Here is a 144,179-nt window from a genome sequence, read left to right as displayed (position 1 = left end):
AGGGCCAAAGAAGAATATAAGAGGCAGGCAGACAAGAGCAGAAGGGAAGGTGAAACCATTAGGGTGGGGAGTCAGGTCTGGCTGTCAACCCAAGGGTTGCCGTTCAAGGGGGGTTGCAAGAAATTGAGACCCAAAAGATTGGGACCATTTGAGGTCATTCAACAGGTCAACCCCATGGCTTTCAGACTCCGGTTACCGAACCACATGAAACTGCACCCAGTATTCCACAGGTCATTACTGTCACCATATAGGGGGGAAGGTGAAGGGGTCTCCACACGGGGGCCAGTCTTAGAAGAAAGGGAAAGCAGCAACCATGTGGCGGAGATCATCGACTCCAGGTGGAAGGGTAATCAGGTGGAGTATTTGGTCGCGTGGGAAGGGGAACCGGAGTCGGAAAACACCTGGGTGACGGCAGAGGAGGTCAGTGACGAGATCTTGATCGAAACGTTCCACCAAAGGTTCCCCAGGAAACCTCAGCCAGTAGCGAGGTTCTGGAGGGAGTACTTTGGCACCACCGACGATGAGGAGGAACTGGAAGGATTCAGGGAATCGGAGTTGGAAGAAGGAACAGACTCCGATGAGGAGGAGTACTTAGAAACCGGAAACAGCAACCGGTGGAGGGAAGTGTTCGAAACTTCGGAAGATGAGGGAGGTTCTTTCAGGGGTTTTGCTCCCTTGCCTCCCGCAGAGGAGGGAAGGGGAGGTGGTGAAGGGGGCCCTGGAGGGGAGGTGGATGTCAGGGAACTGCCATCGGAGAAACAGGAGGTGAAAGGGCTCACAGAGGCTGAGAGAGACTTATCAGCTGGGGAGGGAACCAGCAGGGGGAGAGGAAGAGCTCCAAGGGAAAGTGAGTCGGAGGGAGGGCTCAGAGACACTTCCAGCGAAAATAGCGGGGAGGTTTCAGGACCTCCCATAGGGACACCCACTCCTCGCCGGAAACTGTCACGCCGAGAGTCCAGAAGACGCGTTTCCGTTAAGGAACTTTTATGCTGGAAGAAGTTCCGTAAACGCCCACTGTCCGATTCTACGAGCGACTGATGGAGCCATGCTTAAGGAGCTCCGTCACAGACAGAGGTTCGTGGACTTAGCCAAACTCTGAGGGACTAGGACTTTACGCACAAGCAGCTCATCATCCCATCACAACAGCCTACGTATTTCCTGCTCACAGGAAGTTTCTGTTTGTATATGCTTTCGTTTTCTCTCTGTGCCTGAGACACCAAAGCAGGCAGTCATGTTTTTTCCTTTGTTCTGACCAACGCTGAATAAAGTTGTAAATAATCCTCTCCTGAGTGCATCTTTCGCTGTGCGAACTCTGCTGATAGAGCGTGCACGAGCTCTGGAATGTGGCAAGCTATTTCTGAGGCTCTGTGTCGCTAATTGACTGATACTATATCTACGGGAGATCGATGGATTGTCCGGCATCAGCATGGAGGCATGATGGCCTTTGTCTCCCTGGAAGTATCCCAACAACATCCACCTTTCTGGGAATTGTGGGGAGTGGGGCAGGTAAACATTAGGCTTTGGCTCCAATGCACCATGAGCAGAAGGAAAATAGCCAGTAGCCTTGTTCTGAAGACACTTTAGAGTTCAGGCAGTGCTATCATAGTGTTCCATGTTCCCCAAATAGTGAGATGTTCTAGGTTTGCTTCCTTAGAGGAGGGATGACAGTAGACTGATAGCTTTTTATATACTATTTGGCTGTATATTTGGCTGTATACGGTATATTTATTATTACCTTGAAACCCCACCTTTCTTCGCTTGAGGACAAGGTGGTGTGCATTGTTCTACGTGTCCCCATTTTAACCTCACAACAATTCCATGAGGTAGGTTGGGCTGAGAGACAGCAGCTGGGCCAAGGTCTTCATTCATTGAGGATTTGAACCGTGGACTCCCAGATTATTATTATTATTTACAATGGTACCTCAGGTTAAGAACTTAATTCGTTCTGGAGGTCCATTCTTAACCTGAAACTGTTCTTAACCTGAGGTACCACTTTAGCTAATGGGGCCTCCTCCTGCTGCTGCCACGCCGCCGGAGCACAATTTCTGTTCTCATCCTGAAGCAAAGTTCTTAACCTGAGGTACTATTTCTGGGTTAGGAGAGTCTGTAACCTGAAGCTTCTGTAACCTGAAGTGTCTGTAACCCGAGGTACCACTGTATTGAATTTATATACCATCCTATACCTGGGGTTCTCAGGGCGGTTCACAGAATAAAATCAAGATATAAAACAACAAAATACATAATAAAAATGAAAACAATAACCCACCAGCTGCCCCGCCCCCCATAAAAACATTTTAAAAGGGCATAGGATGTAAATCAGATCAACCAAAGGCCTGGTTAAAAAGGAATGTTTTTGCCTGGCACCTAAAAAATGAAGGCACCAGGCGAACTTCCGTGGGGAGAGCTTTCCACAGACGGGGAGCCACTGCAGAGAAGGCCCGTTCTCGTGTTGCCACCTTCCGGACCTCTCAAGGAGGAGGTACACAAAGAAGGCCTCAGATACTAGGCCAACATCCTAACCACTACGCCACACTGGTTTTCCTTACAAATATACAAGTTGAGCATATTTGGAGGCAAGCAGGGTATACACTTTTGCCACACAGCTGATCCACTAACCCATATTAACTCCCCAGAGAAAGGCACACTGCACTTCTTCAAGTCTTTAGCTCAAAGCTCTCTCTGACTGTTCCCAAGGCTGTCTTAAAACAAACAAAAACCCTTATAAAAACACCTTGGTTTTCCCATTTCAAGTGCATCTCTAGCTCAAGAAACCATCTTCTACCAGCTAGCTTCCATGAAGAGGCCTTGTGATCCCTGGCAATACTGGAACATTAGGAAATATGTATCTTCCTTTGACAAATCGCAGAAAACTTGCCCAAAGATAAACCAATACAATAGCTACAGTTCCGCTCATAATAATAAGACAACATTCTCATGGTGATAGGTTCTATATCAGTTCTTACACTTCTGCTTGTACAAAATATTGCACAACACTCTGGTGTAAAGTAATAAAAACAAATGCTTCTACGCTTCTTCTTCTCATGAGGTGCCTTGACATAGACTCCTTCTGTGGATAGAAGTGTAACAATAAATCCATCCCTATGATCTTGTGAAGGGTTATTTGGGCTGTCAGAGGGATTTACAGGTGCCATATTCCCATACTCAGGATGTGCCTTCTACTTTTTTTTCATTAGTACATGGAAATTATTCGTGACTTTTGTAAAATTACATTTGCGGCTACCTTTATCAGCCAGATTCCTGTTCATTTTCTGCAATGGGCTTGTTACATATATTCTCACTGGAAATTCTGCTTATCTCCTGTGGCTAAATGCAGTATTACTCAGGTTAAAGTTACAATTCCTAAGTAGGGCTTTAATTGGAGAGCTGTTGGTGAGCAAATGGCTCCATTTAAAAGGGTGTGAGAGCTATTGCTATCTTCAAAATGTAATATTGACTGTGTGTGTGTCCGATGCTTGCTTGTGTTTCTGCAAGTGCAGTGTGTGTGTGTAAGTAACAAAGGGAGATGAAGACCAACAAACATACATCAGCAGCTGCCCTGCATAAATCCTTATGTTTGGACGATTTTGTCTCCAGAGAAGGAATCTTGGTGACAGATACAGGGCAACACTAAAACTAAAAAAAAAAGTCCTAATGACAAAGCCTGGCCCTGTTACAGCTGATGGCAAGCTTAACTGATAGTGCCTCCTTTCTCAGATAGCTAGATGTGCCTGGTGTCAGTACATATAAAGTCGCTTGTCAGCACTTGGCTGCACAGAGTGATAGGGAAGCACTGAAGTATCCCACGGGAGAGCAGAAAAAACAAGCCATTTTGCAGCAGACCGTCCATAGGGCTCTGTCATCCTGCCAGCAATTGATGTGGCTAGCGTTGTCACTTATTTGCAGGTGCAAATGGTAACACTTCTGCCCTCCCTCAATAAGATTTGGGTCAACCCAAATTATAGGATGATGCCACAAGGAGATTGTCTCCTATGATCACTAGGAGAAAGCTGACAGGAGCTGAGGAGCACCCAGTACGGGATAAATCACACTTAAGGGATGAAAACGGAAATGTTTATGGTGATCCAAATGAGACAGGTGTAGAACCAGGCAATGAAAGTGCAGACGGAGATCAGAGCAGTTTAAAGAGGTCCAAGTGCCATAGTATATAATGCATGAGCAAAACCATTTAGAATCACTGTGTATAGGTGCTTATGTGCTAACACTAGAAGTCTCCAAGCCTAGATGGTGAAGTTGGAGTGCTGGGTTTTGAAGCAGAGCATAAAGTGGACATTACATCAACCAGGTTGAACGGAGAGAACCTGGGGAACGTGGTTATCTCAGGATACAAACATTTTATGAAGGACAAGAAATGATGCCCTGAATATGGTGCTGCTCAGTGCTATTTTTCTAGAAAAAGAGGTGCCAGAACTCACTATGAATGCCTCCCTTCTCTTATGGTGCCCACCTGATAAGTGCCAGAACTGAGTTCTGGAAAGTTAAAAAAAAAAAAGCTCTGGTGCTGCTCTGAACATTTAAGAGGACATAGAATCCAATAAGCTGGAAATCCCAAAAGGTATCATAGACTCATCCACAAAATGGCTGCGGGTGGTCAATAATAGACATCAACAGTAATTTAGTACTGGAGAAGCACTTTTGTCTTCCTGAATAAAATGTTGAGGATGATCTTGAGATAGAGGATGAAATCAAGGAAGTAATGTTGTCCTGATGGGTGCCATCAATTACCATGAGCCAGACTAAAATGTGTCTAAATTAGACTAGAAATGGGGCATAATTGTTGAAGCAAGAGAGGTGTTTTTCAACTCCTCTCTCTTGACAAATATTTTTTCCATCCGTATGTGGGACTCATATACACATATTTCCATCTTATATGTAGGTACGACCTGTGTTATCTCAACAGAGCTCACCACATCATGATATTTTTTAAAAGAAAAAGAAAAAAGAGGCCCTATATAAAAGCAATGTATAAAAAAGAGGCCCTATATAAAAGCAACTCTTAAAATATAGAACTCTCTCCTTACTTAAAAGTACTTCCCTTTTTTTAAAAAAAAAGGGAGGGGAAGGTAGGGGGATATATATGAGCAAAGAAAAACAAAGCCAGAGTTAAATAATTAATTTTCATCTCTGATATGAAACAGCCATTTCCCTCTGCCAGTAATGAGTGAGCCTCAAATGAGATGGAAAAAATATATAATTTGAGGCAGTTCATACTGTTCCAAGTCTTTAATGTAGCACAAACAGTGTAAACATTGTACAATAAGAATTGCTGTACTGTTCTTTAAAACATTGAGCCTAAAAACTGTTTTTCAAGATCCCATACACACCCCAGTGCATCTTTGTTCACAGTCTAGAATGTACATTATTTTGCCTACCTCTTAAAAATTATTAGTATTTTTTTATTTTAAAAAAACCATTCAAGGCAAATATTATTTATTAGATTTATTTACCGCCTTTCATCAAAAGATTTTAGGGCAGTTCACAGAATAAAAATACAAGATAGAAACACAAATAAGTAATTAAAACAAAAACAACAAAACAATAGCCCCACCCCACCCCCAAAAATGCTGTAGAACAGGCATAGGCAAACTCGGCCCTCCTGCAGCTAACAAGCCTGGAAAATATATTTGTTTCAAACCTTGAAGAGCCACCACCCAACACAATACTACATTAGATGGGCAAGTGATTTAACCCAGTACAATGGTAGTACTGCATAGTGTGCTAGGAAATGCATTTTTTTCCCAAGACACATTTCCTGATCAGCAGCAGTATAAAGGCAGGGGCATTTGTAGGAGCAAATCTCCCCTGGAACCTTTCCTGCATGCCTCCCACAATCCATCACCCCTCCAAATAGGAGTAGGCAGTTGTCAGAGGCTCAGGAGCAGAAGAGCAGGGGAGAGAGCAGATAGAGAGCGGAGGAGAGGAATCAGAGGGGAGCGTAGGGGAATATGACAGTGGACCGAGAGATTCCATGAGCTTCTCCAGCGAATCAGAAGATTCCCAGGAGAGGGCGCCTATGGTAAGGGCGAGGCGAATCCCAGAGGGGACGATCCATAAACAAGGAACCAGAGGGGAGTACCAAAGGAGCAGCGGAGGAGTAGGGCCAGTTTCCCCACCAGAGCACAGTGGGGGGGAAGAGTCACGTGAGTCAGGACCAGCTTCTCCTCCATCGGGGAGTGGGGAGACGGAGGGAAGGCCAGGTCCAGCTAGCCTCCCCGAAAGGGGGAACAGTGACACAAGTGTAACGGTCAGAAGGAAAGTGGGAGGCTGCGCGCGCGCGCGCGCCAAGTTCAAATGTGGAGGAGCGCGGGACAGCAGAAAACCCGGATTGGGAGCCAGGTCCTAAAGCCCGAAAGAGGGGGGGGAGGAGTCGGGAGAATCAGCGTCAGAAGAATCTCGGAGGGCAGAGACTCCGACTAGCAGAAGGACCCAGAGAAAGAAGGAACAGAGGAAGAGGTGGAGTAAAGCTAGAATCTTAAGCTGGTGTCAGGGGGGCGGAGATTCAGATGGGACTTCTACGGTCTGACGGATAGATGTAGCGTTGCGCGCTGCACGTCTGGAAATGAGACTGAACTTCAATAAAGACTTTTAAACTTGAGCAAGAAGCAGCGTTGGTCTTGTGTGAGCTGGGACCTTGGGCAGCGCTGACAGCAGTGATGCAAGAACTGAATCTAACCCATTGTTTCCAATGGGCCTATTCATCTATATCTATACCAGTTTAAACATGGAGGTTGGCCAATATCCATAACTGTCCACACACTATGTTTTTATTCATGAGCATAATGGTCAGAACTGCTCATGTGGGTATGTGATACAATACTTAAACCAACTGGCCAACTAAATCATGTGAAAGTAGCCAATGGGTCTCAAAGCCTCAGTAAGTTAGGGGCTTCCACTGCATGTGAAGACAGGCTCTTGTGGATTGAGTGGACGAGACCAATAGTGAATCTGTTATATAATAGGCAGGTAGGATCCTAGAATGCAACAACTGATTAGCTTGCAGGAGACCAATCAGGCTCCAGGAGGGAAGCAGAATCAGCCAATCAGACAGGACTCATTGTGTAAATAATGTATATAAAGGCCTGAGGTTAAGGGGGAAATTCAATCACTGTTCTACAAGCTGCAATAAAGAGCATGAAATCACTGCAGGACTCCGAGTATATTTCAGAATCCAATGATCAAGATGGTAGTTTCTGCACGTGCTGCAGAGGAAAGTTTGCTGTATAGAGAAAATGCATACATATCTTGAAGTTTGGGGCCCAATCCAAGCCTCTTATTGCACAGAAGAATTTCTGAGTCAGAATTCATTTCTGGTTCAAGTAAAATAGTGATTCTTTATCATATATTTCTCCAATATATTTGTATCAGATTTGTATTTTGTTTCCATCGAGTGTAACAAATATTAATTTTTCCCTAATGGAACCAATATTAAACTAGCATGGCAACTCTTCAAGAGGAAATGCAAAATGTTAATGCAGTGAAAATCAATGTTATTTAGTTGAGGTGAGCAAAATGTAAGAATTTCACCGGTACCAGGGTAACTTGAACGATTAAGGATAATTTAACATTTTCCTCACAACTAGGAAATGGCAGAAGATTGATCTCTAGATAGAATCTATGAGTTATGCATAAATGCCTCATTCAAATTCATTAGCTGGCATAGATAATGCCGTAATAGCACAAGTGGTTAAAACAATTGTTTTGATCGAGGTAGAATAACAGCATGAAACACCACAATATTCATTTTCAAAGAAACAAAATTATACATACCGTATTTTTTGCACCATAACACTCACTTTTTTCCTCCTAGAAAGTAAGGGGAAATGTCTGTGCGTGTTATGGAGCGAATGCCTATGGATGGCGGGGGGATCTGCTGCAGTCATGAGCAGAGGATCCATGGTTCCCCTTCCTTCCCTCCTCCGTGGCTCACTTTGAAACAGCAAAGCAGGAGAAGAGCAGCTGAGTGGGGAGGAAAGAGGGACAGAGAGCCTGCTTGCTTTAAAGGAGCAAAGCGGGAGAGGAGAGGAGCCTTCTCCTCTTATACCCCTCTTCTGAATTATTAACAGCATCCTTCTCCACCCACCCCATGCGTGTCCCTTGTCCCTTGAGTGCTTTTCCTTCCCTCCCCACTTAAAATGTGGTTACAAAGCACAGATCCACATGGATTCTCAGGATTTTTGCATTGGGCTACCCCAAACTCACCGTCAGATCACATGTCTGTGGCCGCAGCATGAACCACAAAAATCATACATCCGCTGTTTCGTTTAGAATATTTTTTTTCTTGTTTTCCTCCTCTAAAAACTATGTGCGTGTTGTGGTCGGGTGCGTGTTATAGAGCGAAAAATACGGTAATATGTGCATTACCGGGATTTCAAAGGCAGAAATGACGTCCGGGGGTGATTTCTGAAAGGCAGCGCTTTTTCCTGGCTCTTAAGCAAGTCAATCAAAAAATCACATTTGTTTTTACTTTTTTTAATATGGCAACCTATCCAGTGAATCATAACCAATATTTGACATGTTTATGGCAATGTGTCTTAATGAATACATTTCAGTGTGCCAGAAATTAGGGATCTTCCATTCCATTTCGAGATTTTGTTGATTATTTTCAGCCCATGGATGTGCGACCATCACTGTATTTGTTGCATTTTTTAAGGTTGACATATTTTGAAAAGCAAAAAAGAGGACACATTTGCTGACTTCTGCTTTAAAAAAAATATCTTTTAACTATAGATTGCAATGACAATTCTACCCATGAAAAAGTGAATCCTCTTGTGGGCAACCTTCATAGGTGGGCAGTGATGGGCAGAGCCAGAAGCAAAAGCAGACAGAATAGATCTGATTTTTATTTTTATACAGTAGGGAACATTGCAGCCAGTGTAAAAGTCAGTGGTTTCTGCATGTATACACAGTCACACTTGCACACTTCTCCATCCAGTCAAGCAAGGTGCAATATCACAGATCAAGGACACATTCTAGCCTGGAAAAATCACTCAGAGAGGGTGCAGAGCAGGACAATTGCAGGAGGTGAGACATGAAAACAGCCCTTAAGCTTGAGCCCTTGAGCCTCATATTTGGCTCTTAAGCTTGAGGTTGCTTGCCCAAGTTGCCCCTGTAGTATAGGAATGAGAAATTATCAAGCTGGTTATCCAGTAGTGAATTAATATCCTGTGACATATGCCAGCCTTTTCCATCCCACTAACTCCAATAAAACACTAACAGACAATACATCCATATTCTGCAAACCCTCTGTAACAAGAGGTCTAGCAACCTCCACATTTATTTATTTCAAGGTCACAAGGCACTTACAAGGTGCACTGCTTTGTGTGGCATAACACTAGCCTTCTTTTAGTAACACGATGGACTCCATCAGAAATGGTGCTCTTAGGCTTGGTTCAAACCCTTCGATCCTAATAAGTTCTATTGGGGAACTGATCCTCACGAAGACTTCATACGTTTAGGAATTAATATACGAATGCAGGTTTAACATGTCTCAGATCAGGCTCACAGGGCTGATGTTCTCCTGTAGTCCTATGCTTTTGACACTTGCTAGGGATATAATTGTGTTTCTTTTAAAGCTGAAATCCTAATCCCATTTAACTGAGAACGAGCATCATTGAATTCAACAGGACTTACTTCCATGTAGGCATAGTTACAGTTGTGCTATTTGTGTACATCTCCCATAAACAGAAAAAACAGAGTTAATGTGACTCAGTTTAGTACATTTGAACCCCACTTAATAAAAAAAAAGTCTCTCATTGGTTTACAGTCATAAAACAATTTTGCAGAACACCAATTCCAGCACAACAAATATATATCACAGTCATCGATATTAAAATACAAATAACAGTCGATTACAAAGATTAAATTATCTTTTAGAGGAGAGGATAATTGGATGCTACTAAAATACAATGCTTTCTCATAAAAAGATAAGTAAAGCTGACACAAAACTTTAAAAGCTTTTTATCGCTGACTGAAAATGTGCAGAACTGGAGCATAGGCAGCTCTCCCTCAGAATTGGTTCCAGAAAGCAAAACCCATAGAGCATAAGAAGCCACTTGCCCCTCTTTCATGGGGAGCTCACACCCTGAAAGAGGGAACCTCTTCACAGATATTAATAAAGATTGATAATGTGTATTGGGACTCTCTCTCTCTCTCTCTCTCTCTCTCTCTCTCTCTCTCTCTCTCTGTGTGTGTGTGTGTGTGTGATAAAAGATAAAAAGCAAATTATACATAAGAATACATAGGTGCTTCTTCTTCTCATGGAAAAGTGAATATGAATGAGAATGGACTACTGAATCAATGATCTCTACAAAATGATTAATTTTAGCCATTTGTCACATGGATGACTAACCTATCAGAACTTGTAAAGTGTCTTATTTCATGAATTTCTCACTGTTGAATCTGTTTAAACACCGCCTCTAAAACAACTCAAGGTGCACATGTGAAGAAAGCAAGAAAGAGCTTACTAGCATTTTAAGCAAAGAACCCCAAAATAAAGCAAAACAAACCAGAAAGCCACAATACACTGAGATGCTGCACTCAAAATGAATTTCACCCCTCCAGGAGGCAAGGAGCTCTATTTGCATATTCTCTGGTGCTGAAGAAATTGATGTTAAATATCTGTCCCTTATCGAAAAAGTGATACAATGCAGTCAGCCTTTTAACTAGCATCAAAGATAAGCTAAAGAAGCTTTCCCCTCTAAGTTCCAGCTGATAACATAAAATATTCTAGGGGGACTGTCCAAACTTCAATAGAAAGCAGCTGTCATTTCACTTTTGTTTAATTTTATTATCTGCAAAATTATGGATGCCCATTGGCACCAAAACCCTATCTGTTTATTCAAGTATTCCAGGTAACAAAGAAATTAGGGTAGCAACAAGCTATCCTGCAACTAGGCCCACCGAGACCGTGACTCAAGCCAATATTGATTTTGAGCTGACTTCAATTATGCTGTATTGTGCTCCTGGGCACAGCATGTAAGTTAGTAAGGGACAATGATTACAAGGCTTTAATGCAGTGCATTTCCCCGCTGGAATTGAATTTGGGGTATTGGTCTCTTAAAATATCTATTTCAACTTCACTATCTGCATGAAGAGGATGAAGACACAAAACTGGGTGACTTCTGCAAGGTAAGAGACTGTCTCCATCAGTAGCAGAGATTTCCAACTCATGGAAGTAAGGGGGGCTGGAATGATCTCCACCTCCTGATACCACCATGGTCAAGGCTTGTGTATATGCACACATACATCAGTTCTTCTGGGCAATATCTCTAGTAGCAGAGGCACTACAGGTTTCTAACCCTCAGCTTGTTCAACAGAGGAATGAAAGAACTGGTCTCAGAGAAAGTGTACGCTTTGGCCCAGTTCCCTTGTCCCAGTAATTATTTCAGGGATGGGGGGATCTTGACTGGGCTTAGCCCAGTAACATAGAGACCACAGGATTTATCCCTTAATGTTATTTTATTAAAAACCATGCTCATCCATTATTACTCAGTGGCAGGTCTATTCACAGTATCTAGATAACAAAAATATACACTTATTAATTTGGCTATTGCCCATCAATCTGTTCTATCCTTGCTCCTTTTCCCACAGATGCATCTTGAACAAGCACAAAGCACCATATAACTTTCTTTCACACGTGCCTAGGCTATAAAAATAAATTGGCACAATCCATTAGGGAGGGGTGGCGGGAATCCAAACACAACAATAAGGTAATGAAATCCATTACTAAAAAGTTGCATGATGTATGAAACTGTGTTTTTAACTAGCCTCTTATTCAATATGGAGATTGTGCAGACATTCCATTGACAAATTAACACCATTTCTCAGAGTAAGGGCAGACAAGGGATGCTAAATAAGGTGGAAATAACAAAAGCCTTGGAAGTCTCACGTGCAGCTAGAAAGGCTTTTCCTCCCTTTCTGTAGCTGTAAATAACTAACGGCATTAATCATGCTAATATAGTACAATATTTGCTACTGCCTTGACATAGTCCATTTAAATATTCAAGAAGCTGTTATGTACTCCTGGACTCACAATGTATCAAGCTGTATTAGTTCTATTCAATTAAACAGTTGGTTGTCAGATGCACTTGGAACAAAAGCGGCTACTTCATCACTGAGGGACCTATCCTGATGATGCAAGAATTAATACTGGTGTTTGCAAACTTATTATTATTATTATTATTAAGCTGACTTTGATGTAACCCTTTGTGCCATACACCAGACGGTATGTTGTGTGTTGCAGCTACCAGACGAATGTTTTGTTTGTTCTGCTGAATCTTGTTATTATATGAATAAATATAACTTGAGCCAGGCTGCTTGGAACACTCATTTTGCTTTGCAACCAGCAGCCTAGCAGAAGTGATGTCACTTGTTTATCTGCCAAACATCTAATCAATAAACTTCTGGGAAAGGCAGAAGCCAGGCAGCATTGCACTTTCGACGGAAGATTAGCTGAGCTGAAATGTCTGACAGCTCCGTGTCAGCTTTTCCTGTTACAAAATGAAACATTATTCCACTCCCTTCACATCCTCTGAAGGAAATGAAAGAGATGTTAAACTGCCAGACACTTAAGTCATAGCTATTCATTAGGCAAGAATTGGTATATATAAAAAAAACACCTGCAATTTTGCTTTCTTGGAAGAATCTGCAATGTTAGCTATTACCTAAAATCCATGTCATCCATATGCTTTTTCACTAGAAGGTCAAGTTCAATCATTATAGTTTCGCTATTATCTCTACACTGCTCTGTGTCAGTTCTGTGATCTTATTACCCCTGTCAAAGTATTCCCATTCTAGTTTTACTCAAAAAGTGCTGCGAATGCAAAAAAATGGTGCCACCATGTGACGTCAGGTGTGGGGCATGAAGAGATGCAACTGTTGAGGATAAGGTACAATTGAAAGCCTGATTATGCACAGGCAAAGGAAAGGAAGCATCAGTTTTGCCACCCATCATCTGATGGGCAGTAGACTCAAAGCCTACTAGATCAGATGTGCTAAGGAGCTCACCACAGGTAGGAGCAAAAAAAGAAAGTCTATAAGCCATCTGAGATTGGCCAGCCTTGTTTCCATAGTTGCTTGATATACAATTACTTCTGCCCTTTACTTTGACCATTCCTGACTTAACTATATACTCATAAACATATGCATACCACCCGTCGATCAAGGCAGTCTACAATTTTAAAATACTAAAATAAACAAGCAGTATAAAATGCAGAGCAATAGAGTCCTCTAATGGCAACTGATGGTCTCCTGAGGAGCTCTGGGCATAGGTCCCTTACCTAGACTTTCCTGCTTCTGCCTATGCTCAGTGCTCAAGGTCTTAAGTAGCCCCAGGGAAGGTGGAGGAGAAGTTCTTAGGCTCCTCCTCCATTTAGACAATGGACATCTTGTATACTGCTTTAGACCATTTGTATACTGCTTAATCACAGTAATCTTTTACTGGTGTGCATGGGATTCAGCACAATGAAACTCAACATGAGTTAAAGCTATACAATCAAAATTAAATTTAAAAGCCTGCTGGAATGATAATAAAAAGTCTTCAGTAACTTCAAGATGTTCAACAGCAAGAGGGACTGTCCATCCTCAACTGGAAGGGAGCTCAATAAAACTAGGCCCACAATATTGAACTCACAGCTCCTGGTATATTAGGGATGCCATCTTCTTCTCCTTCTTTGGTGAGTAAGATTGTTTTTCATGAGCACAGTCTTAACAGTGAGTCGGTAAGTGACTGTGGAGGCCAGTTCTGGATCTACACGTCCTTCCACAGTGAGGACATATATTTCCAGGCAAGAGTTGATTACAGAGAGGGTTTGCCAAACGTGCCTTCCTCTTAGCATGTTTCTCGGTTTTGCCCTGAGTTTGTGCTTCTTCAAAGTCCACAACACCTTTGGTAATGGCTGTTCTCCAATTGGAGTGCTCGCAGGCCAGTGTTTCCCAGTTATCAGTGCTTAAACTACATTCTTAAAGATTTGCCTTGAGAACATCTTTAAACCTCTTTTGTTGTTCACTGGTATTTCGCTTTCCATTCTCGAGTTGGGAATAGGGTTGCTATACCCAGTATTCGGCCCTCGTAAACAGCGTCTGGGTGGAAATCACTGTAATGTCCGTAAAAATCTGGATGTATGGCAGCCATATTGGAAGTGTAGATTTTGGCAAATTTCATTAAAAATAACTCAAAAACTCGTGGGTTGGGGTTTTTTTGAGAATTTGTTTTTTTTAAAAAGCCCCCAAAAAGCTCTGAAATATGGCAACTCTATGGTAGATACGAGCTAAGAAGATAATCCCTAAGGTATCCTGGACAGAAGTTGCTAAGGCCCATGTAAATTAATGTGAGAACCTTGAACTAGCCCAGTAGTAGCCAGTGCATGCTTTTGAGCACAGGAGTTGTGTGCTGGTGGTAGCCTGTCTCCATCAACTTTCTAGCTACAGCATTTTCTATCAGTTGGAGTCTCCAAACCAGGCTGAAGAGTAGCCCTACATTGCATGCATTGAAATAATGGTTATAAACACAGGACTAGAACTCAGGGAGATCTTGTTGTTCATACAAGGGTCACCTGGAAAATTAAGCCCTTTATACTGCTTTCTCTCCGGAAAGGTACAGTGGTAAGCCTGCATGGGTTAAGTGAGCCTCTCTAGTAGATGCTGAATCTCTCTACATGCCAACTCTTTGAATGGGATGGAGGGCAGGATGCATGTCAGTGCCTGTGCAGGAATACAGCATAACACTTCCTGTACACATACCTTTATAAATGTCTATCCAGGGAGTAAATATTGCTGAATCTTTGCTGCTGTTTTAGTAAGTACAATCAAATAAGTTGCAAATTTTAACATTTCACTGCATATGTTTAAGTTACAGGTTGGAGAAAACACTTATCTCATAACACACAACTATATACATAGGGATGTATCTTAAAAATAAAGCTTCATTGTTTTAGGAGAGGATATTTTTTTATGTACAATAAAAAAGACACAAATGGAAGATTTCTGTTTTTGAAAGCTTCCCTGCAAAATGCTTTGCAGAATAATGGGACAGAAGTGTTTTATTTTTCAGATTTCCGCCATTATTCACATTTTATCATATATTATTTTCCAGGTGCCTTTGTTTTGTGGAGAGAAGCATCAAGCTGCCAATCACACAAAACATGTAGCCTAAAGTAATGTTGAGCATTAACTCTTTCAGGCCCTGATCCAACGGTGAATTGAAACCATCAGAAAATGTGCTGCAAACCCCACCTGAATAATTCCTCTTTTGAAATCAAACTGGTGCCTTCAAGGTATTCTTTTTGGCACCTGCATAAAACATTTTTATTTAGACAAGCCTACCCAGATTCTTAGAAAGTTGAGGCAATTTTAATAAAGTTTATTTTGGAAACTGCTTTGATGTCTTTATACCGTCAAGCAGTGTATAAATTTTTACGAAATAAATAAATAGTTCTATCTGTGATAGAAGGAGCTGCTATCATATAAGATGTCGCATTCCACTTTGGTTTTAAAAAGCTTTCACAAAAAATGGCAAGTCTCTCCACCAACAGGATCAAGTGCATTTTCGTGGGCAAAAGTCCCTTTCCTTAGTATAGGGCTTCCAAACTGGGGGTATCCTTTTATGTAGCATTTATGCAGCTTCAACTCGATTCAGATTTGTGGTTCCCTTCTTTTCTGTGTTGAGCAATCTCAGACATGACGCTCTTGAAATACAACTTTGTTGCCATCTTGGTTTTCTTAGGTGTTGTGACCTTGATAGACGTCTCAAGAAGTCTTATTGAAATAAGCCAAGACGTCTCAAGAAGTCTTATTGAAATAAGCCAAGATCTTGAGGTGTGAGCAGTCTGAGCCAAACTATTTGAAAAGCTACTAGTTTATTTGAGCTTCTACCCAATATGGGGGAGAGGAAGAAAACATGTAACTCTTTTTGCTTCCCTCATTGTTGTTTCATCTGGCCCAACCCAAGTAATACCCTGCCGCATAAATTTGCAATACATTTATGTAAAGCTGTAGAGAAAAGAACATATGCCACCCAGCGGAGGAGGCAGAAAGTGTAGCAAAAATTTACCATCCATACTCAGCATGCTTCTCTCATTTGCATGTTGGATAGAGTTGTCCGCCCAGCCACACTTCGGGCAAGTTGAGGAGATGACCTTCTTGATAGAGCAGACTGGACTGTCCTGGAACAGCAATGCAGGCAGGGTGCCCTTAGGGAGGAGGAAGGTCACCCATTGCAGGAGATGATCCCCTGGAGGAACATGTCACACAGAAGAAAGACTACCAGGAGTCAGGCTGTGTCACCAAAGCTACAAAATTGATTCCATGCCTTACTTCACACACTGATTATGGGCCAGAGGAGCTATGACAACAATTGCAGACCTCAGAACACACTGAGGTGGCTGTGCAAAGTACAGTACAGAACAAGTGTTGCCTCTCCTCAGAGGAGGAAGAGATGTGTGGTGGTGGTAGGAGACTCCATAGTAAGGGGGACTGAGGCAGCAGTGTGTGAAGGTAACAGGAGATGTGCTGTCTTCCAGGTGCAATGATTCACAATATGACTCAGACATCCAAGCTGGAAGATATTTCCTGAGGGGGAGGCCTGAACCAGAACCTTATGTAAGAAAAAATATCTCATAGACTCTGAAATAAAGTCTGGGTGCAAACTCAAAGGTTACTTATGCATTGGATATAAATCTTAAGTTGAGATGCCTTTGCATTATCAATTGTTGAAAGGAAAATATGCAGCTTGGTCTTATATTTCTGTTGTCTGCTTGGTTTCTTCACACAGTTACTACCAAACTAAGTAAATTTTACTAAGTAGGACTTCAAAGAGAGACATTTTGTTGTCTTTCATCAGAAAGGTGGTGGCATGAACTTTGCAAGTATGCTCACCAGGTGCCTACTCTGATGTCATTTTGACACTAGGCAATGCCTTTTTTATTTGTTCAGGCTTTTTAATTCAATTTTTTCATGGTTGAGTTTGTTCTTTTTATGCTGCTCATATTGATTTTACTGTTTTTAGTATATTTTATATGTTCCTAATTTGCAGGCTTTGAATTTGTTATACTGCATTTTGAAATTTTGCAAACCGTGCTTGGAATGCCATTACGTTGTAAACCTCTAAAATTGTGTGTGTGTGTGTGTGTGTGTGTGTGTGTGTGTGTGTTCATGAGAGGAAGAGGAAGAAATTTTTTTTACTGCCACATTCCCATGGTGAGGCTTTTCTGTAAATGCATCCTAACGTGATCAATTTTTATATAATCAGGCATAAAGAATGATCCCAAACTGTTTCAGAATCTATCTACAAGGGGAAAGGGAACATTAACATGAAACCTTCACCACAGGAAAATGATAAGAAAAAGACATTGGACAGCATCCAAAGAAAAGAGATGCCTGTGTGACTGAGAACCATATGTGCAGCTAAAACCATAAGTTCCCAGTGATAGAACAGCTCCAAGATGTGCCAAGTAATCAGGAAACAGTAAGATAATGGACAAGAACCATGTGAGGCTCCCAGGGTCCCTTGCAAAGGCAAGCCCTCAGGTGGTCATTAAGATCAGCACATCAGATACTCTACTGAGTACAGAATTCCCTTTAATTACCCGCTGCCACCACCTATTGACTTTATATTGTTCACTCAAGTACATTTATTTCAAAATTGCAGTGTGATATATGTTTTCTACCCAGAATCTACGCAGAGCACCATGCACACAGCAGGCTCAGTCCTTCCATGAGGCAAAGTGAGGTAGCTTCCTCAGACGGAAAATTCAGGGGGGCAGGAAGTGGCTAAGATGTTGTGCTGTGTGGTTTGTCCTGTAGCCCCGAAGGTAGCTTGCTGCCCTAGGGTGCAGTGGGGGACTTTGCTTCAACACCAGGGCTGAAGTAAGATTCAACTACCAGCCTAGTCAGATTTTGTGCACAGAACAGTGAATGCAACATCATGTCCTTTGTCTCAGGCAGGAAAATGGCTTGGGCTGCTCCTGACACACAGTTAAACCATAAGCATAAATTGAGCTAAGGAATATGGGTGTTCATGTGATTTTTTCAGGAGAAAAAATAAATATGTATATTTTCCAGAAGTAGATAAATAAACACGTGTATCTAGCATCAGAAAACAAGTTTACTGGCTCTGGAAGATTGGGTGACTGGGGAATTTTCCAAATTAAGAAATGGTCTATGAAGCATTTCTTTTGAAAATATTATTGTCACTAAGGCAGTGAAACAGCTAAAAGACCCCTCTCAATGAGGAGCATAAATATTAGTAGTTAGGCTCATAGAATGTTAGATCTGAATCTTTAAAAAATATAAATAAATAAATAAATATTGTAGAATACAGAATATATCTAGAAAAGCCTAAACCTACCTGGCAAGGAAGACTTCTGGAAGATTTGTCAGCTGTGATGCTACTCTCTATTTCAATGAATTAAATTCATTAGTCTAGCAGTACAAACTATATTTCATTTGGTAATCTATTTCAGTATTATGCCCCTCCCCCAGTTAAATCTACCTCAATAGCTGATTGCTCTTTTATCATTGCAGATATATGCAGATGTGCCAAAGATTCAGGAGTGACTTAAATCAAAGATGGCCAATAGGAAGTACTGCTGTATCAAAGAGTAACTGCATTCTAACAATGGCGGTGATCTTAACAGCTTGACTTGCCATCCTAATGCAGAGTGCAATTATTCATCTGGCAATTGGACTGTTCTACAGCATCACATTCTGTAGCTGTAACTTTTCATCTTCCAGAATTTTAAATGCAAAGCTTATTTTTACCTTTCTGCATTGCTGTATAATTAAAAAAGAAATTATTCTTCTTGGTTAAAAAGAAACAAAACTATTTTAGAAAAGCAATTCATCAGAACATATAATAACCAGAATGAAAAGCGGCAATCATTCATATTGTTCTGCTCTTTCCATAAATAGGGGTAGGGAGAATGGTTACTTTTAGGTTGACTGTAATGAAGGTGCATCCAAGATGGAATCCATAAATCTGAAAAGATGAGTGCAATCCAGTTTCTATACAGAAATATGGAGAAATATTGATACAGTTTTGTGGTTTCTACACTAACATTGCAGGTCCAGTGTGGCATTTGCCACCTAGGTGGGTCATAAGGAAAGGGTTAAATGAGTGTGGCGTGATTGGCCAGTGGGAACCCAAGGGGAGAAGTCAGAGTTAGGGTTGGAGTGGTGTGGAAGTCAGTTGAGAGTTGGGAGTTGGAGAAGGAAGAGGGAGGATAAGTCTGTGGGTTGGTCGAGTTGTGTTGTGAGAGAGTGAGAGGAACTGTTAGGTGGAGTCAGATAGATAGTTGGGATAATCAGTTTGAAGTTGTTAGGAATGTATAGGACAGTAGAGAAACTAGGATTAAGAAACTGACAAGAAAAATTAATTGAAACCTTAAACTTGTTCATGCCTATAAAAATAAACTTGATTATTAGTTAATGTTAACAACTGTCTGGACTCCGTGTGTACCCGAGAGAAACAGGTTGGTGGCAGTGGCAAAGTGATCATAATGGTGGCACAGGGATCAATAGACCATCAAACGTCCAGGGACCCTGTGTGATCGCCACATCCAGATATACCAATAATGGGGAACTTGTGACCCTCTAGTTGTTGGTGGTCTCCAGGTCATGCCACTTCTGGCCAGCAAGGCCAATGATGAGGATTGATGGAAGTATTTAAAAGCATGGCATTTGCTGCCGCTGAGCCAGGTATTATCCCTATAGGTTGAGACCATGCGGTGGCAAGTCTATAGACTATTTCCTGTGTTCTTGAATCACATGACATCTCAGTTAGAATAGTTAACAAATTAGAGAGGCTGTGACATGCTTGTAACTGGTTGCTCCTATGTTCTTGTAAAGATTATGGATTTATAACTCCTAAAATGTTTGCCCAGGTCTGTGTTAGTTTTATTTATGTACTGAATATCCTGGGCATTTACCTCCAATGATGTTTGATGCTTTAAAAAGCATACTCAACTTGCACAGCACTTAATGTTCTGCCATGGGAAGTAAAAATCTATTTATATCCTCTTCTTGCCAAGAGGTATTAAAAAAAAGTGGGGCATTACTTAAGTAGGGCTATTCAATCAGTCCTTATCTATTTTATGGTGTTTATCTCACTAAGGAATAATTGAACACATCAGAAGATGACAAAATGAGCTAATTTTATCAAAATTATTTTTTTAGACTTTCAGCCATGCTTAATTTCTGTTTCATCCTAGAAAAAAACCCGGGAAATGTCTTTTTTATGACTTAACTATTGTAGCATTTGTACTGCAAATTACTTCGCAAGGTACAAGTGTTAGAGCATGATGAAAAATAGGTAGTATGAAGTTTTATCCTTTTTTCTTTTTAGAACATTAATATTGGAGTCATCAAATTCACCTTACGAATTTATAGGAGTTAAAAGAAGCAATAAGAGAAAAACGTAATCATGGCCCAATCTACAAACCAGCTAAGCAATTGAATTGCATGAGAACTAGTTTCAGGGCAAATAAATGGGCTTAAATACAAGTATATCAGCTTAAAAGACTTGTAGGCTGAGTTGTTGATCATTAAATTTGATCAAGCAGGGGTTATAGGTCACGAGCAGAGCACATGTTTTGAATGCAAAAGGTCCCTGGCATCTCCAGGTAGATCTGCAAATATACCTTTCTGAAACCTTAAAGAGACAATGCCAGTCGGTGTAGGCAGACAATGTTGAGCTTGGTGAACCAATGATCTGACTCAATATATTGTAGCTTCCTATGTTCCATAATTCAGCAGTCATTATTTTAAGCTAGAGGCAGATCTACCAGAACTGACAGGTGGGAAGGACAGAGGGGTAGGCAGGGGTACACACATTCCCAGTACCTTTTCTCTCTCCCTCCTTCCAGCTTCCTATCCATCATTGTGTTTTTATGTGTAATGTATCTCAAATTCTGGCAGTGAAACAGCAACTGGATCTTCAGTGACATGTATCAAAAATGGACTTGTGTAAGGAAGAAACAGAGGTCCCCCACCTCCACAGCATAAACTATTGATGAAGGATAAAGAATTACTTTGGCAAGCAAAACAAATGGATATATCAGCAATTCACAAAACAAGAAAATAAACACTGTATTAGAAGCAATGGGCACAGTGGTTTGCTATTGTTTCTCTTTTAATATGCATTGTCTTTTAACTTGTGATATGTTTGACCCTGTCCTGGGTGCAGATAAAAGCCTGCAAAGTAAAGCACTCAGGCTTGGAACATAATTATGATTTCCTTCCAATTTTAAGGGCAAGAATACCATAAAAAGTGAGCATACCATTGAGATTATAAATCATTTCTGAAACATAAAAATCAGTGAAGCTCTACAGGGAATGTTTACAAAAGTGTTCTATAAAGCAGGAATAGGGAGGTGGAACAAACAGATGAAGATTAAGTAGTTGCTATCAACCAACTACACATGCAGGAAAATTGCAAAGTAATGGTTTCAGTCTTTTCTGCTGACAGGAGCAAGAAAACAGAGGCCTTTCCATGTTAATTTGTTAAGAAAAGAGGATACGCACAGTTTTAAATTTTCTGGGGGCATTTGCACCTAGCAGCTTCTTCTGCCTCCAGTTGTTTGCTGTAGCCCACATTCATGCCTATCAAAGTGTCCTCAGGAAAGACAGGTATATGCTTTTCATGGGACATACCCCGCCTGCATTGTGGGAAGCCTACTATCAACCGAGGGAGATCCCATTATGGGCTGAATGAAGCAGTCTCCATCTCTGAGCTGCACTGATCAAAATCACTGTATCCGAACTTCTGAGCGAGTCATCATCATTTTGTGCAGTGATTGTGTGTCTCATCCCCTAATAAATATGCTTGCCAGAAAATGGGAAGTTATGCTGGTGATTTTGCTGAATTGTTCCTCCCAATGAGTTCATTCAAGATCTGAACTACATTATGACATCTGCAGTGCCAATTGTGAGGGTAACATAATCACCTCAGAAGATGAGATGCCTTCAGCATATAGTGGCAATCAGTGCAGCATACAAATACGCCAGATAGCAATCTGTCATTTTTTACTAAACTACTGTATCATCTAAAACTTGTTGTGGCTGTGGTAGTTCTTCCTATAGTAGGGAAAAAACCTACCTGCATATATAACTTATTTAAATATAGGCAACACACATATAGAAAATAACTAGTGTGTGAATCTGAATTCAACATGTCAGGGCTGGAGTCAGACACACATCGCCATGAAAGATGCATGGCTAACATTCAGTTTTTTTGCTGCTGCAACACACTGTTGAGTCCTGTTAAGCTTGTGGTCTATTAAGACTCCTAGATACTTTTCACATGTAGTACTGGCAATCCAGGTGTCCCCCATCATATATTGGTGTAGTTTGTGCCCTGTTCTCCAATTTGTTAAGGTCATCTTGAATCCCTAATGTCTGGTGGCATTAGCTACCCCTCCCAGTTTGTTGTCATCTGCAAATTTGATGAGCATCCCCTCAATTCCTTCATCCAAGTTGTTTATAAAGACATTGAACAACAACGGGCTCAGGACAGAACCCTGAGCACCCCACTTGTCACTGTTTTCCAGGATGATGAGGAACTGTTAATGAACACTCTTTTATTTCAGTTTAGTCAACCAACTACAAATCCACCTAACACTGACCTCATCCAGCCCACATTTTACCAGTTTTTCTACAAGAATATCATGGGGGATTTTTCCAAAAGACTTACTGAAATCCAGATACGCTATGCCCACAGCATTCCACAGATCCACCAAGCTTGCGAGTCTATCAAAAAAGGAAATGAGATTTGTCTGTCATGACTTGTTTTTGAGAAACCCATGCTGGGTCTTAGTAATCACAGCATCCTTTTCTAAGTGCTCACAGACTGTTTAATTATCTTTTCTAGGACCTTTCCTGATATCGTCATCAAGCTAAGCAGTCAGTAGTTACCTGGCTCTTTTTTTCTCCTTCTTGAAGATGAGGACATTTGCCCACCTCCAGTCTGCAAAAATTCTATAATAATTCTTAAAGATTATAGACAGCGGCTTCAGGATTACATCCGCAAGCTCCTTTAGTCCCCTTGGGTGCAGCTCATCAGATCCTGGAGATGCCTTCATTTAAAGTAGCTATGTGTTCCCTTACCACCTCTTTTCCTGTCTTGGGCTACAGCTCCCTCCTTGCATCAGTTATTCTGTTTCATAAGTTTGGGTACTGCTTTCCTTTTGAGTAAAGGCAGAGGGAAAGTAGATGTTGAACAGGTAAGGGACGCGGGAGGCACTGTGGTCTAAACCACTGATCGAAAGGTTGGCGGTTTAAATCCCCGCAACAGCGGGTGTTCCCGTTGCTCTGTCCCAGCTCCTGCCAACCTAGCAATTCAAAAGCATGCCAGTGCAAGTAGATAAATAGGTACCACTGCGGTGGGAAGATAAACGGTGTTTCCATGCACTCTGGCACTCGTCACGGTCCTCTGTGTACCAGTAGCGGTTTAGTCATGCTGGCCACATGACCCAGAAAACTGCCTGTGGACAAATGCCTGCTCCCTCGCCCAGAAAGGGAGATGAGCACCGCAACCCTATAGTCGCCTTTGACTGGACTTAACCGTCCAGGGGTCCTTTACCTTTACCATTTACTGATGTTGAACAGTTCCTTCGTCTCTCTGTCATCCAGTAGTATTTTTCCATCTTCCCCACACAGAGGACCTACTACTTGCTTGTTCTTATTTTGAATGTAGCCAAAGAAACATCATCATCATCATCATCATCATCATCATCATTATTATTATTATTATTACTAAAGTGGTACCTTGAGTTACAAACGCCTCAGGTTACAAATGCTTTAGGTTACAAATTCTGCTAACCTGGAAGAGTTACCTCAGGTTGAGACCTTTGCCCCAGGATGAGAATGGAAATCGTGTGCCAGCGGCGCAGCAGCAGCAAGAGGCCCCATTAGCGAAGCACGCCTCTAGTTAAGAACAGTTTCAGGTTAAGAACAGACCTCCAGAATGAATTAAGTTTGTAACTAGAAGTACCACTGTATTATTAACCTCTCTTGCAAGCTGCACTCATTCTGAGCTTGAGCCTGTGTGAGACACATAAGGCTCTATAGGTCAAAAACAGCACTTTGAATTGAGCCTGGAAACTAATTGGTAGCCAATGCTGTGATGCCATGGTTGGTTTCATAGACTTCAACGATTTTGACCTGGTCAGCAATCTGGCTGCTGAATTCTGCCCCAGATGCAGTTTGTAAACCACCTTCAACTGCTGCCCCACATACAGTGCATTGTAGTAATCTAGACTAGAGGTAATATCTGTGGTCTGGGGATAGCTGATGGAGGGAGGAGCCTGGCTTCACATGAATCTCGTTCTTACCTTCACTGTTACAGGCTGACATAATGATTGCTACCAGGTGATGGGGAAAGGGTTCTCTGAAGGTAGAAAACTTGGCAGCTGTTGACCTTGACCATCTAGAATAGTTGAGAGAGAACTAGTATATATCTTATGTGTTGCATTATAATGTGTGTAAACCAAAGCAAATTAGAGGAGCTGGGTAGCTGGGGAGAGTGTGTTACCAAAACCATGAAGAATGGCTAAGTTGCAACTGAGCAGGAGGAAAATAGAGTGTAGCAACAAGTCCCATTTCAACATGACTGTCAATTGGAACCTCTCACAGATATGTGTGGCAACCCTGAGAAATATTAGAGAGCTAGACACCATGAAAGAACTGAGGTCACACTGGTTAACTTGCTTCCATTGCGTGATTCAAGGCCTTGCTGAGTTGGCAATTGTAGGGAATTAGTCAGCTGTGATGCTCTGATGATTTGAGGCTGGGTAGAAAAGATAAGATTCCTGGGAGGCTGCCATGTGTCCATTGAGACTGCTCACTGCACCCTGAGTCTGAATAGCCCTTCTTTATTTTTTTAACAGGCAAGAGGAATAGTCAGCAACCTATTGTCCTCCTGGGTAGAAATAGGCTTTGAATACCACCGTACATGCCACTCGGTTGCCTCAGAGAGCAGAGTTTTTAAGCCTTCCCTTCCTATTCCACTGTGTTATTTTATCTTTTGGGATCCCCCTTCATGCAGAGCCTTTGGAATGGCTTTGCTTACTCGTCAGTCACATTGCGTGTTCGGTTCCAGCGGGAGATACTGAAGGCCACTTCACAGCTTTTGTCTGGATTGTTGGGGCATTTGCAGCCTGAAAATGCATTGTGACCGCATTCACGTTGTGCATTTAAAGCACTATGATACCTATTCCCCTCACACAGCGACAATTTCCAGAGTAGTTTAACCGTCAATCCCTCTTTCCAAGGGAATTCCGGGAATTGTAGCTCTGGGAGAGGAATAGGGGTTGCCTAACAACTCTCAGTATCCTTAACAAACTCTCAGAATTATTTAGGGGAAACCATGCTTAAAGTGGTATCATAGTACTTTAAATGTATGGTGTGGATGTGACCTAAATCTACCAACTACAGTCAACTCAGATTTATATATTGATTCAGGCACAATTAAAGAGATTAAGTTGGATCCAAGCGCCCAAGATCAGTGTGCTGTTCAGAGATAGAGTACTACCAGAACTATCACAGGATGGCAGAGAGCTTTTTTTTTTCAGTACAAGAAAGACATTCCCTCTTGGGCCACATTCTGGGGGCTGCATGCTAGTGTTTGGTGTGGCCATAGACAAGAGCAACAGATGTGACTCTTAGCTTTGTGGGTTACAATCCAGCCACGCAAAGTCAGAGTTTGCTTTCCACATACACATCTCTGCATCCTGGCAATTAGAGGTGCTACCGCCTTTCAAGAACATTGTCACAGACCTGCTGGGTGCAGAGGAGTGGAGGGAGGCATCAACATATGAGGTTCTGTTGTGTTTGCAGATGTCCTCTCGTCACTTAGCTCCTGCAGAGCTGGCATTCCATAAAAACATCAGCAGAATGATCAACTTCATGAAAAACGAATCGTGTGTTTTATAATGAAGGAATGGGAAAGTGTTGGAGAAAGCTGGAATAAATAGCCTGGAGAAAGCAGATGGTGTGGTGGCTGCGATGGCCCATCAGAAATGTATCATTTCAGCTGGAATACAAACAAAGATGTCTCACTGTTCCTAATACTAATAAAAGGCAACTCTCATTCGGGGGGGGGGACTATCCATGCTTTATTGTTGTTTTCTCAGGTTCCTTTGATTTTATTTAACAATTACAAATGACCAAATTGTGTTAATGAGCTTAGTCATATTACTAATATTTTGTTTAGTAACTGTAGTATTTAGCAGCTGGTGGGACAAAAGTCTAACGAAACAGTATTTTGCTCACAATTGGAATAATTAGCACAAAAATATGTAACCAAAACCTAAATATTTTTATGAGTTTGTGGGTACTAAAAGGTAAAGGGACCCCTGACAGTTAAGTCCAGTCATGAACAACTCTGGGGTTGTGGCGCTCATCTCGCTTTACTGGCCGAGGAAGCCGATGTTTGTCCGCAGAAAGTTTTTCTGGGTCATGTGGCCAGCATAACTAAGCTGCTTCTGGCACAACGGGACACTGACACCAGAGCAGCGCATGGAAATGCCGTTTACCTTCCCGCCAGAGCAGTACATATTTATCTACTTGCACTTTTGGCATGCTTTCAAACTGCTAGGTTCACAGGAGCTGGGACCGAACAAGGGAGCTCACCTCGTCAAGGGGATTCAAATCACCAACCTTCTGATCGGCAAGCCCTAGGCTCAGTGGTTTAGACCACAGCACCATCCCTTCTAAATTCCTGGAACCAGTAAGTGTTAGAATTTAATAAATGTAATTAAAGGCTTCTAATTCTAAGAAATCGCCAGACCACTATAGCCAAAGTGTTAGAATCTAATTAAGGCTGTGTGCTAGACCGCTCTAATCCTTGGATCAATAAGAGTTGAGAGCTAATTAAGACAGACTAGTTTTCTGATGAGATTATCATGTGAAGTGATGAATCATTAAGAAGACAAAGGACCAAAGAGTCAAGGTGTGAGATGGCAAATAGATGGGGTCCCTCCCTCAACAGATAAAGTTGGGGTTTAGAGAGCTGGAAGCAATGTGAGTTAAAAGCTTAGGATAGAGGCAGGAGAGTCAGAGCAACATTAGAGAGCAATGGTTGAAGTCTGTGGAATCCAAGGCTGGACCTATCTATGGGAAAAGCGAACCCGCTTTGGGTGTTGATGCTGTGAACTCCTCCATCATAGGCTCAGGTTGTATATGTGTGTAAGTAAACCATATAGCGTAAAAATAAAGTCTCTTCTGTGCCTCATTTCCAAAAGGAAACACAGACCCTGGATAAGCACCTTGAACCCCAAGAATCTAGCACCACTCGGAGATTGAGGTAGTGTACAACAATACATTTACCTTGTTGAAATCAAAGGCTTTCTGTTGTGAACAGGTTCCTTTTGGATCTGATATTTGTTGTTTTACACTAGTCATTTCTGAAATGTTAAAACAGGATATCCCATTGCAAACAAATTAATCAGGGGTTGGGAAGCCTTCTACATTATTTAGGTTTTTATTATTATTAAATTGATACCCTTGGGAAAAGGAGGAGAGAACCCAGAAGGCCACATATAAAAAACCTGAGGCTCCCAGCTCTGTTGTAAAACAAAAATAACAATGCCTCTTGGTCAGACAGATCCAAGGTCCAAGGTCCTCACAGAAGACCACTAGGAACTTTCCAGGGTGTTTCAAGCCAAAGAAATTAACCACAGTGTTCACACATGAATGTTGTTCCCACTGCCTCTCATATTTGCTGTTGACCGCATACTTCTTAACATGTACAAATGGGATGGAATCTCCCAACTGGAGAGAAGATACAGATACTGCAGGCTGTAATGGTGGCAAAGAGGAGACTTCTTCAGCGCTTGAAGATGGGGGAATGGCTCAGCAGTCCATCACTGGACAGAAGAATACTCACTCTTGCACAGCTTAACAGAGACGATAGCAGCTTGGTGCCCACTTAGACACACTGCGGAGAGCCAGTGGGGACAGCCAGCTCCCCCTTCCTCTGGTGTGACATAGCATCTGAACAGCTGGATTCTACCCAAGCAGAAATGTTCATTTTGCTCATTTGTGCAAATGATTTACTTGCGATAGCTCCACATTCTTTTAGAAATGATTAAATATTAAATCAAGGGGATCAATACCCATCATGGGACTACACTAGCCCTGTCTGAACTTTAATCTATTGCCTCAGAAAATGCTTAGGAAAGCAAGTAAACAAGCACACAGAAATCCACATCTCCTGAATGTCAGGAGGTTAATGCTACAGCTTTTATCCTCAAAGCAATTCAGTATTATAAATGAACCATCTCAGTCCAGCCTGCATTTGGGCCACTGCATTATATTTTGATTTTGAAGTTGCAATACCTGTCATTGTGGGGAATCTGGTCTGCATCTGTGTTAGTTTCTAAGGCTTGGCCGACTTGACACTGCTAGCTCCCATTTTTAAAAGTGCAAAACAGCATTTTGGAGGGTGAGTGAAATATACTCAGAGTAGAGTGAATTTCATGCTGTTTAATCAGCTCATAGTAGCAATGAATGAAACTTTTCCCAAAACGTCTAACTATATATACATTATTTACACAATGGGCCCTGTGTGATTGGCTAATTCCAGGCTGCTCCTGTAGGCCAATCAGGTCACTGATTCACTTCCACCTGGAGCTGGATTAAATGGCTCCTGCAGACCAATCAGACTACTGCATTCTGGATCCTATTGCTCTAAGATTCAGCTCAGTACATGACACCCCTCCCTTCTAAGTTCCAGTCCTGCCTGGGAGGTTAGCATTCATTCGTAGTCCTCAAGGTACACCGGCAGCCTACTTATGCATTGCGGCCTGGGGGGTTCCTTGGCCAGGGGTTCTGGTTCTGGCTCGTGTTCTGAGACTGGTGGCTGTGATGGGGCTGTTTGGTCTGGCACAACCATCCTGCTCAGTCGCAGCTCTGGTTCTGGTGTGCTTTCAGCCTTGGGGGTCTCCACTGTACTTACTGATTCCGCCTCCCCTGCCCACCCCTCCTGCACTATTTAGGGAAGTTTTTAATGTTTGGTGTTTTTAATGTTTGATGTTTTATTGTGCTTTCAATTATGTTGGGAGCCGGCCAGAGTGGTTGGGGAAACCCAGCCAGATGGGTGGGGTATAAATTATTGTTGTTGTTGTTGTTGTTGTTGTTGCTGCTGCTTTTTTCTTAAAAAATGTTTAGGGGTACTCTCATTTTCCTGCTCTTATTGAAATACTACCCCTCAATGAGACCAAACTTAGACTCACAAAATGTTTAGGGGTATGTGTACCCCTGCGTCTCCCCAGAAAAAAGCATTGATGATGATGGTCATCATCATCATCATCATCATCATCATCATTATACATCTCACCATTGCAGGGCAGACCATGACTAAGTGCCAGGTGGGTCTGCCTGCTCATTCCTGGTTATTTCTCTTGATGGGCAATCTAAAGACCCCTTCTCACCTTTCTTGTGGGCCTTCATCTTTAAACCAGACTTGGACCAGGCAACCATTCAAATAGAGGATGCTTTTGAATAGAGTACTAACAGAGGAATGTTCTTTGTAAAGTAGAACATACGGGGACCCTGCCCTGACTACATGTATTGCCTGGCTGCATAACACCACACATATAAATGACATCCCTCTTCCCCCGAAAAAAATAAATAAATCCTGAGAACTATAGTTTTTAAAGGGTGCTGAGAAGTATAGCTCTGTGTAAAGTAAACTGCTGTTCTCAGGATTCTTGGGGAGGCGGGCACAGATTTGCTTCAAATGTATGGTGCGTAGGCAGCCAATGTGAGTCGTATCCTGGCTATTCAGGCAACAAGAATTTCAGAGTTCAGTGGTAGCATTTCCATTCTCTAGATAGAAGATGGGAGAAAGGTGTGTGTGACAGATGTTTTGTAGCTTCTCCACAGTCAACAGGGCAACATATTTCATTGTTTGTGTTTGGCACAAAATTACAGTGCGTCTAGTAAAGCAGAGGCATATAGCTGTGCATCCAATATACTGCTTGTTCTCTGCTTCTGATACCCTGAGCTTGTCGCATGATAGGACAGATGGGAACCTTATTTAAATTTAGAAAGCGTGAATGCCACATGCTGAGCTAGACAGAACAATTGAGGCTGGTTTCCTTCACATGAATTTTATTTAATGCCGGATTCAATTTAGAAAACTTTCGGGATGGCACAAGCGCTTGATGGGAAATGCTCAGAAATACCTACATTTCTCAACAGAAGGAATGCCCGATGCCTGGCTTGTGCTATTAAGACTGTGTGAAAATGTGGCCAGAGGAAATCACATTTCCCAAGGAGTTGTCCGAAAAGACATTAGCATTCTGTTATTTATTGGTGTCATTATGAAAGTCCTGCACCATCCCCAATGCGGGGAGGGGGGTGAATCTGTCATGGTTGCCAAGAAAAAAAAGGGGGCGGGAGGATTATCCTTGAAAGCAATCAAAGGATAGAATAGTTTTTACCAACTCGTCACTGAAGTTGCCATGGGCACCAGCTAAGAGGCTGGGTTTAAATGTCAGATTTCCCCTGCTTTGCTGTCCCTTTTTGCCATTCACCACTGTGTTATCATTTGATTATTTTTCTCTCCTTTGTTTTGGTCATTGTTTAAAATGCACCCAAATTCTGCTTTCTTTTCATGTCTGCATCATTTCGTCATTCATCACATTTCCCTTTCATTAAAAAAAATATATAAAATAAAATGGGGAGAAGCATGGCAATACACTATTAAAGAGCCTTTGGAAACCATGGGCATATTAATATTTAGCCAGACCAACACCACCCCTATGCGCACACTTTAAAAAAAGACCCTCTCTTTCCATTTAAAAGAATTGTGAAGATATGAGCTAAACATGCTAAGTGCTAAACAAGTGGAGGCGTTCCAGTGATCATTGCTCTGCCTCCATGTTTCAGAGCATATGGTAGATTTCACTATTGACTTGCTAAAATGCATTTTCTGCAGAGGAGGGAATAGAAAAAAGGAAATGGCCTGTGCGTCTGCGGCAATATCTTGGCAGGGCGTGGGAAGCCAAATCCTCAACATTTCTGTCGGGTAGCTAAACGGCACATCAATTGAATTAATGTATCTGTTAAATCAGGATAAAAAGGTTAGACGAAACAGTTTGCAGAGAATACTTTCCCCCTCTTTGCTATCCCTCTCTCCTGCCTACCCACCCCCAATCCATTAGCTCTGCTAAGCTGGCATGAGATGACTGGGACCCGTTTCAGTTTTGATTTGGGTGGGGAGGGAAGTCTAGTGTGCCTGTGTAGAAAAAAACAAAAACAAAATCAAAAGAGAGCTCAGCTTGCTTAAAAGAAAGAAAAGAGATGGGGGAGGGAGAAATCTTGCATTTGTGTTTTCGGTTTTCTTGTTAATACCGTTACCATGTAAATGAACACTAATGGCCTATAAAGTGAACAGCCTATGAATGGGTGAGAAGTTCACACCTCCTTTGACACAATTGCTCCAGACTGTCTGGCTTCAGGCTGAGTAGGGCCACTGCACATTCATTTATGCCACTAAATGCAATCTTCGCATGCGAACAAGTAAACTTCCTGGAGGAGCAAAACAACAGCTTGACATTGCAGAGTTCGGCACTTGGGTGCATACACAAAACGGCCGTATGGTCTTCGTGGCTTTTCATTCCTTCTTTCTTTTGGAGAACATAGGTGAAATCCAAAGAATCAAGTAAACATTAAAATGCAAGTGAATCCCATTCCAGCTCTGCTGGAACCACCTCATTTTGATATCATGTATTGGGATAAAAACTCCAGATTTAGGGGCCCTCAGATTCATTGCTGTTGGAACCCAAGGCTGTGACTATCGACGAAGCAATGTGATGCTGGGAGCTCCTCCATCCTAGGCTCAGGTTGTATATGTATGTAAATAAACCATATATCCTAAATACACTGTCTTCACTGTGCCATGGCATCCATGGGCATCAAATTAGAGTATAGGATCGTCATTGGTGTTAAATGCTGGCTCCAATGAAACAAGCAGCCATTTCTTCCAACTATTTTCAAACTTCTTGTTATCATTAATCCATAGTCCACAAACCATTAGTCCATTAATCCATAATCTATATCATGAATCCATAATACATAGATTTCTGATCCTGTTCCCTGCAACAGTATTGTTTACTATTTGTCATATGATTTGCTGTTTATTCTAAAACCTTTACCACAGTATAGCCGTCCCATTTTGCTGATCTTGTTTGAACATTAGCTCGGCAAGGTAGGTCACTTCATCACCCTATTATAAAAATTGCTGAGACTCAGGGAGGAGATGTTCAGCAGTGGGGAAAGGAAAGAAGGAGCTGAACCCAGCTCAAAGTGAAGTTTCTATCCCCCAAACCATAGATCTGCATTTTGGCAGACATGCTGTGAAATGAGCACTTTAGACCACAAAAGTAAGAGGCTGCCACTTCCTATGCTGATCATATTATACTTATATAACAGGCAGAGAGGTACAAGAACAAGGACAAAGGAAAGGTAACCTAAACCAAAGGGAATAAACATGCCGAAAGATTTGTCTGTTCCATTCAGAGCTGCTTGATTGCATTTCACATCCGTATTTTTTCCTGTTGACAAGCAAAGCTTGAAAGTAATAAGTGCTGCATGAATTAAATACATCACACTTGACTGCCTGGATACTGGTGGAGCTTCAAGCCAATCTGGGTTCTATCAATGTGCCGCTATTGATTTCTGTACCTTGACAGAAAATGGCTGAAAAACAAATTATGGAGGGCGACTAATAAAAGTTAATTTTCCTGTTACATCTCTTTCTCATCCAGCTAAAATAATGCTGAACTTGTAAACAAGGTTTTGTACTTGTATCCTATCAGTAAAGTCAAAACACTTATCCTCATTTTCACAAAGAAAGCTGCTCAGGGTTCCGCCCCCATCAAATGGACTTCACTGCCATCGAACTAGCATGCTGCCTTTGAACACTGGCCCCTAATTTATCTGTTCTGTTCCTTACAAATGATGCTGCAGAGGAAAAGATACCTTGGAGCATAGCCTTGTCATATTTTCTTGCTAGGTCATTTCAGCCCAAGCTGAATCTTTCTGGTCAATGGGGGTGGGGCGGGGCAGGGGGAGAGGTTGTCTTAGCTCTGTAGTTTGAAGCTGTGTTTCCAGAAAGCCTGGAGTTCTTTAACATCTGATCTGTTGCTCCTCTATAAGACAAGCACTGAGCACTAACATGCTCCCCAACAGCTTGTCTGCCACTACTGACCTTCCCCCTGCATCACTATGAGGCACTCCTAACTCTTATTAGCATTCACGTTCATAAGTCCCATTCACTTCAATGGGGCTTACTCCCGAGTTTTTGCAGGAATGCAGCCGCTGGTCTCTTTTAAATTCATCCACTTTATAGTCCTCTGAAGCAATTATTGTCCTTATTTTAGCACATTATGTGGTTAGCACAGAATTATGCTGCTTAAATATTGCACACACTGGGTTCTTAGCTGCAAAGCGCTCTTCCAGTCTTAACTGGCTAATCTTCCCCATGAGATCAATTATGGCATTGTTAAAAATTGAAGCTGCTTTGTTCTGAATGGCTTGCAAGGGGGAAAGGTATGAAAGGTGAAGGGAAACCTTTGTTTATATACGCCTTATGTGCCGGTGCTTTAAGGTGTATAAATCAATGCCATTCACAACTTGTCATTGGAGAACTAAAAGAGAGGAGCTGAAGTGGTGGATTGCCAGTTTGTGTCAACTGGGACAAGAAGTTTCCTAACAAATGAAGAAGCCCTCGATTCAGCCCTGTTTCAGCTTCTACCTCTAGCAGTAGCTCGATGCTCATTGAGCTTCCCATAGATGTTGTGGGGGCCTCTCTGGTGGACATGGCCTCCCCATGGGCAGAGAGCCACCTCCACCCAGTCCTAAGTCCCTTCAGCCAGCAGATCTGGAGGCTAGGATTGCTCTTTTGTACAAAGTTGTGCAATATTTTTGTGGCACACAGAAGTCCTCTTCAGCTTGCAATATTTTCATAATGGGGAACTGAAAGCTGAAACATAAATATTCTAAAATATGCACACACTTCTGGATAGGGACGTCATTCCTTTAGAGAGTGCAAGAAGAAGCCACCTCTCACTCTGTTTCAGGCTACACTTGAAAAAGGGTCAAGAATGTATGTTGTTTTCAGTGGCTCTGAGTTAGGGTTTTAGATATACATAGTGGTGGGAGACCTGGCTCGAAATGAAATTGTTATACTGCTCCGATTTATTGTTTTAATTGTGAATCTTCAAGTTTATGTTAAGCACACACACAAACACATTGTATACCAGTTTGGAAAGAGGTTTGGATTTTGAAAGGCAACTTGGAAATGTTAAAAATAAAGTAGGAACACGGATAGATTCTATGCATGCCACCATTGTGCAACCTAGGACTTAACTAGAAAATATGTTCTACACATAGATTGACTGAAGTTATAAATTGAATAGGCCTATTTGTTGGGTATTTAGACCAAAAGCACAGTTTCTGTCATCTGAATACATTCAATTTGTGCTAATGTTGTCGGAGCATAGTCACCACAGGCTTCTGGTCAGCCACTGTAAAAATAGGATGCTGGACTAGATGGGCCATTGGCCTGAACCATGATGACTCTTCTTACATTCTTATGTCAATTAACAGTGTAATTATATTATGCAGCCTACTCGAAGGCAAGTCCAGCTGAATTTAATTGCATTTATAGATAAAGATCTGTAGGACTGCATCCTAAAACTTATCATGAAGCATAAATAATTTGTTGTTGTTTAGTCGTTTAGTCGTGTGCAATTCTTTGTTACCCTATGGACAGGAGCACGCCCGGCACTCCTGTCTTCCACTGACTCCCACAGTGGATCCTTCATGGATCATTGTCTTGTCATGGCGAAGGGCCTTGAATAACTCAGAGAAGCTATGAGCTATGCCGTGCAGGACCACCCAAGACAGACAGGTCATAGTGAAGAGTTTTGACTAAATGTGATCCACCTGGAGCAGGAACCAGCAAGCCACTCCAGTATCCCTGCCAAGAAAACTCCAAGGACAAAAACAACAGGCATAAATAATAAATAACAACAAATGGTGTTTCCACAATTTAATTGAATGCAGTAATTAAAGAATGCTTCCTTAGACTTACCTTCTCTAGGCTAAATATACCCAGCTCTTTTAACTGTTCCTTATAAGACCCATTGAAATTAATGGTCATGAGTCACCTAGGGCTATTAATTTCAGTGGGTCTACTCTGAATAAAAGTTAGTTGTCTACAACTCTTTGTGTCCAGACCTCCCACCATCCTAGTCACTCTCAGTTGGATAATTCCACCTTGTCAATGTCACAGCTTAAATGTGGTACTGAGCATTTAGCACTTCAGCCTTGTCCTAGGAAGGAAATAGAAGTTCTCAGTAGTGGCACCTGCCATGTGGAACACCCTCCCACCAGATGTCAAAGAGAACAACAACTACCAGACTTTTAGAAGACATCTGAAGGCAGCCCTGTTTAGGGAAGCTTTTAATGTTTAATAGATTATTGTATTTTAATATTCTGTTGAAAGCCACCTAGAGTGGCTGGAGAAACCCAGCCAGATGGGCGTGGTATAAATATTATATTATTATTATTATTATTATTATTATTATTATTATTATTATTATTATTATTGCTATTATTGCCACCCATCTCTGAGGGGGCCTTTAGTAAGAACAATGCTAAGCATTTTCTCCAACACAGCTGCAGAAGTCCAATCTATACAGCAGAGAAGGCTTGTAATGAGACATAATGCAGTTGTGAGACAAGACATCACAGGACAATTTCCTGACAGGAAGAGTGAGATTTAATCACTCCGAGCTGCTTCTACAACTACTGCTAAGGCACGTTAGCTTCACCATGAGGGAGGGAGATGCCTGTCAAGATCGTAAGGAAACTGAATAGCTGCCAAGCTGTTGCCTATAGACAACAGATGATTCTCATACGCCATTTATTTTATTCCTGCACATTCTAATTTGGTGTGGTGTTGTCTTTATGAACTTACGGGGCATTTCCACTCCAACAAAGGGACATCTAAAAATTGTTTTAATTAAAATGCCATGCATATGTGTGAGCCCACACCCACACACAAAGGCTTTTGCTCCTGCAAAAAGAATCCTCCTCTTCCAAATTTATTATAGCTGATGTTTGGTTCAACGCCCTACCAACAAAAAAAGGGGGGGCAGCCATTATTTTCTGAAGTGATAAAAGCTATGCAGTTTCTCAAAGAGAAAACAGAATGTGTTTACACAGGAACAACAGAATAAAGTATCTAATGATTTGCAATCAAGAAGAATCGTATCTCCTAGGTAACAATCATTGGCTCTTCTATAGAACCCACCCTGAGCAGAAAATTGAGGCAAGCCATTCATCATAAGAAATTGCCCCTTGCCCACCACTTATCTGTTTTCCAGTCACTGCCTTTCCTTAAATGTTAGTATTCTTGTCTGCCTGGTCATAAGAATTATTGCATTGCATTGCATTACACGAGACCTGTGAGGATCATGAAGTTTGTCTGTGGGTGTTGTCTTGTATTTGTGTACCATTATAAGACTACAGTGATGTTTCTGGGCTGTGTTAATGTTCTGCTGGTTTGGTGTGCCTTGGGCACACAGACTGCTACTGAGAAAACAAATACAAAATATCTATATTGTTATGTGTCTCTGCCAACCAGAGGAGGGAAGAGCCCTGCTCCTTTAATCAGAGGTTGGATGGCCATCTGTCATGTATGCTTTAGTTGAGATTCCTGCATTGCATGGGTTGCCTTCTAACTCCACGATTCTATGATTCTATGATTTACTCTTCTCCCCAAATTGCATATAGTTAGCCTTCTTCTCTCTTTGTCCTGCACCCCTTGCTGAAAATCTGCCCATATAAATCAGTCGTCCCCCCAAGCTTAATTGTGGGGGCATGGGGTGGGTGGGAGGAGGAGGAGGAGAAGAAGAAGAAGAAGAAGAGGAGGAGGAGGAGGAGGAGGAGGAGGAGGAGGAGTTTGGATTTGATATCCTGCCTTTCACTCCCTTTAAGGAGTCTCAAAGCGGCTAACAATCTCTTTCCCTTACTCCCCCACAACAAACACTCTGTGAGGTGGGTGAGGCTGAGAGACTTCAGAGAAGTGTGACTAGCCCAAGGTCACCCAGCAGCTGCATGTGGAGGAGCGGAGGCGCGAACCCAGTTCACCAGATTATGAGTCTACCTCTCTTAACCACTCACCATACTGGCTCTAGAACTCAGTGACATCCAGTGAAAGTGAATGTTCGGAATATTCAGGACAGAAAAAAGAAATTATACCTCACACAGTTGAACTCCGGAATTTGCTCCCACAAGAAGTAATGAAGGGCACCAAGTTGGATGGCTTTAAAAGAGAATTAGACAAACTCATGGAGGAGAGGGGGAATCAATAGCTACTAGCCCCAAATGGCTATGTTATTCATCTGCTATCAGAGGCAATAGACCCCCTAATACCAGTTGATGGGAGTTGCAGGTGAGGAGGGTGTGGTTGTGCTCTAGTCCTGCTTGAGGGCTTCCTACAGGAATCTGGTCTGCCCCCCGTGACACCAGGTTCCTGGGCTAGAAGAGCCATTAGCCCAATCCAGCAGCCTCTTCTTGTACTCTTGAAAGAAGTGAGCAGAAGAGGAAAGGTTTGAATGAATGGGAAGGCGTATGTTTGTGTGTGATGGGGTGGAATGGCTAGATGAGAGTGAATGAGCCTAAGATATGTGGATGAATTTGTGTGAATGGGATGTTTGTGGATAAATATAAATGGCTGGGCAGAATAATGTGGATGAATGTTGAGTGTGTGGATGGGATATGTAGAGTGGTACCTCGGGTTACAGATGCTTCAGGTTACAGACGCTTCAGGTTACAGACTCCGCTAACCCAGAAATAGTACCTTGGGTTAAGAACTTTGCTTCAGGGTGAAAACAGAAATCGTGCGGCAGTGGCACGGCAGCAGCGGGCGGCCCCATTAGCTAAAGTGGTGCTTCAGATTAAGAACAGTTTCAGGTTAAGAACAGACCTCCAGAACGAATTGCATTCTTAACCCGAGGTACAACTGTATGTGTATATGTGACCTTGGGCTTCATCCACTACTATTATTTTATTATTATTTATTGAATTTGTATACTAGCCTTCATCCATAGATCTCGGAGTGGCTCACAGCATAAAATATAAAAACCATAAAATACATAATAAAATTAAGAATAACAGCAAACCAACAATTCCCCCCGCCTGCCCGCAACACATTTAAAAGGGCATCGGATGTTAATCAGCCAAAGGCCTGGTTAAAGAGAAATGTTTTCGCCTGATGCTTAAATATATGTAATGAAGGTGCTGGGTGAGCGTCTCCAGAGAGTGCATTCCACAAATGGGGAGCCACTGCCGAAAAGGCCTATTCTCATGTTGCCATCCTCTGGATGGCTCATGGAGGAGGTACATGAAGAAGGGTCTCAGAGACTGATCTCAGGGTCTGGGTAGGTTCATATGAAGAGAGGCAGTCCTTGAGGTATTGTGGTCCTGAGCCAACTACTGTCATGTGGTTCCTGAAAAGTTACCCATGAGGAAATGCATCTGGACCCAATGCAGCTCTCTTACTTTCAAAAGGTTTGCCTCCCATACCCCATACAATCATTCCGGTTATGTGACCAGCTGTTTCCCTGAGTTTCCACCATATGGCCATCTGTTCCTCAGATTCTCATGCTGGTAATAAAGATTTTGCCCCAGTAACATTGTGTATGACAATGTATGGAAGGAAAAACAAAGCAAAGTGCCCCTTGGTGGCATGTAAGGATAAAGATCCACATCCACATTAACAGACAGATGGAAATGATAATCTTCATCACGCTATACAGGGTCAATGGGGACCACAGCAGGATAATATGCATCCACATCTCCATCAGTGTACATTTGAGCTCCTTTGAACTGCTAGCACATCTGCAAAGCTAAGCAGGGTCCAATATGGTTTCAAATTGGATGGGGGACCACGTGTTGAGATTCCTGCATTGCATAGGGTTGGACTAGATGACTCTCAGGATCCCATCAAATTCTACAATTCTACAATTCTATGTAAGTCAACTACACCCAGTATAGCATCCGGCATCAGCCTAAATGCATAGAGTTCAGGGCTGCACCTTTTATTCACATTAAAATAAAACCTACTGGATAATCAATTGTTTCTCGGTAACCCATCATATTCTAACACATTCAATCAGCACAGGTTAAGTTTCAGTGATATACACTTTTTATGGCTGCTGACAGGTTAGAAATATTAACGGACTAACAAGAGAGTCAGCGCACTACTGAATAACCAGGTAATTTGGGGGATGGTGTGGAATCAATGGAGAAATTGACCTGTTTTTTAATGGAAAAAGAGGATTACATCATTTCAGTGATTGCACCTTTAAGGCATATCTACAAGCTGGTTCACAGCCTTTCCTGAATGAGGATCATTTCCACATTGTAGAATATGTGGTGCATGCCCCCCCCCACTCCTCATATAACCTGTTCTACATTTACGCCTGCATGCACAAATGCCTAATGTGTTGGTCTTCCATCTCGAAAGAGGAGGAAAGCAAGTCTTTGTAGATATGAACACAGAGTGTCTGCAGCTTACACACAACCACTACCACCACAGGGAGACAATTCTCACCAGGGTGAGTGTGTGAACCAGTCCTCTGTGGAAAATAGGATTTATAAATATTATAACGAAGTGTCTTCTTCAGCATCTTAATCATGACAGTAGCTTTTGAGGAGGAATGCCCAGTCTATCAGGTGCATTTTCTTTGTTATTTGTGGTGCATGACCACCTTTCTGGAAACAAATATAATAGTTTGTGAATATTTGCTTTTGATATGAAAATGTGAGACATAAGGATAAACAAGGTGGTTTGGTTTGGTTTGGTTTGGTTTCAGTGCTGATGTGAAGGGTCAGTTTCATTTTAAAAATCAGCTTCTACCTGATAGTAACCCAGTGTTTTCTGGAAATAAAGAGGTCTTACATTTTGAGAAGGAGGGCATATGCCCTATGGCAGGATGGCATTTCTCTTACATGGCTTCTCCATTTGGAAATGGGGACACTATTTCCCCAGTTCTTAGCAGAGGATTATAGAGGGCTGGTTGTTTTTTCAGTGCTTTGAACTTGGCAGATGTTCTGAAAAGTGCTAAACGTTATCAGAAGGTTTTACACAATCTGCAGAGTCTCCATTGTGCAGTGTGTGAGAGAAGTAATGGGTAATTGGGTCCCTTCTTAGCATCATTAGATAAGAAATTTTTCACTTCAGTTCATCAGATGAAAGATTAAGGGTTCTTGTTACACCAAGGGAATAAAAAATGTATAGGGTAGAGGAAGTGAATAATAGACAACGTAAAGCTGTCATTGTCAACTAAAACCTGTTACCATACACAAAGATGTTCCTAACTGTGCAACACATTCCCCTCTTTTTATAGTTAACCTTCCAGTTCAACAGACAGTGAAACATTGTTTTATGTCACACAATAGAGTATAAACTGGCCCATTAATTGTCGCACCAATTTACAGCAGACTGTGTTGTGAGTTTCCACATCTATTGTCTCTACCCTAACGCTTCCATAACTCACTGCAAAGACTGTGGAAAGTCATCTGTGTGTCCAGGCTGATTCTCTTAATGTGTCTCTCTCTCAGTACCGTCCTCTGGATTACACAGGCTTGAATGCACCTGATGGGTATTGGGGTTCCACCCCCCCAACTGTTTTCTGTCTGTGACCAGCATAGCGCATATTGATGCTGAATTTGGCAAACAACTCTCCTTGACTATGTCAGACCCCCTCAGTGTTTATTTTGGGGAAATCCTTGATATTTTCATATGTTCGCGTACTTCTAAATCATATTCCTGTGGTGTGGGGATTAACAAATGGATAACGAAAGTGGATCCTACAAAGCCTTATGATTGCGAAGAGACTTATACTTCACGGCTGGAAGGATAAACACCCACTTTTCAGCAATCTGAAGAGCTCCTTGCTCTGTCTATGTTTGAACGTATATCTTAGAATTGTCAGCCCCATTTGGATAGCATTTGGACTGCATAAACATATATATCTTTAATTCTGGATTGATCTTTAATTCTGGGTTATCTTTATTGCAAAGTGAGCTGACAGTGTTTCTTTTTTTCTTTTGTTACAATTATAAAAATAGATTTGTTTGAAAGCAAGAGTACCACAGGGAGATGTAATCATGGATCTTCCATATTATGTATGGTTTGACCTTGCTGAAATGAAAGCCATGGATCTTTTTGCAACCCCTTTTGGCCATGAAAAACCATCGTCTGAAATCCCTGTATTTACATTATAAATCCTAAGATAATGGGCTTCCCCCCCGAATCCTATAGAAAAAAATGCCTACCAAGCCAGTAATTTCTGTTTTCTCCCTTTGCTGATTGGTGAGAAAGGACAAAATGGTATGCTAAGGCACTCTGGTACTATTCCTATCACACGCACAAACAAAATTAATGGGTAAGCATTTAATGCCCACACCATAAAAATTGTCCATTCTATTTATGTTGATCAACTTTCACCAGACAAGAACAATACCTGAGTTCCAGACAGCAAGCATTTAATTACTGCACGTAAGGAAATGAGTCAAAAGGATATTGACATACTTTCTCAATGGAATGGGCAGCCATGGTCAATTACCACTGTCTCACAAGACCTCCATGTAGAGCTATAAACTGAATTTTAAGTTGTCCAGTTTGTTTCTGGAACATGCAATATATTCAAGAATGCCTTAGTCCACTGTGGTATCAGTGGTAGTGGAGAAATCACTTTTCTCCCCTTCACAGTGCTGACAGACACTCTTTAAATAATCTTCTTTTATTGCATTCATATCTCCCCTTTTTCTCCAGGTTCAAGATGGTGTACATAGTTCTCCTCACACAACAACCCTGTGAGGAAGGTTTGGCTGAGATTCAATGGCTGGCCCAAGTCAGTGGCTGGCCCAAGGCCACCCAGTGAGCTTCAGGCTGTGTACAGATCTGAACCCTGGTCTCCCATGCTCTTGTCTGACATTCTAACTACTATACCACACCAGCTGTAAAGCTCTCTCAATGTTAAGAAGAAGGAAATATCCAAGTCTCGGTTTTTCTTTGAGTTAATTTAATGCGCTGTTCTCTCAGGCAACGTATTCTTGACAGAATAATAGTGTATTAGCAGCGGATTTATTCTGCACTTTAAGATTTTCCTCAATACTTTCCCCATGCTACCACAGAATTACTGTCCAGAGAGGCTCTCGCACAACAAAGCAGGACAAAATAAAACAACTTGGTGGTGAAAAAAGTGACATGATTTCAGCAGGAAGTTAGAGCATATGCACTAATTAGGAATGAAGCAGAGTGACTGGGCCCCAAAACATTTGCAGGTGCATCCGTTCTATCACACATTCATTATGGTTTGTGCTCAATTTCGATATCATGTGTGACCACCCAGATACAAATCATAATGAATGAGCACAAACCATAATGAATGTGTGATAGAATGGATGTCTGGAGGGGCCATCAGTGTACTGGACTGCCAACAAAGATGTGAAAGGGAAGATGATGTTAAAGATGATTTGGGGGAAGAAAGTAGCATGTTTCTGTGGTGGGCATAAGTAATTATTATTATTATTATTATTATTATTATTATTATTATTATTATTATTAATTTATTATTTGTTTAAAAAAACGCATCTGGCTGGGCCTCCCCAGCCACTCTGGGTGGCTTGCAACAAAGATTAAAAATGCATTAAAATGTCACACATTAAAAACTTCCCTGAACAGGGTTGCCTTCAGATGTCTTCTAAAAGTCTGGTAGTTGTTTTTCTCTTTGACATCTGGTGGGAGGGTGTTCCACAGAGCGGGCACCACTACCGAGAAGGCCCTCTGCCTGGTTTCCTGTAGCTTTGCTTCTCGCAGTGAGGGAACTGCCAGAAGGCCCTCTGAGCTGGACCTCAGTGTCCTGGCAGAACGATGGGGTCCTGTGTGATCTTCAAGGGGAGAGTATTTTGAATGGAAATATTATTCAGCCAAATATATGTTTCGCAAATCAGTGCTATCGACAAGCCCTGCAAGAGTCCTTGCACAGTGCAAAACCAAGATGGTTCTGGGCTTCCACTGGTGCAAAAGGGGTGCAGACCAATCCTATAGTATCTGCTGGGAAGCAGACTCATAGAATTGTAGGGTTGGAAGGGACCCCAAGGATCACCTAGTCTAATCCCCTGTAGGCAGGAATCTCAGCTAGATGGCTATCCAACCTTTGCTTAAAAACATCTAAGGAAGAAGAATCTGCCACCTCTCATGGGAGTCTGTTCCACTGTCCAACTGCTTTTACTGTCAGAAGCTTCTGAAACCTTTGGGTTTAAAGACCAGAGTAAGCATGCTTTCAATAAAATGAAATAAAATGAAATATATATAGGGCTTACTCCCAAGTAAGTGGGATTGACGCCTTGGCTGAGCAAGGTGTAAAATAGCTCATCCATGAGGGGAAGACACCTCCCACAAGCAGAAGCCAGCTCAATGGAATAAAAGTCTATTCGAACTAATAAGCATATAAAAATAACGGGAAGCCACAGATATGCTTGCACTGGCTTCAGCAGAGGACTGCAATTTTACCCCGAATGACTGATGGAAAGAGAGATTAATTTCTTATGTTCAGGCATGCAGGAGTGAGTTTCCTAATTATTGCTTTGAGTTCACCCATTGTGATTTTTTTATATGAATAGAGAAATAATTGAGAATAATAGTGGCCTCAAGCTCAGCCCTGCTTATAAATGTATTCATTTCATACTCCCAGCTTAGAGATGAGCAATCATTTCTTTTTGTACTCTGACAAAGCTTTTCTCCCGCCCCATTTTCCATCTATAGAACAAATTTTTTTTACTATGATAATCTAGAAGTCATCTCTGCATTAATGTAATTCATTTGCAGATGTTATCACATAGCACACTCCACACAGGGGCAGGCGTACATTAAAAGGAAGCAAAATGGAGTAGTTGTGTCAGGAATACAGGATCTGTTCTTTTCTACCAGTTTCATTTCCCAAGGAAAACAAAACAGAATTTTTAAAAAGTGAATTAAAGGTACACCAAAAATGCCATCTTTCTTTTTTAACGTTTGAAAGAAATTCATGGGGATTCTGTGAAATATTCGTATTATTATTAGTGATCAGCCAAGGGCTGTCCCTTATTTCTGCGGATCTATAGAAGGAGTGGTAAGGGTGTTGATGCTGTTGTTATTGCTATCTTCTGGTATTATCACTTAGAAAAATTACCCAATGGGAAAATTACTCAATGAATCAAATAGAGTGTAATGTAAACACAACAGGACACAATAATATACAATAGTCTAGGGATGAAAAACCTGTATTCCATGAAGCTTATTTTGGCAATTAAGAAAATATCCTTCTGAACCTAGTTTGCTCAGTGGTTAGAGCATGGTGCTGATAAAACCATGGTTGCAGGTTCAATCCCTGTATGGGACAGCTACATATTCCTGCATTGCAGGGGGTTGGCCTAGATGATTCTCAAGGTCCGTTCCAACTCTACAATTCGAAAATTTGTGAGCTGAGATAGCTCAGTTGATCGTGCATGAGACTCTCAATTCAAGTTTGTGGGTTTGAGCTCCACGTTGGGCAAAAGATTCCTGCATTGCAGAGAGCTGGACCAGATGGTCCTCATGCTCCCTTCAAACTCTACAATTCAGTAATTCTATGAAATAGTCAACCTCTGATTTTTATATGGCTTTTGCTGAATGGTGTTATGTATGATTGTTGCAAAGCACTCCATTTTCCTAAATGAATAATGATATCTATATCTATATATAATAAACTTTTAGCCCACAGGACATTTCTTAATTACAGCTCTTACCATTCCTGACCTTTGGCCATGCTAGTTGATGAAAACTACCCATGAGAGACAATTCTGAGCAATTTCCAATCATCATCATCATCATCATCATCATCATCATCAATGCAAATATTAGAACTAAAATGCACTCAAAATCTAATCAATACAATAAACCAGTTGGGCAGACAAATTAGATCCCTGGGAGATCTGAGGCCTGGGAGAAATTGTGGGTTTCAACTAAACAACAGAAGTGTCATAAATTATACTGCAATCTGCACTTCTATGGGGAAGGAGTTCCAGAGCGGGAGTGCAGTCACCAAAAAGCACATCCCAACACAGCAAACAACTGGTCTCTGGTGAAACTCTAAGCAAAGTCCCCTCTCAGAGTCTGGCTAGCTGATATGGAATGTCCTCCATCAAATTATGTCATACTACAGAATAATAAACAGCTTCAGAGCCTCTCTGCTTAAGCATAAAGCTTCAAGTACAGGACAAAATGTTGCAGTGTATCGTCTTCCTAAAATGTTGGCTCTTGGTCAGGATTCCAGCCAGCCATTCCTTCTAAGCAGGGCATTCCACACACCCCTCTAGTTCTGTGCTTCTTCTCCAGGTGTCAATTTTGTGACTACCGAGCATATCCTGTACTAATTGGGTTGTTTTAGGAAAGTTGCGTGTGTGTGTGTGTGTGTGTGTGTGTGTGCATATGTACTTCTGCAAATCTCAGCATGCTGATTCCTCCTCCCTCCCTCCTGGTGATGCTTACTAGCAGAGTATGATATTAGTAGGAGAGATGACTACTATTTTCACTGCAACAGTAAAAAAGAAAACCCAAAATGATAAGATCAAGCTGCCTCATCAAATGGCCACTGCAGATTTCTCTGCTTGAGTGACCTGCTAGAGTTGCATCTCTGTTATAAATCAATATGATTTTATTTTATCTCAGAAAATCTTTCCAGGTACAGTGATGCTTGCACCTCGTACCAAATCATTTTCATTCTCTCATCCCTTCAGTCAAGAAAGCTAAATACCCCTCTCAAAGCAGCTGTCTTGGTGAGTTTTCCAAGCAGGTGGAACAAGGAGGCTGGAGATATAAGACAATTTAAAATAATTCTTCATCACTAGGCTACACCAGGTATACCTATCATTGCCTTTGATCTGGTTAATCTTGTATTCTGAATGATAGACGGTGAGAATCATTACGTTATCCAACTAATTTTCCCTTCATGTGTCCCAAAAGAGACAAGAATCAGATTTTGATCCCAGGTTGCACAATATAAATCTAGAGTAAAGCCACTGAAATCAATGAAGTTTATTACTTTGCTTTATTTTACCACCCCTTACACTTTCTCTCTCTTTCTTGTTCTCTCTCTCTCGTTCCCTGATACACACACCACATTTCTTTTTATAGATATTGCTTTAGGAATAAAAATACTAGCTTTGCACACCTGATGGAGAGACATTCCCCTTAAACCTAGTTGAAATGAAGCAATTCATTGTTTGGGTGAGGGTGGGCAAAAACTACAAAAACATCTGCTCTGGAGCATAAGAAAAAGCAAAATTAAGCTTTTCACTCTTTAAATCAGTTTTTCTTTCTTTGCATAAGAATGAAGCCTTGGCTTGGTGTGTTGTAAATGCACATTCATTATACAAGAACAGAATTCAGCGCTGGTTTCCTTTTGTGGCTGGCATTTCTCATATAAGCATGTCAGTTCTATAAAAGCCCTGATGGGGGGGAAAGACATTTTGGATCAAGATCGAGCTTAGCTCATTTTTCTGGTTCTTTAAATCGTGAGGTTAAGATTCTTATTACTCTGCTCATGTGCATAAGAGACAGTACTGAGAGAGAAACAAGAATCTTAAAGATAGAGAAAATAGGAGCGTGTTTTAAATGATTGGATCCAAATCCATTGTCATGAGGGTGGTGAATGCACTCCGTGCCCGCAGTGATAGGGAAAATCATCTTGCGTGTTTAGACCTTTTAACCTCCCCCTTAAATAAATTCAGACAAGACTCAAATGTTGGTTTGGTTTTTGGCAGAATTTAGGCCACAACTTTATTGATTACAGCAAGTGAGTGGTTGCATAGGCTCTGGTTCGACTAGCTCCCTGCACCATAGCAGGTAGCACTGACCCAGGGCACCAGCATAGATCAGCCTAGGATGAACACCTGGAACAACGGAAAGCCGGGGTCAGGCTAGTCCACCACCCAGATGTCCTCCTGGACTCGCACAGGTACAACCCCTCTCAGGGGTTGACCAAACCATTTTGAGTCCCTGGATTGCTTTAATGGAATACCCTTCACATAGGGATGGCAAGAGCGTTCTCACATCCCTATCACCTGAACCAGAGCCTATCTGCAACCTTACAAGTTGTGACGATTTGCTATGTGGCAGGAGAAACCCAAATGGCAACAGCCAATCAACCACGTGGGGGAAATTCCTGCTGTGCCCCTGTCCCAACGACAGACGACACACGACGGCACACACACACACACACACACACACACACACAATTTGTGTGGGATGTAATCCACTGGGAGCAATCAAATACAACATTCCTTGTTTTGCTAGAGTGGACATGCAAGGGAATGTTTGGTCCAGCCAGTCGAAACTTCCTGTTCCTCCTGGCCTGGAGCATCCCTCCTTGCATGTGACTTTCCAGACAAAGACAAGGCGTGTTGCCACTCTCTCCTTTCCATCTTCTTTTCACCCTGTGAACTACTGGACTGCTAGCCTGCAGTCACTAGGTAAAGCTCCCTTATGGGGTAAACCCATAGCTGTCAACTTTTCCCTTTTCTTGTGAGGAATCCTATTCGGAATAAGGGAATTTCCCTTAAAAACAGGGAAACGTTGACAGCTATGGGTAAACCTGTTTGTATATGTTTGAAAATTTAAGCCTAAAGCCTGCCTTCAGGGATCACACTGTGCTCTGCCTGATCGTGAGTAGACTTTCATTTTATTGCTTATGAATAAGACTGTGGTGTCTTTATTCTTTTAGGAGGGGTTTAAAAGGGCATCTTACCAGGAAATATTAGAGCACATTTCAGTCTGGACAAGCCAGACTGAATTGTATATTGTCTTAAGAAACTCACATGAGTCGCAACCAGTTTTCTGCTGTGTAAAGGGGTATGCACTCTGCTAAGTAAAGGAACTTGTTAGCACAAGTTAGGAAAGATATTAATAAACAATATATCCTCTCCTACCACCCTGAACATTCCCACATTCTGGGTTATATCCAATGAGATGTCAACCGCGGGAAGGAAGAAGACCATGACATACTGCAATCACCACCCACCCCAGAGCCAGGTAAGCGACCATTCAAGATCCATCACCATTCCATGTTCTCCTTCCTCTCACACATCTTTGGATCCAATCCATTACAGCTGCAATCCTATAGGAGTAAAACCCATTGAACTCACTGACCAACTTCTGAGCAGACATGTAGAGCATGGGGCAGCAAATCTCTTCTCCCCACCCCCAAAATCAAAATGTTCAATGTTTTACTCTTTACTTTTTGTAGCACTTCATGTGTATCTATTAAAACCATACAAAACTCTATAATTATTCTTAACACTTTTGTGTAGGTAAATTTAACAGCTTTGTTCAAAGGCCAGCACATAATTACGAAAATAATCCCTCAGATTAAACCATTTCACCTCTAACAATAAACCTCATTAGCTTTACCTATTAATCCATACTGTTAATACCTCCGTGGATCGACTTGTTATATGGGATTTACTCTGCTAATAACCTTTGTTAAGCCTCTTAACTTACTTGTTGTGAACTGTGGTCTTGAACTATGGTCAAATAGAACAGTCTCCTTAAATTTCAAGAAGCCTGGCCATAACGAGGCCACCAATCAATGCACATTTATCAATCTCTAGATTTGCTCACATATGCAAAATGGCTACAGTCTGCGAGGTGGATTGTGTGCAATACTTGCATAAATGTTTGCTGGATAATGTCCTCAAGCTGGGTGTAAAAATTGTTTGCAATTTCTGCATAGCTTGGCTGCAAAAAGAAGTAGGCATAGATATAGGAAGAGGCCTTGTGCCAGCCAGTTCAACCATTGGTCCATATAATTTAGCATTGTCTCCGCAGTTAGATAGAGACTTTTTTGCAGCCCCATGTGGAGAGGTCAAGGATTGAATTTGGGACCTTTTATGGGATGCGGGTGGTGCTGTTAAACCACCGAGCCTAGGACTTGCCGATCAGAAGGTCGGCGGTTCGAATCCCTGCAACGGAGTGAGCTCCCGTTGCTCGGTCCCTGCTCCTGCCAACCTAGCAGTTCGAAAGCACGTCAAAGTGCAAGTAGATAAATAGGTACCACTCCAGCGGGAAGGTAAACGGCGTTTCCGTGCACTGCTCTGGTTCGCCAGAAGTGGCTTAGTCATGCTGGCCACATGACCGGGAAGCTGTATGCCAGCTCCCTCGGCCAATAAAGCGAGATGAGTGCCGCAACCCCAGAGTCCTCTGCAACTGGACCTAACGGTCAGGGGTCCCTTTACCTTTATGGGACTATCTCCTTAAAGCATATGAAAATGGTTCTTGAATCCACACAGAATTAAAGCTGTTGGCACAGGTCAGAAATCCAGCGCAGACACGGAAGCTCTTGAAAAGGTTTCTTCAGTGTTGCTCTCTCCCATTCACTTTAATAAGGTGCTATTGACTTATGAAAATTCTCTTTCCAGACTCTCCTACGGTGGCTGCGTTATTGCACAGCAGCTTTAATAAGATTTTATTGTCTTGTAAGAACATTTTTTCCTCACCTCTTTCGCCAATAATGTGCATACCCAGATATAATTTAACATTATTGTTTCATGCCTCTCACAATTAAAGTCAAAAATCACAGAAGGAGGCTGCACAAAGGATGGCAATGGAAAATATATTTGAAGGGTTGATGGTTTTGATATTGTACGGTAAATAGTCACAGCAAATTGTGTTCCTTTAAAGTGGGGTTCTCGAGAACACATCAAAGGGAAAGGGAAAAGTAGAAGGTCAAAACAAACACGCTTTGTACTAATATATTTTTAGTATTTTGAGAGAGGTGTGTTTTACACACAACCTGCCTCGAGTGTTAGGATAGCAGTCGGAAGGAGGAGGAGGATAAAGGAAAAGAAAGGCCAGCAATGTGTCATCGCTGCTTTACGGGAAACGTTATATTGAAAAACCAGTGGACCAGATTATCAGAAGTTTAATAATCACTATGATAACCTTAAGGGACGCGGATGGCGCTCTGGTCTAAACCACTGAGCCTTTTGGGCTTGCCGATCAGAAGGTTGGTGGTTCGAATCCCCATGACGGGGTGAGCTCCCGTTGCTCGGTCCCGGCTCCTGCCAACCTAGCAGATGGAAAGCACACCAAAAAGTGCAAGTAGATAAATAGGTACTGCTCCAGCGGGAGCAGTACTGCTCTGGTTTCAGTGTTCCACTGCTGGCCATATGACCCAGAAAAACTGTCTGTGGACAAACGCCAGCTCCCTCGGCCTGTAAAGCAAGATGAGCGCCACAACCCCAGTGTCGTCTGCGACTGAACTTAACTGTCAGGGGTCCTTTAGCTTTAGCTGTATGATAATCTTAATTTTAAAAGAGTCTATTTAGAAGTGTGATTCCATTGTTACAAAAAGGGGATCAACTTACTTCCTCAAGCATTAGAAAATTTCCAAGGAGGCCTCTTTTAGAATTGGTGTCCTTATGACACTTAAGATAAATGAGGTCCTTGAAATATTTGTTTGGTTATTAATGTGCAAGCAGAGTATAGTTGGAGCAATTAGGTTCCTAAAGCAGACAGCACAACCACTAATCTTGCATCTGATCCCTGAAGACTAATAGCGCAAACTACAGTAGCTCTCAAAAGACTGCATCCCATTTAATTAATTCCAGCTAAATTCCCAGAAAGTTGCCTGAGAATCAAGGGCATGTTCAGATTTAGGTTGGTCAATGTGCCTCCCCACTCTTGTGCCTCCTAGGTTGCCATGACTTAATAGGCAGACCCAGCTCCTCTCCTTCATCCTCCTGTTCTTCTGCCTTATTAAAGTCCCCTGTTGGCGGATGTGTATGTGACCAGAACCCCCCTACAAAGCGTGTTCTCATTAAAAGTGGGGGCCAGCCAAGACACCCCTCTGTTGCCGGGCAGTTTGGGATGGTATGGCTCTGGCAGGGATTGGTAGCCTGAGTTGCTGGGGTAATTTTGATGCTGCCAATTTGGGAGTGGGAACAGAGGTTTTTTAAACAGTGCTCGCAGCAATCTGCTTTCTCTTTCATTGCGTGCACCAGATCACCCGCCCAGCCTCCCTTAATTTGGGTCTTGTGCGTTGACTGTCATGCTATGCCTGTCATGGGGTCGTCTGCCATTGGGGCAGGGGCCTGGTAGGAATTTTGCCCATTTGGCTGATTGGCTGGTGCCATTTGGTTTTTGCCTACTGCGTAGCAAATCGTCACAACTTGTAAGGTTGCGGTTAGGCATTGGTTAAAATTGGTTGGAGGAGGGGTAAGGATTGGCTGGGCCTGCCCCTCCAATGCTGCTGCTGCAAGTTAATTCCATTAAAGGAATTCAGGGGCTTGCCATCCTTTCATCCAAACCCCTGGAATCGGGTTCAGGCCGTGTAAGCCCCTGGGAGCATGCGGGGAGAAGCTGAGGGCCTGTGGCGCAGCTCCAGTTCTCCCCAACACTGTTTCCCCTCACTGACTTTCGCTGGAATCCGGAAGTCAGTTCTGTCCCCAGGCGGGGGGGACAGATAGTCCTAACCAATGCCTAAGCAACCACTCACATCCATGTATGTTAATAAAGTTGTGGCCAAAATTATGCCAAAAACCTTAAACAAAAATTCTGTGTGAAGTGTGTGTTATTGGGGTGGAGGTGTCTTGGGGACCTCGACACGGAAGCAGTAGGAAGTGAAAGGGTTAGATCATGACTCAGATATTCAGCTCAGATGTTTGTGATCTAAGTGATTACCGGGCTTCACAATTTGTACCCAGAATGAATGATAGGGCTCTTATATATGAGGCAACTACAAATTCTTGTGCACATATTGTGGAAATTGCAGCCTGCTGTTTTAAATAGCCCGTTCATTTGCCTTAGGACTTTATAAATATCCTGAATAATAGAAATGGCTTTATAAATTGTTTTTCCTCCTTGATTTGATCTGACCAGCAGCAGTTCTGCAATACAGTGGGGAGTAATGTCTCATTGTCCTTTGCTCCCTCCTAGACAGAGAAGTATGGTGCTTTAATTCAATATGATCCTGCTGTGGATAGTTCAGTGGAAAAAGCTAATTTCCAATTCCAAATTAACTGCTCCTATAAATATTACGCAGCTTTCATTTTAACACAGCAAGTGAACCAGTCCAATGAGAATAAAAGCAATAAATAAATGTCACTCCATGTCAGCGTTAAGATTCCTATGACAAACTCATTTCTCATAGCTGATTTGTATATTTTTGTCTATATAATTAGTTATTTGAATACATGTATAATAATTCAGATAAGATGTATACCCTTCATAGAAAAGAAATCTCCAATGAAACTAATAGTTACATGCTCAGGACACAAGACAGGAATACTAATAGAAATTTAGTTCTATCTCAACACCATGAGAAGGGTTTTTTTCAATAAGTTCCTAGTTTGGCGGTGTAAAATGTGTGTACTTGAAAAGCAACCTCCAGGCAAGAAAGTTAGGTGCTTGATTTTCAAAATAGTTTCAATTTTTAAAAATTTCATTTAAAAAAATTTATACACTTTATACACTCTCAAGGTGGTTTCCAACATTTAATGAATAAAATATCAATGAATGATAGATATTCAGATAGGTGCCCTGCAGTTCTGCTAGCAACTGCCACCAGTCCTAAATAGTTTCTCAAATGTGGGGAAACAGCACTATAAACATGCTCAGAGTGATTTTCCATTATTCTATTATTTTCTATTATTACTTCTTTTCTTCCTGGAATCATTATTTTGATAGGGGTGGAATTTTCTGAAAATCTCAATGTCAAGCTAAACCGCCTGGATTTTTTTCTAATTCCTATCTTGCTCCTTGACCTTGATGAGAAGAGAGCCAGTTCTGCTAGAAATACGACAATTTGTGCGTATCACACACATCATGATATGTATTATTATACATATCACTCTACGCTTATACATGTGCTTAAACATATGCTTATGATACACATATGCACTCCAGGTTTCATAAAGTAGTGAGCACATTGAGAGTTGCATGCAGCAGTGCATGTCACTGTATAAAATACTTATGTACTAATACTTATAAAATGATGCTGCAGAAATATAGGACCAGGTGGGGCTTGACTCTTTTATAGGTGTCCCCCATCCCCACTCCACCCCACCCCACCACCAATGCTCTAGTGACTCAGACATAAGACAAAAGTCGGTGTGGTCAACACATGTATATATCACACAATACTTCCCCCCCCAAAAAAAACATAGGTGTGGCGTTTGGCCTCCTAGGTGTGTGACATCATACTGGGTTCATACAGAAAGGGTTAACTAATTGTAAAATGACTAACCAATAGGAACCCAAGGGGAGGAGTTAGAGTTAGAGTTGTTAAGAAGTCAGTCTGGAGTTAGAGAAGAGGGAGAGGATAAGTCTGTGGGTTGGGCTACTCTGATGTGAGAGAGTGAGAGAATCTGTTAGGAGGAGTCAGTCAAACAGTTGATATAATCAGTCAGAGGTATTGGGAAGGTATAGGCCGGTAAAGAAACTAAAGTTAAGAAACTGACAAGAATATTATCTGAGAAACCATAAACTTGTTAATACTTATAAAATAAACTTGTTTAATTTTAACAACTGTCTGGACTCAGTGTGTACCCGAGAGTAACGGGTTGGTGGCAGTGGGGAAGCGGGCACAGTGGTGGCACAGGGATCAATAGACCGTTAAACGTCCTGGGAGCCTGTGTGATCGCCACAAAAGGTCACATATGAAACAAGTAGATTGGGAGTGATCTATTATGAGATGCAATTCAGACTTACTACGGAACATTAGTTAGCCTGTTTTCATAGAACAGCAACAACTGGCCCAGATTGGTGGAGGGGAACAGCTGAAAGGGAGCATGTGTCCCACGCAGCAGGTTAGGGGGGTGGTAAAACAGGCAATTGAAAGGCCCACTGCCTTGCTTCCCTACCCCCCAGAAGCTGTGGCAGGGCAGGGCACAAAACTTCAAGCTTCCTTGTCTTTGTAGCAGTAGTGGTGGTGATGAGGGGGGCAGCGGCAGAGCATATGCCCGTGCTCCCGAGGGGGCCTGGCTCAGAGGATGCCCTCCCAGGCGCGGGATAGCTGCTCGGGTGTCTGGAGCGGTGTGCACACCCTACAGCTGGGGGTGGAGCGAGCCACTCACAGGGGCGAAGTGAGCTGCCCATGGTGGACATTCCGCGCACCGCCCGCCCACGACTCCCAGCCTCCCCCAAGATGTCAAAAAGAAGGGGGAAGGGGGGAATGCAACCAGCAAAGTAGCGCAGCTCCCCCCTTACTCCGACAGCTCGGGGTAGGCTTGGGAGTCATGGGCGGGTGGCATGTTGAATGTCACCCCCCCTCAGTGAGGGTACCCGGGGCTGTCTGCCCCCACTGCCCCCCTACCTACCCCCCTGGAGGGGGGACAAAGGTGAGAGTGTTTCCCATGTTCATCATTGTCCACCTTGCTACCAAGAGAAGTCTCCCCTTTGTGCCTCCTCCTCCACTATCAGCACAAAGCAGGCTTCCTTCTCTCAGTGGTGATGGCATTGGGGGCACCAGTGCAGACTTTTTCATCTTAAAGTAGAATTTGTAGAGCCAAGAAACCAGCAAAAGTGAACATAGGTAGGTAGGCAATATTCTGTCCCTTTTAAAATCAAACCTGCCATCTTCTTTCCCTACTAAAGAGTCACCATGATTTGTTTGGTAGTTTAGAACTAAGAAAAGTTTCAGAGGCATCACTTCGCCTCCTTGTATCAAAGTTTCCTGACTTTTTCTAATTTTGATAGAAGCTTATGGCATGTTTTTTTGGTCACGAAAAGGGAAGTTAATTGAGTTTTCTGGTGGAGAGGGGGTAGAAGGTACTGTTAGCTTTGAATATTAACTTTTTTCTAACTTCTAAATTCTTCCCATTCCAATGTAGTCTAAAAGTTACATGCCAAGAAAGCTGAACCAAGCAGAGCAGAACATTCCTATAAGGGTATCTACCGCGCCTCAGAGAATTTGTTTGTGTATCAGATTGTGAATCGTTTCATACTTATTCAAGGCTCACCACCACATACTTCTCCGAAAGCAAATCAAATTGTAAAACTCAGAAAATGCCAAGGTTGGCTAGCATCGTGGCTCAACACAAATAGCAACAAATCCAGACACACCTGGGAAATGGTGTGGCTGGTAGCTCAAGGCACAGCTCAGAATGAAAAGTGCTGGGCAGAAATAATGGCTTTCTCTTTTTAAATAGTCAGAACTTCTAGCAGTTTCATTCAAAAAAAAACCCAGAGGCTTGTAACATTGGAGATTTCAAAAATCTAAAGTGTCAATAAGGAGAAACAGATGTGGTGGATGCTTGATGTGGTTATTTATATGTAAATTGCCTTGAGATAATGATTTAGAATGTGAATAATAATAATAATAATAATAATAATAATAATAATAATAATAGGCTCTTGACATTTTCTACAGCTTTTAACTGGATCTTTGTGCAGTTTACCCAAGTGGTGAACCGCTGAATTGCTGGTGACAGCTTCTCAGCGGAAAACCTTCCTGACCAACTCCACCTACCTAGGCTATCCATAGGGCAGAAAGGAGTATAAAGAGCTTCAAGTTCCAGCTGAGCCTTACATGAACATCAGGATCTTGAGCTCTGGCATGTTCCTGCATCCTAAATTAACCTTCATTCCCAGTTTCTGGTTTGTTCCTTCACATTCCCTCCCTTCAGTCATGACTACTGGCTTGTCTGGTAGCTTCTGGTTCCTAGCTGCTGGTAACTTCAGGCTCCTGACCTTGGCTTAGCCCTGGCAATTTGTTATTGCACTTGTCAGCTATCAACGTTGCCATAATGGCGCACTCCCCTGATAGTGTTTACAGTTCTTGGAGTTTTCTAGGAAGAGGGATTGGCTGTTAAATCCCTCTGGGAATAATAGCTCTGTGGGAGGAATAGGGCTCTCCTAGCAATTCTCTGTGGGTAAAACCTCAGTGCCTAGGACTTGCCGATCGCATGGTTGGAGGTTCGAATCCCTGCAGCGGGGTGAGCTCCCATCTTTCGGTCCCAGCTCCTGCCCACCTAGCAGTTCGAAAGCACCCCTAAGTGCAAGTAGATAAATAGGTACCACTTTATAGCGGGAAGGTAAACGGCGTTTCCGTGTGCTGCGCTGGTGGTGGCTCGCCAGAGCAGCTTCGTCACGCTGGCCACGTGACCCGGAAGTGTCTCCGGACAGCGCTGGCCCCCGGCCTCTTAAGTGAGATGGGCGCACAACCCTAGAGTCGGACACGACTGGCCCGTACGGGCAGGGGTACCTTTACCTTTACCTTAGCAATTCTCAGCAACCTTAACATATGACAGTTCCCAGGATTCCTTGCGAAAAGCCATGACTATTTAAAGTGGCAGGATGCTCCTTTAAATGTATAGAGCAGTGTTGTCCTTGTTGAACTCAGCAGGGAGGAGCATGGGACAATAGATTTAGTGGGCTCTGCCAGTCATTGGCTATAGTGCCACCTACTGAATCCCTGCCTCCCTTCCACCTAAATAGGTGCTACTGAAGGACCACACAGTTCAAACAATTGTACTGAATATAAGCTGGAAAAGAGGGCCCATTCTGGGTGAGGAAGGAAAAGCCAGGGTGACATTGAAAAAATAAGAAGTCAGCCCTCGGGTGTCCTTGATTTTTTGGCCTCCTGTTCTTTTCTATACCAAAGCAATAAATAGAGCTCTGTTGAGCTTGAGGGCTTGGTGTAGGGGGAGAAATTGGTCTAATAAAGCATTGTTCTTTATTTATTTAAAAAAAAATAGTGAGAAAAAGGAGACAGGAAAATCAACACTATATATTTTATTTTATTTTATTTTATTTTATTTTATTTTATTTTATTATTTGTGGGCAGGGATTTGCCCATCAACAAAGTCCTCTGGGCAGGTTGCAAGACATGAAAAATCAGTAAAATGGTGAATAAAAATTAAACCTAATATAATAGCTATGCCACACACACAACATCAGCATAAAACTAACACAAGCAGCAAAAAATGAATAGAAAGCTAGCCTCAAAAACAGCAAGGGGGGAAATACTAAGTGCTAAATGCACTAATAATTAAAAAGCTTGGGAGGAAAAACATGATAAACACTGAAATACTTGCTGCCTTCATCTACATGTTATACAAAAATTGACTTTGGCATCTCGGTTCAAAACAGGCTTGCAAAGTCAGGAGGGTGTAAATCGACTATGCTTGTCGCTATGCAAAGTTCTCTCTACTAAATGTCACCAGGGAGAGAGAGGTGATTAGACTTTTGTGCCATAATGAAAGAGTCCCTGCCTGTTGCAACACTGTGCCCTATTTTCAGTGCTGAAGCACACTGCATGCTCAATACAGCACCGAGTTTTCAGAACCGCCAGGACTTGTGAAATATTATAAAATATTGATGCTTTAATTCCATTTTGTCAGCCCGTATTATCTATTTGGGGCACTGGGGAGTAAGAATGCAACACAATCATTCCCACTCCATTTTGAGTACTTTGGAGTGAGTACTTTATCTTTAAAACAGGATGAGGCCAATTCATGATGAATATGCTCTGTGTCCATGGTTGGCTTCTGAATGCCAATGACAACTCCCACCAGGCTCAGCCAGTCAAGGATGATGGGATTTGTAGTCTAACAACAATTTATGGAATATTCTCCCTAGGGAGGCTTGCCTGGCGCCTTCATTACATACATTTAAGAACCAGGCAAAGACATTTCTCCTCTCAGGTCAGGCATTTGGCTGATTAACATTCTATGCCTTTTAAAATAAGTTTGTGGGAAGGGGGTTATTGGTTTGTTATTGTTTTATTATGTATTTTGTATTCTCCTTTTGTATTTTTCTGTTGTGAACTGCCTTCGGCTCTTCAGATGTAATAAAGAATAATGATAATATGGAGGGTGCTTTTTGGCTACCCATGTGCATCTGAACTGCTCTAATACAAAATTATTTTAGCAGTTTATGAACTCACTCACTACTGCTTGCACAAGTGTTTGTGAAGCGGCTCTAATGGCCCACCCCGCTCCCAGTATCTTGGACCAAGTCTTCTGTCTTCAGATCATGCTCTTCGTGTAATAAAAACTGTCTGCAAAGGATTTGGGGTTATTATAGGTTCCCTGTTGGCAAGGCTGCCGTTAAGATTGTGTCAGCAACTCTATCACCACCATTATAAACCTCTTTCCTTTTACAGCTTCATATTGTGGCTGTAAATGTTTCTTGTGGGCTGAAAGAAATCTGGTGCAACAAAGCATCACTAAAAAACAAACTTATTTATTTTCTGCCGTGAAAACAAAGAGAGCTTTTAAATACGTTTTTCATTAATTTCAGGTCCTTTTGAAATCCTGCTAGAACTCAACAAATGGTTTTGATTTAGCAGACTTTTAGTGCACCTAAGAGTTCTTTATTTTCTTCCCTTAAGCATGCTTTTTAAAGTTTTTTAAAAAACAAAACACCAACCCATAGCTCATTGATTTTTGTTTTTCGTGACAAAAACATGCTTTTCACAGCATACTTCCCTTGCAAATTGCCTACTCCCACACCAACCTTTCAAAAATTGCCTCAGGCTAAAAACACAGGGCCAGCAAGATGCCCTACAAGACAACAAACTGTGATGATGCCAAACTAAGGGAAGTCTTCCCCAACCTGATGCTCTCCAGATGCTGTTGGACTATAACTCCCATCAGCCCAAGACAGCATGGTCAATGGTCAGGAATGATGGGAGTTGCAGTTCCACAACATCTTGAGAGCACCAGGTCAGGAAAGCTGCTTACAGGGGTAATTTTGAAGAAGCAGCCTTGGGGAAACAAGAATAGTTCACAATGACTTTGTTTGCATCTAATGCAAAGTCAAGCCATGGTTTAGCATGGACAAGCAAGTGTGCAGGCTACCAGAGAGGAGATGGTGACTACTTTGCTTCTCGTCCAGCTCATAAAAGCTACTCAGTTGCTTCAAAAGGAAACACTGATTAAAACCATTTTTCAATGGAAAGTGGTACCAAAAATCCACAGCCCATATTGACCAATACATTGATGATAAGATTAAATATGAAATGTTAGCCTTGCACATCATTTTCATTTTCAATATGTTTTATTTTCCTTGTTGATTGCTTAGGGCTGGAAAAGCCATTTGTTTCCAAATACTGATTACAGATCCTTTTCTTCTTTTTAAGAACTAGTCGCTGGGAAGATATTAACATACCGTATTTTTTGCACCATAACACTCACTTTTTTCCTCCTAAAAAGTAAAGGGAAATGTCTGTGCGTGTTATGGAGGGAATGCCTACGGGTGGCATGCCTACGGATTTTCCTCCTCTAAAAACTACGTGCGTGTTATGGTCGGGTGCATGTTATAGAGCGAAAAATACGGTACCTGTGCCATTTAAAGAGATTGCAAGCATCTGACTTATGACAGCTATAAACTGTTGAGCTGTTTCAAGGAAAAAATAGAAACCTAATGCATTTGGATTCATCAAAATGCAGTCTCACAGATAACATCTCAAAGTGGTGAGTTTGCTAGTTAGATGGCCAGATTCTTTAATAGAGTGTAGCAGGATCTGGATTTATGTTTTTACAGATTGGAATGTAAAGGTTGAAAGTGATTCTAACAAAGGCCTATTGCAGTCTTTATAAGATGTGAATGCTAAAAATAGAATATCAAGGATGCTAGTCTATAGCAAACAGCTTTACAAAACTTCCCAGGAAAATATCTTGCCTGTCTTATGGGAGGCCTTTGTGTGAGCACAAAAATAATTGTTCTCCACAAATTTCCATACAATAAAGGTCATCCCGTGTATAAAACACACCCCATAACCTCAGCGAGCCCCAACTGCATGCCTTCTTATTCATAACCTGTCCATTGGGTAGAGAAGGGTGAATCTGCCAATTTTTGTTTCTCTCAATTTCTCATTTTCTCCACATTTTCACATTAATATGTGAATTCTTTTTTTAAAAAGCCCTAATGAAATTTCATGAGCATTTTAGTGCAAGTTTCACCTAATATTCGCATTCTTGCAAAGCATCTTTCCCCCAATATTTATATTTACGATGTACAAAAATGTAACACTTTTTTGTACACTATTTTCACTAACAAATGCATGTTTATGCACACACCACCTTAGTATGTGCATTTTTGTGCACATTAATTGGCTGGAGAACTGCATTGCAAAATTCAGAGAGGCGCGAATTTCTAAGGACGGGTGCGTTTCAGTTCATAGCATTTTGGAAAGTGTGAATGAGATAGATTCACCTTCCGATTTGAACTGAATCAAATTTTTCCACCATCCCTAGCAGTGAGTGGCACTGGCAGCTGCCTCCTCCTTAGCCTTAGTGTTGACTTTGTAGAACTCAACAGAGACGATGGGAACAAAACTAGAGGTAGTTTTCTCTGACTGTCATTGGCTCTTGGTTCGGCTTCACCTACTGTTGACTTCCCTTCCTCCCTGTTGATTGCCCAACCAGTCCTAGAGGGCACCAGATACCACTAGGTGCAGACTTTGGTATTTCAAATTTCAGTGACGCCCTGTGCAGGGCCAAAATTTGTTCTGTTCTGCTCTAGTCTCTACATCATAGCTATGACACCCTGTGGCAACCCCTAGGCTTGGCACCCAATGTGACGGAACCAGTCACACTGCCCTAAACTCACCTCTGGCACCACTGTATGATTATACGTGCCTTTAATGCTGTCACTGTAGCATGAAGCCTTTTGAGAGAGGAACAAATGCTTAGCTTAGAACATTCCTGCTACCAGCAAATAAGCAGGAGACATCATGAAATTACCTTTAGCGCAAAGGAAGCTTGGCTGAAACGAAGTGCATGTTACAAAGTCAATGATAAATAATTTTTCCCCAGCAACACAACAGCACCAGCTAAGTAGCATAGTCATATGACCTCCATTCCATGTATATCACTTACCAACCACCAACAATACAGAACTGGTGTCACTCTGACCAAGTTCTCGCAGCCTGTGGTCAAGATGACAAAGAAGCCTTGAACAACTGATCCCAATAGCTGAAGTACAACAGTTTATGACCCTGGGAAGAAGGCAGCATATCAGGGCAAGAACTTTACAGCCACCTGGAGCATCCTGGTACATGGACTGGACCCTGTTCCTTCCTACTTCATCTCCCTCCAGGTCCCGAGGTTTGACCCTCTATCAATCAGAGCACTAATTATTGTTAAGCAACATCCCTGTGGTGTGGGTGGGTGGGTGTGTGAATCTGTCTGTCAATGTGTGCATGCACGAGCTCTTTAATTTATGAAATTGTGTTTAACAAACACAGCCTGCTTACCTTTTCTGTCATGAAATGTTGAGCTTTATGTACAACACTGATTGGACCATGATCCACCCTCACATGGAGAATCTCTACACATCTCTGTGCGTATGCAAAGGCTTTCCCTGACACATGAGATTAGATCCTGTTATTACTGAATTCCTGTTGTTACAATACGGTTTTACAGAGTTTTGTGATGTTTTATGGCTTTTATGTTGTGCTTTAGGCGTGTTAAAATATTAAGCAGTTTAGAAATGCTTTTAAGTAAATCAGTGCATGAACCCCCTTCACAAACTGGACTTGGTGGGGTTTCTACCAGGCACGGTCCCTGTCCCTCCATCAATGCATGGGAGATATTTGTATGAGCACCCACTATGTTAGTCTCACGAGAGGGATTTGTATGCTGATGGGTGGTGAGGACTGTAATGTTGCTTAATGCCTAGAAATCCTTGCCAAGACTTTTGGAAACTCCCAGCTAGTGGGATTAAAAGAAGAACAGTGGTTACAATCTGAATTTGGGAACAATTCATAGAGAGGGGAGCTGTGAGATTAGCTGGACTACAAACAGTGCAGAAGGGATCATGTGTGAGTCCATAACAGTTGTTTGTGACTCTAATATAATGCTAGCAGTCATGCTACCCTTGTTGTTTGCTGAAACTTGACTGTTGAATCCAGGCTCCAGAGGTGTTGTTGTTGTGTTGTTGTTTTTACTGCTTGCTGGCAAGCCTCCTAACACAGGCCTACACAGGATTCCTCCTAGTCTAAGAGATTAATCTGAGGGGAAGGCTGGAGTTTAGGTTCTTTTAAGGGGTAAATAAATAATGAAAACAATAAATAAGTACATTCACTGCACCTCAGTGCAACACATTTAGGGGAACACTCACTTCCAGTGTGCTATGCTTGCATCTTTGCAAAGAAGCAGATATTACAAGGACACAATAACTCCCAGAGCTCTCTGATATCCAAAGAAAACAAGGCCACCTTGACACCATATATTAAAAGCACATAGCTTCTGTCAAAGAATCCTGGGAAGTGTAGTTTGTTGAGGGTGATTTGAACTATAGCTCTATGAGGGGGTAATCTACAGTGTAGCAACAAGGAAGAAGTGTTTGGAGATGTTTTCAAATTAATATTCAATAGGCTGTTGAGAAGATATTTTGTAAGTTTTAAGGTAAATGTGTATATGGATATATACGTATACATATTTGTGAATAAATATGTATGTGGTTTTCATTTTTCATTTCTGTGCCTTGCAAATATTTTTACATCCCATTATACTAAAAAGAGAGAGAACTTCTAATTAAATGCTGTCTCCTTAAGCAGAACAAAGCTGCTTTAGTCTGTTGACTGGGAGCACCACATCTCCATTTCTCTTTAATCCCTCTCCCTGTCACACAACACATTTTCCCAACCAATTTCAGTGTTACCAAGGACCTTTCAATCACATTGACATATATTCAAAACATCTCACTAAAATTAACACATTCTGAATTTCCACCACCACATATTGAATATGTATTAACTTATGAAACCCCTTGAAACCTAGAGACCTGATAGACGGGGAATTGAGGGTGGGGAGAGAGAACGTCCCACTCTTTCCATAACTTTTTCTTAAGAAGCATCCTGTATGATAGGAATTTCGGTCTCATTCGTTAGTGATGAAGCATACAGTTCCAAACCAACTACATTGGCTCCCACACCTGTCTCTGAACAGAGTTCAAAGTACAGGCCTATTCTGCAGTGGCTCCCCATTTCTAGAATGTTCTCCCCAGGGAGGTTTGGCACCTTCATTATATGCCTTTAAGCACCAGGTGAAAACATGGTACCTTCATTACATATATTTACTGTAGATGAAAGGCAAATTGTTTCTCTATAAGCAGGCCTTTGGCTGATTAACTGTGGAATCATAGAATTGGATTCTATGGAAGGAATCTAAGCATCATCTAGTCCAACTCCCCGCCCCCCCCCCCCGAAATGCAGGAATAAAGTATGCAGTGTCCCATATAGGGATTGAACCTGAAACACTTGGTATTATCAGCACCACACCCTAACCAACTGAGCTATCCAGGTACAATGGTACCTTGGGTTAAGAACTTAATTCATTCCGGAGGTCCGTTCTTAACCTGAAACTGTTCTTAACCTGAAGCACCACTTTAGCTAATGGGGCCTCCTGCTGCCTCTGCGCCACTGCTACACGATTTCTGTTCTCATTCTGAAGCAAAGTTCTTAACCCGAGGTACTAGTTCTGGGTTAGCGGAGTCCGTAACCTGAAGCATCTGTAACCTGAAGTGTCTGTAACCCGAGGTACCACTGTACTAGGAGTTGTAGTTGTGTGAGCGCCTTTGGCAATAGTTCACAGGATTCTGAAGGAGGGGGGGCAAAATGTGTTTTTGAACAACGGTATGTACACAGTATGTTACAGGGGCCTAGGCTTAATGACTGGCTCGCTTACTGTAGGGATAGAAAATGATCCCAGTTCCTGAGTAGGGCTATATGAAAGAATGAAGCATTTTAGTGTGTGTACCCATAAATACCGGTGTGAAGTGTGTGTACCTGTGCAGAATTGTCTTGAAAATATGCACTACTAAAGAAGAAGCAGTACATACTGGAAAAGTTAGTGTGGTAACTTATTTATTTTTTAAGATAAAAATTGTTTGAGTCTCTGGTAGTAACAAGACTAAAACAGATTTACAGCGAGTGCTAACACCAAACTGCATTTGTCTCTTTTGTTTCAGTTGGACATGCATAAGGTGCTTAATATGGATTGGGCCCTAAAGGCAGGGCACTCATCTATGATGCCAGGGATTCATCACCCAAAGACTCGGGGAGCTTTCAAGGCAGCTTTGGAGAAACACCACAAACATTTTTGAAAATGAAGAGTTGAAAATAAAACAAAAGCAAGCGAAGAGAAACGACCAATGCATTTTCCATCTAAGGGCTCAAAGATAAGGGAAACGGTGTAGGAAGATGGATGGTCTCAGGCAACGCTTGTAGAAAACATAACAAAACAAATCTTCAGATAATACAGATATGAAATGATGTGTAGCATAATAAAGTGGGGAGGGGGAACCAATGTTTAATGTAAGAGGATTGTATATCTTGGCCTGGTCGCTTCTTAAACTACCCTTAGAGAATGTACACTTCAGATTGCATTCTCCTCTCAGTGACAAGAGCACCACTAATTCCAAATCAAATGTTATCACTGCAAATGAAAGAGAGGAAGGCATGTAGTCTTTTATGGCCTCAGAGAGCACATTAGTTAGGTGTGGGAGTGATGAATGCGTACTGCTGAGAACCACCATAGTATTTTAGGTGTCATGTTAATCTTTTTAGGACTTGTAAGGGTGATACATTTTCATGCTGTATTGTGGTATATGTTGTGCTTCTGCAAAGCTGGCATCAGCAACCAGAATCCTTGGACAGCTGTTAGGGGCCTCAGGGGGGCTAGGTTCCAGCAGGATTTTTCTCATATTCTCATGTTCTTAGCCTAACCCAGGTCATGGGGTTGTTTTGAGAGTCAAAAGGGTGGGATAACCATGTGTACCACTTTGCGCTCCTTTCAGGAAAGGTAGGACATAAATGTCATGAATCACATGTAATCTGCTGTTTAATCCTTATCCAGGACATTGAATTGGAATCACTGTGGAAAAAATCATATGCAAGGAATCAGTCTTTTTGGTATAGCAACACTCATGTTGTGAAACTCCCTTTCAGGCAGGTGGCTTTGCTGTACAGTACAGTGGTACCTCTGGTTGCGAACGGGATCCATTCCGGAGGCCCATTCATAACCTGAAAAGAACACAACCTGTGTCTGCAGGTCACGATTTGCCATTTCTGAGCATGCGTGTGATGTCATTTTGCACGTCTGTGCATGTGCAAGCGGTGAAACCTGGAAGTAACCCTTTCCGGTACTTCCGGGTCACCAAGGGACGCAACCTGAAAATGCACAACCTGAAGCAAACGTAACATGAGGTATGACTGTACTGCTTTAGATGCCTGCTAAAAGCTTTTGTTGTTGTTGTTTTAGTAAGCCTACCCAGACATAAAAAGTCATTATGCATGCTTATCTTCACATTCTGTTAATTTGCTTCGCTTTTTTTATATTAAAAATGTTTTTACTTGTTTAAGTCTTCTTCTTTTATCATTTTTTAAAATAAATATTGTACACTATTTCATGTGAACTGCTAGTAGAGATTTTTCTATTTTGAATAAGTGTTCTATAAATTTTGTTAAAAAAATAAAGAGGCAATATACCCCTGAGTCCACATAATAGGAAAAAAAAATAGCAGGAGAACACTAGAATGCCATCATGTACTGCTTCTAAGATCCCAGAGACATCTGAAAGGCTAATGTTGTGAATAATCAGAATACACCAGTTATGTTCCTGCTAAAATATATTGCACATATCCCCAGGGGGTGTTGTTAGGAAGTGCCCTACAGCTCAAGCCATGGGAATCACAGATCTCCTGGCTTTTCCCTATCCCCCACCCCCAGCTTACTTTTATTTTACTTTGCTTGTAGGGCAGCTGGGTGTTCTGCAAAGTGCAGTACCCATGAAACTCCACCCACCCTCTTAATCTGCCCAGAGGCAAATTATGAAAATGTATGACCCTACCAATACAGGAGAAGAGCCCAGAGGCAAATTAAGCTCTGAAGGGAACAGCCACAGCGAAAGTTTGTGTCCCTCCTCACTGCCCTAAAAGGCAATCTCAATTTATATCTGTATATATAAATAAATAAATAGCATATGTGTTTCAATTTTAATTTTTGCAGATTTGCATATTGGCCTGTGGTGCTCCAGCTTGCCTCTCGCATAAACCCCCTTCCCTTGCTGTCTCCCACATGCTTGATGAAATCCAGACTGGAAGTTTTGTGGGTCAATATCTGACTTTCTCTTTTGCTTCTGTTAGTCTATTAAAAAACAAACAAACTATGAACACAATGTATACAGTATTTGTATACAATGTGTTCAGGTACTCGCTCCCACAAGAGACAGTGATGGTAACCAACTGAGATGGCTTTAAAAGGATTGCACAGTCATTGAGAAAGCTATCAATGACTTCTAGCCATGTTCTGCCACTATGGGTGGAGGCAATAAAGCTTCTGAATTCCAGTTGTGGGAAGTCACAAGAAGGGAATGTTCTTCTGCTTGGGTACAGTTTGAGTGTTTCCCACAGGTAAGTTTAATAAGAAAGGTTCCAATCTATATACTAGGCTCTTCCTCACAGAAATACTACATATTAACATACAGGGTTATTTCTCAGCACAAATATGTCAGTTGGGTGGGTTCTCATCAATACTGACTGTGCAGCCAGTGTGGGTTTAAGGGGAAGCTATCAGTGAGCACATTGTCGTGTGGGAGCATGACCAGCAGGTGTATTCCTATTCGTGTGTGAAGGCGGCAGTTTGAACACCCTCATGTTGTAGACTTCTAGGTTTGGACAGGATTCAGTAGATGCCAGCATTTTGACACCAGTCGTGACAGCAAGAATCTGTTACCTACTTTTAATGCAACCTGGTGCAGCAGAGCTGTCTAGTCGAACACGCAGAGAGGAAATTGCTCTTCCTACAGAGGAGGTAAAAAGCAACTTGGAATAGAAGACACTTCCGAGGCTCGCCATAAATCAAAGCCTGGGCTAGTTAAATAAATCTCTGGTCTCTCAAATTAATTAGGGGAGAGGGATTCCTTAAAACACACACACACACACAATATCACAGTGGTGGTGTTAAAAACTTATTTAGTAGTCTTCTCAGCCGGCTAGCGCACTCCGTGCATATTGTTTCTTTGGAGGTTTGTTAACTTCTCTCTCCTGCCTGTCTAATATTTCAAGCCAGATGGGGAGATTCCTTCAAAATTCACGGAGGGCTGCAGCACCAGCAGTAATAACCCACGATACACGGGGAAGCTCGATCTTTCGCTCACAAAGGCTGCAATCCCAATAGCGTATACATACTTACCTAGGGAACAAGTCCGGCTTAGCTTCGGCGGGGCTTAGTTTGCATAGGATTGCGCTGCGAGCGATCCTGTGCCCAGAAGCGCGCAGCCTACCTGGAAGCATGCCCCGCCGAGCTCCCGGGTTAAATCGCGCGCGATGGGATCGCGCCGTGGGATTGGACCTTTAGGGAGCCTGGCACCGCACCAAAGGGCCTCTCTTTCACACAACACACACCCCGCTATGTGGGAAGCTCCGGGAATCTTTGCCAATTAACCGTCTCCCATCCGCGGCTCGCTGCTGGGAGTTTCCCGGGGCGGCTGCCTGAGAACTCCGACCCGCTTCCTCAGCCTCCTCCCAAGAACGCGCTCATTGGCCAAAGCAAGAGAAGCCTGGGACCAATGGGGAAGCCGCCTGGAAAGCGGCGTTCCTCCCCTGTTCTCAAGTGGAAGCCGCGACCGCAGCATCCCGTCCCCGCTGCTTGGAAGGGAAAGGCGAAGGGGCCACTGACTGGGGAGGGGGGTGGTCTCGCCTGGCAGGCGCTTCTCTTTCCCGAGGGTGCCTCAGCCCAGGCCATTCCCGCTGAGGGGAAGGCAAAGCAAGCCGCCGCTGCGAGAGGGGCAAAGCTGGCCAATCTCCCTCTCCTGCTGAAGTCGTAGTCTGCCTGCCTCTCCTCTTCCCCGGGGACTGAGGGGAGCCAACTGGGGTTGGAGGCAGCTGAGGAGGCGACCCTGGCTGTCCCTCGCCTGGGGAGGGAGAAGCCTCAGAGCGGGGTGGGCAGAGAGACGCGGCGCGAAGGAGCGAGCCGGCAAGTTGTGCCTGCGTGCGCGGAGGTCTATGTCTCGCGAGGAGCCGCAGAAGGTCACCGCCAAGTGGAGGAGGCACCATGGTCCTGGAGCGCATCTTCAGGTAATGGAGACCACGGGGAGGGGAGGGGGCTGGGCTGATGGGAAGAAAGAAAGAAAACCAGGTGTGGCTGCGCTGGTCCCTCTCTGAGGAAACCGGGCGGGAAACTCTCAACTTCTGACCCCGGATTCTCCCCTCCCTTTTTACCTCAAAGCGCAAAAGTTCTGGGACGGCGCCTGCTGCTTTGCGCCCCTTGAAATGTGGAAGAAATATGTTTCCTCTTTCCCTCGGAGAGACCACGGGCTGGGCTGCTTGTGCCCTCAGCTACTTTTTGGAGAGTTATGCCAGAATGGCTCGTTATTTCTCTGTTTTAAAGGTTAGGGTTTTTGTTCGCATTAACCCTTTTCTGGCTGAGGCATAGCTTGATGAGGCTTTCAGAGACCAAAAAAAGAGAAACCTCGCTGTGTTCTCTTTTAGAGCTTGTGATTTTATTTATTTTTTTAAAAACCCCAACAATTAGCTCGCCTAACATCTGTCTTTCTCCTGTGGTACCCAAGCAAGTCTTATTCTTAGATTTTTTTTGTGAGACATTGTTGCCCTCTAGTGTTTTGGGACGCCGAAAGCTGCTTCCTTGTTGTGAGCCTCAAATAGGGATTTTTAATTGCAAAGTACTTAATATTGTCACACGTATTATTGCAAAACAGCTCTGAACAGAGAGCCATGCACGAGGTGGTTCTTAAAGATTCAAATGTCAGCAGTTTTCTTAATTTGGAAAAGGTAAGCATTCATTTGGAAGTTGTTGCTGAGTGTTTTGAACCGAGGATTAAAACACAAGAATGAGAAATGGCTTGGTATTCAGGTTTGTGGGATATTTATCGTAAATATAAAATCTCTTTAGCTGATTGCAAAAGAAAACAGGTGTAGCCTTTTTTTTTCATCCGTGTTTTTAGCCCAAACTTTGTACAATGGCCATAATATTTTATCAAATAAATATTAACTAAAATACATAGAAGAAAGGAGAATGGATGTACAATATACAATCTCTTAATCTCACTGTGTTTCAGCATCTGTATTTGTAAAAGAGTGGGATGGATCGTGTAGATATCATGATAGTGTTGACATCTGGATGCTAGCTGGTTTGGAATAATTGGAAACTCTATACTGAAGGCAGAACAGTAAACAGAATGCTATATTAAAGACAGAGTAGTAATTTGAAAGTATATTTATTGAACAAAATAAATTGAAAAAATACATTTCAGCATACTGTGCTTGTAAAACAAATGTTACCTTATTAACAGATTGTAAGGGAGATAAAGCAGAATAAATAACACAATATAATTATGCCTTTCATACAAGTCCATCCATAGCTGAAGTACAATATAGGCTGACATAGTTTGCCATCCTCTGTGTGCTTACTCCCAAGCAACTCCCAATGAGTTCTATGGCACTTCTTCCTGAATAAACATGTATTGGACTGATGTATGATAGTTCCATTAACTCAAGTGGGACAAAGGCCCATTCTTGCTCAACCAGCATATATATATATATATATATATATATATATATATATATATATATATATATAATTGAAGTGTACAGCATGCTGTTACCTCAGTGCAGCATCACAAACTCAGAAATGTGTCATCTTAAGTTACTACAATTTCAGGAATAGCCTGGTATTACAGGCAGCTACATTAATGCAAGGGTTTGGGAGTGGGGGACCAATTAATTTAAGGCCATTTACCTGGTTAGGACCTTACCAAGTTCAAAATCAGGTTAGCCAAGACAGCAACAAGCTGAACATATCAAAGATTTATTATAAGCTGATTTCTGCTTGCTGAAAACCAGCCCAGTAGACTAAATTGTTGTGAAGTGAAGTGTGCTGTGGTTCACAGAAGGTTGTGTTTGGGTATCAAAATTTGCATTCTGCTCTGGGCAGGTTGGTGTTGCTTAACTAAATCTACCTCACTGGCTAGGTGTATGCTTTTTTTGCATAAATTACCGGTAGATGTTGGCCTCAATCATAGATCTGATGTAACTTTTAGACATGGGGGAGACATTTGCATTTCCCGAAACAGTACAAGACATGAAATACATCTATCCTTCAAAATCTTCACGCCTACAAACTTTGTGGCAGAATTTTTCCAACCAAAATGTGCTGTACAAAAATGTGTATGTTAGGTGAAAGTGTCCATGAAATGCGTGTTAGTGAAAAGTGCATTATATTAGGAAGGGTTGCTTTTAAAATGTGTGCATTAGGCAAAAACTGCACACAAAATATGTGCATTAGGAGAAATGCATACAAAAATGCTGATGCTGGGTTTTTTGGTAAAGTACTCATAAAAATTCAAATTGATACAGAAATGTAATTTAAGATTCAAAAAATGAGAAGCTAAAACTGAAATTGGCAGATTTGTTTATCCTTGCTTACTACTGCAAGTGTCTTTCCAAGCAAGCAGATGTTCAGAGCTACCAGCCTTGAGAGAAATGTTCTATGTGCATATCTGGGAGCTGGATATGATGAAGTCCCTGCCTTTTGAACAACATGCCTAGAATGCTATCCACCTGCTGGATGAGAATAAATAGTTGTATGCTACTTGTGTGGTGGAAAAAAGCTACAGAAATAATATTACCCCAGATGCATAGCTATTGGTGTTTTGTAAATCTGTGAAACCTTCATGTCTTCATACTTTTATTTGGTAAGTCATTGTGATTGTAAGTATTTTAAGCAAAAAATAAAATAAAATTAAGGAACAAATCTATACTTTCAAAACATTAATTTATCAAAACATTAAGAGCATGACATTTATGCTAAATGCAGTTTTTCATATTCTTTAGTATGTTGTATATTTTTTCCATTTAAAAATGCAGTTTTCTAAAAGCTCTTTTTCAGTCAGTCGCTTTGCAGTCAGTGGAAGAACTGAGCATTTTGTTTAAGCATTTCTCCTTTTGAAATCAATTGGACTTAAAAGTGTTTTGGTAGGATCATGACCTAAAAGTTGCCACATATCCTTACTACCGTGGCATGCATTAAAATATAAATTATTTGTTCATTCTATTAATTACATTTCTGTGTTGCAATTCCAAAGGAGCTCAGGGTAGTGTACAACATAATCAGATAAAACAGCCAATTCTCAACAATAGATTAAAAATATAGAATAATAATAATAATAATAACAATAACAACCACAACAGCAATCACAGTAGCCAATTTTCATAATACAGCATAAAAATGCATCAACTGTTAGACACTAGATCATCTCCATCCCCTAAATCAGTGATAGCTAACATGGTGCTTGCCAGATGTTGGACTCGAATTTTGATAAGCTCCAAGCAACATGGCCAGTGATTCGAGACAGCATCTGGAGGGCTTCACATTGGCTCTCCTTGCCCTAAATATTCAGGTGAACTAAAGTATCTTGAGTTGAAACTGGAATGTTGATGGTGAGGGGGGAATGTGTAATTCCAGGGGAAGGGAATTCCACAGTTGAGTGCCATAGCAGAGAAGGCCCTGCCCTACCTGACTGTACAATTGTGTCATTTTCTTTTTAAATTACAAAGATTTTGACATCAACACTAGCATCTTAAAGTTGATCTACATTGTATGCTTACTGGCTTTTTAATTGTCTGCCTAAAAACGGTATTTATGCTTGCTGTAGTTATATAATGTGGCTTTAAATATCTGTGCTTTGACTTGGAAAATATTTGTAGTGTTCCAGATTTTATTTATTTTGCAATTGAGTAATATATTTCTATTGCTCAAAGGTGGATAATATGCCAGGCTGGTAAATACCAGTGTTTGCCAGGGACAAAGGGATCAACAAGAAAGAGATAGTTGTTTCACTGAGGACTGAAAAATCTTGCATTTTTAGTGAACATTTTTTATGATAACATGACCTATCCACAGTAAATGTCTGTGGATTTGATTCTGTGCAAATCTGGGGGGGGGGGATGAGGATGTGGTCTAATTTCTAAACTTATATTTTTGGTTTTGGTTTTTTTAAAAAGCTAAATGCTGAAATAAATCATTTATTCCTAACACAGTAGAGAATTTTTCTGTCACATTTAAAAACCTAAATTTACAACAAGACAACAAATTTAAAGTGCTATTCTCAGAAAATTGTAGAACGTAGAGGCACACTCCTATGGATATATCTTATCCTTGTTACAAACATCCTATAGCAGCTTCCTTGTTTCAAAAAGAGTTCTTTTGAAGAATTTTTAACATTGTCACAAAATGTAATAGAGCACAGTGGTTCCTACTTTTAAATTGATGTAAAAAGTTTCATTGTGGTTTAAGTCAAGCAACTTTTCTGGCTTGTGTAAAAGCTTTGTTGTAGGTGGTGGTGTTTTAAAAGCATTGCCTTTTTAGAGTTGTTGCACATAACACTCTTGATCCATTAAGCATGAAGAATCAAGTCTGGGCTGCTTAATTTTATGCTGTTTATCTCCAACACATCTCTTCTCTAATGTAAAGCCCTACTTCCATCACAGGATTCAGTTATGCTTAATATTCTTGCATAGGTATCACTATTTCCCATGATTGAGTATTGATCAAGGTTCGCATGGGTTTCAGATCACAAGTCTGAATAATATCAATCTTTAGTTATCAATAATTATTATTACAATCAGTGCTGTTATAATGGCTACCTATGGTTAAGAATGGTTCTGACATAAGTCTGAAACGTGGTTAACACTAGTGGGAGGAAGAACCATAGGTTTACATGGAATATCACAGGATTGTGGTGGCTGTTTCTACCAAGCAAATGTTTTCATGCCTTTGGGGCCTCATGGGAGTTGTTGCCCAATGACATCTAGAGATCCACAGTTCCTGTCCTTGATTTATAGGTGATACCTTTCTATAGAAGCCTTTAAGGAAGGAACTATAGTAAGAGATAAATAAATTCTTAATTGTAGTTGTATGCAATGGTCTCCAGAAATAATAGCAAACCCCTCCCTTTGTGTGCTGATTATTCCCTTCTGGTTTTTTATATACTATAGGCATCCAAATTCCAATTTTCGATCTTACTTAGATGCATAAATTCCACTGCGTCTGTGTTTTACCTTTTGATGGTTTAGTTCACTTTCAGTTTGCTGTTAATTGGATCATTTTAATGTATGAGTGAAAATTTATTTAACTCTCTCTTTTCCTCCCTTTTAGTATATATTTCCTGTGAATTGTGCTGAAGATAGATATACACGCTGCAATGGTGACATAAACTACTAAACTGGACTGGAATAAAATTTGAAAATCTCTTTAATCTCAATGCTGCTGCTATTGGAAACCATCTAAGGCATGACTTACAAAATGACTTATATTGTGAAACTTCACAGACATTTCCAACGAACAGTTATACTGCTGGCCACTTTTTGTATGGTGAGCATTGTTATTTCAGCGTATTATTTGTACAATGGCTACAAACAGGAAAATGAACTTTCTGAGATCTCTTCAGAGGTGGAATGTGGAGACCTTCCAGTACTGTTGCCATACAAGTTAGCACCGTGGAAGATGGTTAAGCCCATTGACCCCTTAAGGACTGATCCTGTGGTACTAGTTTTTGTGGAAAGCCAGTACTCTGCACTTGGCCAAGACATAATAATGATTTTAGAATCCAGCAGGTTCCAATATCATATTGAGATTGCTTCTGGGAAAGGTGATCTTCCTGTGCTTATAGATAAAAACAAAGGCAAATACATTCTCATAATATTTGAGAATATCTTTAAGTATGTGAATATGGATTCCTGGAATCGAGGCCTTCTAGACAAATACTGTGGAGAATATGGTGTTGGAATGATCGGATTCCATAAGAGCAGTGAGAACTCTCTACAGACTTCTCAGTTAAAAGGTTTTCCTTTTCACATTCATGGTAATGTGGGTGTTAAGGACTGTTGCATCAACCCTTATTCTTCTCTGCTCCATATGACTAAATCATCTAAGTTTGATAAAGGTCCTTTGCCAGGAAATGACTGGACAGTTTTCCACATAAATCATTCAGCCTACCAACCTGTTATATTTGCAAAAGTAAAAACACCTGAAAACCTCCCACCTCCTGTAATTAAAAGTTCTTTCCATGCAACTGTTGTTCATGACATGGGTCTTCATGATGGGATTCAACGTGTGCTTTTTGGCAACAATTTGAACTTTTGGCTGCACAAGCTCATATTTATAGATGCTATTTCATTCTTGACTGGCAAGAGGCTTACGTTGTCCTTGGATAGATACATTCTTGTTGACATCGATGACATCTTTGTTGGAAAGGAAGGAACAAGGATGAAGGCCAATGATGTTCAGGTAAAGTGTGGGAAAAAAGGGCCTTCTATGCTACAGTGATATTACTCAAACTTTGGGTGCAAAGTGAGATTTTTAAATTGAACTAATTTTATTTTGGAGCGCTCTCTCTCTCTCTTTTAGCTTTATCTCCCTTGTACCACATGTATGCAATCAAGCAGGATGACTGTCTTAGACAGCCCAATCTAGAAACCAGGGGAAATACTTATTTACAAGATGGGTTTCATTCCACTGAACTAAAATGACTTAAATCAAACACTTCAACTTTTGGGTGGATTGGACTATTACTAGCATCCGATTCAATTTAATAGTTAATAAAGGGTCTTTGAGACTGACTAATCTTGCTGTTTATTTGTTTTGATAACTTGCATTGGCCATAGTTTCTTTTGACAAGATGTTAGCAATCTTGAATTTGTTTATTTATTGCTGTTGTTGTGGACAATTAATGCAAGTGATATGACTGAAAAGAAGAATCTCAGTTTCTGAGAGCTTAAGCAGAGCTGTGAATCTGCATTGTTTTGTATTTTGCATGTTGCATTGCTCATGAAAATAGACTGTGTAAGCAGTATTTTAGCTCAGGTTGGGTGCCAGAGCTAAGTGAGCCTGAAAGTGTCTGCAATGCAACCCTGTGCCATGCCTATGAAGAAGTTTGTCTCATTGATTTGCATGAGGCTTGCTTCCATGTAAGGTAAAGGTAAAGGTACCCCTGCCCGTACGGGCCAGTCTTGCCAGACTCTAGGGTTGTGCGCCCATCTCACTCAAGAGGCCGGGGGCCAGCGCTGTCCGGAGACACTTCCGGGTCACGTGGCCAGCATGACATCGCTGCTCTGGCGAGCCAGAGCCGCACACGGAAATGCCATTTACCTTCCCGCTAGTAAGCGGTCCCTATTTATCTACTTGCACCCGGGGGTGCTTTCGAACTGCTAGGTTGGCAGGCGCTGGGACCGAATGACGGGAGCGCACCCCGTCGCGGGGATTCGAACCGCCGACCTTTCGATCGGCAAGCCCTAGGCACTGAGGCTTTTACCCACAGCGCCACCCGTGTCCCTGCTTCCATGTAAGTGTGGGCAAAACTCAAGCTTAGTTACTGATTTCAACCATAAGATAGCCTGGGCCAAAATATTCCTGAGCTCTTCTCTTTGCCCTGCTCATTATTTCAAAGAAAGGTGTGGCTTGCAGTCAACGAGTCCCTACTGATGAAAGTTTGTTAAACTATTACCAGATAACCTACACATCATGCTGTTATATAGGTGTAATTTTGCCTTTTTATCTTGACCATTTCCCATTCTCTTTCAAATGCTCTGCAGTAGTAGTTACTGCAGCACTGGTTTTGATTTGCAGCAAAGGTAAAATGCAGTGCAGTTTCCACATTTTTGAAGAACGGGGACAAATCATTTAGTGGCAAACTCATTGCTTCTTAACTGAACACTTATAACAGAAATGCTGCTAAAACATGCTCAGAAAGGAGTTGATTTTCCCCATACCTGTACATGTCAACTGTTTGTTTCTATGGGAGGAAATAAATGGATGCCCTTATGGTTACAGCAGCCACAGAGCATTAAGCTTCTGAGAATCAGGCCTCCTTGTGTCTCAGTAATCACATCCTGAGTTCTGTTTCCATGACTGTATTCTCCAGGAGCAATGTTGCTTCTCTCCTTCAGTTATGCCATCTACTTTCTTTGTGTACAGAACTTAATGTTTTGAAGACAGCAAAACTCTGCATAGGGCAGTTTGACCCCAAAGGGCTCTGTGGACAGAACCAGCTCTTGCAAAATAAATAAACAGAACATGTGCATTATGTACTCTTCTTTTAATGAGTTACCAACCACAGAACATCATGACCCATGTCCTAGATGAATGCCAGCAAGACCTTTTCAGTGCCAAGTGGGAGTTTGCAGCCATTCTACAGGAAAATTCACCATAATATCTTATTGGGTATATATTGGAATCCAATCATATTTAGTGGTATCTCTGCCCCTGAATTATTCCCAATAATGCAAACTATCCAGTCTCTGGGAATATCCTTGTTAGTGAGTTAATCATTATGTAGTTATGTAAGTTCTATGCTTGATAAAAGGATTACCTAGACCAAATATAAGTTGTATCATCCTCTGAAGACTCTATTAGAATAAACAAATACCTCAGTCCCTGGCTAGAAAGGGGGAGACTTCTGGATAATGTACCAGCTACATCGAGCATGGAATCTCACTGTAAACACCCTCAGCAAATTCATTTGGAAATCTAGTCAGATGGGCAGGGTATAAATAAATTATTATTATTATTATTATTATTATTATTATTATTATTATTAAATTGGTTTAGTAATGCAAATTGTGTTCATGTAGATTAATTACTGTAATCCTAAATATACACACTAATAATAATAATATGAAATGTCTTCTATATATTGATATCATAGGCTTTTGTGGAGTTTAATTTCTGTATGTCTTATGTTGTATTCCAAATGAAGTATTCATTTGTGTGCAGAGGTGTAACCTTTGAAGAAAGCTATTTTTCTACTCTTCAGCTTTTTCCTCTTCCTTATTAAGAGAAGTTGGGTGGTAAAACAGATGGCCAGAGAATACCCTGTAAAACCCAAACAACATGGTCCAAGAATCTATCAGCAATTTATTACTTTGGCTTTGTGTGCTCAGAATACCAGAAAGTGCATTAAATAGTCGAGAATGTAAGATACAAAGGAGAAAGTGTGTGAGAGAGCAACATTTTAACTCTGGATACCCTTTTGGTTAGTAATCGCAGACTCAATTGAGCTGACATTAAATTTACTGTAAAACAACAATTAAATACATTGCTTTGTAAAATACCATTTTGAATTAGCAATTCAAAGGTTAGGGGTATTTAAGCAGTTTGATAGACACATATAAGGAAAACAACAAATGGTCAAAGCTGTATATTATGTAGCTGTAACTTTCATTTCTTAAACACAGTTAAAGATGTATGCTCTTAATCCATTCTATTTAATGCCAATGGCAAATCTCTCATTTTCTGCAAATCCTGGGTATGAAAGTCCAAAACATTTGAAAACCTATTGCTTTCACATGGTGGTATAGCATGATGTATGAGAATTGCCCTAGTGTGTAAACTTTTGTTTATGATACGAATAATTCAATAAAGTGATAAACTTTAAAAAGTAGTAGTAGGCACAGGAAAAGCAACTTCTCTCTTCAGTTGCTCGGGGGAAACTTAAAGGTGTGCAACAGCATATTCTCTTTAAAGAAGACTTATTATCACTGTCTTTTTATTTATTTATTTTAAAAGCCTTAAATTCCAGGATGGAGATGAATTCTAAAACTGCAATAGAAACAGCTCTTTAAATAGCTGTTATGTTACACAGAATCTGGAGAAAATATCTCATTAAACTGTAATCTATTCAAAGTTAATGCATTCCATTAAAGATGTTGTTAGCAGTGTCAGATGCAATGCATCTTCATTACTATTGATATGGAAGGAGTTGTCCTCAGCAGTACAATGACACAATGAGCGAATGAGGTAAAGATAATGTAAATCAGTTGAAAATCTGTTATCGAAAGGCATATTTTTGTGTGAATACTATCATATTGGATTGTGCTATTCTACTCAACGCATCGCATGTCTCAACTGAAAATAAGGTGCTGAACAAGGAGGTTACACATGTTCTGCACCTGTGCACTGCTCATTTCAGGCTGGCAAATTAATGCAGCTGCATCTTGGAAGGTGGAAGGAAACAAGGGTAATAGACGAGGGCAGATTTATCCAATGAGCTTTCTATGTTGAGATTCAACAACAACAGACCCGTGTACCAAGGCCACACTAATTCTTGGCACAATTCCCATATAAACATGCATGCACCTCTAGTTGTTTCCAGTCAGAGATTACTCAATATATTAAAACTATAAATAATTGGAAAAAAATAGCTGCCATTTAATGCACCCCAAAATCTTCTGCCTCATGTGGATTTCATCAACTAATGATATTTTATTTAGCTAAAAGCATTTCTAGATAGCTTTTCATTTTTGAAAAAAAAATCTAAAGTGGTTTGCTACAATAATGCAGTCACAATAAAACGTATCAGTATAGTATTGAAATAAAGTAAAACAAAAACTAGATCAGCAGTTGGTTACTGCCTGGACCTGGGTACAAATACACAATGGATGAATGCAATGAAAGCACACTGCTGTTGGTGCCAGCCGCATTCAGGGTATGGGAGGATAATTGCCTAAGGTAGATACCACTATGGAGGATGTTTGCCTCCACATTAATGCAAACTGAGAGTTCTTCATATCATAGCACAGCACAGGGGCATTGTATGGATATTGTAGGGAGCTAGCAGTCAGGGTGGGAGGGGAGGTGTTACATTCTGGTGACTTGGGACTCAGCTACATTAGTCAAGAAAGTGTTTTGAATGTGTTATAAACATGCACCACTAGATGGTGGTGTAGAGCACAAAACTTTTCTATGCAATTTTACATAGTGTTTTTTTTCCTTTAAATTTATTTAATTTATGAATTATTTATAGCTCCCCCCCCCCGTGTGTAAATCCACCTTTGGTCCAAGGTGTTTCCAGTACCACTCATGAGCTTAACTTGCTGCTGAAAAAGAAGAAGAAGCCAGTGCCAAAAGAGCATATGCGGGGATGGGGGATACAAACCACCCTGTGATCCTCGGGTGAAGGGCGGTATAGAAATGTAATAAATAATAAAATAATACAGTGGTATGTAAGGTACAGACACTGCTGGAGAATCGTCTGGGTAGTTTTCTCAGAATTTTCACACTGGAAACTGATTTGCAGAACAATATGATATATATTTCCTTTTGTTCATGGCTTTCAAATTAGGGAGCTTGGATGGATAATATAATTCCAGTTCTTAAAGCTGTCAAAGTAAATAATGTTTGTTTGTTTTTTAAATAAAGAAATAAATAAGTGAATTTCACTTAGTGACCTTAGGCACTAGTGACAGATTTGATGGCATGAAGCACACATCTGAAATATCAGGACTATAAAATCTTATTTGTATTAGCCATGGGCCATAACAAAATTACAGAAAAAATGTAACCATGAATAAAATGGAAAGCATGCAGCATCAAGAAAAGAACAAACACATACTTTCAGAATCAAAGTTAAGTATTGTCACCATATTTCACCTAAAGCATCATTTCAAAGTGAATTTGGAGATTTCTGCTTGCTTAAAACATCATAGCAGATTTGAACAAAATGCAGTTCAATAAGGCTTACAAAATTACTCTCAGGGGTGGGAGTTGGTAGCATCCACATGTTTCCTAAAACTAGTGATTTATTCTGAAATTTGCAGACAGAAAAACCATACATGAAACATAATACATTGAAAATGTGCTTTGATTGTCCTGTTTTGCAAAAGTCTATGAAATGGCTTATTTTAGCTGTGACAATCTGAAGTGCTCTGATGCTTAAATATCATATTGCAGCATAGAACCAAAGTAAGAATGTCTAGTCTTTATAAGACAGATTATCAAAAGTTCTTATATATATATATATATATATAACATACATATGCATCACTTAATTCCAAAGTAGGTTTCTAAGTGGCTTGCAAGTATAAAAACCAATACATAAGCGTTAAAATTTTAAAAATCTACAGTTAAAATGTCCCATTCTAGTCCAGCCACCTAGTTTAACCTCTGCCCTAATAGTTGATGTTTTCATTGTAGTAGTATTGTACAGGTTGCCTGAATCGGAAAATCAGTATATAAATGTTAGGAATGTTTGTTTGGAAACAGTAAAGCAGTCCCATTAAAAGATTAAAAAGTAAAAGTAAATAACTAAAATATGCAATAAAACAATTCTGCTTAAAAATAACACGGTAATTAAAACAGGATATTTGAGTTGAGAGATCAAGGGAATGCCTTGAGTCATGCCTAATGAGTAAAAAAAAAAGGAATCATATGTGAAAAGAATGGATGGTTTTCTGTCTTTAATCTCTCTGAATACAACATGCAACTTAACGTGAGGTGGAATATTCTTCACGTACTGCAAGAATCACTCATAACTCTTGAGCCCTAAGGGGCATAATCAAAGTCATTAAGGAGTTCACTTTTTGCAGCTTCATGCTTTAATTCTGAAATTTGTCTACATACAGCAATTCTAAGATAAGAGGTGGAGCATTCAAGGAAATTGATATGCTACCCTACTGCCTTCATTATATGTTTTTAATGTCTGAGATGTATTGCATAGTGACGACCACTGGGCAAGACAAACTATGGAAGGTCATTTGCTGGCATGCAATGTTGTATATCAGGGGATAGAAGTTGTAGTGCAGCAACATCTGTAGGGCCATTGATTCTACACTCCAGTATATGTGGACACTCATGTGAATGAGCATAGTAGCTCTAGTAATTGTGTTGCCAGGGCAAACAAAGACAAGGAGTAGGTATCATTTTAGTTCACATCCTTCCCTATTCTAATATGAAGTTGCAGTTCCTTTTTGCTGACTTTTTGGGCACATGGTTTTCAGTGATAAACACGTAGCAGTAAGAGACCCCAGCAGAAAATGACTGCCTATGCAGTTCTAATACAATTTAAATCATGTACAATTCAGTGCACATGGTCCATTGGAAGCTTACTTTCATGCTCATATATATTTATTAGATTTCCATCAGATTATGGGAGCATGTCTTTCTTTTTTTAAAGAAAATATCTATCTTTGCTTGCAGTGTTTTGTAATCACAAAGTTTTTCACTTGTAGACTTTAAAAAAAAAAGTTTCAATGAAATGTCTATTTAACCATGACTTAGCAGGAACTTGCAGGCTCCTGTAGAGGCCGTTCACTGCTTTTGCTCCTCCCTAGTCATTTTCCTGCCATGCCAAACTAACCATGAACTGTAACAGTAAACCACAGGACAAACCTTTATGGCCCATGGTTTGTCCAGGAGACCTAAACATTGTGCCCTGGTGTGGATGACACACTAACCCAACTCATGGATGAGCTCAGTAAGGTGAAACAGCAAAATGATTGGTGAGGAGCAAAGTGGCTTCAATCTCCTCTCCCAGAGCCTTCACACTCATATGTTTGCGCTATACCATCTTAGTGTGACATGCTAATAATTAGACCATTCTAACTATGGACTTTCTGATTCATAGCTCAGTCTCTTAACTATCAGAATCTACTTTGCTTCTCCTCTTCCCATTTCCTCTCTCTCTCTCTCTCTCTATATATATATATATTTGTGGTGCTGCTACAAAATAGTTTTTTTCTAGGTTTCTAAAGATTAGGCAATCTGTGCATTGATTTTTTTCTCCAGCTCTATTTGCTGTTGATGGGTTTGGACCAGAAAACTGGCCAGAAAACTGAGTGGCCCTGTAATTTCTAGAGTTCTAAATCACACACCTAATTCCAAAACACTGCACGAAACCTCACTTGGCAAGCTGTTACTCAAACTAAAATGCAGGAGTAGTGCAAACAATTCATCTCATGTTCCTCACTCAAAATGTGTCCAGCATAGTGATGGGTGGCACTCCTTCAAGACTAGTCACCGTGTTTTTAAAAGTTGGGAAATACAATTATTTCTGAGCCTGGTATCAAATCCAGCAACCTTGTCAGACACCATCCTTTCTCCCTAAATTAAATGCCGATGGGGTGGCAAGTTTCCTCTGGGGGTATTTCTGTAATACCTCCCTGCCTGCATCCTAGAATGCTGCATCTCTACAAATGAGTCCTAAATTGGCTGTTTTGCAGTGCAATCCTGTACATGTTTGCTCAAAATTAAGTCCTATTGTATCCTATGGGACACTTCCAGATAAGTGTGTATAAAATTGCAACCATAATCAGCATTCTAGACTCTTCCATATTACATACAACCCCAAAAGAATGGGAAGCTTTAAGAGAACATTCCTAGTTGGGTCAATAACAAATATGCTTTTTGGATAATGGTGAAGACTCGGTTTTAGCCAAGTGACCGGCTGGGTTTTAATGCTTCATTTCTTTGCTGCTACAACTTGGTCTTCAGTCTAGCTGAAGTTCAGGAATGGAGTGAAGGAAAGTGGAAATCTTTCATGTTTGCCTAGTAAATGTGTGCATATGTCTTTTGTCAAATGCTGAAAGTGCTCCAAAGGTGGTTCCAGACTGTGTCTAATTTCTGGTGGGATTCAATCAAATACCAGCAATTTCAGGTTGTGCAATTATAGTTGATTGGGAGGTCTTGAGAAACAAACCCAGTCGCATCAAAATGAGACTTTTGTGTTAAGAATGTGATTGGAGAATGCTTTGGAAAGTGTGTGGTAACACTTCCTTTGACACAACAAGGTCTAACCTCCTTGCAATTGAGCAGTCAGAATGAATGCTCAATAACCAGGACATCTAGAAGTGCCCTTAGCTGGTATCATCTCAGGTTTGTTAAATGGTAGGGCTGGTCTTCTGGGAATTAAAATGAAAGATGAATATAATGGAGCTGTAAAAAACCAGCTTTGGCTTTCTTTTCACTATCTACAAAGATCAAAAAGAACAATATGAAAGTTGATGTGGCTGATTTGGCCACCTTTTCCAAATAGATTAGTAGAAAATGTTATTCCACCTGTAAAAAAATTAATTAACACTATGTGACTGATTCTTGAAGATCACGGTTAAAAAATCAATTCAAAATAAAGAAAAAAAATAGGGTTGCCACCTTGTGCCCAAGCCCTTGGAGGGTTTCAAATAAAATGTCTTATTGCTGAACACTTCAAAAGGATTGTTCCTGCTGCTACTACTTTGTTTTGTTTTTCTCTTTCCCACCATCTTTGTTTTCTTCTCTTTCTCTGGAGATAAAAGAATTGCCTCCAACTTGAAACCAAATGTATAGCACAAAACAGCATTTGTATATGAGCCCACTTTCCATATAATGTTGTCAAAACAAAGTTCAGGAGTTTCAATATCAAGGGCTGATCTAAACATGGTGACAGCCCCACACTGGCCTCTGAAAATGTATACCTACCCTCAGCATGGTTGCGTATATTGCATAAAAGACCTATATACTGTCCTATAAATGTTATTCTTGTACATAGACTGCTGCTGTGCACATACAATGGGCCAACCCATACCTGCTGATCATTTGGAGCAGGTCAGATGTTAAATAATGGTCAGGTGTAGAAAGGCATACAGCTATCAGAATTCTAATGCAGGTATGCTATAGAACAGTAGCTGAACTTCAGAGGTGGTAGTTGTGCAAAACGACATAGATTTTAGCTAAGGCTTCCATATAGCTCTTTTTTTGTCGTTATTGGGATTAAGATCACAGCTTTCAGTTTAGCAGGAAGGTTCAATCCCTGACACTTCCAGTTAAGAGAATCTTGAATAACAGGTCTGGGGGTTTTTTTTGGGGGGGGGCCTTTCTGAGTTGTTGGAGAGTTGCTGTCAATCAAACTATACACTGCTAGACTGGATAGATTGATAGCCTGAGGTGTGAGGTAGCATGACATGACTTTTTGAGGTGCTGACTCGTGAGACACTAACATTGCAGTGTAGCAATTCAGTCTTCGTTTGGTTTTAGTCACTGCAGCTGACCGAGGTATTATCCGTATTTTCCTGCAGAATATTCTCCCTATCACATTTTTCTTTTTGCAAGCCTTGTGTAGAGCTAAAGCCATATGAAGATGCCTTTTAAGGAGTTAGGCTCTTGATGCACCCAGGCCAATGTTGTCTCCTCTGACTGACAGAAGCAGGCCTTTTATTCCTTTTCTTTTTTACTATTATTAACTGTTTTAAATAATTCCAATTTATAACAAAAAAACATTTTCCATTTTCCCTTGCCTATCTCCTGTGTCCATTTACAAAGCTGGTGTAAGTTACAAAGTAGCTTCATTTATATCTAATGTACATGTGAAACATCATGTTTTGCTGTATTAATATGTCCTGTTTCTAATAAGGAAACAAAACACAAATAAGCAAATAGGAACTTTCCTACCTCCACATTCTATTTTAAAGTCTGCACAAAACTTCTTTCTTAACATTTATTTTATCTAGAGCATGTGCAGTTCTAAAAAATGGCTACAAATGTATTGAAATTTATATGGAATTTGGAATGTGTTACTTGTTTGTGAGTAGCAAGCTTCTTAAAAAGGTAAAGGGACCCCTGACCATTAGGTCCAGTCGTGACCGACTCTGGGGTTGTGGCGGTCATCTCACTTTACTGGCCGAGGGAGCCGGTGTACAGCTTCCGGGTCATGTGGCCAGCATGAGTAAGCCGCTTCTGGTGAACCAGAGCAGCGCATGGAAACACCGTTTACCTTCCCGCCAGAGCAGTACCTATTTATCTACTTGCACTTTGATGTGCTTTCGAACTGTTAGGTTGGCAGGAGCAGGGACCGAGCAACGGGAGCTCACCCTGTCACGGGGATTCAAACCGCTGACCTTCTGATCGGCAAGTCCTAGGCTCTGTGGTTTAACCCACAGCGCCACCCATGTCCCTAGCAAGCTTCTTAGGATAACAATATAGGAGATAAATATTTTTTTTAAAAAAAAAAAATTGTCCATTAGCATTTTAGAGACCAACTAAATTGGTTCTGGGCATAAGCTTTTGTGTCCATACACACGAAAGCTTATACCCAGAACCAATTTAGTTGGTCTCTAAGCTCCTACTGGACAATTTTTATTTATTTTATTTATTTTGACTGTATCAGACCAACATGGCTACCTACCTGAATCTAAAATAGGAGATGTGAGATATTGAACCTGGGATCTTTTCCATGCAAAATATGCGCTCTACTACTGATCTAGAGTCCCTCTTCAGAATTTCATTGATAAGTACTGATAGTTGTCTTTTCATATTTTTTCATCAGAACTTCACATAAATTGGCTGTACTCATTTGTAACAGTGAGCGAAGAAACTTGGCTTAATAAACCAGACTATGCACAAGGTGCATGTTGATACAGACAGCCCAATAGCTCCCACTTTGTCAGTGGTGATGGGTGGGAATTTTCCTAAGAGAGTCTTGCTACCTGGTGATTTAATATTGGAGGCAAAGCTCATACCCAGGTCCTTCCTATTTCTTAGCTTGCCCATACTTCACACTAGCCATTATGTGACATCAGCTCACAGAACAGCACTTTATAATGAACCACTTGTGAAGATTTGTCACTGCTGCTGCTTGTCTGTGTTGGAAAAATGAAACTGATATGGCCCTACTCTTTGGTTACCTCTTTCCCACACTATGGAGAGTGGGTTTGCATGGTTTTCAGGGTTATGTAGCCCAATACAGTACTGTGCATTACAGGGGGGGCGATGTTTTTGTGTTTGATTGATTGATATAAGAAAGTAACAAGGAATGCTGGTTCCTATATTATTTGTGGGAAAGGAAAACCAAGACCAAAAACTTTTTTATTAGAGTGTAGCCAGGTTTTCAATTATGTAGTGTGTGGTGATATTCTTTTAAGCTGTCTAAATTATACATTGTTGCACCTCAGAATATAAACCTGAGTTTCTCAAGTAGCAAGTGATGGGCTTTTTCCTGCTGTAGCCGCTGTTGTTTGTTTTTCTAATGATATCTCTGTGCTATAAAAAGCAATTGGAATTTTGACTGCTTGAAATGTTTTATGGTTTGGACAGCAGGTCATAAAATATCCGTTCTGAGACTCTAGTTTTCTCTGCAACAACCTTTGGAAATAATGCAAACAAAAATCTGTAAGCCATGCTGTAGTATTTTAAGTTCTGTGCTGGTGTGTTGATTTACCATGCTTTAAACTTTGAGTGATTGGATTCATAGAATCATAGAATTGTAGAGTTGGAGGGGGCTCTAGCCCAACCCCCCACAATACAGGAATATGCAACTGGCCCATACAGGGATCGAACCCACAACCTTGGCATTATCAGCACCCTCTAAGCAACTGAGCCAGCACATCAAAGCTCTTAATGTTTGTGGAATAGTTGTGTTCAAGTTTCTTTGCTCCCAAGGGCCAAGCTTGGTGCCAGAGCTAGGAAATTTAGCCAGCTAGTAAAGGTCTTCAGTTTCTGGTGAAACCATTATCTTGTTGGAATGGGCCCTGAAAACCAGCTAAAAAAATTAAGGCAAGTGGAAGGAAATCCAGATGAAAGACAGAAACATAAGGAAGAGCTAAGGCAGGTTCAATCTGGATCTCTAACAACAGTGACATCTTCTGGTGTAGCCTCTGCATTAAGCAGTTTACAGTTAGACCAAAGAACAGGGTTCCATACCTGGTCTGCTGGTTAATGATGCAGAGTGTAGGAGGCCCTTTTCTTAAAGCCTGTTACTGAATTGTTCTAAGCAGAGCCTATTGGGGTTGTTTTTTAAAATGAGGTGCTGGTTCTCATATCTTGATAGAAGTGCCATGGGTGCCAGTACATAATGGCTGTCATGGCTGACAATACTCAGTTCCATTGAGTGCTTTCAAATAAAAAGCTCTGGTCCTAGGCATGTACTAGTTGTCAGTCAAAACAATATTTGCAGCTTTGTATTTGTCACTGAGGTCCCATGGGTACTAATTATATCAGCATCCACTGAGACTATTAACATTAGAAGTACCCATGTAATGTAGAACTTCAAACATTGAGGAGATAGCAGCCATGTGACAAAGATAACATTTGAATGAAATCTCTAACATGATCATACCTAACTATTTTTAAAAATCAGCCTTGGTAGTTATTTAATGCCAAAGCCCTACCTCCTTTTAGTAGCCTAGTTCCTAGGGCAATTTAAAGTTACCAGTTTGGATTTAGACTTAGCCGTGGTTAGAGTAGGCGCATTAAAATCATTGGGATTTAAGTTAGTCATTACTAACTTAACTCCCATTGATTTCAGTGGGTATACTGCTCTAAATGTGTCTGGAACCAGCCCAATATCCTCATATGTATTCCATGTAGGGAGGGGAGGAATAGGCAGAGATAAATGGCTTAGGCTGTCTGTCAAGAATGCAACCATGGTAGTGATAGCATCATATGACAAGCCATGTGTCCGTAATGATGTGCAATTGAAACAAATGTTAACTTCATGAACATAGGTGAAGTAAAAATGGTTAAAAATTGCCCAAATCCTTTGAAGTTAAAACAAATTATTTCCCATATAAAACTCTGCTATTGTGCTTGTATTATGAGCTGCCACCCCATGTGGATTATTCTATGTGTGAACCAGGTCTTAGAAGTGATCCATTTAAAGTGGTAGGTGCAAATGAGCCTAGTGTCTTAGGCTACTTATGCTGGCAAACAGCTGTTAAAACATTTGTAACAGTTTATCTGGAAGCAGTTAATCCATTGTTGGAAAATAAAAAGTCATTTAAAAAGCAGTTAAAATGCATATAAAAACTAGTTCTAAAGAGCTTTAACAAGCATTTAAAAATGAACATGAAGTCTGCAACACTAAACGTGCTTGCATGTAGTGCCTACTGAAATCATTTTACTTGCTTTTAAGTAAACAAGGACATGATTGTGTTGCAGCAGATGGCTTTAAAATGGACAGTTTCCAGTAAGTATCTAAATTAAATACAGATTAAGAGAATTAATAGAGGAAAAATATAATCACTATTTGTACAGTTTTGTCTGACAATGAAAACACTCCTGTAACCTGTTTTGTATCTCTCTGGGAAGCCATAAAGGAATTTTTAAAGTGAATAAATGTTTAATTAGGAGCTGTTAGGAACATTAGGTACAGTAGCTTGAAATATTTCCACAAACCATTTCTTAAGAATATAGCACACTCAGGATTCTGTTGTTTGCTGTAATTTTTTTAAAGGTTGTTGGTGGTAGATTTCTGTTGTTGTTGTTGTTTAGTCGTGTCCGACTCTTCATGACCCCATGGACCAGAGCACGCCAGGCACTTCTGTCCTCCACTGCCTCCCGCAGTTTGATCAAACTCATGCTGGTAGCTTCAAGAACACCATCCAACCATCTCATCCTCTGTCGTCCCCTTCTCCTTGTGCCCTCCATCTTTCCCAACATCAGGGTCTTTTCCAGGGAGTCTTCTCTTCTCATGAGGTGGCCAAAGTATTGGAGCCTCAGCTTCACGATCTGTCCTTCCAGTGAGCACTCAGGGCTGATTTCCTTAAGAATGGATACGTTTGATCTTCTTGAAGTCCATGGGACTCTCAAGAGTCTCCTCCAGCACCATAATTCAAAAGCATCAATTCTTTGGCGATCAGCCTTCTTTATGGTCCAGCTCTCACTTCCATACATCACTACTGGGAAAACCATAGCTTTTACTATACGGACCTTTGTTGGCAAGGTGATGTCTCTGCTTTTTAAGATGTCGTCTAGGTTTGCCATCGCCTTTCTCCCAAGGAGCAGGCGTCTTTTAATTTCGTGACTGCTGTCACCATCTGCAGTGATCATGGAGCCCAAGAAAGTAAAATCTCTTACTGTCTCCATTTCTTCCCCTTCTATTTGCCAGGAGGTGATGGGACCAGTGGCCATGATCTTCGTTTTTTTGATGTTGAGCTTCAGGCCATATTTTGCGCTCTCCTCTTTCACCCTCAATAAAAGGTTCTTTAATTCCTCCTCACTTTCTGCCATCAAGGTTGTGTCATCTGCATATCTGAGGTTATTGATATTTCTTCCAGCTATCTTAGTTCTGGCTTCGGATTCATCCAGCCTAGCCTTTCGCATGATGAATTCTGCATATAAGTTAAATAAGCAGGGAGACACTATACAGCCTTGTTGTACTCCTTTCCCATTTTTGAACCAATCAGTTGTTCCATATCCAGTTCTAACTGTAGCTTCTTGTCCCACATAGAGATTTCTTAGGAGACAGATGAGGTGATCAGGCACTCCCATTTCTTTAAGAACTTGCCATAGTTTGCTGTGGTCGACACAGTCAAAGGCTTTTGCATAGTCAATGAAGCAGAAGTAGATGTCTTTCTGGAACTCTCTAGCTTTCTCCATAATCCAGCGCATGTTTGCAATTTGGTCTCTGGTTCCTCTGCCTCTTCTAAATCCAGCTTGCACTTCTGGGAGTTCTCGGTCCACATACTGCTTGAGCCTTCCTTGTAGAATTTTAAGCATAACCTTGCTAGCGTGTGAAATGAGTGCAATTGTGCGGTAGTTGGAGCATTCTTTGGCACTGCCCTTCTTTGGGATTGGGATGTAGACTGATCTTCTCCAATCCTCTGGCCACTGCTGAGTTTTCCAAACTTGCTGGCATATTGAGTGTAGCACCTTAACAGCATCATCTTTTACAATTTTAAATAGTTCAGCTAGAATACCATCACTTCCACTGGCCTTGTTATTTGCAGTGCTTTCTAAGGCCCATTTGACTTCACTCTCCAGGATGTCTGGCTCAAGGTCAGCAACCACACTACCTGGGGTGTACGAGACATCCATATCTTTCTGGTATAATTCCTCTGTGTATTCTTGCCACCTCTTCTTGATGTCTTCTGCTTCTGTTAGGTCCTTACCACTTTTGTCCTTTATTATGGTGATCTTTGTATAAAATGTTCCTTTCATATTTCCGATTTTCTTGAACAGATCTCTGGTTCTTCCCATTCTGTTGTTTTCCTCTATTTCTTTGCATTGCTCGTTTAAGAAGGCCTTCTTGTTTCTCCTTGCTATTCTTTGGAAATCTGCATTCAATTTCCTGTATCTTTCACTATCTCCCTCGCATTTTGCTTGCCTTCTCTCCCCCGCTATTTGTAAGGCCTCGTTGGACAGCCACTTTGCTTTCTTGCATTTCTTTTTCATTGGGATGGTTTTAGTTGCTGCCTCCTGTATAATGTTGCGAGCCTCCACCCATAGTTCTTCAGGCACTCTGTCCAGCAAATCTAAATCCTTAAACCTGTTCCTCACTTCCACTGTGTATTCATAAGGGATTTGGTTTAGATTGTATCTTACCGGCCCAGAGGTTTTTCCTACTTTCTTCAGTTTAAGCTTGAATTTTGCTATAAGAAGCTGATGATCTGAGCCACAGTCAGCTCCAGGTCTTGTTTTTGCTGACTGTATAGAGCTTCTCCATCTTTGGCTGCAGAGAATATAATCAATCTGATTTCGATGTTGCCCATCTGGTGATGTCCATGTGTAGAGTCGTCTCTTGTGTTGTTGGAAAAGCGTGTTTGTGATGACCAGCTTGTTCTCTTGACAGAACTCTATTAGCCTTTGCCCTGCTTCATTTTGATCTCCAAGGCCAAACTTGCCAGTTGTTCCTTTTATCTCTTGATTCCCTACTTTAGCATTCCAATCCCCTATAATGAGAAGAACATCCTTCTTTGGTGTCACTTCTATAAGGTGTTGTAAGTCTTCATAGAATTGGTCAATTTCAGTTTCTTCAGCACCAGTAGTTGGTGCATAAACTTGGATTACTATGATGTTAAAAGGTCTGCCTTGGATTCGTATCGAGATCATTCTCTCATTTTTGAGATTGCATCCCAGTACAGCTTTCACCACTCTTTTGTTGACTATGAGGGCCACTCCATTTCTTTTACGGGTTTCTTGCCCACAGTAGTAGATATGATAGTCATCCAAACTGAATTCGCCCACTCCCGTCCATTTTAGTTCACTGATGCCCAGGATGTCAATATTTATTCTTGCCATCTCATGTTTGACCACATCCAACTTACCCAGGTTCATGGTTCTTACATTCCAGGTTCCTATGCAATATTTTTCTTTACAGCATTGGACTTTCCTTTTGCTTCCATGCATATCCGCAACTGAGCGTCCTTTCGGCTTTGGCCCAGCCGCTTCATCAGCTCTGGATCTACTTGTACTTGTCCTCCGCTCTTCCCCAGTAGCATGTTGGACACCTTCCAACCTGAGGGGCTCATCTTCCAGCGTCATAACTTTTATATGCTTGTTGTCTTTGTCCATGGAGTTTTCTTGGCAGGGATACTGGAGTGGCTTGCCGGTTCCTCCTCCAGGTTTCTGTAGAGGACCATAAATGTTATAAGTTGACTGCACAGTTTGAAGGTTTGGACACTTAGTGAATAAAAAGCATTGTTATAGGATTGAGGTTTTGTTTGAATGGTGCCTATAGGTCCCAACAAAGGCAGATTCTGTATCTGTAAGGTTGTAGAAGGGACAGAACCTACTAAATTAGTCAAACTAATCTCTTTGTTAAAATAATGGTCCTAGCTGGGCCTGTAATCACCCACATCTGCATTACTAAATACTGGGACATGTTGCCCTAGAGACAATCAGATGGTAATGTTCTTTCAGAACAGGATAAACCTCTTCCTCCCTTAACCCAGCTGGATGCCATGTCATCCTAGTGGTAGGAGAACAAGGGTGAGAAAGCTAGCTTTAGCCTGGGCTTAAGGTGGAAGCAAAGGAGACACAAAAGCTAGACGTATTCTGTGTGCTGAAACCAAAGCTATGGCTTTGGGGACCACCCTTGAAATGTAATTGGTAAGCAAGATCTGTTGGAATGTTAATGCTGTGAGCCTGTCCAACTTATGTTCAAGTTGTTTATATGTCTAAGTTAAACCATCATGACATCAGAGTCTCCAACGACTTTCATTCCATGGAAACCAAACACTGAGTAAACACTGGACCCCTAGGAGGTTGGAGATTGGGATACAAGCAACAATATAATTATACTATGTGGTTTCACATTATGAAATGGGTCATTTTTGTATCCTGTGGACAATTCTACCTAAAGATTACAACTGGCAAGTCCTTCAATCCTGGAAAAATATAGAATCAAATATTCTCAAAATTTGTTTTGGGCCCACTATACAAGATGTACCTTGATGAAAATTTCCATATGTGTTCAACCAAGTTGTTAATTTATCTGAAGTGTACCAGTGAATACGTGTGGCATGAAGCTCATTCAGGGATAAACAAGACGTTCCATAGGCTGTCCTCAACACTTCCAGTGGTTTGTTTTCATTTTAATGACAGGCAACCATGAGGGCCTCAATCAGAAGTGGAGTTGGTGGGACAGCATGCTTAACCATTTCTAGCTTAACTGTTTTTTCCACTCATTTGAGAATCCACCCCTTTTTCTATGTGAGCTGAGCAGTAGCTCTTGGGGACTGGCAGATGATTGGCACAAATTTCTCAGGATTTTCTGCAGTTGGCTTAGCCGATTCCTTTTCACCAGAAACATGCAATTTTTTTTGCTCCTTTAAATACACTTCTTTATTATGTGATTTGTCATAAAACAGCATACAAATACTGTACATCACATTTTAAAACATTAAATCTCAGCAAAGGCTTTCCAAACTGCTGGTAATTCCTATCATCTTAATAGAGAACAGGATTTTGAACTAATGGTTTTCCTTAGGCCACTGTGTGATCAGCAACTGCAGAAGCATGTTTTGCTCCTTGTGTAAAAATGAAATAAAAGGCAGTGTCAATACTTTTTGTTTTCTCAGTTTTAACTGGAAATCTGAATGCATTTAGACAAAAGCTGCAATCCTGTACCCGTTTCTCTCATTGAAAATAATGGGATTGATTTATGAGTGGATATGTATAGGGGGTTTACTGAAATCTGCAGTTTTTGTTTCAGGTTATTTCCCTCTTTGTCATAATGTATCATTTGACTGAAAACTGCCAAAAATTACTGAAAAATGTGAAGGTGGCTTTTAACCAGTTTTCTTCTTATCTGTCAATTTCTCTTTCCTTAACTGATACTATATCAGTTGTGGTTTATTTTTCTTACATAATTCTTGCACAATAGCTGAATATGTCTAAATAAATTTCTATCAGTGAGTAGGCTATGAAGCATGCACCAATATGTTTATATAGTTCTATTAATACAAATACTCAGAAGAACTGTTTATAAAAGCAAACATAAAAAGGAGAGAAAACCTTTCAATAACTTATCTTTAGTATACAAAATAGCATTTAGAAATGAAAATATAGACTCTGCCCCCATGAAAGCATACCCACACAAACTCTGAAATTTACACACACATATACACACATAGCCCGAGCCATCTGTTGCTATATATTTTTCATGGGTTTTAACATTTTTATTTTAGAACGTAAATGGCAAGTAAAATGTCAAGTTACCAAGAAAATAATAATAGGCATGACAACCAAATGTGAGCTCAGCTTGTTTGTCTAGAAAATAGTTCACAGGATAGCAGCATCCTTCTACACTGGTGATGCTGCTGTCTGTTTCTTTTACCATTCTGTTACTTTTAAAAAAAAAAAATTATTGAGCAACAAAAATGCAGTATATACAAAGAGAAAAACAAGCAATAACAACAAAATAAGTTCAACACATGGGAGCTTTTGATAATAGTCTAAAGAACAAGAAAAAATCAGGAGTGAAGGAAATAGAATTACACGAATGCATCCTTCCACAATGGTTAATTGAGATCTGGTTTTAACTTTTTAACTTGTTCTTATTGAAATGATTTTATGTTTTTATTGCTGTAATCTGCTTTGATATGTTTTTTATTACACAGTGGTATACAAATGTTTCTATAAATGAATCAAAATAAATAAAATTATAAATGGGGTATAAAAGCACAATGCACATTGCACAATGGAGAGAGAGAAAATTAAGGTCTCTATTCATAAAAAAATTTATATATCACTGTATCACAAAAATATATCACAGTGGTTTACAACAATATAAAAGCATAAAACTAGACAATAACATCACAACACATTAAAAACAAGTTAAAAGCAAAAAGAAATTTAAAAACAAACAAACATTGATAGTTTATTGTGGGGGATGTACTCTTAATTGCCTGCATAGGCCTGAATAGAAATGTTTTCAGCAGGCATTTAAAAGTTCACATAGAAGTCTTGCCAGATACCACTAAAAAAAAGTCAGATTGTTAAGGGAATTGCCTATGTAACTGCATTGTCATATATTTAATAAATAACTACAAAACAGGGGTTATATTTTCAAAGAGACACACAGGGTTTTATCAGCATCATGACCCTTATTGATTTTGGTGAGGATCATGTGGTTTAAAATCTGCATAACCTTCAAAGTTTACTGCAAATTGCAAAGTCCATGCTGAAGCCTAACCAACAACTGTCTCAACTAGAGTGCTGGGTCTTCAAACTGGGAGTCAGGGTTAAAATTCTTGCTCAGTCATGAGTCCAGCAAGCAGGGCAGAATCTGATGTAATTGTTTTAGTCTGTTTGGTCTCAGTTACATGATTGAGACCATTGTGTTAGTCTGCCTCATGGTTGGCAAAACTTATTTCCCTTGAAGAAATGGCCTGGTTAGTAGCCTTTCTCATTCCTGTTTTTACCACCCAGTAAGCTCTGTGAGGAGAGATACCACTTGAAAGGCACTGTGGCCCAGGAAGGATACACTGAGGGCTTGGGCACACTTTGTCCAAAGCTGCCCCCCCCAAAAAAAACCTGGCATTTTCAGCCTGATCAGGTGCGGAAGTTAGTAATATTGTTGGATAAAGTTCAAGAAGTGTCTGTAAATCAGAGAACATTTAATCAGTTAGTTCTGACTTGACCTGCCCCTTTTTCTGGAAGAAAAGTACCTAGCTGAATGCACTTATCACTTCAAGGACTGACTATTTCAATGTGTTTCATATTGGGCAGATTTAGTTTGCAATCCTATATTCACTTACCTGGATGTAAGCCTCATTGAAATCATTTAAACTTACTCCCTAGTAGACATGAATAGAATTGTGCTGTTAAGACTATTTTTTGGACTGTCTAGTCTAGTCTAGTGGGAACACCTGCTGTCTGGGAGCAAGATTACAAAGGAGTCAGCAAATGTATTTTATATCAAAAGCTGCTGCAAATTCAGAAGGCCTGAATCTGAATAAACTTGCTGAATTCCTGTTTTGCCAAGGTTTATCTGCCCCCCAACCTTTGCATTCCTGATTAACTGCACCAATCCGTGTACTTCAGCATGCATTAAATTCATGTACTACTGTTTATGCTGACAGCTAAAATAAATGGCTTCCAAAATGGCCAAGTGAGACTGTAGATTAGATTCAAGTAGTTGCAGAATAAGCTTTTTGTGCATATTTTAGCATAATATTCTCCTTTTACACAAAACATATGAGGCTGTGATCCAGATGACTAATAGTATCCTTCTTACAGAAAAGGTCCTCCTTATATTCTTACAATTGGCTTTGTATAATTATCAAGCTGTTTGAGCTGCAACAAGAGTAAAAGAACATTGCTCTTGTTGCTCTGAGAGAAATGACTGTGTATGCCTGTTAGAAGAAAGAAAAGGGCAACTTCTGCATAAATAAATAACATGATTATGTATGTACCTGATGAATTTTTAATTTATATCTGTTTCAGGCTCTGCTTGATACTCAGAACCTTTTGAGAGCTCAAATTGCAAATTTCACTTTCAACCTGGGATTTTCAGGGAAATTTTACCACACAGGTAAGGGGGAGAAACCAGCAAAATTGGTCTCAATCGTTTTGTGTCTTTGCAGTGCATGGAGCTGAAATTGATTTTGGTGTTGCAGCTTTGTGCTATAAAACGAAATGAAATGAGAGTGAAGAACTCTCAGAGCCTGAGGGAAGAAGAAATCTTCCTTCAGGAGGATAAAACCAGAAAACCAATCAACTCTTCCTTATGTTGTGAATTTTACAAAGTGAGTTAGTCTGGCACTCAAATCCCAAACATTTTCAGTGTTGTATCAGTTTGTATGGCTGATGTCTTATCCACTGTAATGTCATAACTCTGACATTCAGGTACTGCAGCAATCCCGCTATCTCAGGATGCATCTACAAGTTTCTTGCAATTAGCTAATGAGCTCCAACTATCATTTTGGGATTCACCAGCCAAATTCTGGACAGCTGCTATTGAGAATTTCTTTCTGTCTCTTAAAATCTTGGCCTTAATTAAGATGCTAAAGTTTGACCTGGTATGCAAGTTCAACACAAATGGATAAAGCTGTTTTCCTTGACATTATGTAATACTTTGCTGAATAGAATCACAAGTGTTATGCAAATTGATGCAACTGTGTAGCGATAGACTGGGAGATTCCATGTTAAACCCAGTCAAATTTGTAAAGTGCATTAAATTGTAAACCACTTATCAGCACTTGCCATCAACCAGCTTTAAGCCACAATCCTGGTACACACTTGGGTTTAAGTCCCAGTAGAACTCATTTGGATTTACATCTGTATTCATAGGATTGCACTGTAATAATAATTACAGTGGTACCTTGGTTCTCAAACTTAATCCGTTCCGGAAGTCCTTTCCAAAACCAAGGTGAGCTTTCCCATAGAAAGTAATGCAAAATGGACTAATCCATTCCAGACTTTTAAAAGCAACCACTAAAACAGGAATTTAAAATGAATTTTACTCTCTAACGAGACCATTGATCCATAAAATGAAAGCAATAAACAATGTACTGCAGTCACACAGTCCATCAGTCAGTAGCTGTACTGGGTTCCACACAGTCACAAAAACAAAACAAAAGGAGCCGCAAAAATAAAAACACAAAATAAATAGCAAAAACAGACAGACCTCAGTGTAACACTCAAAATGGAAGTGTGGCACTCAAAATGGAGCATGTTTGGCTTTTGAAAAAAGTTTGCAAACCAGAATACTTACTTCTAGGTTTGCAGTGTTTGGGTTCTAAGTTGTTTGAGTACCAAGGCATTTAAGAGCCAAGGTTCCACTGTAGTCATAACTGTTATAAGATAACTCGGTAGCCCTTCCAATGCTGATGCTGAATACTGGATTCCCCCCCCCCCCGCTCTTTACATTTGATTTACATTTATATCCCAGCTTTCCTTCAAGGATTTCAAGGTGGCAAACCTAACTTTCTTTGCCTCATTTTATTCTCACAACAACCCTGAGTTCTTTCTTTTGTTGTTCTTTTTCTGTTTTGGCTAACCATCACTGGTTTTTTGTCTGAAATAATCCTGGCAGGGATTACTGTGGTCATGGGGCCATCGTGATAATCACAGCCCTGCTGCACACACAGGTTGAGGCAGAAGGTGGTATTGGAGGAACAGGCAGATTGTTTTTCCAGCCAGCTTTCATGTGTCATGTCACGCATTTATCCATAATGTTACAGTACTGTTATCTGAGATGCATGTTCCCGTTTTGTAAACATGCAGCAAGAAGAATGTTATTCTACTGTAAAGTGGAATATCCGATTGCCGTTTGCTCCAATTCAGCAGTAAAACACAGGCTTTCCTGGGAAAGGGCCAGGACCAGGGGGAAAACCCTGCTCAGACATGGAGCTTTGAAGCCCAGACCTTAAAGGAATTACTAAAAGTTGCAAAGTCCATTTCGTCCATCTCCAGCTGTAATGGGAAATGATTTTAAAGTAACAGTCAGTTGACACTGCAATATATTTGCTCCTCCTCCTCCTCCTTCTTGTTCCAACTTTTTCCCTGACAGGGACTCAAGGTGACTTACAGCTAAAACAGGAACAGCTAAAAACATAGGGGAAAGAAATCATTTAAAAATATAAACATTAATAGGGTGTGTGAAATATATATTAAAGGCAGGTAGGTGGTGCTGTGGTCTAAACCACTGAGCCTCTTGGGCTTGCTGATTGGATCTGTGGGACAAACCTCCAGATGGTCCCCACTCTCCCATTTTGAGGGTGTTGGGTGGTGTTGATGAAAAGGCCAGAAGAGAAAGAGGAAGTTCTGTTGCTTAAGTGTAGCTGCAGCATTGAATGCAGCCCATTGGCATCACCTTCTGGTGCAGAAGGAGAAATGGAGTGCCAAAAATGCCAAATATTGACTCAGCTATGAATGTCAGACAGTGCAAAAAAATGCCAGTCAAGATGCACCCCAGTTTACCATACTCTCACCAATAGAAACAGTTTGTAAAATGACTGCTGCGCTGAGAAGCAGGGAAAGGATTAGTTAATTTGCATCGTAGCTGCAGTGTGCACAAGACCTGAATCTCTCTGGTGGCATGTAAAAGCAGTGCATCTAAATAACTACCACAGAACAGATCTCTTTATGTTGGCTCACCCCTGAAATGGCCATATTGTCCAATGACAAAAGTCATTGGTTTTAATGAACTCCTAAAATCTAATGATCCCAAGCAGTCTATGGCATCATTTCAGCTGCCTGAAATGCTGTTTCAGTTCTAAAACCACTTGCTGCTCCCTGACTCAAAGAGCACCAGTAGGAAAAGAAGAAGTTTTATCAATAGAAAGGCAGAAGTTGTATGTATGAGGCTGTATATACCACACCAGATAAATCAGGATCTTAAATAAACAACCACAGCAAACAAAAACAAAACAGATTGTTCATTTGTAAGGCTCAGAAACTGGTACCATTATTAATAATGGCACCAAATAAGATTAATGTAACATCTCACCAGTTCAGGGAGCTACTTGATTTATTATGTCACAAAGAAGTTTCCAGAATACTTGGCTAGAGCACTGGTGAATCCCATGGGGGAAAATTTCCCATAAATGTGGAGCAGTTACCAATGACACCTTTGAACATGTTGTTCAAACACAGATGTTATTAAGACAATGCTTATGTTCAGTCTTATGGATGGTGAGGAGGCACAACATCTTTCACCAGGATAAGACACCTATTGGTTTTGACTGCTTTGTTACACTGTGAATAAAGTGGCCACCAGTGGAATAGCTGTTGCATAAATAGGCTGTCACAAATTGATATCACCTTCTTTATCCAATTAAAACCTTATGTTCAAACACTCAAGCAAGGTAGTGCTCCTTACCTTGTCTGTTGTGCACATATAATAGGATCCAACAACTCATTCTTCTGCCCTGACCCTCAGCACTATTAATCAGTCACATTGGCAAGGATAGCTACTAGCGGAAATTGCTCACCAGGCACACAGTTTGACTTCTTGGACATTACTGCTTCACCCTGTCCCTGGCCTCAAACTCTGTAGCATTCTTACCTAAAATGTGGTGATTCTGGATTGCTCACAGCTCTGCTTAGCCTGGCAAAATGAAATCCCATCCTCCAGGTTTTTGCCAGTTTTCTAGATGTTAGTCTTAAGTTCCTCTGGAAAGATCCACACCCCATCCCTTAAATTCGTGTGAATGATTTTGTAAATATGCAGCCACAATGTTTTTAATGCCATTTCTTTTCCAAATCTGCACCAGGGTGCTTGAAGTATTTTTTTCTTCCAGACATGGAATAAATCATATTTCAAGCACCTTATTTTTATTTTTGCTCTTCTCTCCCCCCCCCCCAATTAATGGTGCTTTCTCAGTTTTGTGGTTGGTTTTCTGGGTAAGTACCTAGCTGCATAGACGCTTCATCAACTGCATGCCTTGAGTGACTTGAACAGATGAATTGCCTTCTGTGTGAGCTGCCTTCTGTGTTTGGCTGTTGGTTGCTTGTGAGGTTGGGTTGATCTTCTTGACAGAATTTGTTGCGGTCTAATTCTAAAGTTCATTGTGCTTTTCTCAAATATTTGTTAAAGCATTTTTTTTAATGAAATGGAAAAGTTATTCTATGAATCTATTTATTTCTGCAGGAACTGCAGAAGAAGACGAAGGCGATGACCTATTACTGGGGTCTGTGGATGAATTTTGGTGGTTCCCTCATATGTGGAGCCACATGCAGCCTCATCTCTTTCATAATGAATCATCCCTGGTAGAACAGATGATCCTCAACAAAAAATTTGCCTTAGTGAGTTTAATTCATATACTGTGGATTTGGCAGTTTTGCTTCCTAATTCATAGAACACATTTTCCTCTCTAATCTCATAGATTTAGTGTTTTCCATTTAGGGAATGCATTGAAATGCCTCTTAGATCAATTTATCTGGGCTGCTGTTCTCAGCTTGTTAAAAAACGCATTTGAATTCAGTCATGCTTATATGATGTCACTGGACAAATCTAATAAAATCACACAACAGGCACAGCTATTTTGCAGCACCTCCTCAAATTCAAATCAGTTGTCATGGCACTTTTACCAATAACAGTCCCACAACTAGTTCAGATGGAAATAGACCATGGCCACTTTCATGATTTAAAAGGTACATTTTCCAGGCTCTGGGATCAGGGAAATTGCCACCAGCCAATAACTATGTGTTCCTTGCTCAAGAATGACCATGACCATCAACAGGATCACCAGCAAGATTAAATGCGAGAAAGCTCTGAGCCAGCCCCCAGTGATACAGCTTTGAAGTTCATATTCTTAGTCATGATCTGTCTCTTGGTCAGAAAATGCTGTCCATTTTGGTACATCCTAAAGTTAAATAGGGTGCTGCTTTATACTGGGCCAACTCCTTTTCCCATCTATCTTAGAATTGTCTACACCGAGGGCTCATCCACACTTCCGCTTGTTCCACCTCTTTCCCCAAGCAAAACCCACTCTTTAAAATGGAATCAGAGCTGAGTTTTCTGCAGAGTGACATTGGCCCTGATTCAGTGGTTAAAAAGCAGGTTTTACTAGGGCAAGTGGCAGAGCAAACAGAAAACTGCATGGACTTTTGCCTAGAAAGCATGGGACAAGCAGAAAACCACTTGGACCACTTGGACCATTGCTTTCTAGGCACTGAGCAAGCAAAGTGTGGATGAGCCCTGACTGGCAGCAGTTCTCAGACAGGGTACATTCCCAGCTGCACCTAGATACTGGGGGTTTGTCAGGATTTATGATGTCTCACACAAGACGCGGCAAGCTGGCAGTTTTATTACTCTTAGATTTATTTAGTAATTAAACAGTAGCTGCAGCCCAAGCTCTTCCAGCTCAGTCCTCACTGGATGAACCAGTTGGCCCCACTGGATGACACTACGCCAGCAGGATATCCTCCACCTTTTGCCCCACCTCCTACTGGGCTGACATTGCCCCTGTATTCTTCCGCCTACTCCGAGGAGACTCGGGGGCGATCAGCCCCTCCTCCTCCTCCTGATCCAAATCTAACAGCAGCTGTTCCTCTGCAGCAGGCTATGTCTGCCCTGCTGTGCTGTCTTGGGAATTTATAACCTGCATTCCAGAGTGGGAGGGGCTTACATCACTCTCAGTGTGGGAAGGAATCAAGCTTCTACTCCCCTCAGCCTGCCCTCCTTCTTCTTTGCTGTCGCATCGGGAAGGGACGTCCCTGACAGGATTGATGCTGGGACCATCTGAATGCAAAGTGAATGGTCTACCACTGAGCTGTGTTCCTTCTCCATATTGTATTATGTTTCAGGCTTTAAAACAAGCATTGTTATAGAAATAATGCAGAAAAATATGACAAAATGCTTCTTTGTTTCCTTTGTATGTGACTATTTATTATTCATATGGTAGCATAAGTTAAGGCTATCACATGTCATATATATTATAGTACAGTATATATATTCATGGCCAAAAAAGATAACCTGAACTGCCACCTATGAACAAATGACAAGAGTACAGTAAAAAACTATTTGCTTACCTTTACAATTAAGCTTTAAGCCCCTAAATAAGTTTCCCGAAAACTATTTCTTTTAGCGCAATCCCCCCCTCTCTCTATATATATACTGTGCGTGTATTACAGAAGTCCCATTGAATTCAATCAGACTTACTCCAAGGAAAGTGGATTTAGTATGAAATTTGTATTTTCAAATATTTTTTCTCCACAATTAGCCACAATTGTGCTATTAAGTGTACAACAGACACTGAATATTCATATAGAAAGTATTGAAAATACACTGGTTTTTTCCATTGTAAGTATAAACATTCAGATAAATTGGGATCATACTTATATATTCTTATTTGTTTTAAATTCACATAAATATTAAAACTATCCCATGGGAATTATGCAAAAGTACCTTTATTGGCTAGCCCTGTTTTGGCTAAGGAAAATTCTATCAAGAATACTGCTTGTTGTTTTTAAAAATTATACTTGAAGTAAACAACAGCAGAAAGCCAAAAGATCTCCATTTTGCCTGAAATCTGCCTTCTGCTCTTAATTCAGGTATTTTTGTATACATTTTACGGTGGGTGAATTAATAGATTGATAACAAATATGTCAATAAGTTCTTTATGTGTGCAGTCATCCTATAAAGTTATGTACTGTGATCTGGAAAATGTTTCTTATGGGGAAATCTTTAGCATTACTCTTACAGTTCTTGCATTGCAACCTCTTGTTTCAGCCTAATTTTCAGAAATATAAGAGTTGGTAAATGGAGAGCCAGTTATATTGATTATTGTGCTACGTACAATATGGCTAGGCATCTTGAACCTTTGTTCAGCAAAGACTCTCCTCCCTGAAAGAGAGGGGAGTGGTTGTGGGCGGGAGCCCGAGCACTGCCCAGCAGGGGGCGTTGCCCCCTGCCTCCAGCTCACCTGGCTGGCGCTCACGCCCCCCCGATGGCCACCCAACCAGGTGCCGTGGAGGGGGCGTGTTCAGCAGCCTTTTGCTGCAGTGCCAGCCTCTCCCTGGCCTCATTCCTCATCGTCGTCCCATCGCAAGCAATGGCGTGGAGGGGGCGTGTTCAGCAACAGAAGCTTTGAGGAGAAATGTTCAGTGCGAATCAGCAGGCACACAGGGACCAGTTTAGGAATTTAACTTTAAAACAGAATTTTGAAATTGCATTATGCTGGCAGATAGGAATCTCCAAAGGAGACCTAAATTGAATTTAGTGAAATAAAAAAGTAGAGACTTAAAATTACACAGCAGCCTTCGTTTTAAGCTTTAAAGTGTAAGGCTTATAAAAAAGATTAAAAATCTGGAGGAAAAAGATTTGCCATTATCTAGGCATATGGGGTTCATCCAGGATTTTAAAATAAGCCACATAAGTCTATTTAAATTAACAAGTTATTCAGGGAGGATAATTTGCATGTTAGATATCTTGATAGAACACTGCTAGAGATACAACAAAAGAGAAACCTTGGTGGCATTACTGTTGAATGGAAGTCATGATCATTACAGAATGGAAGACACAAAGGCCACATGCTATTGCACTTGCAACAGAGGAGATCTTAGACAAAAAGTGCACTGAACTAATCAGAAAAAATGTAGGAGGAAGCTACTTTATAAGTTTCCTTTATAAGCTTTCATTAGCATGAAAAAGGAACCTGAAAGAAAAGTCTCAAGCTGACATTTGCCCAACCTGCTGTAGGTTTTGAATTTATTCTGTGCAGAAGGAAAGAAACAGAATGTCAACTGGAATAACAATATCATAAGGATCAATGTATGGATTTAACAGGTTGTCTGCATGTATAGACATATATGAAAAGCAAAGCAAGTCATAAAAGTGATTGGATTTCAGAAACTTACATATTATTTCCTCCTTGTTGTTGTTGTTTCCATGCATTGTAAAATATATTATACCTATCATACTTTATGCAGATGAAAAATGTATGTTAAGTTCCATGACAGCTGAAAATCTGGAAAGGGACCTTGCACATTACTTTGTCACTTTTAGTTAACGCTAATAAGGGTATGCTATTGTTGCTTTTGGACTTCTTCCTCTAGTGGACCGAAATATCTGCCTGCCGTTTTTGTCATCTTTTCTGTGGCACTGTACCTGAAAGCAAGATGTGAAAGAAAGCATTATCACACTTGTTCATATATTGGCTTGGATGAGAGGCTCACAGAGAGCTTTTCAGTGATGAGCTCTCCAGGCTTTTGCTTTGCTTTGTTTCAGGAACATGGCATTCCAACTGATCTGGGATATGCTGTAGCTCCACACCATTCTGGCGTCTATCCTGTCCACGTCCAACTTTACGATGCCTGGAAGAAAGTCTGGAATATCAGAATCACCAGCACAGAAGAGTATCCACACCTGAAACCTGCACGGTACAGAAGGGGCTTCATCCACAAAAACATCATGGTGAGCTGTTTGGTTTCTGATGTTGAACATTTGTTTAAAATGGAAGAGAAAGCATCTGATCTCCTCCTCAGTGCTGTGTCAAGAGAAGGAGGAGGGAATGGGGAACTGACAAGCCTGAGATGATTGTAGGTCACATTGAAAGGGGTTTTTGGGCCAATTTTTTGGGGAAAAAATGTATTAGTTTTAATTTGTGGCTGATTCGATAAGATTTGGAAAATCAATAAAAACAATTTGGCAAAAAAGAGAGTTTTTTTCAAAGTTATAAATATCAATGCATTATTAAATATATGAATACATATATAAATAAATCAACAAGTAATCTGCTCATGTGGTGCTTCTTTGGACATTTGTGCACTGGCACAATATGGGGTGTTGCTGCTGTACCTATCAATATGCTGCTGCCCCAGGAGTTTGTAGTTTTTCTTTATTCTGTGCATTTTTCTGTACATCAAAATTAAGGTTAAAAAAATCACCCAACAAAGTTAAGCATATTCAAGTTGTGCCAATTACAGTGAGAGAATTAAGTGCATGTTAATATCTCTTCCATTAAAATTTCTGGGACTCAATAAGTGCTCTGCTTTGGGTAGATCATGCCTCATTCTGCTCTTCCCCTCACTGTTCCTTTTTTCTGTAGGTTCTTCCTCGACAAACTTGTGGTCTCTTTACTCACACCATTTTCTACAAAGAGTATCCTGGTGGTCCTAAAGAACTGAACAAAAGTATACAGGGTGGGGAACTGTTTTTCACTGTTGTTCTCAATCCAGTAAGTAAATCGCATTATTTTAAGACACTTAAAGAAAATAATCATTGAGCTTGTTTTACAGAGGTCCACAACCTTAAGAAATTGCAAATTAAACCATTGGCAGTATTTTTATTTAGCTGCTATCACTGATATGTTTAAGGTCAAATACTTTCGTCACATGTATTTATAAAATTAAATATACTGGACTGGTCTAGGTTCAATATATTCTGTTGTTTGCTTAGTAACATGGTGGTAAAAGTTATTCGTGTCTTAACCCCATTAAACACAATGTGACACATTTCTTGATAGGCATGGCTTCCATTGTACTTTTAAGTTGAATTCTTAATGGTGTTTAGCTGCTGAACATGCCTAAGCCTCTTTGCAAAATCTTCATGTTTACCTTTTGAAGAAAGGGGTGATTCTTTGAAATCCACCCACACTTATTGTATTTGCAGAAAATAATTTTCAGGGACTGCCTGATCTCAGATGAACTCACCATGGGAAAGTTGTTGTTGAGAGAAAAAGAACAAACTATAGAGATTCCAAGGACTAGGAAAAAAGACAGAAACAGGAAAAGTGCGCTGTGGGGAAGGGGAAAACAGCAGCTCTTTAGGACTCCAGGGATTCCTCTTGCCTGATGTCTGAGCAATTCACTTATCAGTCATAGCTAAAATTCATTGGTTAAAAACACAGACAGATGGGAGCAGCTAGCTGGCTCATTTCACAGAAATCACTTATAATGGTACCTGCACATTTAATTTCATAACTTACTTCTTAGGAGGACTAGAGATGTACTTTTTTAAACAAAAACTTAGAAACTGGGGCTTCTGCCCAGATGTGCCATTGAAGGCCTTCATGTGTACCATGTTGGTCATCCCTACAGCTCTTGGACAAGACCAAACTGCACTTCAAGATCTAACTGTATAATTGAAATAAATGTATAACAGGGGTAAGATAATTTAGCGCCCTTCAGTTGACATTAGGCTACATCTGCCATATTCCCTGACCATTTGGATGCGCCGACTGGGGTTGATGAAAGTTGCACTCCACAAACACTCTGGAGTTTATTTTACATCCTCCTCTGTGCCGAAAAACAGCCACAGCAGTGTAAAATAGTAGCATATGTGAATGTCTTACATGACTTGATCATTTATATTAGCTCTATTCCCTTCTAAGTTTCCAGATCCTTCAGGTTTAGTACTATGCACAAAAACATTATCTGTTTGCTGTGTTTGTGGGAAACATAAAAGCTTGTGTTCTAAAATAGCTCATCTAGTAGTCTTCTAATGCATGCACTTTTGTGGAATTGGTTTACGTCCCCTCTGTCGCTTGCTGAACTGTGATCTGATAGCAGGTATAAAATTATCCTAGCAGCAAAAACCATTGTGTTCATAAAGCATGTAGAGAGCATAAATTCTAGCAGTGCATAAAGAACAGTGGGAGTTGATAGCACACTATTCACTTTTAAATAATCATTGCACACCCATAGGCTATGGAGGGTCAGACTCACTGGGGTAAATGCTTGTATAATACAAAGCTGTGCCTAGGAGTAAGTCTGGTTGAGTTTGATGGAACTTGCTCCCATGTAAGTGTGAAGGGGATTGCAGCCTTAATATGATTTGTAGCCAACTAGTGAGACCACCTATTAGGAGATAGCAAGCGTGGAGTGCATGAAGACTAGCGAAGGGCCCTAGTAGAGTGACAGAGCATCTGCTCTATGTGCAGAAGACCCCACGTTCAATCCCCAGCATCTCCAGGTAGGAGTGGGGAAGACCCCGTCTGAAACCCTGGAGAGCCACCACCAATCAGTGTAAACAATAGTGAGCTAGATGGACTAATGGTCTGGTTTAATGTAAGGCAGCCGTTCCTGTGATTTCATTTTTCACTTTAATTCATTTGGTCGGGATTACAGTTATTATTTTATTATTATTTATTAAATCTGTATACCACTCTTCATCTGTAGATCTCAGGGCAGTTCAAAACATAAAAATACAGGATAAAAAGACAAAATACATAATAAAAAAGAACAAAAAGCCCACAAACCAAAAAAACAATAACCCACCCCTCCCACAAAAACAGTTTTATGTACAGTATTTAAAATTGCTTCCCAGTAACTGTGGTTTCTTTGCAAGGGGCCTCGTATGCTCATACAGATGGGTTGTGCCTTCCTGCCCTAAGCAGAAATTCTCAAAACCATTTTTGTTAGGTTATGGGCCTCCTCTTGTCTCATAAAGTCTTGGACCTTTGTCTACTGCATTGGGCTAAACAGACTTTGCTGACAGAAGACTCTTCCATTTTAGATTTCTTCAGTGAGAGCAGTGCAGTCATGTTTGTATACACACAGACCCATTTTGTGGCTTCCAATTGCCCTTTATACTTTGTATTGGTATGTGTATTGGCGTATGTTTTGGCGTGCTCTGGTCCATGGGGTCATGAAGAGTCGGACACGACTAAACGACTAAACAACATTGGTATGTGTACCCAGTGTTTAGGAAGGAAGGAGAGGGATTGTGACAGCTTTTCCTCACAGTACTTTGTGTTTCTTCCTGTCATTAAATGTCTCTCTTATCTATCCCAAGGCACAGATTATTTGATGAATATGCATTTTAAAACTTTGCCTGGCTGAGTAATTAACGCTACCTATTTTGCTCAGCATAGAATTCTTTTGTTTTATTTTTGTCATGACTTCAAGCCTGGCACCTCAGGTGACAATTTACTTCACATTGCATTGCTTCCAGACATGGCTGTCTGCCATGCTAATATTTCTTCATTTTCAAGTCAGTGATACTGTTATTACCGTTGATGGTGTTACATTTTGACAGTACTGTGGTGGTTTTTCTGCAACAAGGCTTGCTTGCTGATCCATAGTAAAAACTTGATTGCCTTTGAGCATATTTTTCTTCTGTTTTTATTGCTTACTTCCTTGGGCTAACCCACTACTAGAATGTAAGGGAGATAAGGCTGTAAGTTCTCAATGAAGCAGATAATTGTTGCCGCAATAGTCTCCTTATGTGAATTAGAAACAGTAGTGGTTATGTTGTTCCACAGCTGCTAGAGGCTTCTTGATCAACATGACAGGGGCCATTGTGCAGATTTGTAGTGACATGATAAGGACAAGTCCTCAAGTTTGGTGGCCATATTGGAAACATTTGGGACAGTTCCTAGCTAATGAAAAGTTGCACTTATAGAAAGTTCCACAAACAGAAGTGGTGATTTTCACAGATTCCTCCTTTCCCCATGCAGTGTCATGGCACCCTATGAAAATCTGGATTCCTATGGAACAGTGAAGAGGTTGATACCAGGGGCTACAGCAGGAAGGGGGAAATTGGCAAAAATTGCTTTCCCCATCCTAAATGGAATAATTCCTTTCAAGTGCAGTAGGGTTCCATTAGATCTGACCTGCTGCATCTCTCTTTCTTGCTTTGTTGACAATTTAAAATAAATATTATGGGCTAGTAGAATCATACTTCCATTCAGTGTTTCAAAGGATGAGATGCTACCAGTCTCCTAAGGGCATCTTGTGAATGATGAAGAAACTAAACATGTAGGTTTTGAACCAGATATAGAACAGTGCCATTCAGAAGTATATTTGTTTTGCAGGATTTGCTAATAAAACATGACAGGAAGGCATTATCAGTATCTCTGAGCCCGTAGAAGAGCAATTATACCCAAGGGCCAAGTTGAGTTCAACATACAAACATACCTGTCTATAAATCTAAAGATACTTCTGTATCTTTACTTTATGTCTGCTTCCTGCCATGCATGTAGACATTATTCCTTAGCTACAATAGATAACACATACATTCTGCAATCATGTTCCTGTATCTGTTTATGCTATATTTACATGGGGAATGGTACATTCTGTGAATGAAGGCCATAAATGGCCTGAGTTCAGTACATCCTGAGCAGTTATCCTCCTTATGAAAAACTGGCAACCTTCTAGACCAGCTTTTCTCAACCTGTGGGTCCCCAGATGTTGTTGAAGTACAACTCCCATCACCCCTAGCTAGCAAGGGATGATGGGAGTTGTAGTCCAACAACATCTGGGGACCCACAGGTTGAGAACCACTGTTCTAGACCTACTGAAAGGCATGTGCTTCAGGTCCTGTTACTCCACCCTCTGCCAAAAACCAGATAACACAAAATAAGAGCTATCTCTGTCAAAGTACAAGCCCCATGCCACATGCTGCCCAGAGAAACCTGATGGCGTCACTCAGTATTAACCTTCTAGAGGCAAGAGAAGAGTTAATTTGATTTGCCTAGAATCCTGGTATTGTATCCAACTTAATCACTGACAGCATGGAATGCCTTCCATGAGTGCAATGGAAGCGCCCTCTCACTACCCCCAAACCCATTCTGGAGGGTTAGGCAAACCTCCATGGCAGATCTGGGGGGTGCTTGGGAGGAGTTCCATTGTGCTCAAAGAAGTTGCAGGTGCTTGGACTAGATGACCCTTGGGTCCCTTCCAACTCTAAGATTCTATTATTCTAAGCTGTGCCTCACACACAATGATTTTATTGGATACAACTCCTGATTATTATTATTTACTAATTTAACTAATGATAGGGTTTTCTGATGCAATATTTAGTATATATTTTTGATATACTCATTTCTGTCTGTTACCTTAATTTTAGCTCCAAAAAAAGTGTTACAGAAATTTTAATAAGAAAGCCATTGAAATGCATCCTAATGGCTCTGTGGGGTTTCTGTGCTTTCTGTACATGGCTGGCACCATTAGCCTCTTTTCAAAATGGAAGTCTAATTTAAATAGTTCGTTTCCTCCAGCTGTGGCTCTTTCTGAACAATGAATTGGAACCACATAGCACTTTACAGGCCTTAAGTGTAATAGTGCTTCATCAGGATATCATACCAGGCTGCCACAGATGTATTGCCCTTGTAAGCTTTGCCGTGGACTTCCTATAAAGAGTTGGAGAACCATACATTGGCATTTATCATACCTGTATGTTATTTATGGCCTTGTAAAGGTAAGAAAAATGGATGTTGCTGCAGACTTTGGGATGGCTTTCTGTACTGCTTATAGTATGCCTTTAGAATTTGTTGGTATGACTGAAATACAGATGATGAAAACAACAGGTCAGATAAGAGATTTCAAACAGTATTATACCCATCCTCGAAACCTTTATTGCATTAACTGTTTAGTCCATGAAACCAACCTACATAACTAACCTAACACATTTTGTGCAGAATATCAATATTTCCTCTTAATAATAGTGATAATTAAATAACTGACAGCTTTGCATCCTTTAATTGCAAATATATAATTGAATGGTTTCCTCGCAAAATGTTAGCTTGATTTTTCAGCAGATCCTTTTTCCTCCCAAGACTTCTCCCTCTCTCTTTTCATGTTCCACATCAACCTCCTTCAGTGTCATAATGCATAATGCTCTTCTTCAGTACGTGCTTTAGGCAGATTTGATATCGTCTGTGGGACAAAATACTTTAGAACTCTGTTGTTCTAGTGCATTTTATGTTATAAATTACAGAACTGAAATTGAGGGCGCAAGTAATTTCTCAGTGTGGCAGAGCTGAAACCTTCCAGACATCAAGTCCTGTTCTTTGGGCTAGTAGATGAAAGCTTGGTTCCAGACAAGTTCAAGGATGGATATGTGTAGCCATGTTGCCATCCACTTACAGCCCTGCCACCATAAAGGGTGCTGCTCCAGGCTCTCTGCACCACTAGAAGCAACCTCATTCTTCTTTGGATCAGTTTTGTTTGAGCAGTTATGCCCTGCCTATCTGTAATAAAATATGGCTTTCTGTATTATTTATGCAGTCCAACAGGTTCTGTTAAAAAAAAAATCTGGATTGGATCGAGATTAAATCTACTCCCACAGAAATCAGTGTGACTTAGGTTAGTCATGAGTATCTGGTTCCACTGATTTCAGTGATACTAAAGCATTACTTACTGAGTTTTCACCCAACCCTCTCTTATAGATATTTACTAATGGAGATCTGTGGTAGCTGTGAGATTTTCCCTATACAGTTTATGTTGAAGAAAAGTGTGACATTGCAGGCAGAACCTTTTTTATTTCAAACTTTGAATAGTGCTCTTTCATGCCATCTATCTTTTTTTTTTAAAAAAAGGTTATTTTTCCTTCACAAATTTAAGAAAATAAATTCAAGTGCAGACAGAAACCTAATTCATTATTCTGTCACTTTGTGAGTCTAATGGAGCAAGAGCAGCTGTTAAGAGTCTCTGAATACCTGAGATTGAACTCTTCAGAGTAATATGGAGACAATATCAGGGACCAACATACACAGTGTACACAATGCAAAATTAATTGGAAAATAGATGGTCTGAAAGTTAAACACGCTCTTGTGGCCTGTAAACATTTGTTCTGCAGCTAAAATAACAGCACTATATTAAACTAAAAGAATATTTGCTTCTAGCACTTAAGTGAAACAGATTCATTAACCACCATTCATTTTGTTTTTAAGCACTGGATTACATGACATTACTTCTGCTCCTATTATTAAACAATGTATCAAGTAAACCTAATGCCAAAATTAAGCCCATGACAAAAAGATGTAAGAAATTGAATTAGCAACTTGAAAATATGTACTTGGAATTGAATTGCTCGAAGCCAATTTATGTTAGTCCCTATGGTGGTCTGCTAGAGCAATATATTGGTGCTAGCAAACATTTTCAAAAGGAAGTTATCACTGATATTTCAGAACCCTGAATAGTATTCAGAAGACCTGCCAATCTTCTCCTTGTGTGCTCATCTGGTCTTCTAAGTTCAGTTGCAAAATTAAGGAATGCATTTTTCCGATTTTCATTAATCTAGTTTTAGAACCCATATTTCCTATCTTAAGCTGAATTATTTACCCACAAAGTTACCACTTTCCTTCCTCCATCCTTTTTTTTAGTGGTCAGGGTAGGACTTAAGTAGAGCATATATCAGAGATTTAACTGAAAGGAGAATGTGATGCTAACATCCATTACCAAGATGAAGGTCTACCAGGCTTGCATGTTGAGAATGCTGCTTTATGTAATGGGCAACTTACGACCACCTTCCACATGCAGCAGCACAACCAGACATCTTCATCTCCTCCAGCTGCAACAAAATATATCTGTCCCGCATCAGTCTCTACAGCCACAGCAGGCACTGCAACCTTCCAACAGCTTGATCTCACCCCCAAAGGCAAACTCCTCCATTGTTTCCTGAGACAAATGGATGGATGCCAACAGAACTGAGAGGACAGACAGGAAGGGGCGGCTTTCTATGTTGTATAGAATGCAGCAACATGTCTTGACAATAGATTGAATATAAGGATGATTAAAAATAAAGCCAAGGCTTTGTTCTGGGACAATAGAGTGGATGATGATGCTATCATCAGAGATGAGGAGTAATTGAGGAGAGGCAGGTTTAGGGGCAAATATGAAAAATTCAGGCTCAGGCATAATTGAGTTTGGGGTGATAGACATTCAAATAGAAATATCAGAGAATGTTGGAGACCTGAGACTGGATGAAGGGGGAAAGGACCAATGTAGAGTGTTTTTTCCAGCCTCCCTCCCTCAGCTGGAGTCCTCATAAAGCTACCCTAACTCCACATGGGAACTTCAGTTGCTTTCTAAAGGTGAATTCACAACCATTTAGGTCAGAGCTTTCCAAACTGTGTCGTGACATGTGTGTTGGCTGCTGTGTATAAGTGTGTCATGCAAACACCCCCGCACTCCTCCCAGGGCTGGAAGGGGTTAATTTAACCTCCAGTTTGCTAGTAAAACTGAATTACTGTGTTGTGAAATGATGCATGTCTAAAAAGTGTGTCACCAACATGAAAAGTTTAGAAAGCTCTGGTAGGTTGTAATTGTGTGACCAAACCACAGTGAATGGGTTCCTCCCATTGATGATAGGTTATGTGAGTGCTTCAACCAAAATAAGGGTATGAACTTAAATGGAAATGGGCCCAGTACTAAGTAGGAATGGAGTACTGTGTTAGAAAGTAAAACCCATACCAATGAAAGGAAAATAGCTGATATGGTTCCATTCTATGATATTGTAATTTCAATGTTATCCACAAAGCGGTGTCAGTATGCAATTCTCAACTGGTTCAATGGGTCTTGTACCCACAAGCCCTTGTCAGATGAATGGAGGCTGTGTATTGCAGTAGGCACTGCCCTCTAATCTGTGGGGTTCAACTGGGATGTTCTGTTGCAGAATAGCACATTGTCAAGAAAACATTGAACTATTTTAAGATGTATTATCTGAATACTTGTTTTCTTTTTCTTTTCTTTTTTGCTCCATGTTTTCATCATAAACTAAAAGCTGGGTGAAATGTTTGCTACTTCAAGGGTTTGGAATGAACACAGATCCAAAGGGGAGGGAGACCTTTTGCCACTCTTGATTTTGCAGTGTGCGAAAGCAGGCATGCTAGCAAGAAGTCAAAAGGAGATGATTATCCAGCTTGCCCAGAGGGTTATGTGCAATGGGAAAACAAAATCGATAAACTTTGCTACTGTTCTGAAAAAGATGAAAATTAAAAAACAGTTACTAGCCAGGGGCCAAATGTAGCTCTAAACCATCATTTAAAACATTTTTTTCCATTCAATTTTCTCCTCTAAGGATCTTAATTTCCTTGGAGTGCAATGAAACACAGCTAGATTTCAAGTTCATTTGGGAGAAAAGGTGAAAAAGGGTGGGTGCTTTTTCACTGAAGCAACAAAATGCTGAACTGCTCTAATAAGAAAGCTTTTAAGATGGTGGGATGCAATCTAATAATGTACCAAAACACACATTTTAAAGGGTGGAAAGGTTAGTAGAATTCATTCAGTCTTGTCTTGCCTTTTCTAAAAAGGAGAGGGGTGTTAAAGGCTATCAGTGCATTGCTGACTCACATTTGCTTGAGAAGAATTGGAAAGCATATATTCACTAAGAAAATTGCTCAGGACCAATTCGCATGTAGGAAATGTATTGTAGGGCTTAAGCATAATGAAATGCTGGTTGTTTTTGTTCCTAGTTTGGTTTTGCATTTTCACACATCTGAAGAAATGAGCTCCAGTTCCAGAGACCTTTATACTAATATTAAGTGTATAATTATTTAATGGAAGGCAATGCTCTTTGTAGGATTTGTTTATGGAGACTAACATAGCTACACATCTGGAATGTTATTTTGATAAACTGAACATTTCACATACATTCAAGTTCTCTCCTGGACCAACTTACAATTGGCAGGCCTTACTATAGGCTGCTAAAAATGGTTAAGAGATGATGACGGGCCAATTTTCCTGGCATGGTTTCTCCCATCACAGTGCTGCAGTGAAATGATTCCTCCTTCCGTACTGCTGAGTCTTGTCTTGGTGCCATTCAGGGGCTGGACTTCACAGTACTACAAAGAACTAGTGGGCTTCCTAAATATAAATTTGTCTCCATAGAGAAGCAGCTGTAAACATCTGAGACTTTGCTGTGATAAGCTTTCCTGAGTAGAACTTAAAAACATGACAGGCAGATTTTGGAATCCCTTCTAACAGTAAACATATAATAAACATTTTTTAAAACAGCAAAGGAAACCTAGATTTAACACTATGAGCTGAAACTAACATTTTATCATGCCGCTTTTCTTGCAAATATGTTGAACAATTTGTAATGCAGAGGCAGAGTGGAACTAAAACTGAATTTGAGGTCCATGTTGAATTTTTTCCTCTTCCCTGGCAAAAGCATCTTATTTTTGAAAATGATTTATTATGATCTATTTAGTCCACTTTTTTTAAAAAAAAGGAAAAAGAGTAAAAACCCTCCACACCATAACATTCTTAGAATTATAGTGAGATTTGCTTCAGGGGAAGAATAATACATATTTTCCCTGAACTACTAACCTTTTCAAGTTCTCTCTCTTTCCCCCTCTTTCAGTGCAGTGTTAAAGTTGTTGGCAGGTAAAGAATTGCCGGGAGGTGAACTGACATTATAAATGTCAGAGGTCAGCACAGGTGTAAGAGGAAAAAGAAGCTGCTGAAAAATCAAGCTTACCTTTTGTGGGGAAACCTTCCAATTATATCTTTGTTGAAAGTAACAGTCCAGTTTCTAGACTACTTATGGCTTCAGCACTAAAAATAATAAAAGAAATTTGAAAAGGTTATACATGTGGCCAAAAAATACATTATTCCTTGCCTGAAGGGAACACAGCCATCTTTTGAAAATACATATTTTTACCATTCTAGCTTTATAAGGGGGATTGTGTTCTGTGAATTATATCTCTTTGTATCTCTTCATGCTTTGAGAATAACAAAAAATGAAGCCCCGGGCTTTAGTCACAAGCCAGGCAGTGTCACAAGGTGACACTCATTAAACAAATTCTCTGTGAAATGATGCTTGTTGCAAATTCTGCTAAAGAAGCAGCACAGAAATAGAATTGCAGAGCTTTGGGTGGAAATGGAGTGCATAGAAGGTCCGTTTTAAAATGCATTGCAACCTGAAAGCTGCAAATCCAACTTTCCTTCTCTAAACCTTCATTTTGTGGGTGAGGAAAAGGTTTAAATAATATCATAACTTCTTCCTGTCATGCAAAGAAATACCTTATCTCAGATTGAGGCAGAGGAAATGTCTTATAATATTAGACTGTATTTCAATTTCTAGCACATCCAGTCATTCCTACAATTAATTGGCCTTTTAACAAGATATTCAAGCTGTTTCCCATGTAAGCAAGGCTAGGCAGTTCAGCATTGTGTTTGCTAGTTGGGCAGCTTTTGTAGAAAACTACTGCATTTTGTATTGTGATCCATAGAAACACAGGAAGCTGCCTTACACCAAGTCAAACTATCTGGTCTTTCTATTCCAAATAATAGTGGATTCGTCCCCAAAGTTGAAGGAAAGCATGCAATTTGGGGTTTGATTCTGCCTCAGGGTAGGCGTACAGATGTGTAGCATCTTTGCTCTCACCTGCCAGATACTTCAACAACCCAGCAAGTATAGAAACACAACATAGCTCCAGACTCTCCCTTTCCAGCTCTGAGTGAAAGGTGGGACAAGGGCTTCATTTTTGCTTTGCATGAAATCCCCACCCTTTTCACCAGCTCCAAGTTGGGAGCTGGGAAAGGGAGTGTGGGATTGTCTCTGGTCTCACGCGGTCTTTTAGAGGTGAGGTCAGAGACAAGAGCCCATGACTTTGTGGAGAGGAACGCATGGCTTTGGTAACCACAAGTTGCGGGTTGACTAATCCCTTCTGATTCAGACAGTTGTTTTTAACATCATTCAGATCTTTTCTAGGGAAGTGTAACCAATGCTATTGTATTTGTTTCCAGGGGTTGTATAGCAGGGAAAGTAGCAGCTCACGGGGAAATATTAGATATTGTATGCACCTTATATATAACTTGTTGAATTTGCAGGGAATTCTGTTACCATGTAAGGGATTGCTATCTTATTTGTTGAGCACTACACAACAATCTGTAGTTCAGAGATGGAAATCCTTGGAAGATCTAGACTTACCTGCTTGACATAGAAATTTTTGAAATACTGCACTCTTGGGGGGAAACACGCACACAACGTTAGACTCCAACCAGGGGAAAAGGAACCACAGACCTTTTAAGCCATCTGGAGGAACTTTATTTTATATGCATCTAATAACAATATACATGATTATTATTTTTGTTCTGTTTCCTGTAAGAAAATTTTCGGCGGGAGGGATATTATTTATACAGTCCATTTAATAAAATATTTAGATAATAATAATTGAACAGCTGTTCATTTGCCAAGCAAATTTGCTGGCCAAAAATTGGTACTTATCATAACTGATTCAAAGTCTATAGTGGTAGAGAACAAGTTTTCCCAATGCTTCCAAAATTCTTTTTTACTTAGTTTATCACTGCAGCTGATGTAGCATCAGTTCACTGATGCACTACTAACTGTATGCTGCATAGAAACTAGCCATGTCATACCAGCCTTGGGAGCCCAATGTGCTTTATTGTGCTGTCTTACCACCACAGCAGAGCATAGGATACGCCTGTCAATAAGAGCATGCGTAGCCAGAGCATTAAGGACAAATAGCATGGATGTTATCTTCCCTGGAACTTCACTGCCATCTAGTGATACCATAAGAAAAATGTGCTTTGTTTTACAGATCAGCATCTTCATGACTCACTTGTCCAACTATGGGAATGACCGCTTGGGTTTGTACACCTTTGTCAATCTGGCTAATTTTGTTCAGAGTTGGACTAACCTGAAGCTGCAGACACTACCTCCAATTCAGTTGGCTCACAAGTACTTTGAACTCTTCCCTGAGCAAAAGGACCCTCTTTGGCAGGTAAGATTGCAAAAGAAACATGCTATGAGGGATAGAGCGGACAGCTTGCTTAGTCTTCTGTGCAGTCAGATAGTCTTTTTCAGCCCTACCTGTAGATCCCAGGGATTGAACATGCAGCATAAAAATCATATACCGCATAGATAAAACTGCTTTCTACCTTTAAAGTCAGATTATTAATCTGAATCTAACTAAGCAAAGCTTTTGATTGCTAACTGAATGTTATAAAATCAGTATCACTTTTATCATTACTTCCCCTTCTATATCTCTGCTTCTTAAAAACCAGATAAAAGCAAAGTATTTTACACAACCTAGCAACATATGTAATTTGGAGATTTTTCTCCCCTTTGTAATCCAATGGTGCCAGTGTAGTGTAGTGGTTAAGAGTGGTAGACTCGTAATCTGGTGAACCGGGTTCGCGTCTCCGCTCCTCCACATGCAGCTGCTGGGTGACCTTGGGCTAGTCACACTTCTCTGAAGTCTCTCAGTCTCACTCACCTCACAGAGTGTTTGTTGTGGGGGAGCAAGGGAAAGGAGAATGGTAGCTACTTTGAGACTCCTTAGGGTAGTGATAAAGTGGGATATCAAATCCAAACTCTTGTTGTTTAGTCTTAGTGTGTTCGACTCTCCGTGACCCCATGAACCAGAGCATGCCTTGGAAACTCTCACTTTCTTCTCAAAGCTTCTCCTTTTTACGGCCATGGAGTTTTCTTGGCAAAATACTGGAGTGGTTTGCCAGTTCCTTGTCCAGGTGGATCACATTTAGTCTAAACTCTTGGCTATGACCTGTCCGCCTTGGGTGGCCCTGCACAGCATAGCTCAGAGCTTCTTGGAGTTATTCAAGCCCCTTCACCACAACAAGGCAGTGATCCATGATGGGGAATGGTGCCTTATGTTTGCCTAAATCCTTATGTTGAAGTTTGAATCATCCTGTGATGTCAGGTTATTGACACGTGGGTGTCCCCATCCACTTGCCAAAAATGGCCCACATGGTGGTACCAGATATTATGAATAGAATAAATATAAACAATTCTAGCATTGATACTAGATAAACATAAATTAAGGCTGCAATCCTATACACAATTACTTGGGAATAAGCCTCTTTGCACTCAGTGCTGATTGCATAGGATTGTGCTATTAGATTATAATAAGGAAACATGATTCCTAGCAGCAATACTTCTTTTATATTCATCATTCAAAAAATAAAGTTAAAAATTAATTTTAATGTTTAGAAATTAAAATTTATCTTGCAGCATAATATGCAAACTAGACAATTTAGCTACTGTTGACTAGTAGCAATAATGATGATGATGATGATGATGAAAGATTGCTTTTTCCTTAACTTAGAATCCTTGTGATGACAAGCGACACAGAGATATCTGGTCAAAAGAAAAAACCTGTGATCGGTTACCAAAATTCCTGGTTATTGGACCCCAGAAAACTGGTAAGGGCTTATTGAATTGGCTTGGTAGAAGAAAATACTAGCTAGGAGCAACAGTGATGAACTCAGGCTTATCTACACTGCAGCTTCTATGAACCAACAGAGCACAAGGCTGTTCTGTTTGATTCATAGACCCTGCCCCAACATTACAACTGTCTACTCCAAAATGGCTGTTAAATTATAAGTGATTGTATAAAAGAAAACATATTTATTTAGAGTTGTGTTCTTCCACACATAACCCAAATACCAGCATACACCAATTTTTTTATACTTGTTTAGTTTGAGCAGGAACATCTGCTTTCCTTTATTTTTATTATTGGCATTCAGGTGCATTTGAACATTTACTGTATTTGTTATTAATTGATGTTTCAACAATTGAGTTTGTTTTATGATTACTGTAAAGTGTTACAATGTTAATATAATCAAACTGAGTTATTTGCTGGATTGTCATGTTATGTTTTGAATTTATTTAATATTTGATTGCTATTGTAATGATTTATTGATTTGCATTTTTGTTCTATTGTGAGCTACTCTGAGCACATTTTTTAATGGAAAAGTGGTATATAAATTTAAATAAAACAATAAAGCTTCTGCATCTTCTGCAATCTCAGGTGAATGAAATCTCAAGTGTTCTCAGTATAGATACAGCTACTACTTAAATAAATTTCAATTCAGCATTGATCCAAGAAAACTTTTTAAAGACAAGTACTTTTTGTTCATTGAAGAAAGTTTTGCATGCATTTTATACATGTTTTTTAAAGTTCATTGCTGGTATAATTGAGGATGATTATCACAAAATACAAATGTTGTATAAAATTAGGACCTAGTTGATAGAATGTCCTGTCTTGTCTCAACTCTTGGATTTTATTCTCTTTGCAGGTACAACAGCTTTGTATTTGTTCCTGATTATGCATCCATCCATCATTAGTAACTCCCCCAGCCCCAAAACCTTTGAGGAGGTACAGTTCTTTAATAGAAATAACTACCACAGGGGGATTGATTGGTAAGATGGGTTACTAGTATAAATCTCAAAATTTCTATACTGTGCACAATACAAAAATGGCATTACCAATGTGAGGTTGTTTATGCAGACTAAAATAACTTTTACTATTCTAAAAATTAAGTGTGTGCAAATAATGTAGCATCAATTACAAATACAAGAAATGCCATCTGTGATTTCTTCCCTTATTTTACCACAGCTATTGGAAAATACTGGTATATTTCAAACAATTAGATACTTCTGATTATACAAAGAAAGAGAAGTTTAATTACAATTTGTCACATTATGTAATTGTGTCTTGAATGGAAATGGAATATTATCTAGCAGCTACAATTCTGAGTCTACCTAAAAGACAATATAAACCACAACATTCTATTCTTTACTAAGGTAGCAAGTAGCAATTTTAAAAGAGCCACTGCTGTGTTTCTTACATGTCTCTTTAGAGGTTTCTGTTCACTTTCATAAAAGCTGGTCTTCCTAAACATGCTGCTGCATATGGCTAAAACAGTACTCAAAATGTAGTGGAATGCCAGCCTACATATTTTCAGGTAGATCTATAACCATCCCACACATTTTTAGGGGAACATAGTTGAGTCTGGCTTAACCATTCCACTTCCTTTTTTCTCTCTCTTTGAAACCATCTGACTTCCCTTTACCTCTAGCTTCAGGCACAGCGTTAAACAGCCAGCTGGGGAATAGCCAGTTTAGCAGTAATTTTAGACGTCTTTGTGTTTTACTCCTCACATGTGCAAGAGGGAAATCCTGTAGGACATTTTAATGTTCACATCTCATTAAAATGAATGGGTTCTCTGCAAAAGTAGTCCTTTGCTTGGCATAAATGAACTTCCTCTTGGATTGTGTCCACTGTATTCTACTTAACCATAATATTATATTATTCTATTCTATTCTAATATATTAATATTATTCTACTTAACCATAATATTCTAATTAACCATAATGTTAACAGTGAGGGAAGGTTTGTCGATACCATGTAGAGAGTAGTGAGAAAATAATCCTTGAAGAGAGGGCCCCAGTCTTGCATCAGGATATTTTGCCTGATGGACCAATCCCAGAAAAGATCCACTCTAGCAAGTTTTCTCATGGAACTCTGTTCTCACACATTGATGCTGATTCTATGAGAGTAGTCTACTTTCTTAGAATGACTAATGCCATACTGGTTTTATTTTTGCAACAGATTTTTATTATTAAGTCCAACAGGTGGTTTGTGGTTAATAAATATCACATGTTTATTTGGTTAGTCAACTAAAATGCTTGCTGCTGACTGACTCACACATAGTTTGTCACTGACAGTTTGTTCAGATTCTTCCATTTCTGTAAATCTGATCATCAAATGAACTGCAACAACTAAGAACAGCCTCCATGAAGCACTTTTGTTGATAGTATTGTACAGTGTTGTTAAGGACAAAATAAGATGCATTACTGGGGGAAAAGGAAACAAAATGTTGAAATTTCTCAAATGTTGTTTCCCTGGACAGACTGTCTTCATGGACTCTAACATTTAGCAAGGCTAGTTATAGGGACAACATATAGCATTGTCTGTGAATCAATATGCTCACAGAGCTGAAAGCAGACATGGAAGGTAGTTGTATTGATTCACAGGCAGTTGTATATGCTTTTCACTCTAACTAGGTTTGTGAGATGTCAGAACTCATAGCAGTCTTGTTTTTCTACCACAAAAGCCTGAATCAAAGGCCACTGACAGAATGGCTGCAGCTTCTGGCCAGATCACATCAACAAATGTTCCTGCTCCAAAACCTCGATAAAATGTGATTCCAGGTGTGTGTGGTTGGAAAGTTTCTAAACTTCTCATTTATCTAATTAGGAAATACCGTTTAGCAGACAAGTGCAAACATTTGGTTGCTTCTATTTGACAATGACACCTAGGATTGGTTTAACATATTACAAAATATAACAGATAAAGCTTGTCTTTGTTTTTTTTAATGTGCTCAAAATAAGTCCCTTTCTGCATAATGCTTGCAACTTCTAAACTGTTCTAAGGAACATATTCTTTTTCTGTAGGTATATGGAATTCTTTCCTGCACCTTCAAACATTACTACAGACTTCCTTTTTGAGAAGAGTGCTAACTATTTCCATTCTGAAGAAGCCCCAAAACGAGCAGCTTCTTTGATTCCCAAGGCAAAAATCATCACCATTCTCATTGATCCATCAGATCGAGCATACTCCTGGTATCAGGTAGAAGATTTACGAATTAATTCAGGTTCTAGATTATTATATGATAAAGAATTTTGGGTTGCTTGTTTTAGCATATGCACCTCTATTTTATTTTGAAGGACAAAGCATTATTTGAATTAAGCCTTTCTTAGCAAGTCACCACACAATCCTAGGTATGACTACTCATAAATAAGCCCCATTTATTTCAGTGTGTTTATTCCTAGGTAAATGGGATTAAGATTTCAGCATCATTTCTTAATCTATAGGTTTGGTTTGGATTGGACTGCTGGTAAAGACTGGTGATCCATTCCTTTAATTCTCATAAGTTTATTATAGTATACTTTTCTATTATGATATTATTTTCCCTTATAGCTAGTTTCTTATAGAATTCAATACTGTCCTAGAAATTTAGAAAGCTGCCTTGTATCAAATCAGATTATTGGTCCATCTAGCTCTTCAGGGTCTCAGAACAGTGCCTTTACTAATCCTACTTGAAGATTCCAGGGACTGAGCTTTGGTGTGGTGTGACAAGCAGCAACAGACTGCTTCAGCTGAAGATTGGATGTGTCCTACAAGAGTCAATGGATGTCTCTGGCCTGCCTGCCCCTCAAGCTTCTATTGCCTTATTACTAATTGCATAGACAACTGCTCAGGTTTTCTAGCTGCTAAGCTTATTAACAATAATAGTCCAAGGAACAGAGTGATCTGACTGTCATTGGCATAGGCAGTCATTGGTATAGTCATACTACACACTGTTTCTCATTGCTGAGATGGTGTTTCTAAAATATTTTATTTTTATCATTAATAAGAATAACATTACTACTGCTAAACCTATATTCAAGTCCCTGGGTAAAGGACTAATTGTACCCTCCTAGAACCCAAATATGGTCATTTCTCAACAAAGTAGCTCATCAAATGGGTTAGATCTAAAAGCAATCAAGGAAAGTTGTTAGTGTTAGCTTCTTCCCACTTTTACATGGGAAATTAAAGTGAGGGGCAGGTAATTAACAACAAAAATTAAAGTGGTTATTCTGTACATATCCTATTAGTGTTTTACTCAAAGTAATCAACAATGTATCCTTACTAGAATTAGTTTATTATATATTTCATCTGCCCAGTTTCTATAAAAATTACAATTTAGCATTGTCAAGCAATTAAAATTAAAGGAGTATCCTTTTAAAAGTAGAAGCTGGCCACTCTGCTTTCCATTTGCATTACTTCAATATTTTCCCCTCCAGCACCAGCGATCACACAAAGACCCTGCAGCCCTAAAGTTTACCTTCTATCAAGTGATCAGCGCTGGACATCATGCTTCAGCAGAGCTTAAGGCTCTTCAGAAGAAATGTCTAGTACCTGGATGGTACGCTACCCATATAGAAAGATGGCTAACTTACTTTCCACCTTATCAGGTAAATATTTACTCCTTCTCTACTACCTTGTAAAATGTTGATCTTCATGGTAGGCTACTGTTTCAAAATCATTTTGGCAACTGTCTGAGCCTTTCTGGATACAGCAAATATCCAGGGGCTTCTTCTCTAAAAGTTAGAATAGTACAACCCATGCATTCATTGGAATGATGTACTTCAGTATCCCCCCCCCCTTATTTTAAGGTTCTTTCACTTTCTGTCCTATCTTAAGTCCCACTATGACCATAGTAGTGACAGGCAGGGCCTGCTAAATGAGGTTTCATGTGATAAGTCACTGTCAATCTCTTTGTTGCTGTTGTTTTGCGGTTTCCTGCTAAGATGCTGCCTGATTCGCAGGGTAAGTGGCTCACATGGTCAATCAACTTAAAAATAACCCAGCTGCTTTACCTCCTAGGGCCCCTTGCTCATTCATAGCGGTCCAAGAGGATAACAAGCAATTAAAGAATGGCACACACCCAAAAAAACTGTTTCCTGTTCTGCTTCTGAATTTAACTGTCACCAGACTGAATGATATTAAGAAAAAGAAGATATACATATGTTTTATATCTTGCTTTTCTTTTCAAAGCTACATCTGATAGCATTTTTCAGGGCAAACCATAGTTCTAATTTATCTGGATCAAGATCTTTATTTCTCTACCATCACTAGTATTCCAAGCAGCTTCCAATTTAATATCATTTCAGATTTAATTAGTGAGCCATTTACCTCACTCCTAGATCATTAAAAGTGGTGATAAATATGAATGGATTTATTACTGATCCCCGGGGCACCTCAGTTCCTCTTAAAGACTGAGCTTTGCGTATGTGAAAAAATGTTTGAAGTCTGACATATAATGAATTTTAAATACAGGACTCACAGTTGACTTTTCTACCCCCCCCCCCCAGTTACTAATTATTGATGGACAGCAGCTGAGAAATGATCCAGCTATCGTGATGGACGAAGTGCAGAAGTTTCTGGGAGTTACTCCTCATTATAATTACTCAGAAGCCCTAACGTGAGTTAATTCATTGATTTATTTAACACAGTTTGCATAATAAGATAAGAGTAAGAACTGCAATAAGGAGCCAGTTTGGACAATAGTATCTCAGATTAACAAGCCAAGATATGAGTAAGCATTTTTCCTATGCACAGTCTCTTCACATAAGTTGTAAGTAAAGTAGGAAGTCCATAAGTAACAATAGTTTCCTATTTTGTTTGAACTGGGGAGCAAATGGTTGCCACCTTTTGAGTAAGTTTGACTCAGCTGCAAACCATGATTGAAGACAGGCTTGTAAATAGACGAGCTGACATGCTGTTGTTTTTTGCTAGCCTACTAAGGGGCTAGTGGACTGATTTCATGCTAGCCATAGAGGAGGGAAAGCCTCCTCCTCCATGAGCAGTATATGAAAGCCAACCTCTCTGTCAACAGTTGGCAGAAAGCATTTTTATTAGCTTGCTAATAAAAATGCTTTCTGCCAACTGTGTTGACAGAGAGGGACAAAGCTGAGGAATTGTGACTTTCCTTCCACCTCAGACTGGCAGAGAGAATATGGAGAAATCCAGCCCTTCTCTCACTAACTCACCAGCATGGAATTCTGTGCACTTGCTACCTACTGATACCTGTTGACTTGCTAAATACCAAGTTGTTTTAGAATTCTGGCTTGTTCAAAACTTCCTGGTTCAGAAGAAACAAGAAATTATGGTTGATTTGAGCCTTTTTAATTTGCTTTATTTACAACCCATGCAAAGGGTCAGCATATACAGGCAGAAAGCCTTGTATACAAAAACAAATTGTCTTATTAAGTCAAGACATGATCATCCAAACCAGCTCACTGTGGGTTTTTAAAACCCCCCCCCCATTTAATTCCCATGGATAAATATGTACTCATACATGACCTTATGATATCACAATTTCCTTTCGGGAGTGGAGGTGGGAACAACCCAACTAATTCACAATAATCCTGTTCGCTGTACACAACCACTGGGAAGAAAATTATTTCTGTAAATCTTACTTTAAACATGCATAGGGTGAACCACTTTAGAACAGTCAAGACACCAGACAGAAAAAACAAGGACTGTTCTCTATAAATTAGTTCTGCTTTTGAATGGATAAGTGGAACGCCTTTCCACCTCTTTGCTCAGCAGCAGAAGAATCACTATCCATAAGCAGCAAGGACAGAAGCTGCTTTTGATTAGAAAGGCGCAACAATGCCAGTGTCAGGGATACAGGACCCACTGTGTATATAATAAATAGTCATGTACACAAACCATTTTGATTCAAACATTTATTCACTTGCCCTTAAAATGAGATTGATAACCTTAGTCTGCTCTTTTGTATGAAATCCCATTGTCTGTTTTCATAAGAAGCTCTCAAAAAAGAATAGTGTTCATTCCCAGACAGTTCTCTATTTAACGCCTCTTAGTCAATTGTGCTGTTCTTTTTTTGTTGAGTATGTGGCAAAAAAACCCGACTTTATCTTCCATGAGATAAAGTCAAGTGCATTGTAAAGACATAATGGATCAAATTCACCCCTAGAATAATTCTATTGAGCTTTCAGCCTCTTTTACACCATACTGCTTGACCTGGATGCTGTGAATTATTCCCATCTGCATCTAATCCCAGCGCATGCTTTTCTTTCCTGTCTACTATTGTTTGCGAACAATGATTTGTTAAAAGATTTCTATTTAGGGTTACTTGTTCACTTAAATGATCTGATACAGCTCTCATAAAAGTACACTCTGAATTTATTTAACCTTGGATGTCTTCTTTTCTTTTTCCATGCAGTTTATATAAGCTGGTGAATATTAATCTTTGCTTAAACCACCAGCACCCAATATTTTGGACAAGTGTGTCACATATGAAGTCGAGTATGACATAGTGCCTCTCTATTGTGCACTACTGTGCCATAATAATCCACCCCATGCCTTGGAGTAGTGAAAACAGTCTACTTTTTAAAAGAACTAAACAAATTCATGGCAGATGCTATTAATTAACTACTAGTCATAATGGCCTTATGTTACTTTGGGTATCAGATGCAGTATGTCTCTGAAAACCAGTTCTGGGGTACCCAAGCACGAGTGCTATTGCATTCATGTCCTGCTTGATGGCTTCCCATAAGCATTTGGCTGGTCACTGTGAGAACAGAACATTGCATTAGATAAGCTTTTGATCTAATCTAGCAAGGCTCTTCTTATATTCATGCAAACATGGTCCCTCCCAGAAAATGGGCTTGGATGGCACAGGGGGAGCCATCACATGGGCTCCTCACAGTGAACCTGGAATTTCTGTTACTCTCATGGTCTGTGAAGGAAGAACATTGTAATGACTCCCACACTGGAGGTGTTAATGGGGCTCAGTATTCTAAAGAAGGATAGGTAGAAACAATGAAACAGAACAAATGATACTCAAGTTTCTGAGAACTGGTGCACATTAACCTATGGCTATGTAATCCATGCAGTTGGTTACCCAAGCCGCAAATACAATAGTTTTGTTTGAATATTCCTGTAAAGCATCTTTTGACAGGGAAATTGTCCTTTTTCACACACAAAAAGAAATCCCGTAATGCATTTGCAGGGGATCACACAGCACCATATTTGAAAGACTGCACCTCATGAAATTTGATTGAAGTCCAAGAAACTAATGGACATGTTACCATTATTGTTCCTTCTTCCATGTAGATGATGATGAGTGCTCAGTGGTGTCACCTTTCTTTGAGGGAACAGCAAGGAAGTGCTTCATCAGCATGTGGTGGCAGTGGATGAGTCCATTAATGATGCTTCATTTAGAGGTCATCATATGAACTAGCTCTCAGTTTATGCAGATAAGGCAACAATGCAATATGGCTTGTATTTCACCTTTCCCCCCCCCACACACAGAATGATGTTATTCATTGTATCTAAAGGCATTATATGTTTCAGGTTTGACTCACACAAGGGCTTCTGGTGTCAACTCTTAGAAGAAGGAAAAACAAAATGTCTTGGAAAGAGCAAAGGCAGAAAGTACCCTCCAATGGATTCTGAGGTAAACTCTTTATCAGTTGTGCTGTGGATAAGATCCAGCCAAACATAACATACTTCAGAGTGATTTCAGTGAAAGAAACCTTAAGTTCATACTTAACTCTTCCCTTAAGATGAATGGGACTTAACAACAACTTAGGATGAATTGTAATGTACCCAGTATGCCATTTACTTCATTTGCAATTCATCCATATGGATTGTTGTAAAAATTTGCATATTTTTATTTAGAACTAAGCCTCTCAGCAAAAGCACACAAAAGTTATTGTCATATGCAATGTCTTGATTATTCAGATTTTGGTGTTACTTGAAAAGGACCAGAATGTTAATTAAATTTATCCTGGATTTAGTTAATTTATTCCTAAATTTGTTAGGAATCCCCTTTATCTCAGGTGCACAAGTCCTGTTTCTCAAATGAAGATATGAACACTTACATGCATGAGGTGGAGCCTTGGTTGGACTTTAGGATTCAAGCACCAGGAAGGGACAGAGGATAAGGACCTCAGAGTCACAAACACAGACACAAGGCACAGGCTCATTAAATGCTTGGCTTAACATCATAGATACATTAGGGGTAACTACTTCACATATATTATCCTAAATGATTCTGTAAAACTACCTCATATTTCAGATCTCAGTCTTGCGGGTTGCTGGAAAAAATGAAGAATGTTTATTTAGTTACAGCATTCATACTTTCCCCTTTAGCCAGAAAGACTCTGAAAGCAGCTTACAAAAATTGGTTCTAAGATGGTCCCTGTCCTCAGGCTCACAATCTAAGAAGACATGGCACATCAGGGGGGAAAGGAATGAGAGGGAAGAGGGGAAAACAAGCTCAGTCACAAGTTCTTAAAATTACAGTTCTTAAAGTTACAACCAATGTCAGTGGCAATTCTGTCTGATTTCTCCTTGATAGGGCAGCCCATCCCCTAAAGCACTCTTCACCCCAGATCAGATCTCTATCAGTATTGTATGCTGCAGCCCTTAAGAAATTGATGCATTGAAAGATCTTTTATGTGGTATATTTACAAATAATTGGATAAATGGTCACATTTATTCATAAATGATTAAAGTATGATCAGAGAGGAGTGGGAGACTTTTAGTTTTTATTCACAAACATGGTTTTACAATAAAGCTCACTACCGTGTAGAGAATATCTTACACAATATCACATGGCTATTTTATTGGCTCTACAAATTCAGGAAAGACATTGAAATTGTTCCAATACTCTAAAACTAGATTAGGGTCTAGGCAATCAAGCTAGATCCATTACTACTATTTAACCTAGTAACGTGTAACCTAGTAACAAAAGATTTGTGATTGCTTAGGACAGAAAGCCAATATAGTACCCCCCTCCCCAGATGTTGTTGAATTACAGTTCCCATCATCCTTTACCTTTGGCCATAACAACTGGGGCTGTTGCTATAGTCAATGACATCTGGACAGCATTACTCAGCTACTCCTGGTTTAGGACTACTAAAATCATCCAAGATAAGTGAAGTATACTATCACACGTTAAAATTATTTTCCCTCTATCAGGTGCATACTCAAGATAATTAAATGTGAGTTAGTCTGAAACCACCCTACAATCACAATCAGCAAAAGTAGGGGAAGGGTGATGCGGGATTAAGATTGTACTCATAGTACAAATATGTTAGTCCTCTAAAATGGGAGTCAAACGTGTGCCCCTCCAAATATTGTTGGGGCAGTATCCAACGAAGTAGTTCCATTTGTACTTCTGGCAGCACAACAGAACTTCCTCTCCCTCTCTGCTCCCCCAAGCTCCATAAATCTGTTCTGGGGGTTCCCCCAACCTTTGGACTCCAACTCCCACAGCCAACGTGGCAACGGGCAGGGGCTTGGGAATCGTAGTCCAGTGGCATCTGAAGGACCACAGGCTACCTACCACCTGTCTAGCTCCAGGACCAGCAGTTTGTCCCATCTTGAGAGGTTGTTGTGGAAAGAGGAGGACTCACTAGCATTAGAGCACTATTATAGTCTCACAGAGAAGGCATGGGAGCGTTAAATCTCTTTGGTAACAAATCCCGTAGCCCTTGGGACACCTTTTCAGAGACTATAATACTGCCTTAAGCTTTTGGAAAAGGTTCTGCAAGTGCAGCTCCAACTGCTGGAAATGGAAGCTGTGTGTGCAGGAAACATTTTTCTGTGTAGTGTCATTAGATGGATTACATTGTCTGTGCCTTAAGTAATTCAACTGCTGATACTTAGTTCCAAATGTGATTTACAAAAAAAATGGATTGAGTTCAGATCAAGATAAAGTAAATTGGAAGACAAAATACTATAGACACTGTAGTATTTCCCCAAATAAAATGTTGGTTTTTGTATCCCTCAGTGCAGGGTTTTTCTGTCAAGCTACTACAGAGATCACAATGTGGAACTCTCAAAGCTTCTACACAAATTGGGACAACCCCTTCCATCATGGCTGAGACAGGAGCTACAAAAAGTGAGATAGCATTGGGGAAAATGCTTCTAGAGAGAGCTCTTCTTCACTTCAAGTATAATCAGACCTAAAGTCTCTAGTAGCTGCAAGAAAGCTGTTGGGAAATCTATCTCTTCAAGAGAATAAAAATGTGAGGCTTGTGCCATATGCTGGCAGGTGGACTGTGAAAGTGTGTGCACTTGCGTCTCTGGAAGTGCATGGCATTTCATTACAATTTCTGGTTTCATGGAGGTTACATAGGGAAGGTCATATGGGCCAGCTCCCACTTATTTCATTGGGGCTGGCACAAGAGAACTTCTAGTGGGTTGTGCCTATAACTTGCTGTGCAAAGGTGGAAATAAAAAGCAACTGGCCTAGGTTTAAAAACAACAATATACAACTGTCCAAAATCAAAATAAATATTTACAATTTTATATATTATATTCATATCAGTTTACGAATATTGTGTCTCATGTCAGTTTTGTAACCCACTGTCTGCCTGCTGAGGTTTCTTATTGTTTGATTACAATGCTGTGTCTTTTTTAAAATGAGAAAATACGTAGCACAAAATGCCAGATGTATTCCCCCTTTGCAATCTGATTCAAAGCACTGAACTAGGTTTTTTTTAAAGTCAGTTTATGTTGTTTAGAAATACAACATAGGTGGGGAATGCATCATAGTATTCAAAGAAATGATACTATGTATTTGAGTTGGCTGGCTGAATCCTTTCACCTCAATTCACTGAACTGGGAGTTGCTGTAGCATTGTGGAACCTGTCCCTTCCTGAACAGATGACTGATGGACGAAGTGCTGCAGATGCTCTGCTTGTAGATCAGCATCAGAAGTGCATGTCCAACCAGGGCTTCTAGATAGTTAAGATTTTCCCGAAGTACAGAAGATTCTCCCAAATCACAGTCTTACACATTCTATTCACCTTTTACTGCATCAGGGTCTTTGGCCACTGCAGGAAAAATACTTAGGCATAATTTACAAGGCTTTGATTGTTTTGCTTGAATGCCACAAACAAAAACCCTTACATTGTTGAAGCAAAGAACTCCAAAATAATTAAATCCAAACTTGTAAAATAATTTTTCAGGTTCACAGGAGTAAAAAATCATGTCAGAGAAATAATTGTGTTTTTTTAAAAAAAAAAACATATCCTTTTTTTAGTCAGCCTTTTGCCATTAGCTAAGCTGATTTCCCATCCCAACTTCCCCTCCTCCTGCCTAAAATTGGAAAAGATTCCACTGATTCACTAGTCCTACATCAGACAGAGAAAGTGGCAAGTAGCATACTCATATCTGATTTGCTTTTTTTACATCATTACGTGTTCTACATGCTTTGGATTTCTTAGGTACTATATTATGCATTTCTTTAGTATTTTCAAAATGAACAGATTCACAAGCTATGGAAAGACATTTGGAGGGAATATCTGCAGTTAAGTTAATACAACAAATTAATCAAAATTATTTTTTAAGCAATGAACATTATGCTGCTGGCCTAAAAAAATTATGAACACAGTTAACTTTAAAAACCGATGATGAAATTTCTGAAAGCATGTAGCTCTGATAATTAATATTTTACAACACTATAATGACTAAATGTGTAGCAAAGCTAGAAAATATTATGAACCAAGTTTACTCTATTGATATTTGGCTCAGGGTGCTTTGAAACTAAATGGCTAGATCTCCAACCAAATATATCAAAATATTAGATATAAGACAGTAATTATGCACCATTATTTTCATTACCGTTTACTGGATGTAGCATCCCCCAGCCAAGGTTAAGCACTGTTCAGTCCCAATTATTTTAATGGAAAGCTGCTCCCATGCTTAAATGTGCTTGGAGCCCCCAATTTAGGAAACACTACATTGATAAGGAAATCTTTTAAGCCATTAGTCCTACTCCTTACCTTTTTGTTAAGTAAAGCAATAAACTGAGTGCAAATGGCCCCTTTATTCAATACAGAAATAACAAGAGCTCAAAATTTATCTCTTTCATTACCATTTTATGAACAAATATACAATTGTACTTGAACAACCACATGTATGCAGTATCCTTTCCATTTGTGAACGATTCTCTGCAGAAGAGTGCTTTCTTTCTTCCTTATCCTGTCACACAAAGCTATAATAGGTTCCTCCAATCTACTGGTTTTCAAACTTTTGCTTGATAAATAGAAGCTTGGCATTACTCAAAGAAAGATCTTTAGTGGCAGGCAAGTGTCCTTGAAAGATAGTTTGCTAACCACAACCAATCTTCTGAAGCAAAGTACTGGTTTTAGGCTGCAATCCTATACCCACTTACCTGTAAGTCTCAATGGAGCTACTTTTGAGTACACAAGTATAGGACTGCACTGTGAAAAATCCAAAAATTCAGGTAGGCATTTTATACCTCCCACTAGTTTAAATGACTGCACAAACAAATGCCAGAATAAATTCCAGCATAAATCTTTACATATTTACTTTAACATAGTTCTTGTGAAAACTCATGGAAGTGACTTTGAAAGTTGGCTATCTGAAACAGTTGTGTCAGTAAAAACAACAACAGAGTGATTATTTACAGGACATCATTATTAAAGGTACACACACAAAAAGGGTAACAAACAATGAAGTAAACCAAGCAATCCATGCAGTTACACATGGTTCTGCTGCAGTATTTGCCCAGTACTACACATGAGAAAATGAGGAGAGGAACTAATCTTCAAAATATATTGTACAGATTATCCTTATTATTGCTGGAAAATGTGAAGCTTCCTCAGGAAGAATAAAATAGGTATTTCAGTGTTTATAGATGTAATATTCTTCTCATTCACATTGAATGAAAATTGCTGGAAATGTTTTTCTCAAATTTTTTAAATGAAAATAAAACTAGACATTATTCTGATAGTGGCATGATTTCTGCTGTGCAACAATAAACTCTGATAAAAAACAGCCTCTCCACATTGTAGTGACTTTATTCTAATGCAGTTTCTTTTACTGTTTGACAGCAAGTTACAACATACTATAGAAACAGCTGCCTCAGAGATATTTTTTTTTTGAAGCTGCCTGCTGTTTCTATGTTAATAACATTATTCTGAGGGGCTCTTTGTTTTACTGCCTTGTCATTTTATTATCTTTGATGACAGAATTTTTCAAGTGTGCTACAGTTACACATCCATAGTATTACAGTAAAGGGAAGCAATACAGAAGTCAATAAAAGTTACTTAGAACCATACTGAAGAAAGCCCAGCATTTTAACACTATTAAAAGTGAGAGGGAGAACAGCCTGGTGTTTTCTAAACAATTTAGTTTTTGACAGCACAGCACAGGAAAGCACCATAGCTCACTAGCAGAATACATGTAGAAGGCTCCATTTCCACTTAAAAGAAATACAGTGGTACCTTGGTTCTCAAACATAATCCATTCTGGGAGTCCGTTCGACTCCCGAAACTGTTCGAAAACCAAGGTGTGGCTTCTGATTAGCTGCAGAAGCTTCCTGCACTCTAGCGGAAGCCGCGTCGGACGTTCGGCTTCCCAAAAATGTTGGCAAGCCGGAACAGTTGCTTCCGGGTTTGCGGCATTTGGGAGCCGATTTGTTCGACAAGTAAGCCATTTGATAACCAAGGTACCACTGTAACCTGTGTGACGCTGCTGAAAACACCTCCCCAGTAAAATCAAACGTGACAACGCTGCAAGTTATATCTTGCCTCCCCTCCATTTCATTGGCTGTTGGTTTAGCTTATATTCCAAAAACATCTGATTTTAGCCTGAGGTCACAATACTGGGAAAGACCCCAGCCACTATCGATTGGGGTAGGCCGGGTAATACAGATGAATGGTTAGACAGGCAAACTGCTCAAAACAAGTTTCCAACCCTATAAAGCTATATGTACCTATGAAGAACTGCCACCTCTGGATGGTTAAATGAGCAAAGAAAGCCACATGGATGTATCCAGTCCAGCAATTATTTGCACCATCTATTATTGATATTTACATGCAGAAAGCAGTCCATATCACAGAGGAAGATCAACTACTACTTGATCTCCACGGCCTGGGTTTTTCATGCAAAATTATGTAGCCTGTGTACATTCTGTCCATCTTAATAGCCTCTGCTCTTAACTTCCTTCTTTATATTATTATTTATGTCTCTCCTTGGCATCAAAAAAGCCCTACTCAAATTGTATTAAGTCATAAGTAAACACATTCATGCAATTCCCATACAAACTCCTGATTTCCAAGGATCTTTGTTGGAAGTATTGGTGTTTGGAGCTCTCACCCACAATCTGTGTGGCAATTCAGGTTTTTATATTATTTCAGTGCAATGGAACAAAATCCTTAAGGCAAATAATGGGAACTCCAGTGGCACCCCCACCCTAAATTTTCCACTCTGAGGAAGGGCTGTTCCTTAGTATGAGGCATTATTCTGCCATGGCAAATACTGCTTAAAGAGTAGTAAGTTTATGTGCAGGGGGTATTAAAACTGTTAAAACTGTAACAACGTACTACTATTTAACTTTAAATAGCATTTGCCAATGTCGCTCCTACTCTTTTGGGCCAACATTCCAATCTCAGGACCTCCCTCGGGGGGGGGGGATAGGAGAGAGGAACTTGGGTGGCAAAGCTTAAGTTCTTTTATTTTGTGTATGCTTGGGGTTTTTCTGTCAGCGTCACTTGCAGAAGTTCTCTTTCTATTCATTTGTTATGTTTCCTTGGTGGTGAGAGAGGTTGGGGTAGCCTAAGGTGTGGTTGATTGTCTTTGGCTGGCTGTGGTGGGATTTGTTTGTGTGTGGGTAAGGCAGGTTGTCGGGTTAAGTTAGCCATATTGAATCATATGCTGTCAGTGGGTTATGAGCTCTTTCTAGTGTGAGTGGGCATTGTTATTTTGGAAGGTGTTCAGTAGGGCCAGTTCTGGGGTGACTTCTAGTACCTGTTTATTTTGCTTATTTCTGGTATAACTGCGCACACTCCTTTTCTGACTGGGTCCTCAATTACTTGGTTTGGTGGGATCTGCTGGTTCAGACACAGCATATGTCTGAGAAAGCCCCATGTGGGATCATGGGGAGGAGGTGCGAGGAAAAAACTGTTGTGACACTGATTTCTTTGGCAACTTGGAAGCTGTGGTGGGATCTAGAAACGGCAACCTGGAGCCCCACTGACTACTTACCGTATTTTTCGCTCTATAACACGCACCTGACCATAACACGCACATCGTTTTTAGAGGAAAACAAGGGAAAAAACATTCTGAATGAAACAGTGGATGTATCATTTTTGTGCTTCATGCTGTGGCCACAGACATGTGATCTGATGGTGAATTTGGGGTGACCCAATGCAAAAATCCTGAGAATTCCTGTGGATCCATGCTTTGTAACCACGTTTTTGCACCATTGCAGCCCCAGGCAACAGTGGGTGCGTGATTTTTCTGGTGCAGGCTGTAGCCATGGACATGCTATGTGATCTGATGGTGAATTTGGGGTGACCCAATGCAAAAATCCTGAGAATTCCTGTGGATCCATGCTTTGTAACCACATTTTTGCACCATTGCAGCCCCAGGCAACAGTGGGTGCGTGATTTTTCTGGTGCAGGCTGTAGCCATGGACATGCTATGTGATCTGATGGTGAATTTGGGGAGACCCAATGCAAAGATCCTGAGAATCCCTGTGGATCCGTGCTTTGTAACCACATTTTTGCACCATTGCAGCCCCAGGCAACAGTGGGTACGTGATTTTTTTTGGTGCAGGCTGTAGCCATGGACATGCTATGTGATCTGATGGTGAATTTGGGGTGACCCAATGCAAAGATCCTGAGAATCCCTGTGGATCCATGCTTTGTAACCACATTTTTGCACCATTGCAGCCCCAGGCAACAGTGGGTGCGTGATTTTTTTGGTGCAGGCTGTAGCCATGGACATGCTATGTGATCTGATGGTGAATTTGGGGTGACCCAATGCAAAGATCCTGAGGATCCATGTGGATCTCTCTCTCTGTCTCTCTCTCCCCCCTCTCTCTCCCTCCCCCCCTCTCTCTCCCCCCCCTCTCCCTCTCCCCCAGCAGCACCGGAGCACAGAGAGGAATTAGAAGGAACACACTCTGCTTTCCCCTCTGCTTGCCTGGAGGGGAGGGGCTTTCCCTGCTCTTTGTTCCGTTTCAGCAAACACAGCAAGGAAACAGAGACGGGTGGGCAGTAAGACCCTGAGGCAGAATGCAGGAAAGCAGCCACTTCCTCTTTTCAGGTTTCCCTTCTCCGTGAAGCGCGATTTGATTTTTGCCTGATTTTTCGGCTCCAGGGACCACACATTCGCTCAATAACACGCACAGACATTTCCCCTTCCTTTTTAGGAGAAAAATTCTGCGTGTTATAGAGGGAAAAATACGGTACTGGTAATTGCTCTCTTCTCCATCAGCTTGGGAGCTTTTTCTGAGACGCTTGCAGGGTATGAGAGTATCCTTTGTCATTTGGACATCTTTATCAAGATGCTAACAGATCTGCCTGCCTTTGATCAGTTGTGCTTCAAGGGAAGCTCATCCGTCGTCTGATTCTTTAATATTTTCCAGCCCAGATAGATGTTAACCAAAGGATCTCACAATAGTCATCTCCTTGCAGGAGCAAGGAAGCATAGGAGAAACAGATGCACCACAAGAGCAACTTGGATGGGATGCCTTTCAAAGAGGGCTAGACAATTGCACGGAGGAGAGGCCTATCAAAGGCAACTAGCCGTGATGGCTATGCTCAGTCTCCCCTGTTGGAGGGAGCAATGCTTCTGAAAAGCACTTGCTGGAAGCCACAGATTCCCCAAACGTGTTTCACAAGGACCCCTTCCTTCCCTCTGCCCCCAGTACCTGAGGGTCGTCAAGTCTCCCCATGGATTTGGCCAGAACAAAGTACCGTATTTTTCGCTCTATAGGACGCACTTTCTCCCCTTCAAAAATGAAGGGGAAATGTGTGTGCGTCCTATGGAGCAAAGAAGCCATATCCCCGCGACCCTCTCCCGGCTGGAGAGGTGACGCGTGGCTATGGCAGGAGCGTCTTTAGCCGCGTGCCACCTCTCCATCCGGGAGAGCGCGCGCGGGGCTAAAGAAGCCATAGCCCGGCGACCCTCTCCCAGCTGGAGAGGTGACGCGTGACTATGGCAGCAGCCTCTCCGCTGCGCGCCTTTCCGCTGCTCCCCAACCTGCTCTTTGGGGCTGGTGGTGGGCTTCCCCCTGCCAGCCCCAAAGAGCAGGTCGAAAGGAACCTGAAGCCTGGAGAGTGAGAGGGGTCGGTGCGCACCGACCCCTCTCGCTCTCCAGGCTTCCAAGGTAGCTTCCAAGGTAGTTTTCTCCTGCTCCAGAGGCCCTTAGGGCCTAAAGCAGTGACTCGCCTTCCTTGGAGGTTTTTAAGCAACACTTGGATGGCCATCGGCCATGGATCATCTAGTTGAGATTCCTTCATTGCAGGAGGTTGGACTAGATGACCCTCGCGATTCCTTCCAACTCTACAATTCTATGATGCTATGTTTTAAAGAGCATCCAATGCGCCTTTAAAGCACATGACTTCCCCTGAAATGATTTGTGCCATTGTGGCTTCCCTCTCACAGACTTACAATCCCCAGAACCCCTAACAAACTACAATTCCCAGGATCATTTGGGGGGAAGACATCTGCTTTTTAGAACAGGGATGGAGACCCTGCAGTTTGCCCACCCCCATTTTCTAGAAACCAGGAATAGGAAGCTCAAGTGCTTCAAACAGTATGGTTATAGGGAGCAGCATGTATAAAATATTGAATATAATAGGGTTATTAAGGTAATTGTATCAAAATTATTATGGGAATGTTAAGGAGGGTGAGAAAGAGAGATTTGGGAATTCTGGTGGTGAGTGATGACTGGATGATGGTTTGAAAGGGAGTTTGAATGTGAGGCAGTTGAGAGTCAGTTGAGAGCAGTGGGTTTTGGAGTGGGTGGTTGGGCAACTAACTATTCAGTTTAGGATCAGTAGACTAGTTGTCATTGTTGTAATAAAGCAGCATATAAAATAAAGAGAATTTGAGGCCATAAGTCTCTTTTAGTGAGGGTGCAGTACCTAGCATCTGGACCAAACATTGATATTTTTTGCTCTTTTCTAGTTTCATAGGTTTACGTTCTGGTTCTAATGATGTAATAGGGGTGGGGGCTCTTTAAATATTGGGGGCTGCTACACACTCCTTTTCTTCTTAAAAAACACACACAATAATTTCCCCTTGTTTTCAAGAGCACATGCATTGTCTCTTTCTTCAGGTTCTTCAGTTACATTTGTTGTGAGACATTGGTGTTATATGCGGTATAGGGTTGGGAAGAAAAGAGAGCGCAGCATGCTGTCAGCGGAAGTCGCTGGAGAGCCTTGGCACATCCACATTTTAGCAGTGCCAAAAATGAAAGGAAGAAGTGATCAGTGCAGAAGTGGGGCTCACAGGGAAGCAGCAATGGCTCTGTGTCAGGCAGCACAATGTCCTGTTAAGCATCCTCTCACACTGCAGAAAAAAAGTTGCACTTAACCCTCAGTTACAGCTGACTGGCAGCTTATTACATATGAAGTGAAGAACAGGAACAACTTGAGATATACATGACAATATACTCCTTGTTCTAAATTTGTGTCACAATAGTCAATCTGTGTCTAAATCTTCAACACCATTAATACCAGAGGCTATGGAGTATCTCTTGGAACATCCAAGTTGGCTAAGAAATCCTAATAAATTCACTTCAATTTATTCTAAAAGCAAAAAATAAAAACTTGAATAAACTGTTTGGCTTTAAGTAGAGACAAACAACAATAGCTAAAACCATCTACATTATATGTGTAATTCCAGAGATTATAGCTTGTCTGCAGCAGCACTTAATGTGACTACAATACGGAACAAAGCTTTAAAATTCTGGTTACAGTGCAATGCTTCCAGTATCAATTGGAATGAAAGCAGAAACTGAAACCATCCCTACTGCTCATCAACTTTTCAGAAAGCCTCTACAAACAATAATGATCAGTCCTGTTATTAAAGCACTTGGGTCACAACCCAACATTCTAGAAAGCATATATGTGCACCAAGTCTCTCTTTGCCTTTGGGGAATACATACACTGCTCAAAATTTTGGGGGGAAGACATATAAATTTGGGTTGATTTGTATACTAAAGACACCATCAGTCTCAACAACTGATTTGCAAAGATGGAACATTTTTGTAGTAATAAAAGGCATCACTATTTTCAATAATTCTGCTCAGCTTGATGAATCATAGAATCTTAACTATAGAGTTGAAAGAATTGAAGCATCATCTAGCCCAACTCCCAGCTAATGACTATAGTACCTCCCTCTGAAGAGCACAGTCAGGTGCTAAACCTTCCAAATCTGAAGCTGCAGATCTGAAGCTGCAGAGATCCTCAACATCTCCTCAAATGCGAGGGAAGTTGGAAGCTGTTTGGCAGTTGCACAGCCAAAAGGCATATGGAGAGTCTTAGCCTCATAGGACTCAACTGGCAATCCTTTCCTGCTGCTCCCCAGTACAGTAAAGGCGGGCAAGCAGAATGTGGCTGTTGGACTTCCCTACCTGAAAGCCCACTTCAAACAGGGACTCTCTACTCACTTGCACCCAAACTGCTATTTTCCTTCAGCAAGGGAGGATGTTGGATGTTCCTGCATAAAGGTGCTCAGGGCACTTTCAAGCAGGGATGCCCAACTAGCAACTCTCTCCTTCAAGCAGTAATGCCCATTCTGGAATGCCCTTGCTGGAGGCTGGGGCAGCAGGTTTGGTGCAAGTTGCGACTAGCAAAAAAAATGTAATTATTGATTACTGCATCCCATATATGGAATATATACATAATTACAAGCAGTTAAAACATAAAAGTAACTGCATTATTTAAATATGTAAACCTTTCCCCTCAAAATTTGGTCAAAGTTATGAAACAAAAGCACCATCCAGTGGCCAAATTGATTTCCTACTACGTATCAGTGTTTTTAAGTTTTCCGGGTACGGCAGATTGAATGAAAAGCACAGTAGCACCCACCAATCATTGTTTATTTGTTTAAATGTATACAGTATCCCGAAAGGATCGCTGCTGTTTTTTAATGTTTCTCTTGACTAGGATGTGTTTGATGGCACGAATTTCTCTAGTACCAGACTATTTCACATATTACATCACACAGAGATCGTGGTTTCCCTACCCCACCCGAGAAACGGGTTCACGGGGCTCGATGCGCTTTGCTTAATTCGTTGCACAGTAAAACGAATACTGTACGTTATCTGTCTCCGATTCGTTACTGGGAACTACTTTGGAAACCAGTAAGAACTCTTCTGTAAATGTATCAGTTCACAGGTAACTTCACGATTTGCTCCAAAACAATTCAGAACTACTAACAGGCGGCTGCCCACCAGCTGCGTTACACGTACAACCCACTCACATGTTGCTTTCGCGATAACGACTGCTGTGTAGGTTAACAGCAGCTCCGCCATAAACTAGCCTACCTTCTGTGTAAGTGGAGGTGCCCGGCCTCAGCCCCACTAAGTTTATTAATGTAGTTTCAGAGAGCTCAATGCAAGTACGACTAGTCTGCCAATTTAAACCGTGTCGCAGGCGGAGGCCCCGCTTGCTGGCAAGGTACAGGCTTCCGCGAAGCGCACTTGGGAGACTGAAACCTCGCCCAACCGAAAGCGGGAGACGGTGCGCACGCGCGCCTCGCACCAACGGCTCAACTGGCCCGGCCCTCGAGCCCCCTCCTCGTGCCCGAGAAGTGGGCGTGGCCTCCTCCCCATTATAAAAGCGCTCGCGCGGCGCGCGCCTCTTCCTTTTCGAGGGCGCTCTGGAGACGACGGTTGGGGTTTAGTCGGAAGAAGAGGAAGCGTGGGCCTGGGCCTAGGCTGGGGTGGGGAAAGGGAAGGGAAGTAGAGGGGATGCTTCTTTTCCCGCGCAAGGCTAGTAGTTGTTTCTCCTGAGTATGCGCCTGTAACCAGCGAGCGTGCTTTTAGTAGCAGGAGAGCGGAGGGCATCTAGCGCGCACGCGCCTTAACTGTCGCGATGCTTAAAAGGAGGCTGTTGTTTCGGAAGGGGGAGGGCGGGGGGAGTCCGAGCGACGCCGAACAGGAAGAGCCAAGCGCGCCTACAGGTAGGACAATTTACTTTGCTTCGGAAGGGAATCCTGAGGGTCGCATTTTTGCGCTCCGGCGTCATTTTCAAATGCCAAGTAACGCGCGCCTCGTGCGCTCGCTGGGGCTGCCGGGTAAAGAGGGGCCAGGGACCAACTCCATGCTTCCATGGGACCTGCCAGCGTGGCAGCATCCCTTCCTATCCATGGTAGAGCAAACGGTCACCTTGCCCCTTGGCATAGCTCGCACCATTTAATTGGGGCGAGACTCTGACTAGGGCAAGTAACAGTGTTCCTCCGGGAGGGACAGGCCTTCTCGGCCCGCGCTGAGGGATCGTCGCCTGGAATGGGGTGGGGGAATCGCCTTCATAAAAAGAGTTGTCCCACCTGCCCCTTGTCAATGTACAAATGTGGCCTGCTTTGAAGCTACCCACAGTTGTGAGATTAAGATTTTTTTGGTAATTGTTGCAAAGTGATGAAAGCTTCAAGGATAATATTGGGTAAGAGTCAGCTTGCGCACGCCTTACTAAAGGGCCTTGCTTTGGGGTGGCCTTGTGGCCTAAAAACCGGTCGTATTGAGCTTCCTTGAACTTACTGTTTTCGGTAGTTAAGGTTCTGTTGGGGAGGCTCCTTCCTCTTCTAACTGAACTGCTTTGGGTTTTAAATTGAAATTATGCTCTTACAAGCGAGTCTCAAGGTCACTCTTCCAATGTTACTCCAAAAGCCCTCTTCAGAACCAGCACATTCTGTGAAAGTGCGTTTGAAATTAGAGCTGATAACTAAGAAGGCATGCATGACATCTTAAATTAGTATCCTTGGGAGTGTGGCATTTGACCAGCTGCTTAGTCTTTTGCAGTGCTATTTGCGGAAAAATATTTAAATACAACTTGATTGCACTAAATTACTTTTATACATAAACAATCTAACTTAATAATTTCTTTCATCTTGAAAAATGAGTTGCGATAACAAAATCTCGATGGGCTATAAAACTTAGCATCCTTTTTTTCCTTTTTGCAGGATATATGTGCTTGCTACTCTTGAGTTTGAAGATGGGCAGTGGAAGTGGCACGTGCTTCTGCTAAAAGTGTGTTAACAGGGTAGTCATGAAATTTTTGTTCTCAACAGTGTTACAGCAATGAAAACATAAATAACTTTAGTGCCTGAAACAAAGCTATTATAAGTTGTAAATATTACAAGTGAATGCAGTTTAAATAATTTAAATTAATGTATAAGATTTGTTTGCTTTGTAAAGCACTTTAAATGCTGTGGAGTAAACTGAGGAAAGTTCCTCCTCAGTTTGTATTTTTATGTGTATATATTGCCTTATGTTGTGGTTTTGATACAATAAAATTAAAATGGTTTACAATTATTTACTGTTTTCCCAATTCAGTTGCTTGGTTTTAACCTGGCTGATCACAAAAACTTAAGTAGGTGTTGCAAATGCATCAGTGTGTGTGGCGCTTTACAAAATAGGAATCTCAAAGGCACTTTTCATTGAAGTCATTTGAAAAAAACCATTCCTGTGCCATAGTGTTAACAGAGCCGACAAACAGTTGAATGTTTTCTCCTTTTATCTGTCTCCACTTACTTCCTTGGGACAGGGGCCTCACCTCATGTACTCTGTAATCTTCCATGCACAATTTGTCATTTGACCTCCCCCCCCCCCAATAATTTTACCATTTAAAATTTAACATATGAGAAAAGAAGGGGGAATGGATCTTCCCTCTGCCTTAGCCAGCATGGACAGGGGTGAATGTTGGAGTAATATTTGGAGGGCACCATGTTGGCTGCCCTGTAGAAACAGAGTTTGGAGTGTTAATTTGAATGAAAGGAGAGATAACATCACACTAGTGTTTTGAAAGAGTTCTAGGCATAACATCAAGTAAGGATGGAGTATTTTTGATAGAGCAGGTGGCCTCCAGGCAGCTAAAAGACAGATTTGTCTATCTGGCTTGTGAGCTGAAATGGATTGCCTGTAATTTACATACAGGTTACATACATTTCAATTTGTCCACAAGGGGGTGGTGGTGGTGTTGAAATGGGGAAATGTTAGCACAAGATACAGTGGTACCTCGGGTTACATACGCTTCAGGTTACAGACTCCGCTAACCTAGGAATATTACCTCGGGTTAAGAACTTTGCTTCAGGATGAGAACAGAAATCGTGCAGCAGCAGGAGGCCCCATTAGCTAAAGTGGTGCTTCATGTTAAGAACAGACCTCCAGAACAAATTAAGTTCTTAACCCGAGGGACCACTGTACTATGGGCTACATAAATTAAAAGTGGGCTTTGATATCTGTGATTTGCCCTGATAGCAGCTCTTGCATTTCCTTTTGTACCCATCAAAGGCAAAGCTACGGAAGTTTAAGTTAATTACAACCTTGTACATACTTGGGTCCCGTTAAAGGGATAGAATCACAGTACATAACACATACCTTGTGTTTTAATTAAAATTACTTTGAAAGCGTAATTCTTCTACAAATACTGTTGTGACTTGGAATAGCACTAAAAGATGAAGCAAGCACGTGCATCTTTGCATGTGTCCAAGTGAAAACCTTACAAATTACAGAATAGGGTATGAAAAGTTTAGTTTTTTGTTTGATAGGTGACTTCCCTTATTTGGGTGGGGAAGATTAGAAGAGCTGTATCAAAAGCATAAAAGGACAAAAGGTTAATGAGATTTCAAATGGGCATACAGAGAAATGATGGCCACAGTTAGCTACTTGTTCCTAGGACAAAACAAGCATGTTTGAGATTTTTGCCTACTTGACACTTAAAACAAATGTAGGTGCACGTTGAGATCTATATCTTAAAAGTGAAATCTTCACTTGATTAAGCTTATAACAAAGACTTCAATAAATGGCAGGTTTTATTGTGCAAGTTACGTTTTATGGCTTTGATCAAAATATAAAATTGTGACAGACTTCAATAAGGTTGAAAACCATACTTTCTAGATAAGTTTTTGAGTGTACTGTACTGCTAAATGCTTAGACATACTGAAATTGCTTGATAAGTAAAGTCAGCCGAGTTTAAAACAAAATGTTGAATTCAGGAAGTTTTCAAATCACATTTCTAGTAAAAAAGATTTAACTAATACAGCATAGTTTTGAAAAGGGGAAAATAGCCTAGCACCTTGAATGTCCAACATACTTTTAGAAGACCTCTCCCAGCCCCTGTACTTAGGTAGCTATTGTTTATTAAAAACAATCAATTTAGCAGTTTACATTTCATTAAAGATTTGCTTTGTTTCATAAGGGTGAAGGCTGCCTAACATAAAATCAAGTACCAAGTGAAAGTTACAGAAAGCTATATAAATGGAGAAGTATCCATATAGAGCACAAAATTTATGTTTAAGTTGGGCACAGCTCTTTGCCACATTTGTATACTTTGCCATACAGGGCCAAATGTTTTTCTTGGGGATTTTTATATTTATTGCATTGACATTCTTCCCATATAAACCAGTCATCTGGGTTCTTTTCAAACCCATGTGTTTTTCAGATGATGCTGAGGTATTAGGTAAAAAATGCAACAAAACATACCCATACATGTAGAAACATCACTGAGTACATAAATGCACACCTATCATAACTAGGAAGCACCCAAAGGCCGACACATTGCAATTAGGAATTTTGTGAAGGAAAGACACCAATCTCACAGGTATGGTATATAACCAGTTGATTGAGAACTACCAATCACCCTCTTGACAGTTATTGCTATATCTTTAAAAA

General features: G+C 40.7%; 1 protein-coding gene, 3 long non-coding RNA genes and 1 other non-coding gene across 6 annotated transcripts; 3 read left to right on the top strand and 2 right to left on the bottom strand.

Moving 5' to 3' along the window:
• Nucleotides 1-67,661: 67,661 nt before the first annotated feature.
• On the top strand, nucleotides 67,662-132,325 carry LOC128421177 (bifunctional heparan sulfate N-deacetylase/N-sulfotransferase 3-like). Its single transcript, XM_053403558.1, is given in 15 exon segments — nucleotides 67,662-68,140; nucleotides 73,239-74,369; nucleotides 95,493-95,580; nucleotides 99,643-99,797; nucleotides 103,723-103,908; nucleotides 104,543-104,671; nucleotides 116,726-116,908; nucleotides 118,253-118,349; nucleotides 119,226-119,349; nucleotides 121,387-121,561; nucleotides 122,779-122,949; nucleotides 123,850-123,959; nucleotides 126,863-126,965; nucleotides 129,314-129,484; nucleotides 129,487-132,325. Coding segments are annotated over 14 exon segments (2,919 nt in total). The 5' UTR covers nucleotides 67,662-68,140; nucleotides 73,239-73,373; the 3' UTR covers nucleotides 129,718-132,325.
• Nucleotides 111,950-115,380, bottom strand: LOC128421178 (uncharacterized). Of its 2 annotated transcripts, XR_008332254.1 has the most exons (3): nucleotides 114,640-115,380; nucleotides 113,839-114,101; nucleotides 111,950-113,136 (listed from the first exon to the last, which is right to left on the bottom strand). It is a non-coding gene; the product is annotated as an uncharacterized LOC128421178 (long non-coding RNA). The 2 variants fall into 2 exon arrangements; XR_008332253.1 differs by lacking the exon at nucleotides 111,950-113,136 and having other exon boundaries at nucleotides 113,698-114,101.
• A 5,238-nt stretch (nucleotides 132,326-137,563) lies between the features above and the next one.
• Nucleotides 137,564-140,065, bottom strand: LOC128421175 (uncharacterized). The gene is made up of 2 exons (XR_008332251.1): nucleotides 139,836-140,065; nucleotides 137,564-137,854 (listed from the first exon to the last, which is right to left on the bottom strand). It is a non-coding gene; the product is annotated as an uncharacterized LOC128421175 (long non-coding RNA).
• Nucleotides 140,066-140,345: 280 nt separating this feature from the next.
• LOC128421174 (uncharacterized) lies at nucleotides 140,346-141,821 on the top strand. The gene is made up of 2 exons (XR_008332250.1): nucleotides 140,346-140,473; nucleotides 141,470-141,821. It is a non-coding gene; the product is annotated as an uncharacterized LOC128421174 (long non-coding RNA).
• LOC128421567 (small nucleolar RNA SNORA24) lies at nucleotides 140,610-140,744 on the top strand. The gene has a single exon (XR_008332349.1). It is a non-coding gene; the product is annotated as a small nucleolar RNA SNORA24 (small nucleolar RNA).
• Nucleotides 141,822-144,179: the final 2,358 nt, after the last annotated feature.

The sequence above is a fragment of the Podarcis raffonei genome, chromosome 9 (genome assembly GCF_027172205.1).
Source record: "Podarcis raffonei isolate rPodRaf1 chromosome 9, rPodRaf1.pri, whole genome shotgun sequence".
NCBI classification, from domain to species: domain Eukaryota; kingdom Metazoa; phylum Chordata; class Lepidosauria; order Squamata; family Lacertidae; genus Podarcis; species Podarcis raffonei.
Note: the sequence above shows the minus strand (reverse complement) of the source record. Positions and strands in the feature narration are given on the sequence as shown.